Source organism: Hydra viridissima, unplaced genomic scaffold (assembly GCF_058129835.1).
Source record: "Hydra viridissima isolate aposymbiotic clone 2 unplaced genomic scaffold, HvirCarnegie_v1 scaffold_6, whole genome shotgun sequence".
Lineage (NCBI taxonomy): Eukaryota > Metazoa > Cnidaria > Hydrozoa > Anthoathecata > Hydridae > Hydra > Hydra viridissima.
In genome coordinates, this window is record NW_028324305.1 from 11,840,081 (window position 1) to 11,983,111 (window position 143,031).

Sequence of the window (143,031 nt, forward strand, 5' to 3'; positions counted from 1 at the left end):
ACTAAGAATATGTAGCACAGTGCCAGACAATTTAAGTCGGGAGTTAGGGGATCACGAAGTTATATAGTTTAACGGAAGCTAGAGGAGAGCGCAAGGGAGGTGATATATGATTCTCAGTGATAAGCAGCAAAATACCCTATTGCTTATCACTGTTTTAAAGGCCTAAAAATAACATGTCAAACTCCTTGTCCTCCAGTTGTTGCAAACTACAATTTCCATTGTGTCTGGATATCCTACAGCTTTCAGAGCATTCTGGGACTTGTAGTTTTGTAACAACTATAAAATCCTTATGAAAATTATGAAACTTTGAAAGATTTTTTTTAAACCGGAGTCGGAGTCGGTACAATTTTTCCGACTCCGACTCCGACTCCGACTCCAGCCAAAATGAGCTCCGACTCCGACTCCGACTCCACGACTCTGACTCCGACTCCACAGCCCTGTTTCAAAGTTCTTGAGGCTAAAAAGAACTGCTATTCTGCTGAAAATTCCATGAGTATTACTGAGACCATAACGAAAATAAAATTACAATTCTTGCTTAATGATTCTTCAAGAAGACTTGTACAGGTACTTAATTTAGCGGTCGATGTGACAAGTTTTAAAACTTATTAAATATGAGGATTTAATGGCAGCATTGAGAATAGTGAATACAAACAGGAATATGACTGTGGTTAACCAACAATTAATGAATTGATCATTTAGAGCATTTTTCCAAAATTATTAAATATCTGCTGAAAATGTAAAGAATTAAATAAGTAATAAAGAGCTTTTTTTTTACATAACTAATTATTATTATTGTTATAATAATTAAAATAATAATATTAGAATAGTACTGAATAATAGTACTAATATATAAGTTAGTTTTTATGCTTTAAGGATTTAGTGGCCCCTATGTATCATGAGGCCCATGCCAAATGGCCCCAATAGCCCCACCTATGATATGGCTTGTTATCTACTATGCCAAATCTACTCGTTTAAACAGCAAAAATACTTATTAAGTACTACATCTATAACAAGAAATCCGAAAAATCTAAAAATAGAGACACTGTATTACGAACTTTTTTTGCGCACGCGCTAAACACAAATAAGTCCAATTGCAAATTCCTCAACCAATAATAAATTTGATGGTTATTTTCATGATTGCGTTACTGAAATGGCAAACTTTTCCCGGTGGCCAGCTTTATCCCCTTCTTGACCTACTAATGTTAAAGAAATGATTATTAAAAGACAATGTCATTTTAGTAAAATTCGCAACGAAGATTTAAATAAAAATGAAGTGGTTTAAGCTTGCCTTTTCAAAACAATTGAATATAATTTTGGGTATGCATTTTCTTTCATGTAGTGTGAAATTTAAATCTAATTTTTTCCACCTTTTTAATTTCCTGTATTTTTAACTAATCAAGTCTAAATACTACTCGATTCTGATGGAGACATTTTTCTTTATTTTTAACACCACATGCTACTTCTTCCGCAATCAAGCATAAAATTTCGTACTCACTTTTAGCTGAGAAGTTTTGAAAGCAACACGGAAGCGAATGATAAAAAATGGTCATATCCTCTAAGATAAAATTCAGTGCAACTAAATTGTTAAAAATACAGCAGTCAAATCATGGAGATATCAACACTACATGATTCAAGATGGTAGACTGAAAATCTACAAAATGTTTTTTATAAAGTTTTGATAAAAATCGTAAAATATTTTTAAAATAAACTTACAATTTTAATAAATTATGTTCTCTAAATTGAAACAGAAAATTGCAGATGGAGTAGAAGGAGTTAGCCCTGGGAGACAAACCCCTTTAAGGGGTCCAACAGGAGAGGTATTCTTGACATATTACTATTTATGCATTATATAAAATAACTTTGCAAAGTTTCATAAATTACTTAATAGTAAAATACCCTCAGATTAATTACTTGGATTATTTCTTCAACATTCAATAAGATAAAAAATACTCTTTAAATATAATATGTTAGTGTGAGTGAGTTATGTCATATCTATTTAATGGAAAATTATAATATTTAATGGAAAAATAAAATAAGAATATAAGTCCAATAACTTTGCTAAAAATATAAAGCATAAAAATAAAAATATTCTTGAAAATTAAAAAATTATTAGAAATTAAGTAAATTTAAAGTAGTAGTTTAATACTTCTTTAAATTTGTATTTATAGAAAAGTACCATAATATTTATAGTATTTAAAAAAAACTTTATATATATGTATTACTATGGTTACAAATATTTATATGATTTTGGCTAAAGTAATTACTAGAGTTATATAGTTATATTGTTGAGTAATGAATAAATGTGTAAATAATTATAATAACAAATACTGATGCTAGGAAAGTACTCAGGTGTTTTTTTGACATCTAGGAAAGTACCTCAGGTGTTTTTTTGACATCAGTTGAAGTTATTTTTCAACATAAATTACACAATGTAACAAAAAAAAAAAAAATTTCTGTTTATCAAAGTTTTTTGATGTTTCTTAATTAATTTGAGTATGCTGAGTCTGAATATGACATTGGATTTTTTATTGCATCAATCGTTTGGTCGTAAAAAAAAAAAAAATCAATTAAACATATAATTAATATAAATCGTTTTGCAATCATGTTACATTATATTGTATTGTAACAGTCTCTCACAATCTCAAAAAACACTAAAAGTGAACAGTAGAACGAGGTTTTCTTTTATGAAGTTTCTCGTCATCGCGTATCAAACACCAGATGTAGTCACCCATCATAGCTGCATCCCATCTGCCCTGGTATCTTTTCTCCATTGCAAGAATATCCTGATGGAAACGTTCCCCGTGCTCTTCACTCACATCACCCAAATTTGGTCTGAAAAATTCCAAGTGTGAATGCAGGTAATGCAGCTTTATTGACATTCTGCATTTCATATCTGCGTACCGTACAATTAAGTTTTCCACTATCTCTTTGTAGTTATCACTCTTATTGTTGCCTAAAAAGCTATGAACAACATGTCTAAATGCAGTCCATGCTTCTTTTTCAACAGCAGACATTTTGTCCTCAAGCTCCTTACATGCCAACATAACTTTAATCTGTGGACCAACGAATATACCTGCTGAAATTTTTGCATCTGACACCTTTGGAAACATCTGCCGAATATGCTGGAATGCTGCACTATCTGGGTTTAATGCTTTGACAAATTGTTTGATAAGACCAAGTTTAATGTGAAGGGGTGGTAGTAAGATCTTTTCAACAGGTATCAGAGATTGATTAATAACATTGTGCGAACCAGGCTGTAAATGTTCTCTCACTGGCCACTCACGTCTTGTGAAGTGCTGGTTTGCAGCCCTGCTATCCCATAAACAAAGAAAACACGAGTACTTTGTGTATCCTCCTTGCAGACCGAGAAGAAATGCTAGCATCTTAAAGTCTCCACATACATCCCACTTGTAACTGTCGTAGTTGATTTTCTCAAGCAACAACTTCACGTTCTTATAGTCTTCCTTTAGATGAACGGAATGAGCTACTGGAATCGAAGGAAATCGGTTTCCGTTATGGAGCAAAACTGCCTTTAGACTTCTTGTTGAGCTGTCAATGAATAATCTCCACTCTTCAGGATTGTGAACAATGCCAATGTCATTGAAAAGACCACGAACGTCATGACAATAGCACAGTGATTCTGATACTACATAAAAGTATGCGAATGTTTCATGTCTTTTTCGGTATTTCGAGGTTCTGCAGCTTGGATCTAATAAATTCCATTCTTTCAAACGTGATGTCAGAAGTTCTGCATTTGATTTAGTGAGACCTAAATCTCGTACTAAGTCATCAAGTTCTTGTTGGATAGGGAAATGAGGTGAATCATTCGGTTCCCTGAAATCACAGTCATCATTGAGTTCATCCGGTGAGTCTACTTCAGAATGATATGCAGCTGCTTCTTCGGATTGAGGTGGAGTAGGAACAGGCAATTCATCACTGTGTGGAACTGGTCCAATAGAAGATGGTGTACTTGGATAAACTAGAGTCAGCCTATCTTTCGGTTTTTTATACTTTGAAATGTCAACAATGCAGAAAAAGCAGTCATCATGATGGTTCGTCGGTTCTCTCCATATTCTCGGAATCGCAAAGGGCATTGACTTTCGGATTCCACGCAGCCATCCTTCCAGAGTTGATCTGCAGCTACCACAACTGTAGTGTGGTGCCCACGATTTGTCCTGATCTCCCATAGCCATGCCAAAATAAGCATGATATGCAGTAAAGAATTTTGTACCACTGACAATCTTATGTTTAGCTTGTGTTGGACTAATATAGTAACCACAAACATAACAGAATGAGTCAGGACAAAGCTTGCAGGATCTACTAGACATATTCACCACTTCATGTAACAGTTGTAATTAGTTAAACTGAAAATAAACACACGAATATAGTTAAAATCAGCATATATATATAATGTTTTAATTGCATTACACATATACGAAAACTCCGAAATATACTTTATGCTTTTTCTCAGGAAATCTTGATGATAGAGAAAAACCAATGGTACCACTGAAATCAGCATACAAAAATTATGTAAGAAACATTAAAAAATTAACATAAACAAAAATGTTGTTACATGGTGTTATTGTACATTATAGTTTTGTATTAATGACAACTCAATTATATATTTTAATACTTTTCAAGTGCATATTTTAACGTTATATTTTAATAAATTTGTAAATTAATCTATAAATATTTCTAAAGATTTTTAAGTTTAAAATTTTTAAAACTATTTTTGAAATCAGGATTAAAATATATGTAAGAATAATGAAAAATTAAAAAAAAAAAAGTTGCAAATTATAATCACTAAAGTATTCAATCTAAAGATTTTAGAAAAATGCATTTTAATGTATTATTATTTATCTTGTGTTAATTGATAGCAATAGCTGTGATTATCATTACTTTTTAAATTGATTTTTAAAATAGTATTATAAACTTTAAATGGTCTTCCATATATATCTAAAATGTATATACTTATAACCAGACATAAACATATATAAAAGCTGTAATAAAAAATTTATTTGCAGCTGATTTCAAGGGGCAAGTATAAGAAAATGGTGGAAGACCCTTATACTAATGATTCATCAACATTTAATGCTGCATCTTTCTCTAAAATCAGAAAATCTCATCAAAATGCTAGCCCTCAAGAAGTATTAGCTCGTGTTCAGCATTTGTTGGAGGTTTGACTAAAAATAAACAATAACTTTTAAATTTCAACAACTTCAGTTTAAACTTTAAAAATTAAATCAAATTAAAACCAATTTTGTAATATTTAAATTAACTATTTTTACTAACTTAAAAAAGTTTATTTATTTGCACAAGTATATGTATTTACACATGTCAATTTTTTAGGTTGGTCGTGCTCAAGCTCAAAATAATGGTAAAATAGATGAATCAGCTTCACCATTATCAAGTTCTTATTCAAGTCCTTTGCATAAACAGAATGAGCTACAGTACAATAGAAGAACTTCTGAAGTTACTGAGGATGACAGTTGTCCACTTCAAGAAAGTACACCTAATCAATCATTTGTTGCTATAGAACCAGTTATGCTAAGTGATAGAAGAATCTCCATATCATCAAATACTAGTGCAGTAGTAGATGAACGTTCTGATGTTGAATCAGATATGGATTCAACATTAAGATTGGAACAGATGAATGTACATGATTTAAGAGTTGCTTTTAAAAAACAAAACCAAACATTAAAGAAGTACAAGCAAAAATTTTCTGAGGTATTCTTATGTAGTTTATTTAAAATTTATATTTTGCATTAAATGTCTTTATACTGCTTATTTTCTGATATAATATTGTTTCTTCAACACTCTTTCTTGAGTCTTTTATTTATTTATAAATGAATTATTAGAAGGCATAGTTTTTATATAGAAATTTTTTAAAAGTATTTTGTCAAATATATGGTTCTTAGTTCCTAGTTTTACATACTAATTTTTTCCAGCTTGTAAGTGCCTATAAGTCAATGCAAAAAGAAAAAGAAAAGTTAGAGGTATAGTTTTGTTCTTCCAGGCTGTAAAATAGAAACAAACAAACTTTGAAATTTTTGTTTTTAGTATAAACCCAAATTTGTGTTTTTAGTATAAACCCAAAAACACTTTCTATTTGTGGGTTTTTAATACTTCTTTTTAGTTTTAACATGAATAATATTTTTATAAATATACTTTTTACACAATATTATTGATGAAATAACATTTTTTTATTACAAGTTAAAATACAATTTCAACATTCTTACACGTACAAGATGAATTGAAAATTACTTTTGTACTATTTTTAGAGTACCTTGCAGAGTATGAGTAGAAATTTCTATAGTAATGAAAAGATATATCATTTTAAATTGTAACTTCTAATTTGTTGAAGGGAGCATTGTCAAATGGCCAAGATAAACAGTTACAAAGAATTAAGGAGCTTAAGGAGGTAGAGTTTTGTTGGAATTTTTAAAAATTTTCTTCAGAATAATTTTACAAAATAATTTTTTGAATTATTACTATTTTTATTTTTGTAAAGACACTTGAGCTTGAAAAGGAAGGAAAACGACATATGGAGGAAGTTCTTAACCTCAATTTAGAAGAAAAAGATGCACAAATATTGGCATTGCGTACTCAAGTAATTGAGAAATTATTTTCTTAGATAAATTTTGATTGTCTTTTGAATTGTAAATATTTATTAAACTTAGCAATAATTACTTACTTGTAGCATTACTATGATCAAAATGGTTGTAATGATATTTTCAATGAAATTAAGACAGAAGCTCTTAAACTAAGAACTTTACCAAACATCTTTAATTTTATAATGACTATTTACTGTATATAAACAGTGTACATTCCTATTGTATAAAAAAAATTATGTTAAAACTAAAGTAAGTTCTTAAGGCAAAAAAACCTACAATTGAAAGTAAAATTATTATAATAAATGTATCATAGAATCAGTAAAGTTTTAAATAAATTTAAAACAAGTTATCTTAAACAAAGTTACTAGTTCTCTTTATTTATTCTTAGGTGCAACTGCTCAAATCACCTAAATCTGAGAAAGTAGGTGTTTTTTTTAAATCAGTTAATATCACTGCTATTTTAAAATACTTTACTAACTTTAATGGATATAATTAAAATTTTGAGTTTTTTAAATAATTTTCAAAAAATTAATTCGAGTTTTTTATTTAGTCTTCTAATTTTAAAGAAGAAATGAACTTTACTAATGAAAGACATGCAAGTAATATACAGCATGATTTGATTTCTAAACTTGCTGCTCTCCAAGAAGAGCTTGATAAAAAAGACACAATAATATTGCAAGTGCGAGAAGAAAGTGCCCAACTTGAGACATCTCTGCGCGAAGAAATTCTTACAGAATATAAGGAAAGTGTATTATCTGTAGCTTTGAAAAAACAAGAAGAAGAACTTAGAATGCTGTATAGTGAAAAGGAGCTACAAATTAAAGATACATTTGCAAACAAGGTTTCTTTTTAACCATATTTTTACAGCTGGTTTTTTATATACTTTTAAGTTTACTAACCTATACATATGTTTGACTCAGGTGCATGATTTACAGCGTATTCTTGAAGAAAATAAAAAGCAAAGAGATTTAATTCTCTCTGAAAAAGATCAAGAGCTTCAAAGACAAAAAGAGCTACTAAAAACAGCAGAGCAAAAGCTAAATAATTTTTTGAATAAAGAAGAAGAATTAAGGTGCAAAGCAGATGGTTTTAATGCTGAAAGAATTGGTATCATTTAAAGTTTTTTTTTAACTTTGATATCTGAAACTCTAAGATATATCAAAACTTGTTTATTAAGAAAGAATTTGTTAGAATTAAATATGAAAATATAATTCCAAATGGATATCTGGTCAATTAAAATTTTGGACATGCCATGCCTTGCTTCGTTGCTCATTGAAAATGAGAAGTTTGTTTTAAGGATATTTAAAGTAATCTTTGCTCTCTTTGACTGAAGTTTGGTACCTGATTATATTTTAAGGCAAGGACTCAAGAAAGTCTAAAATATCCAAGATTAATTTTAAATACCACTATTGCTAGTTTTAAAAAGTTCGGGCTAAGTTGTTTATGGTCTTTTCTGATGCAAGATATGGTCTTGATGGGGTGAAAAAGTTTATTTGCTAAGTAATAATGTTGAAGTCATGTTTTTTTAATAAAATTATCTTAAGAAAAGTGTATTTTTGAAATACTTGGATGAGTATTTTAAAAGCATTCTGAAATTCAAGTTTGGACTTAAATTTAAAACTCTTTGATTAAATCTTTATCATAATTGGTTGCAAAAAAGGTAAAAGCCTACTGAATAGCAACTATCTTTATAATTTGATTTGATTAAGACTGAAATTTGGATGTTTTAAATGCAACAGGATTCAAAGTAACTGTTGGTTTCTTTTTGTACTTATAGGTACATTTAATCATCATTTAAAAAAGATCAGTGTGGTATAGATAGGTCATAGTAGTAACAGCAACTATTGATTTAAAAGAATATTTTTTGTTTTTTGTTTTTTTAGATTACCAAAAGAAAATAGAAGAGTTGTACTTAGAGATTGAACAGGAAAAAGTAAAAACAATATGAATGTTATTAAATCATATACATGTTATAGTGGTTTGATTTTTTTCTTTAAATTGTTTAGAAACTTTCACAGAATCTTGTTAAGACTTTTGAAGAACAGATGCAAGAAAAACAAAAAGAATTTAATGAACTGCTTGGTAAAAAAAAGCGTTTATCAGAAACCAAAGTTTATGAGGTTAAGGAACAACTGCGAAAAAAAACTCAGGAGCTTACAGAAGTGATCAATTCTCACAAAAGTGAATTAGAGATAATTGTCAAAGATACAAAGCAGCAAATGCAGTCAGAACATTCTAAAATAGTTCGTAAACTTGAGCTAAAAATCTCTGATATGAAAAAGGTCATGAAAGAATTGCGTGCACAACTTGAAGAGAAGGAGATGAAATGCAACGATTTATCTACTAACCTTCTTTATGCAGAAAATGAAATAAATTTAGGGAAACAGTTAAAATTAAGTTCAGAGTCCTTGAACACTTCATTAATAGAATCTGAAATAAAAATCAAAGAGTTAAACCAGAGTCTTATGTTAAAAGAAACCCAGTTTCAAGAAGAGCACAGTAAACAAGAGTTCATCAAGAATGAAATGATTCGCATGACTCAAACAATTGAGTTAATGAACATTGAACAGGAAAGTAAAGATTCAGAGATACTAGACTGGCGTTGTAAATCAGAAGAAGCATCTCAAAAAATTGAACATCTATACTCTCAATTAAGTGAGTTACGGACAGCTTTTGAAAATAAATCAGTGGAACTTAATGAAGTTATAAAATCTAAAGATCTGCAAATTGTGGAGATTAGTTGTAAACTAGAAGCTGTTCAAAAAGATCTAGAAGATTGTGTCAATGAGCTTCAAGTTGAGAGGAGATCAAATGAAGTGATGAAAAACAGCATCAAATGTATCAATGCTGAAAATGAACAGCTACTTCAACAGCTTTCAATAGATCAAAAAACGAGTAAAGAGAATTCAGAAGAAAATGACATTCTTAAAAGATCCAATGAATTTTTAACTAAAGAATTAGAAACTCTGAAAATTTCATGTGATGAGTTGAATGAGGTTTTATTTAAGCTAAATTTAGTTGTCACGTCAAAGAGTGAAGAAATTGAACAACTGGAAAACTCTGTATTATTGCTAAAAAATGAGAATATGCAAGTATGTTCTGGATTAAATAAAGAAATTGAGTGTTTAAAAGACTCTAATAATTGCTATGAAGCAAGAATATTAGATTTTAAAGATGAAATTGAAATTTTGAAAAAACTTCTGGCTAAAAATGAAGCTTACATTGAAGAATCAAATATTGAAACTGAATCCTTAAGAAAAAATCAAGAAAACAGTTTTAGGCAATCTGAAATTTTAAAAGTTGAAATTGACTCATTAAAAAGGAAATGTAATCAACTTGAGGCTGAAAAATGTGCAATCAATGAAGAGCTTGATGTATCAAAGTCCTCACTATCCAGTTATGAAGGTTTGATAGAAGAAAAGGAAAAAGAATTTCGAACTCAAATCAACAATCTAATGGAAGATAAAAATATTTCAGTTGCTCATTATTCAGAAAAAATGGAAGAGGCAAGGAAAGCAAGTATATCAGAGCTAGAGACCCGTTATAAGCAAAAAATTGAAGATTTAACTAAAACTTTTGACACAAAAGTTAATATTATGCATGAAAACTTTAAAAATGATAAGCAAACATTAATTACAAATTATAATAGCCAATTGAATAAGTTTGAAAAAGAAATTGAAAATCTTCAGGTTCAGCAAAGTAAAAGAAAGAAATTCCTTGCAAAGTTAACAAATGATATTTCTAAGATAAATAACTGGTTAGATATGCTTACCAATACAAATGATATTAACAAATTAGATTTAAGTTATGTTAATACTGACTCAGAAAACACTTATTTACAAAGTGATGATAAACTTTTACAAAAACAGCTTGTTGATGCTATTAAACTGAATAGAAATAAAATTGAGGAGCTTGTTGACAAGAAAACTACACATTACAGCAATCTTATCTTAGAATGTTCCAATGAAAAGATGAAACTTTCAAGAGAAATAGAATTTCTATCATCTGAACTTTGTAAGAATAAAGTTATTATCACTGAAAAGGAGCTTGATATAGTTGAGTTGAATAAAAAACTTACAGATGAGATGGTGATTGCTGGTGAGCAGCTTCAAGTTTTAGAAGCCAAGTATTCTGAATCTAGCAGAGACCTAGAAAACTCCACAAGTATCTTAATCCAAAAAAATGATGAGATACAGTTTCTTAATAGTCAGATTGAATCATTTAAAAATTCTCTTCAAGAAAAGGAAGATCAATACAAATATCAAATTAGTTTGTTAAAGGGAGAGATTGAAAAACTTGAATCTGATAATTTTTCTTTGTTAGAAAATGTTAATAATCTTCAGAAAGATTTGTTTTCCAAAACAAAGGATTTAGAAGAACTAAGTAGTTGCTATGAAAAAAGTTATTCCAGTTACAATTCTGAAAAAGAAGAACTTATATGTAATATCTCAACTCTCAAAGATAAAAACTTAGCACTAATAAATGAAATCAACTCGCTAAATATTAAACTTGAAACTGAACTTTCTTACAACCAGAAAAACCAAGAAGAATTATGTTCAAAAATAAATGCTGGACATGCAACTATTGCACAACTTAAGCTAGAGATTCTTAATTACAATTCTACAAATGCTGAGTTGGATGAAAAAATTAAGTCACTGTCAGATGAGAAATATAAGCTTCATGCTATGCTAAAATCCAATGAACTTGAATATACTGAGAAATATCAGAAATTGGAGAGTGACTTAATGGAAATAAAAGGTCATTTAGACAGAAAAGTTCAGGAAATGGAAGCAAACAGTGAAAATATGGAAGCATTAAGAAAAGAAAATCTTGGAGAATTAATGCTGGAAGTATCAAAAAATAATGATTTAAACAAAACAAAATTACTTGAAATGAAACAAAAAGCAGAGCTTAAAATTAAGAAAATGAAGAGAGACTTTGCAGAGAAAAACTCACAAAAAGAAGCTAGAATTAAAGAACTTGAAGCTCTGCTTTTTGACTCAAATGCTCACTCAGTAAAAGTAGATAGCCAGGAAAAAATAATAGAAGAGGCTAATACCGTGTTGCTAAAAGAAGAATGTACTTTTGAAAAATTGAAGAGTGCAGAGCAGCTAATTGAAAGTCAAAATAATGAGATGGAGACTATATGCAAAAAATTTATAGAAGAAATCAATTCACTTAAAAATCAGTTAGAAAAAGCCAATTCAGAAATACTTTTTGAAAAAGATCGTGTTATACAGCTACAAGAAAATATTGAACAAATGACTATTGATAAAATGGCAGCATTAAAAAAGCAAAAACTGTATCTAGAGGAAGACCATGGAAATGAATTGAAGAAAGTTCTTTCTGAGGCTCAACAAAAAATCGAAATGGTTGAAAAAAAGTTTACAGCAAAAATTGAAGAAAAAGATTTTGAATTTAATTCTAAAATTAAACAAATGTTGAAGGAGTTTCGATTAGAACAATGTCAAAAAGATCATGACATTGAAAAAGCAGTACAAGAGGCTATTGAGAAAGCTCAGTGTGATGAGCGTAAGATTGTAATGGAGTATGATGAACAAATTACTGAGTTGCAAAAAGAATTACGTTTGAGAGAAGATGACTTAATCAATTTTCACAATGAAACTAATGAAAAAATTGCATCTTTAACTGAGAACAATAGTAAACTGATAGAGGAGCATCAAGCTACTTTACAAGTTATGGAGGCTGGGTTTAGAGAACAACTCGAGTCTCTTGTTAAATGTCACAAAGAAGAGTTACAAGGCTTAGTAAAAAAAACCCAAGAAGAAATGGAGTTTCAGTTTAATCAACGCATTCAAGCCCTGATTGATGAGTATGAATCTAAACAACAGAAGGCTCATGAAAGCCATCTTGCTGAGATACTCGCTCAAGAAAAGAAGTTCAAAGCACTTACAAAAAAGAATAAAGTAGAGATGAGGAAGTTACTTACTGAAAAAAATGAATTACAAAGTGATTCAACTACTGTAAGAACTTTAAGTAAATATTTAAAACTCATTAAAATATTGTAGCATTATAGTATTTCTGAAGCAATTATTAGAAAGTATGTTGCTTTCTATTAGATCTAAGGTCTTTTGTACACTAGAGTGTCCCCTTTTTTATTTTTGTTTTTCTTTGAAAAAAAAAAAAATTTTTTGTTTGAAAATATTAACCAAGTCATAACAGCAGGCATTGATGACAAGAAAAATTTTAAGAAATCTTACAAATGCTTTGTAGGGCTGGCTCTAAAGTGTGTGAATGAAACCCAATGTCAAGAAAATATTCAGAATAATAAGTTCACTTAGTTTACAGCTTGAAAAGTGCCTATTTCTTACAATCTTAAAACAGTTTTAACTGCTCATGTATCACTCGAAAGGCAAGCTCATTTAGTTTTCATTTTTAATAAGAAGTCCATTTATCTTTTATTAATGCATCCACAACCCAGAGATACTAAACAACTTTAACAAGTTAAGTTTTTCATTTTCAAATGCATGGACAAAATTTTGGAATTCTGCCACAATTTATGGATAGAGTTCAGGAGTTCCACTGTCAAACTAAGAATTTCATAATTCACTCTACCTGCTTCTTATAATCAATCAGTTCAAAAATTCTATGTTCTTTTAAAGTGATCTATAAATTTTTCTTCTACCACTTTTCAGAAGTATTTGTTTTCTCTTTTTAGCAGTAATAAAAAGGATAAAAATGGCTTCAAATTTTACAAGTTTTTTGCTCAAACTATCCATTTGGTTTATTCAGCTCCTGCAACTAGAAAAGGGTTAGGAATGTTGAAACTAAAAATTCTAACATTGATAGTCAGGGTACCAGTAAACAGATAAGAAAAAACTAAACTGTAAACTAACATTTTCTTGCATAAGAGGCAATGATTTTTGGAGATTTATGAGTTATTTGCACATGGGAACAAATGTTTTTTCTCAAAAAAGGTAGATTTTTGTTGCATATATTTAGCATGCCATAAATCTTGGTTATAAAACAAGTTCCAGCAATCTGCTTAACTAAAAGTTCGAACTAGAGATTGAAGTAGCAGTTCAAGCTGTTCATGGTAATCAGTTCATAAATGGAATTTCTTGAGTTCTTCCAAACAAACAGCAATAATTTCTTTTTTGACCATGTGCACTTAGTTTTAAGTTTAAAAACATTTGGACAATATGGTTTAAATCTCTAAAAGAAATTTTTCTGTACAATTAAATGGTAAATTATTATTAGAAAACCAGAATTTATAGTTGTGGACAATTCCTAATAATGTTGTGTATTAGTTATTATATGCTTTGCTAAATCTTTTTTAGAATAGAATATTTATTTGTATAATTTTAAATTGGTATTCCTACAATTTTCTGTCACTGGTATTTCCAATTGTTTGACTCAAAGGACAATCTTATTTTACTAGTGTTGATTAACGCCATATTTTAACATAATTATAGAAAGATAATTCATTTTTTGATCTTCTGTCAGGTTGTTTGCTAATTTATATTCCCATTTTGGTTGTTAATTTTGTGAATTGTTTGAAAAATCTAAATTTTTTTCAGTGTGAGTTTTTGTTTTCTACTTTTTAACATTTGCAATTTTCAGATGTCTTAAAATTGAATATTAACTAAATGTCGTAATATTTGTTTGGATAGATGAGTGAGACTGAAAAAAGATGGAAAAACAAAGATTCTCATGAAAGAGGGGTCACTTTAAGGATCACAAAGCTGTTTAAGCAAGCAAAGATCTACTAACCTATTTACATACTGTACATATCAGCTAAATTGTTGCACAAACCTTTATTATAACAAGGTGTTGCAGGAAAATTTTTACATCTATAAATACATGAACATAAAAGAAATACCAAAGATTATGAATAAACATATTACAAACATTAAACTTAACATAGACAATAATGATGTTAAATATGGTCTTCGTTTTACTACTTGCTTCAATTTTCTTCAATCTTCAAAAAGTTTGTGTAAGTTTTGCTGCAGCACCTGTTGCTAAATTATATATTGTTATTTTTTGCTTTATAATGTTAGTTTTACTTTTGATTTAGGAAAAAATTTCAATTTTAAGCAAAGAATTAATTTCATTGCGGGAGAGAGAAAAGGTTCTTGCAATGCAAGTTGAGGAAAATTCACCAGTTTCACCAGATAAATTTCGGCCAGCAACTTTAGTATTAGATCAAAGCTTAAGTAACTCTCAGAATCCTTCACCTAGAACACCACAGCCAATAGAATTTGAGGTAGAGATATTTGAATTATTTTAAGATAGATGTTTTTTTTTATTTAGTTCTTTAAGGCAAAGATCATTTCTAGTATAGGTTTTTTTATTCATAGTATCTTAGAAATATTCTTTACCAGTACATGATGGGAAAGCAGAGAACTGTAAGTAATTGATTAAGCAGCAATTTATATACTGTAGTATATTAACTGCCAATATAAGTTAAATATAGTATGTTTTATTGAGTTATTATATGAACTAACTTTTTTTATGTCTAAGTTTAATAATTTTGATTGTTTGTTATAGTTTATGGTGTAATTTCCTTTTCTTCATTTTCTAAAACATTTAAAAAAATTTGGTTCAAGGTTGAGATAATGGTCATTTGATTCCTAGACCAGCTTTACTAGCATTTGTTTACTATTGTATTTTTATGATATACACCAAAGAAATTTTTTTTTTCAGCAAATGGCAAAAGTTTTAACAGCAATTGTTCATTTTTCACCAACTCAAGTGAAACAAATACTTGCTAAAGTTGAAGAACAAGAAAATCAAAATGTAAGTTATTTTACAGACTATAAAAAAAAGTAAGTTATTTTACAGAATATTCAAAAATAAAAATAAAACGTAAGTTATTTTATAGAGTTTTAAAAAAAAAAAAACATTAAAATAAAAATCTTTTAGAAAATATTTATTTTGGTTTCTTTTAAATTAGTATTTAAAATGTATTGAAAATGTGCTTGCTATTAAAAATACCACTAAATTTAAAAAAAAATCATCCCTTTCTGTTTCTTTCCCTTTATTGAAAATTACTGTTGACTTTAGGTCAGAAGTTTCCAAAAAACAGTTTTCCTTTTTTTAATTTTTATATATAGGCATATGAGTTTGTCTACTAACACATATAATTGTAGAGAAATAAATATTTATCCTTGTGGTGAAAAAGTACTGAAAAATTTACATTTTTAAAATTTTATTTAAAGATTAGTTAAATTAAGATATTTTAAAAAAATTAGGTCTTTACAAATATGAAAATTAAGTTAAAAAAAATACAGCTTATAAAAAATATTTATTTGTATTTAGATAAAGAAATCTTCAGGATGGCTGTGAGTTGGTTATATAAAAGCAAGATTTAGGTAGACTAAACTTGTAATTATGTTGGAAATTAGAAATATAAGTTTCTGGAATAACAATTCATAAGACTGATTTTGGATCAATTCTGAAGAAACATCGTAGGCTGGCTACATCTTCTTCTGCCTATGACTTCATCTCCTTCCACCTAAATATATGGATTTTATTTATAGTTTTAATCAAATTGTTTATTTATATTATTATTAAATTGTTTTTCATGGCATTTGAAAAGATTGGTGAATACTGAAGTAACTCAATTTTTATCAAATTTAATTAAAAATTACTAGATTTTCAATCAAGCTTAAACTACTATTACATAGGTAAAATTTACATTTACATTTGATAACATCTCTTTTTGCTTTGGGAGCAAACTCCATCTTTGAAATTTTTAATTTCTAAAAGCAGCTTTGATAGTTTAAATAACTTTTTCTGTGAAATTTTATGTCCTTCTGTATGTTTTGGAAATGAAATCTATAATATTTATTTTTATATGAATTTTAGATACAACTGGGGTTCAAATAGGGAAATTTCATGTATTATAATAAGTAGAAATTTCGTGTATAGTAATAAATATAATAAAATGGGATGTTTAATTTGCTTTTGCATTATGTTTTTATCTTAATGTTAAATTTAGTTTTCTACCAAGTTTTAGATTGGAATTAAGTTTTTTAAGGGTTTTCTTTGGATAAAAAAAAGTTGCACATCATTAGTTAGACATTATTAATGATGATATGCTTGAGTACATTTAAAGCATCTTAATGAGCCAGCTCTATAAAAATGGTTTCCCTTGTTTTTTTTATTTTTAATACTTTGTTCCCTTCAATATTTTGGTTGTTTTATAGTAAAAAATAGTTCTTAATAGTTTTGATATCTTTTAGATGAACTGTTTTGTTTGTATTTTTTTACTTTGAAAAAAATGCAAAAAAGGGATTTTTGTGAGGAGTGTCTGGCTAATTTTCTTTAAGGTTTAATATTAAGTTTAATATTATTTAAGGTTTACCATGACAAAAACTGTAGTGATAATTGGAGGTGGTGTGACTGGTACAACTTGTGCTGAATATATTTCTTTGTACTCTCCTGACGCAAATATTGTTCTTGTGGCAGCAACAGACATAGTAAAAACTGCAGTAGCAGTAAGGAAACTTACTAGAATAACAGATGAATTGGTGCTGCAGGAGTTGCCAAAATTATTGTTTGAGTCATCATTATTAAATGTTACTGTTAAAACTGGTGTTGTAGAAGCAATCAACTCAGAAGGTGTTTGTCATAAGTTAGTATTTTTTATAAAAAATTTGAATATTGGGTTTACTTAAAATAGTTAAAGTATTTTATCTTTGTTTTTTTTAGTTCAGGAGATTGTCTTTCATGATGGTTTAAAGTTACATTATGATAAACTATGTATCTGTACTGGTGCTTCTCCAAATATTAGTGATGAACTTAAGAGCCACCCTTATGTTTTGTCAATTCGAGATACTGATACTGCAAAAGTACTTGAGCAGAGATTGGCTGGTGCCAAAAAGATAATTGTTGTAGGAAATGGAGGTATTGCATTGGAACTGGTGTAAGTATATTTAATCATATTGTTTTTTTTTTATTATTAATTTTTATTACTAATTTTTATTAAGTTCTCAATTATAATTGTTGTTATGAATGAGCTGCCTTTATGAAAAGGCTAAGTATGGTTTATGTGAACACAGAAGCTTAAGTGTAGTAAATTGTCTGTTGTAACAATTTTTTTTTGTATATTCGATTGAAATTTTTTTAGTTTTAAAAATTTTTTCAATTGTTTTTTATTTGTATAAATATTTAACTTGATGCAAACAATAAGCTGAATGTGTTGCATTTTCTTTCAGATTTGAAGTTGTTGGATGTGAAATTGTTTGGTGCATTAAGCAAGATCACATAGGTTGTAATTTTTTTGACAAAAGTGCAGCTGAATTTCTTTTGCCTGTATTGGACAGAAACTATTCTGAAGACAAATGCTCCATGAGAAAAGCTGATACTCTTACATTTAAAAGAAAAAAATATTTTGTAGAACGGTATAAGTTATCAGGTTTGTGATATTTTTTAAAGAGTAAAGATTCCAATTTTTTTTTAGAGTTGTGTTTGTTGTACTATGTTTTTAGATCAAGATTCACCATCTGTAGTAGGAAGTGCATTAGGTCCAGATTGGTGTCTACAAAAAAATCTATGTGGTACTTTGTTGTCTAAAAAAAGAAATGTTGAAATCAAATACAACTGTGAAGTCACAGAAATTTTACCCAGCACCTTTAGTGCGTCAGTCTCAAAAAAGGAAAATGTTTATGTAAAGCTTTCAAATGGAGAGATAATAGGTTGCGATTTCATTGTTTATGTAACTGGTGTCAAGCCAAATGTTCCAACTATAAACTCAAAGATGCATCCATTAAAATGTTCACCAGAAGGCCATTTACTGGTAGATTTTAATATGAGAACAAGTATTCCAAACATTTATGCTGGTGGTGATTGCTGCCGTGCATCTTGGGATCACTCTAAACATTGGTTTCAAATGAACCTTTGGACACAAGCATGGCAGTTTGGGGCATTTACAGGGAAATGCATTGCTAATCATCTAAAATCAGAAGTAGATCTACCTTTAGACTTTTGTTTTGAACTGTTTACACATGCAACCATGTTTTTTGGGTATAAAGTTGTATTACTAGGTTGTTATAATGGGCAAAAAGTTGATAAAAATTCTTGTGAACTTATTATACGGTGCACTCCTGGAGTCGAATATATAAAACTTGTTATGGTAAATGGTCGGGTTGAGGGTGCAACTCTAATAGGGGAAACTGACTTGGAAGAAACTATGGAAAATCTTATAATCAATGAAATTGATGTGGGATTTATGGGAACTTCTTTGTTGAGTCCAGATATTGATATTGAGGATTTTTTTGATTAGAAGCAATTATTTATTCTTATCAGCCAAATTTTATTTGCTGAGAGGTTTTTTTATTACATACAAAATCAGAACTTAAAATTTCACTATTTTATTTTCAAATAAGTGAAGGATTTTAAATGTGCACGGAACAGTGATTATTCATTTACATTTACTTGTATAATAATATTTTAGATTAAGTTAATAAAAGTATGTCAAGAAATAGTGAAAAGCATTTTGTTGGTTTAAACAGAGTTTTTCTTAATGAACAATGGGCTAAAGAGAAATTGATGAAACGTCCTGAATTAAACCAACTCACAACAGCAGATGAAGTTAGAAGATGGATACCAAGTATTAAAAAAGATTTGGAATATTATCTTCAGCAACTGAGTGGTGCTCGAAAGCATAAGTACACAGATAACAAACTAAATGAGTTTGAAAAGAAAGTAGCTTGGTTAGAAAAAGAGCATAAACGTTTTGTGAAAAAAGTATTTGAACTTGATCCTAATCAGCAAGGTGTCCCTTGGGAGCCAAAATCTTATTCAACTAAAAGAAAAGTAGAAAATAATCTGCAAGCTGTTACAAAAAAAAAGAAACCAATTGTGTTAAATATTTTAAAAAATGAAACAGAGATTGCTAGTGTCTAAGGATTTTTTTTTTTTTTACAATGTTGATATGAAGCAAAATGTCTTTATAAATGCCTTTTTGTTTATTAACTTGTAATTGAAAATATTTATGAAATGAGATTCCATAGGCTGCAAAGTCTAAAGCCATAGACAATGTTATTAAATGCTTTTAAATATAATTTTTTTGTATCAATTATTTTTAAATTGAGTAATTAGGTTGTCGTGATTTCTGTATAACAGGCGTTATGTGTACTTAATACTATTATCATATCACTTATCATAACATCACTTGTAATTTTCTACAGATTGTTGGAAGTTAATATTACACATTTACTTTAAAAGTTTATAATAGAAGTTATTATTACTTTAAAAGTTCAACTTGAAACAATATAAGCTTTTTACTTGAATATGTATGCTAAGATATGGCTAAGTTCTTTCCATCTCTGAAAGCAACAATTTCAAATAAGGACTGGTTTGATCCTGACAATAATTTTGCTGTTGCTGATGAGCAAGAACTGCTAAAAGAAGAGCAGGAATTTATTGAAAAACTCAAAACAGAGGTGAACCAAGGAAAAGATATTGCAGCTTTTGGAAAGAAGAAAGAAAAGATTGCAAATGTTGGTGAGTTATAAGGTTTTGCACAATAAATATAAATCTCAACATTTTTTTCTATTTAAAGCCATTTTTGTTTGAGTTTTTAAACTAAAATTGATGAAATTTTTCAGTATCATTATCTTTGAAGTTTAAAAAAAATCTAAATAAGAACCGATTATTGTTTACTGTCTTATATTATACTTTAGGTGAAGATGGCGATGCAGATAACTCAGAGGATGACAGTAATAATGGTGATTTAGAAGAAGACACTGACGAGTTTGAAACAGCAAGTCCCGAGGCTGAATCCGGTGAGGATGAAATGTATGGAGTTACATCTATGAATGAAGGTGATGGAGGCTGGTGAAAAAAATCAGAAGCTTAAAAGAGAAACTACGGGCTTAAAAATACAGCCTAACTAACTTTTTTTTTTTGTAACATCAACATTATTATATTGTTAATTATTAGCTAGTTTTATAAGATCTTTCCTCCTATCTTTCTTTTGATAAAATGTTGTCTTTTTTTAGCAGAGATTTTATTTTAACAAATATTTTTTAAAGTCTTTAAGCTGTTTTTTTAAAAAGCTTTTAAAGCCATATTTCTTTTTATGTCCATGAATAATGTTATTATTAAGCACTGATATTTAAAGACCAAAATGGCTTTTGCTTGTCAACGAAATTCTTACTTGCGAGAAATGTTAGTGAAAGTGATTTCCTGTACTCAAGTCAAAGAAGGTTTTGAAGTAGTGTTAGATGACACTCCTCTATTTCCAGAAGGTGGTGGTCAGGTATGATTATTCCACATGCATAAATTTGTTTTAAAATGTTAGAAATATTTTAATTATACATTAGATCTAAGTTTGCTTTTTTTTTCTTTCTTTTTTTTAGCCAAGTGATGAAGGTTTGGTAAGGGTTATTAAAAGTAATAAATGATTTTGTCTGTAATTTGAGTGCTCATTAAATTTCAACTGATCATTTTTTTGTGCTTAAAGTTTAGGTTGGGGAAGTGAATGTGAGGCATGTTTCAAGAAGAGGTCTGCAAGCTATTCATTTAACTGATCACCCACTCAATGAAGGTGATGTAATCAACTGTAAATTAAATTGGAACAGGAGATTTGATCATATGCAGCAGCACTCTGGTATTTGTTTTGAATTTTGTCTTGTGGAAGATTAATTAAGCTTATTTGAGTTTAAGGCCATGGTTCATAACTGTTTAGTTATTGTTGAATTTAATAATACATTGTAAATATTGTACCTTCTTTAATAATATAGATTTTAACTTACTTTTAAATGGTGCATGTGCAAATTGATTAGTTAAAAAAAATGTGCTGGTTATTAGGAAAATTTTTCCAGTTTTTCAGGAGACACAAAGCTGTTTTACCAACTAAATGTTACTATTTTGTGCAGGTCATACTTATATCATTTTTGCATGATAAAAAAAATCTTCAAAAATGTCTTCTAAAGAAAAGTTTTCTAGTTTTTTTTTAATGTTAGTAAAATGTTTTCATGATTTTTAATACTGTGAAACTTATTTGTAGCTCAACATCTTCTTTCTGCAATGGCGAATAACACATATAACTTCCGAACAGTTTCATGGTATGTAATTTGCTTTGTTATCAGCAACATAAGTATAATTGAATAAAAGAAGTCTTGTAATTAGTTTGTTCTGTTTTGTTATTCAAAGGGATTTAGGAAAATCTGTTAGTCATGTTGAATTAAACACTGCTAAAGTTACTGAAGAGCAATTGCGCCATCTTGAACTTGTTTGCAATGAGGCCATTCGTGAGCATAAGCCATTAACAGTCCATTATCTAACAAAACAGGAGGCATTAGAGTTGAAAGAGGTACAGTTTATTTAGCGAATATTAGCAACCGTTTGTTTAAAAATTCAAGTAATTGTGTAAGTTAATTTTAATAGAAAAATTCATTAATAGGTAAAATCGCGTGGTTTACCTGATGATGTCATTGAACCGATAAGGGTTATTGAAATAGAAGGTTAATTTTTATAAGTTATAGTTGTATTTATAATTTAGCTGTGTTATAGCTGTATATAGTATTTATTATAGTATATATTATAGTATAATTATAGTTATATTTTATTATTTGCCAGGGCTTGGAAAGCCTGAGGCTAATTAGAAAGACCTAAAAACCAGAAGCTAGCTCTGGGCCTCTATCACACCATTTCCTTCATTGTCAGTTTGATAAATTGAGCTTGAAACATTTGCATCTTTAACAATGTATTTTGTTGAGTTTTTACTAATTCAAACCCTGGACTACTTAAGTAATGTGATTTGTTTGCAAGTAATTGGTTCTCTTAATTCAACAGGTATTGAGAAAAATATGTGTTGTGGCACTCATGTATCAAATCTTGCTCATGTACAGGTATTTAAAACAAATTTTCGGCTGTAGTTTTTTTTTTTTTTTTTTTATAAGTAATACAGGTTTTTTCTTTTAATGTTGCTTTGAAAAAAAAGAAGTTTTTCCCAAGATGTTTTAATTAGAATTAGAATTAGCTTAAAAATGCATTTGAACTGGTATTACTTGTTTAGAAATCCATCTAAAATGATATTTTCTCAAAAACAGTTTTTAGGGATTTTGCTTACGATTATTTTTTGGTTACTTTTGAGCATTCTTAATAGTTTAAAGATTTAGTGTTTTTTTTTACTTTTTTATATTTTGTGATTTTTTTTAATCTTAGGTCATTAAGTTAATGTATACTGAACCTATGCGTGGTGGAACTAGGCTTTTTTTCTTGGCTGGAGACCGATGCTTCGCTTACATGGCATCATCTTTAGATATTGAGAAAAAACTCACATTGATGTTGAGGCAATAAATTTTGATTATTATTATTTTATAAAGTTATCAGTATCTCTCTCCCTTGGTTTTCATACATTGCTTTGTTGATTTTTACAAATATTTTCATGTTTGTTTTTAAATTCGATTGCAATTTATTTGTTGCATTTCTTCATCTTTTATAGTTGCGGACGCGATGAGCATGTAGATAGTATTGATAAGTTGAAGACTTCTTTACGTTCGCTCCAAAAGGTACGAGTTTATCTAAACAAATTGTTATAAACATTTGTTTTACAATTTTCCACAATTCTGCTGAGGCTTTTTTTTTCATTCATGACTAGAAGTTAATAAAATATGATTTATAACATCACGCAGCATTTTTGTATAATTTATGTGAAATAGCTTCTGATGAAAATATTTTGGCTGTTTATTTTTCGGGAAAGCTTATTATTTTTATTTGTTGATCCAGTCTTTTCGCAACAATCTCAAAGAATTAGCAAAATACGAAGCAGATCACCTCTCAAAAACGGCATCCGAGTTCGGCTACATCTTTAAGCACAGGTTGCGCTTTTTTTTAACTTTTTGGTTATTTCTATGTGTTTGTTTACTTTTACTTGTCGTATTTGGGGCTAAAATTCGTATCAATCGGGTGATCGTTAATAAAAAGTGATTTACTTTATCAAAGTACTTCGTACTTTGATAAACGTTTTACTAAAATGTTTATCAAAGTACGAAGTAAGCCAAATTAAAAAAATTGCTATTTCACTAAGATAAATCACTTTTACAACCTGAAAACTGGCCTAAAAAAATTTTTCTGTTTTAATTTTTGAATAAATTTGAAGAGGTCAAAAACTTATGTTGTTAATTGTTTAATTTTCTGTTGTTAAATGTGATCATTCTTAAATTTTCTGTTATTAAATGTGATTATTCTTAAATTTAATTAAATATTTATATTTGAAGAGAGGATGGAGATACTGATTACATATTCACAGTTCTGAGATGGCTAGCTGAGTCTACAAAGGTATCTTTGTATAGTTTTTGATGTGTTTTCCTGTGTATTTTTTGTTAGAACTCGTTTCACTTATTTATTTATTTTTTTTCGTAATCGAGGTCTTTTCGTTTCACATTTTTCTTGTAGATTTTAGATTTCGTAGGTTCGTTTGAGTTTTCGATAAACTTTCTTGTTTCAGTGTCTGAAAGACGTTGAAATTTTTATTTGGTAGAAATTGTGTTTTTTTTTTTTTGTAGAACGTAAAATGTATCGTGTTGTCTTCTGTGGACTTCAATATTTAACTTCCTTTTTAAATGTGTAATTTATTTTTATTAGCATTTATTGTTAAAATAATTTTAAATTGAAAATTTATCAGGATCTTCCCGTCTTTATATGCACTGGGCCAGTAAAATCTGGTGGGCAGTTCATTCTCAGAGCACCAGATGAGGCTTTAACAAGACTAGCTGACGAGTAAATTTTTTTTTTTTTTTTAAATCTTTTTAATAGCTTTTTAAATAATTTATTTAAAATAAAATTTAATTTTCCTCTTTTAATGATACCTATCATAAACGTTTTAACTTTGTGTAAACTTTCATTAAGAATCTGCTTGCTGATTGATGGAAAGGGTGGGGGTAAAAAAGGTCAATTTCAGGGGAAAGCATCAAGTTATAAAAAACTAGAAGAAGTTCACGCTGTTGTTAAACGCGAAGCGAAAGAACCTAACGTCGTCAATTAATCTTAGAATACTGACACTATTTTGCAGAATATATAGTTGACTATAGATGAGTGAAAAATGAAGTTTTGTTTTAGTTAAAGTTGTACACTTTAATATTGTAAAACATTCCCTAGGAGTCGTGCAATCTACAAATACTTGCCGCGTATTGATATTTAACAAAAGTAAGAAATCCAACAAGTTTTTTTTTGAATAATGTGAGGCTCGCTTAAGGATCAGTAGCAATTTAAATAAGTTTTCACCGCTGATACTTGAAAATTACGTTAAACTTAATATCGATATAATCCTCTGCATTTTTTTACATAAAATTTAGTGTCATCAAGATCCTCTTCGTTTCTTTTATATAATCTACAACGCAAAGCTATTTTCACATTTTTCAATAAAGAGTTCTCTATCAGCAATAACTTAGCTTTCGTAATATTAACTTTTCGAAGGACCTGTTCCACCAAATCCTGGCCTGACACACCCTAGAGGGAGGGGTCCTAAGCGAGAAAAAAGATGTTCCTAGGTTGTAGCATATCTTTTTAAAACCGTTCTATAAAAGTAAGAAAATAATTTATCGAAATCCAAGAAGAAAAAAATGAATTTTGAAAATGTAGTAAACCAGAAAATTGGCTTTTTTACCTTCTAGGGCACCAAAGTGCCCCTTTGTAATTGGAGAACCTAATATCCATTAAATGAAATCTCTTTTTAGTGAAAACATATAAGGTTTGTAAATAATTAAAAATTAATCAACAGTCAAGGATTAATTTTATTTAATTAAAAAGTACCAGCGGAAGTGAATAAAGCCAATTCTCTGATTTTCTTTATGTATATCATTTTATTTAGTATTTATTCCAAAATAATTTAACACAATTTAATGTAGCTTCTCATAATTTATAGAAATTTGTCATTATCTTAAAATTTTTGTCTTTATACATATGATCGTATTACATATTATTTTATTAAAATAAATATATATCGCACCCCTAATGCAAGAATATCACAAGTCGAAAAAACTACATTTTGAGAAAACGACATTTAATCTGAAACTTCAAATGGTTCTTGCTTTTCATTATGAGTTAAGATATGAAATTTGGATACGCTTTAGGGTGCCGCAGCGATTCGCGGGCTAGTTTTTGGTTAGACTTTGTGATGTAAATAAAAAAAACTTCTGAATTTTCTTTTTGTTGGTTAATGTTCACTGAACATCTTAGATTTGAATAAAATTGTGAATAAAAAAACATTTTAGTTAAAAGTTTTACAATAGAAGCCGAAAGAATTGAAGTTTTAAGCTAGTTTTACGCGGACTTGCCTGCAAGTGAGGTGATTCGTATTTCTACACTAAAACTTCATTTTACAAAGTAAATGAGGTCATTCTAAAATTAGGCTGTATTTAGGGAACTTTTGCAAAAGTTCGAGTTTGAAAGGTTACATTGCATATATCACTCAAACTTTGAGTCACATCCAGTTTAGGGACATTTTAAATGCATATACTTTTCTTAAGTCATTTTTGTCCAGAAATTTCTTTAGAGACATCTTGTATCTTTCTTGCAAATTTCTTTGCTTTAATGAGTTCTTAATGAGTTCTTAAGTTGCTCATTTGTCTGGAATTCTAATTAAACTTCCAACTTTTTATTTGCAGTAAATCTAATTTATTTTGCCGCTAACGTCTTTTTTTAGTTTATTTTATGTGTATTTATGTGTATATATGTAAATTATGTGAAATCTTGTTATCATATTGTTTTGACGTTATTGATTTTACTTATATCATTATCTTACTATATTATTTATTTAATTGTATCTAATTATCTATATTATTATCTTATTTGGACGTTATATTTGTGCTTTTTTAAATTATGCTTACATCGCTAGGTTTTGTTAGTGAATCACCCTTAAGCAGTGATCTGTATGATGTAGCATTCTGATTGCTTATCAGAACGTTACACCACACAGATCATTGCTTAAGGGTGTCGGAATACATTTTCGTTTGTTTTAAAATAAATATAACCGTTCCTTAAACTGTTTAATTTTTTTATTTTTTGTTTGTGTACCTAAGTAACTGTCACTTAGATTACGCTTAGGTAAATTGTGTTGTTTCAAAGAAACAATTCAAAAGACTAGTGGCGTAGCAAGGTCTTTTGGGGCCCGGGTTCAGGTTTTTGGTAGGGGCCCTCACTGCCCTGTGGCTATTTAATGATACACTTAAGAAATTTCTTACGTATTTCATACAAATGAACCGCAGTAAAAAAAACTACTGTAAATGACATAACCAGAATTATGCAGGAATTAGTTAATAGTTATTATAAATTTATTAAAACGGTTTTCAATAGCTTCTAACAGTCAAAATTCTTGCTTTCTGGCTTTTTTGTTAGCAAAACTATTGTATTTCTCACTCTTTAAAGCGCTCTTTTTCAGTTCTAAAATAGCCTTGATCCTGACACTTCATCCCAAAATGGCTTAGATCCTGACACTTCATCGACACCTGCATTGTGTCAATGCAGGTGTCGATGAAGTGTCAGGATCTAAAGTTGATGCTGAAGAGTTAAAGTATGTGTTCAATTTAGGTACGTTAGCATGAGCTCGCTTTTTCTTTTCATACTTTTGAATACGTTCTTTGCTGCCACTCTGATATCTTCTCTTGGACATTTTATATACTTACCTATATTATGATTTAAAAACGAAATCTAACAAACGGAAATCTTAATCACTACACACATTTACTAAGGAAGAAATGATAGTAAAAGCAGTGATTCATTTAAGCTAAATGATTTAGCTTGACATTTTCAAGCTAAATGTATCATTTTTTAAAACCTTTTTTTTATTCAAATATAATTGTTATAATAGTCAAGTTGACAGATTTATGGAAATAAAAACAAATGTATATTTTTATTCACATAAATTTGTTTAATAATAATGTAGTAAACAAATATATTAAGGGAATGTAAGGTGTGGTGGCGAACACTTTGTTTTTTGCATGTCGACATCCATTCAGCATATTTTTGTCCGAACCGATTGTTAAAATTCAATTTACTCAACGCCGTTAATGCATGTTCTGGAAAATACACGAATTTCGCGTTTTTATAAAAAGGTTATGTTTCACTGCATTTTTTTAGCCCAAATAATTTTTTTTTTTTAATATTTTTTTTTCTCCTAGCGCTTTACTTTGTCTAAAATCAAACAAAGTTTGTTTTTTTTTTAATTACTCAAGTTTAGATATAAAATTTTGCTTTATAGTTGATGAACCATATTTTGGTATAAAATGGTGCTGCTCTCAATGAAGATAAAACATTAAATTGAGAAAACAATTTTTTTAAACAAGTTTTAAGTTATATGTTTAATTTCTAACCAGTCATATGTCTGCAAACATATTAAAGGTCGAAAAAAATTAGTTATTTCAAGTTTAAGATCTGTTTTTTCCATTTTATATGCAAGTTTTTATTAATATGAGTGTGAAGAACACACAAATTGACATACGACTAGTTTGACTTTTTAAGTTAAACCTCTTAAGGTTTATTTATAAGTCTAAGCTCAAAATTTAAACATTACTGTGATAAGAACCACCCCTATTTTATAATACCATAAAATTATTCAACTAAAATAGCGGGCAGAATATAAATTTACTTCACCAAATTTTGAATACAAGTAAACAACAGATTTATAATAAAATCAACTCAATCTTTTGTTATGTCAGAGCTGTCTATTGCTGATCCTTTAACTTGCGGTTTCGCTAAAGTTGCAGTATATATAGCTTTAACTGAAAAACATAAAATCAAACATTTAGTAAATGAAAATTATAAAGTTTTTAGATCAAGAGTGCTAACTCATCAATACAAAATTTATATTGAAAAAAAATCCTTTACTTTGATTATGAACAAATAAAAAAAAGGTTATTGTAAACCATTTAAAAAACTTAGGGAGGACCAGGTCAAAACTGTCTTTGAAAGATATTTTGCTTACCTTTTCCAAAGAACGATTTGATAACTTAGGAAGCTCAAAAATGCTTCATAGCCTTTTTAACTGTCAAGGATGCATAGCTAACAAAAGATTAAAAGCAGTGTTAGAAAAATTTCCTGTCAAATGTAAAAGGTTCAAATATAAAGCAGAAAAAAGAGGAATGTATAGGCAGAAAAAACTTTCAATCGCAACTCATAAAGCACTGAACAAACTAGATCAAGATTTTGATAAAACATTTTCCACCACATTCACAAAGGCTATGAAGATCCATTTACCTAATCCACAAAATGAAAAAAAGAAACACAGATATGATGCAACTAAAATGAAAAATGATATTGAAAATCAATGGAAAGAAACCTCAACAGATAGGTATTTATATACGAAAGCTCAGCAGATAAGTATTCATAAACACCTGAGTAGTTAGATCTATACATACTAAATATTGTTTGTACATACTGTATATACTACACAAGTGTGTGTGTGCTTACTGCGCCAGAGAGAGAGCGCACTCTCTCTCTCTGACTTTGCGTTACATATATTTATAATATATGTATATAACACAAAGTGTAATAAAAAATAAACTTTTTTAAGGCATTTGGTGTTCCTGTATCAATAAGCAATAGAGATAAACTCCGCCTAACTCATAGTTTTGAAACGCAAGAAAATGCGAAAAAAAGAAGAATATTAGAACTATCAGCTATAAGGAATGTAAGTCATGTACAAACAAATGAGTTGATTAAAATAAGAATAGTATAACTTCAAAACAGATTTGAGTTGAGTCAATATTTATAATTACAATGAGTCATTATGTTAAATTTAGGACTGAATAAGTCATTAGTTCATCCAATGACCCCTGGGTGAAGTAGTATGTAGGGATTTTTCTACATAAACCAAATAAATAATCTAATAAAACCTAATAAATATCAAACTTAGGAAAATTTAACTTACACCATTATAGTTCTTACCAGCTCAAATAATCATTAATTATAAATGATGTATGCATTTTTTATAATTTGGTATTATAACTTGTGGCCATGCTAACAACATGAAAAGTTGAAATTACACTACAGAGCTAACTGCTATATATATATACATACATATATATATATATATATATATATATATATATATATATATATATATATATGTGTGTATATATATATATATATATATATTCATACACACATATATTGAAACCCTATTCACATCTAGAAGGAACCTACGAGATGTGGAAACACTCACAGGGCTCGATTAACAATCCATATGACAAATGTGTTTTAAGTACAGAGAAGTACTAGCCATTCCTTATGTAGTTATGTTATTGTAGTTTTTTCTCGCAATCAACAAGTCACTAAATAGCAATAATTTTCTCTTCTCACTAACTCTCCCTTTTTTACAAATTTTCTCCTTTATATATACCCCATGCTTTTCCCAAAATATCCTTCCACAAACCGTCATAAATCACCACAAACACATATTTACAATTCTTATTGGTAAATCTATTAAAGCTATTAAATCCCTAACGTCATCAAATGTTCTAGAACTTTCCGAAATTACACTCCTCCTTGATCCTTACGGATCATCCAAATAGTAATCAAGGTATTTCGAAGGCATGCGCCGTTCCCGACCACTCCGTCGCAAAAGCATGTCGATTTCTTGGGGTCTATCTTCAGCGTCGATATTTTCCTCGTTCGTCTCTAATACATCTTTAATTGGATCTCCTTGGTTTTCAGCGTCCACTTGATCAGTTTCAACATTCATCTCTACTTCCTCATCAGGGATAATGTAGGGCTGAGTATCAGTTCGAGGTCTAACATGTTTCACATGACGCGGAATGCCGTTCACTTCTACGGTTTGGTTTAACGCATTCCGAGTTACCGTAGCTGGTTGCCACTTTGTATGGCACCTCGCATTTGGTGGTTTCAGCCAGACTTTATCGCCAATTCGAAATCTCTCGTTCAGGACATTTCGTGCAGGAAGATTCTCTTTTTTCAATCCTTTCACACCAATGGGGTAGCTGTATATTTTGCCCATCGGGCTTGCACCATTTTTGTCGGCTGAGACATTGTACCAATATAGTGCTTCCGGTATCGACATTTTTGATCGTTCTGCTATTCTCTTGATCGTACGGTGGTTTCTTTCCACAATTCCATTTCCTTCAGGATAATAAGCGGCTCTATATCTAATTTGCACTCCCCAACTATCAAGGAAACTCCTTATCTCTTTAGTCTTAAATGTTGGCTCATTGTCAGTTAATATCTCAGACGGTGCTCCACGTTCACAAAAAACAAGACGGAGTATTCGGACTATGGCAACACTTCCGTATGAGCTCGATAATTGTCGCCACAACGCGTATTTTGAAGGTCCACAATCAATTAGACTCAAAAACTTGTCAGTGCCATAATGCGTGATATCCATGGCCAATCTCTCCCAGTTTCCTTTAACATCCAATTTTCCTTTTTCCCACCGTATTGGCGCTGGATCTATTGACTGACATGGTTCGCAATTTTTTATCACACTTCGAACATCGTTTTCAGTAGCAGTCGGAATTGTTTTACGAACAAAGTTTAACGTTCGATTCACTCCAAAATGTCCAGTTCTTTTGTGTATATTGGAAATAGCTTCAGCCTTCGTAGCTGCGACTCCCATGCAACTATTCCGACACTCTGGCACAGTCAGTTTGTTGAGCCATCTGCTGCGAACTCTAGTTAATGCGTCGGCCAAATTATCTTTAGAAGGAATGAGTTTCACCTCGACGCTAACATCGTATTCTTCAATTAGTTGTTGCAACACGCTCAGTCTTCTTCGAATCAGCATTTCCCCCGTCGCTTTTGATCTCAACCTTGATTTTCCCGTAAGGGCGTCAGAAACCCAGTGGTACACAGTCACGGAATCGGTAAAAACAGTCACTTTCTTCAGCTTCCACATCAGAGCCATATTCATTCCCCGTATCACAGCGTCTAGTTCTGCCATGTTTATATGAACATCAGACGTTTCTTTTCGCAGCCATGTTGCATCCTCCACAGTAGTCTCCCCAACTTGAATAAGAGCACCAATCGCTAAAGAACTGGCATCAACCCACACTTTTCCCTCATCACCACGCACAGCCCAATCACCACAAGCAGGCTCGCAGCGTTCCACCTCAGCAAATACTTCCTGAAGCACCCACTTAACGTTCTCATCACAAACATCATCGTCCCAACCCGTCGTCAGACTGACAGCTTTCCTCTTCAAGAGACTACAAATCACTCGCAACCAACCACACACGGGTAAATGTCCTACCAACTGTCCACAGATTGAAAACACAACTCTCCTGGTTAACTTTTGCGAGATAGCATCAACTCGATTCCCTCTGGACCACATCAGTTTGTTACCAACCTTGCGCACACACAATCCTAACACACGAACTCCATTATCATCAATCTGCTCACCATCTTACTCTCTAAACCATATTTCAAAAAATGCCTCTTGACATAATCAAGACTCACCACACTTTCGTCTACGAAAATGTCGTCTACATAAGCGGACGTTCCCCTCTTCACTAATTCGTCTTGATCAATGACGGCACTCACAACGGATTTCATGATCATTGGCGCAACATTCAATCCGAAACCAAGTCGTGTCAAGCAATACCTTTTATTTCGAAACACCACTGTTTGGAACGGCCAAAGAGATTTATCAGTTTTTAGTTGAAGATAAGCCTTGCGTAAATCGATGATTGCTGGTTTGTTACCCATCCTTCTCCATTCTCTAAGCTTTTCGACACACACATCTGCATCTCTCGTGTATGCCTCAATTAAATCGTTAGCTTCTCTCCAGTCTAGAACAGGTCGGATTTTGTTGTCTTTGTTTCTCTGAATGACAGCCATTAACGGAATCTGCCCTTTGGGCGGCCCCAATTCATTTTCGTTGTACTCTAACAGCCATTTCCGATCAATCCATTCCTGTAGTTCGTTTTCATAGTCTGCTCTAGCGTATTGTGGAATTCCGTACTGTGCCACTTTATTATACAATCGGTTGGGGCCTTCTCCATCTCTCCATTTCCATTTGACTCTCCATTCAGCACCATTAAAAACTGCTTCATGATCTTTCTTTTTTATTTCGATTTTCTTGACTTTGTTCTTGTTCAAAGCCGTTGCTCCACAGTAACTTAATCCGAACTTCGCTTTTCCCAAAGGAGAGATGGATACTCCTCCTAGTAACTTAATGGAACTCATTCCAAGCATCATATCGACTCCAAACGGTTGGAAATCCACTAAAATAACCTGATCACGTGCTTTAATGCCATGAACCTCAAGAATCACGACCGCTGACCCAGTGCACTGATGAACCTTTCCTTCAAACGTTACTACCTTTTGAGAGTTTGAGTACCTACATTGACTTCTGGGCAGGAATTTTTTATTCAAAATTGTCTTCGAACACCCTGTGTCTACTAACGCTGTCGCAACCATACCGTTAACTTTCAAACGAATAACAGATAATGCGCTCATTCCACCGATGTTCAGGAGCGAGGTAGCGCAGATACCTCGCTCCTGCAATCGTTTCCCTGCAGCTTCCAGCATTTCGATGCAATGTGTCCTTCCTCGCCACATTTAAAACATCTAACAGTCTTCGGAGACAAGCTCTTCGCAAGCGAACAGTTCTTTGCAATGTGATTCAAACCTTTACAGTTGTAACACACTAACGCAGTTTTTGTAGCATGGCGTCTAGACACAGCGCCAACAGCATCACTGTCAATCACATTTGCACAGTTCATAGCAGCTCTCACTCTGGGTAACATTTTATCAATCGGGTCCATTACGGCTCGAAATCTTGATGATAAGACTTCTGGCAAACCCACAACAAACGCCAAACGCACAGACTCCTCTGGTAATTTAGCTAGATAGGCTAATCGTCTTAAATCAGCTAAAAACACGTCAACTTTTTCTTCGTCACATAATTTTCGTTTTGTGAATAGTTCATATGCAGTGTAGGCATCTATAGAAAACGCCGCTAATAACACACGCTCGACTTCCACTACATCTTTTTTGACTTCCGCGGTTAAAGCATCGTACACTGCATAAGCAGCTTCTCTGAGAAGAATCGGAAAAAGTAGTTCAAGCTTTAAGTTCTGAATTTCAGCAATCACTTTTGTTCGTTGAATCCAAACAGCAGCATCCGAAGTGCCATCATACGTTTCAAACATATCAAACAATCTCATACTTGGTTCCATGGCCCGGTTAGCTTGTAGTTTTTTCTCGCAATCAACAAGTCACTAAATAGCAATAATTTTCTCTTCTCACTAACTCTCCCTTTTTTACAAATTTTCTCCTTTATATATACCCCATGCTTTTCCCAAAATATCCTTCCACAAACCGTCATAAATCACCACAAACACATATTTACAATTCTTATTGGTAAATCTATTAAAGCTATTAAATCCCTAACGTCATCAAATGTTCTAGAACTTTCCGAAATTACAGTTATATACCTTCTAGCATACTTCAGAGAAGGATTAAGGATTGAAAGGGGTATATAGTGAAGCTTATACAAAGTTTTTTTGTTTTTTTTTTAACACTAATTTAGGGAGAGAAAAAAGCAAGAAACCCTGTCGGTTCTATTGAGAAATATTCTTGGAAAAAAGTTGAGTGTTTGGATGAAATTTCATCCTACCCTAATGGTTTTAAAATAAACTTTTCTGAACGTAAATTTTCTGTGACAAAAAAAAGGTAATAGTTTTAAATGTCTGCGGTTTACAAAAACAATAAACTAATAATAAATGTATTATGCTAATAAATTAGTTTTACCATTTTAACAGTAATAAGTACCAATAAAGAAACAGGAATTTTAAACAAAATAATTTTTAGGTATTACACCCGCAAACGGAGGCCAAGTACTGAAAAAACTTTTAGAATCTATGAACTGTGATCTAAAAAGACTAAATCTGAAAAGAAGAATGTCAGATAATACATACTTTGATGGCACTAATATTAATAATTTACATTATAGAAGAAAAAAACGAAGGTGTTTATTACCTTTCTTTCACTTATCATTAATAGCTTAAACTTTTCATATTCTCTTAATCATTTATATTTTAACTCATTTATAGGTTAAACCTGCCATACATCAGAGATATATCTTTGCCATGCGAACCAACTAATAATAAAATAAAGCAGCAACTCAAAAAAAAGATAGACGTTGGAACATATAATTCTGGGGAAAAGATTGTACCCCAAAAATATGAAAAAGTATTTATATCATCTGAAAATCAAACAATTACAAAAAAAGAGGTTCATATTGAAGGCAGAAAAATTTCCTTGAAAGATATAAGACTAAATATGTTCAAAGACCATGAGATTTTTATGAAAGTTCGAAACGATAATGAACTAGAAGCACTTTCTCAACAGCAAATTGTTGATGCTCTTAATAATATTCAGGAATATAAAGATGAATATGACACCCTAACTAAAAAAGAGCTGATAAATATACTTAAAAGTTATGAAAGAACAAGGAATTTAATGTTTGGGCATGATTGCTCCAGTATATCTAATCACACTCACTTTCTTGTTACTGTTAGCGTAATGTATGATACAGCCATATTTTTAAGTAGCTTTGAATATAAACAAATGTATGGAGAGGAAATAAATGTTCAAGCAGAGGTCGAAAAGCCTTATTTATACATACTTGGTAGATGTTCTTCCAATGACCAGCAACTTTTGTATAGCGATGACAGGATTAATGACATTTTGGAACTGAGCAATCCCTTAGAATTCAAGGGAACACCTATTTTAGATGTTGCATGAATATTCAAAGGTGACCATCCAGCAGCACAACTGGAAGCTGGTCAACAAAAGGGTGGTAATTTTTTTTTGTTGGGCATGCAACATGCATGCAGATCTTTCTAATAATATATCTATATCACTAAGCTTCCCATACACTTCTTTACAAAATCGTATAGACCATATAATTACAAGTAACACCTCACAGTTGGCAGTAAACCAAGGAAAAACCAAATTATATTCCTGTCTAAAAAAAGATCAGGTTGAACAAGAGCTTTATGAAAGAAACATCCATTTTCCATTAAATACATCTGTCAAAAAATTAAAGGAACTATTGGCAAATGAAATGCATGGAGTGCAAGGATTGCCTGCCCTTCTTTTTAAAAAACCAGGTTTTTCTTTATCACAACTAAATCTTTTACACTATGAAATTTTAAATAATGAACCAACCCAATCGGAAATTTTTGTGTTGCGCCTTTACTTACAACAGGCGAAGTACTGCGCCAGTATTGGCTAACCAATCGTTGGCCGGCCAGTGCAGGCAAAGCACCGATTAAAATGTTAGACAAGGCTGCGCGTGTATACGTAAAATGATCCCTTATTCCAGTGTTGGCACATAACGGATTTTTGGGCCTCGAAAAAAGAATTCGAATTCTTTTTTGCCAAAAAAAATCTTTTTTGGCACATGTGCATTAATGTGCCAGATTAATCTGTCACAATAATTATTGGCACACGATAATTAATTATGGTAATTATAAACCAGATTCACTTTTATTTAATAAAATCTGGCGTATGTTACTTGATTTTTCATCTTTGTCTTGGTAAACTGTCAGTTAAAAATAGTTTTGATTAATAAGTACTTGTTTAGAATTTCATAAAATATAAAACAAATTTTGCTATTATCATTTTTCGTTAATATACTGTTATAAGTTAAGTTATTATTAAATATATATATATATATATATATATATATATATATATATATATATATATATATATATATATATATATATATATATATAACAACAATTATAAATGTATTCCATAAAATAGAGTGCTCAATGTTCTTAAAAGAACAGAGCAATAAATTATTAGAAATCACTTTTTAATTTCAACATTGTGTAAAATCCCAATTTCATTTGTTTGGTGAGACTGTCAAAAAGTTAGAAGGAAATGATAAAAGTGCAGTAGAAGTATCAATGGAGTTTTACAAGCACTTGCATGCAAATTTATACCATTTATGGCAGATAATCTTTCAAAAAAACTTGAAGCAGAAGCATTATTAGATAGAGAGCATGTAGTTTCTGTTGTAGTGAGATTTTATAGTACCATAATTAGTTATTTAAAAAAGTGGGCTGATAGATTTTGTAATGAAGCAAGGAATGTGAAATATCTTATGTTAAAGGAAAAATTTCTATATGAGGATTTTAAGGAAGTGTACACATATTTTCTTAACAAAACTAAATCATAACCTATTTTTGTCATAAGTGATAATGACATTTTTGACTCTTATTGTTTTATCAAAACTTGTTTAGATATAAATCTAGAAAACTGGGAAGCTGAATCTGTTCCTATACTATTAGGATGGAAAACTGTTTTAGAAGTTATAAATAATGTCAATACTGTAGTAAAGCCTCAACTGCTGGAAATTCTTGGTGCATTTGTATTTACTGTTCCAGAAACTAATGCAGAATGAGAGAGAGAGAGAGAGAGAGAGAGAGAGATAGGCATATATATATATATATATATATATATATATATATATATATATATATATATATATATATATATATATATATATATATATATATATATATATGCTTCCTGATGATCCTACTGATAGAGAAACAAACTGTCAAAGAAAAAGAAAAATTAGATAAGTGTTTTTACTAATTTATATATATATATATATATATATATATATATATATATATATATATATATATATATATATAGTCATAATAATAATAATAATAATATATGTTATCAAATAATATATGTATTTGCTATAAAATATTTTAAAGATGGGTGTTTTTCATTTTAAAAATATAAGCTAATAGATAACCTTAAATCAAGTTTACTTTTGAAAACTATTGATAAAATGTATATTTTAACATTCAGTTGTAGTTAGTTATACTATTTATGGTTATTTCAAGGCATGGCTGCATATTATAGACAAAAGAAACACCGTCATTTTAAACAACAAAACCAAAATGAATTTAAAGCTTTCTATTCAGAAGAAAATTTATCTGAATATTTGGACACTGCAATTGATTCATCTATTGAAATTGATTCTTCTAGTAATTTAATAACCTATCAATCTGAAGATACTCATATTACTGTTTCTGAACACGATAACAATTTTATTTTCCAATTTGATTCATCTTTTGATTCAGAATACTTTACTCGTACATTTCCAGAGGACAGTTTTTCAGGTAATGAATCTTTTTATCAGCAATCACCTGATTTAACAGAAACCAATTGTTGTGAAAAGTTACAAAAATGGGCTGTAAACCATCGAAGCCATTTGACTGTTGAAACAATTGAAGATTTGTTAAAAATACTGAGGGCAGAAAGCATTCCTAATTTACCAAAGTCTGCAGTTACATTGTTGCAAACAAAATCAAATAAAAATATAAAGTTAATGAATAGCGTAAAAAACACAATGGGATATTTTATGTTTCTTGGTATAGAAGAAGGTTTAAATGATGTCATTACTGAGGATTATACTGATAGTGTTATTCGTTTATTATTTAATATCGATGGTTTACCATTATTCGATGGTTCTTATCAACAATTTTGGGCTATCTTGGGACTTATTTTGCACAACGAATATAATTCACAACCATTTATCATAGCTGTTTATAGTGGGGATTCTAAACCACAAAGTGTAGATGTTTTTTTAGAAGATTTTGTCTCTGAAGCAAAATATTTAGTTTTAAATGGAGTAAATATTGGTCAAGTGACCTTTAAAATAGAGGTTGTAGGTTTTTCCTGTGACACACCTGCCAGATCATTTGTTAAAAAATGTAAAGGACATGGTGGTTATTATGCATGTGAACGTTGCGAGACCAGAGGGACGACAATTAAAAAAAAAAGAGTTTATCCTAATATGAGATCTAAGCTACGAACAAAAAGTAGTTTTGAAATGAAAAGTCAAATTGAACACCATTTAGGTTCAGGTAAATCCCCATTGTTAGATATACCAGGTTTTGACCCAATTAAATCAATGTTCTTGGATTCTATGCATTTAATTTACCTTGGGGTCATGAAATGGATTATGCAGCAGTTAATTGGCACTAAAAAAGTAAACCATAAATGCAAGCTATCTGTGGAAGATATTAAATGTTTAAATTTAAAATTGAAAATCTTAGTGAATTTTATACCCAAAGAGTTTCAAAGAAAAAAGTTTGATATACATAATTTTGCACATTGGAAAGCCACACAATTTCGTTTTTTTTTACATTACTGTGGATCATTGGTACTACACAATATTCTGCCTAGTCAAATGTATAAACATTTTCTGCTTTTAGTTGTGGCTTGTCGAATACTTTGTGATCCTCAACTTTGCCTTCATAATGTAAACTATGCCAAAGAGTTATTGAGGAAATTCTTTGAGCTAACTCCGTCATTTTATGGCACTGGTTCACAGGTAATGAATATACACAATTTAATCCACTTAGCTGATGATGTTGAGTACACTAAGATGTCTTTATCTACAATATCTGCATTTCCTTTTGAAAACCATCTTGGTAAAATTAAACGACTAATTGGAGGAAGAAATAATACTTTGGGTCAGTTGGCTAGAAGAATATCTGAACAAAAAGCCTGTCCAAAATTAAAAAATAAAAATGCAATTAAGAAGAAAGTTCTTATAATGAACTTTAATACTATGCTTGAAGATGATGTTAATTTTGAAGATAATATTTCAAGGAGTTACACTTAGCATTAAAAAGCCAGATGACATTGTAAAAATGTGTTCTGGCCATATTTTTAAAATAACAAGAATCCGAAAAGTGCAACATAATTTCTTTTTGCAAGGTTATATATTTATGGATGTCAATGATGTTTTTCAGTATCCATGTGCCTCTTCAAAAGTTGGAATAATGAAACTTGGAAGAATATCCACAAATGAAGAAACAGTTTCTTTAGAAAATATTGTTAAAAAATGTGTTTTGTTTGAAAGCAACGATAATACATTTGCCATAACTTATCTTCATGATTCATAAAAAAATCTAAAATACATTTGTTAACTTTATATTACATTTATCAATTATTATTGTATTATACTAGACTGTTTAATGTAACATACAATACAAGTCTGTTATTTGAATTTGTCAATAGATTTATCTTATTTGAATAGTGTTATGAATATTTGAAGGCTTTAAACTATTTTATCTTTAGAATATTTTTTGTTCAGATTTACTGAACAATAACTGTTTATTTTAGTTTGAAATAATCAGTATTCAAAGTAACTGAATTACAGTATTTTGTAAAAGTAATTTTAAATTTAATTTGCTATTTTTATAAGGTATTTAATTAATATGAATCTTCAGACAAGTACAACTCATGTTGTAGTCAAGTTTCTTGAAAAAACATGGAAAAAAAAGCATGGAAAGGAATGTATTGATGTTATTCCAATTTTATGGATGTATTCTAAAAAAGACAAATTATTCTGTAAATATCCATCTGAAAACGAGTATCATGCGCTTGATTCAATGAGTAAAATGTCATTAATACCAGGAGTTTTGTGGAAGAGTTTTGAAATTGTTTTAATTAAAGAAGCAAGTATGTAATTCAAATCTTTATGTAATCAATTTTAAATGCGTTTTAACTTAAATGTTGTCATATTAAAAGATATTTATTTACATGATAGAAAGCTATGAACAAGGATTGCGACGGATGATTAGGGCATGCTCTGAATTTGTAGTACAGAGCAGTAATTTTGAAGATCCAAATAGTTCAGAAGGAGAATCTGTTCCTGTTAAATTAAGCAGCTCTGAACTTAAAGCATCTTTAAAAGATATCTCTTCGTTTAAAGGTATGGTATTTTTTTATTATTGCAAACAAACATTACTTGAAATATTTTAAAAAATCGAAAGATTTATTTAACCATATAACTGTTTTTTTGTTTTTTTTTAAAATAATATCTATATCTTATCTGTTTTAGAGCGTAGTATTGAAAGCTCTGGAGATAGTGATATTTCAGAAGAGTCCTTTGTTTCCTTTAAAGTAAAGAAAAAACGATCATCATCTCGTGATGAACAATCTAATGATTCATCGTTCTCGTCCTCCAAAGTAAAGAAAATAGCGTCTTCTAAATGTAACAGAGATAAACAAAACCGTATGTTTTCTATAATAAAAAAAATCCTTATAACTAAAAATACCCCTTATTGTTGCACACACAAAAAAGCGCGTTAAAGCAATTTTTATTATTCAAAAAGTTTATTATTTTCAGAAATGATAAAGAATTCCAGTATATCACATGAAGACACCAGGAAACATTTAAGCGACAATAAAACAAATAAAAAAGGTAATGCGATTTAATCCTTAGTTTACATATAAATGTTATTTTAATTTTTTCAAATAAAATCATTTCTAGATATATATATCTTATCTGTTTTAGAGCTTAGTATTGAAAGCTCTGGAGATAGTGATATTTCAGAAGAGTCCTTTGTTTCCTTTAAAGTAAAGAAAAAACGATCATCATCTCGTGATGAACAATCTAATGATTCATCGTTCTCGTCCCCCAAAATAAAGAAAATAGCGTCTTCTAAATGTAACAGAGAGAAACAAAACCGTATGTTTTCTTTAATAAAAAAAATCCTTATAATTACAAATAACCGTTATTGTTGCTCACACAAAAAAATGCGTCAAAGCAATTTTTATTATTCAAAAAGTTTATTATTTTCAGAAATGATAAAGTATTCCAGTATATCACATGAAGACACCAGGAAACATTTAAGCGACGATAAAACAAATAAAAAAGGTAATGCAATATAATTCTTAGTTTACATTTAAATATTATTTTAATTTTTTTTCAATGAAATCTTTTTTAGAATGTTGATCATTACTTACAAATGTAATATTTTGAAAATATTTTTTTAGATCCAAATTATAAGTATTGTCCTACATGTGGCTCTGCAGGTTAGGATATTGTCAAAAATTTTTTACTTACAATTCTTCATTCATTGTAAAGAATTAATTTAACTTTTCACTTGAATGAGGAAATGACACTATGGAAACCTTGTTTAAACCACACAAGTGTGGAAACGGACGTTAAACATTGAGAAAAAAATTACATAATGATAATGATAATTTAATAATTAATTACTGATTTAGTTATTTAAAATGGTTGTTTTTCTTTACTAATGCAAATATAAAATATATGTTTTCATGACAGCTAAAGATGCTCCTGCGTCGAAAGCTAATCTGGAGTCTGCCAGGAGAAGCATTGAATATCGTATTAGAGAGGAAGCAAAAATCACAAGAACGTTATTTAGTCTTAACAATAACACTGTTGATATCCAAAAAATAATAACCGAACAGACGATTAACGAATTACCATTCAACCGTATAGAGAGTTTCCATGATTTTGATAACCAATTGAAGAGTGATGTAGTAATGATTCAAAAACTGGTAAACAATTTAGTATTGATTCAAAAAATGCTAGAAATATTTGTTTTAAGTCTGCTACGAAGTATTGTTTTATTAAATATTATTTTTTATTTATAATTAATGTTATATTTAATTATTTGATATTTAGTATATGAATTTTATCTATAGATTAATTTTTTTTTTTTAGAAATGCTTCATGATGTTAAATGTGAAAAGTACATTAAAACTTTCGGAAAATTTATCTTTTGTAATTCCAAAGATTATTTTACCGAATATTCAAGTGCTTTACAGTGCCTTTGGACGAGAGTCAAATGGTGTAAAAAAATTGAATTTTTCTGGCACAGAAACTTACAAATATTTGCTAGGTATATTGTCTTATTTCTAACTTTAACAAACATGAATAAAGTATTATTTTATTCATTTCTTACTTAACCCTTAAAATACACAGTTTTGATGTTTATTTTAGAAGTAATAACAATCAGATTTCCTGAGATAAACGAAAAACAAATTTCTAGTCAAATAAGTCGCTGGTTTTCAGGTGCGAAGGATAGAGCTGGTGGAAAGAAAAATAGATTGCTAAATAAAAAGAGTGGTGCTGGTGTTGAAATTGAAGACGAAATTCTATAAATTTTTTTTTTAATTATACAAAAAAAAACATTGAAAAATAATACTTTTGTCTTAAAAGATTACCTTATAAAATTGATGCTATAGTGTCATACCAGTCTTGCGCCAGTGTTAAACAGTACTGGCGCAATACTATGCCTGTTGCGAATTTTTAATTAAGGCAGTACTATGCCATTACCAGATGCCAGCTATGGTTAAGTACTGGACATTCAGTACTGGCAAAGCGTTATCATCCCATGGAAATGCCAATACAGAACCAGTACTGACTGCCAGTATTGCACCAGTATTAGACAGTACTGGCGCTGTACTGCGCCTGTTGTGAATTTTTGCTTGGGAATGCATGATATTTCAAACCATATTAAAAATATATTTGATTTATTGCCATATTTAGTAGAAAAAAAAGATAAAAAAATTGTAGAAAATGTAATTAAAAGTTCTTTCAATGGCATTGAAGCAGAAAATGCTGCCAACTATCGAAAAAGTTTATTAATAGTTACTAACCCAAGCAAAAATTCACAACAAACGCAGTACAGCGCCAGTACTGTCTAATACTGGTGCAATACTGGCAGTCAGTACTGGTTCTGTATTGGCATTTCCATGGGATGATAACGCTTTGCCAGTACTGAATGTCCAGTACTTAACCATAGCTGGCATCTGGTAATGGCATAGTACTGCCTTAATTAAAAATTCGCAACAGGCATAGTATTGCGCCAGTACTGTTTAACACTGGCGCAAGACTGGTATGACACTATAGCATCAATTTTATAAGGTAATCTTTTAAGACAAAAGTATTATTTTTCAATGTTTTTTTTTGTATAATTAAAAAAAAAATTTATAGAATTTCGTCTTCAATTTCAACACCAGCACCACTCTTTTTATTTAGCAATCTATTTTTCTTTCCACCAGCTCTATCCTTCGCACCTGAAAACCAGCGACTTATTTGACTAGAAATTTGTTTTTCGTTTATCTCAGGAAATCTGATTGTTATTACTTCTAAAATAAACATCAAAACTGTGTATTTTAAGGGTTAAGTAAGAAATGAATAAAATAATACTTTATTCATGTTTGTTAAAGTTAGAAATAAGACAATATACCTAGCAAATATTTGTAAGTTTCTGTGCCAGAAAAATTCAATTTTTTTACACCATTTGACTCTCGTCCAAAGGCACTGTAAAGCACTTGAATATTCGGTAAAATAATCTTTGGAATTACAAAAGATAAATTTTCCGAAAGTTTTAATGTACTTTTCACATTTAACATCATGAAGCATTTCTAAAAAAAAAAAATTAATCTATAGATAAAATTCATATACTAAATATCAAATAATTAAATATAACATTAATTATAAATAAAAAATAATATTTAATAAAACAATACTTCGTAGCAGACTTAAAACAAATATTTCTAGCATTTTTTGAATCAATACTAAATTGTTTACCAGTTTTTGAATCATTACTACATCACTCTTCAATTGGTTATCAAAATCATGGAAACTCTCTATACGGTTGAATGGTAATTCGTTAATCGTCTGTTCGGTTATTATTTTTTGGATATCAACAGTGTTATTGTTAAGACTAAATAACGTTCTTGTGATTTTTGCTTCCTCTCTAATACGATATTCAATGCTTCTCCTGGCAGACTCCAGATTAGCTTTCGACGCAGGAGCATCTTTAGCTGTCATGAAAACATATATTTTATATTTGCATTAGTAAAGAAAAACAACCATTTTAAATAACTAAATCAGTAATTAATTATTAAATTATCATTATCATTATGTAATTTTTTTCTCAATGTTTAACGTCCGTTTCCACACTTGTGTGGTTTAAACAAGGTTTCCATAGTGTCATTTCCTCATTCAAGTGAAAAGTTAAATTAATTCTTTACAATGAATGAAGAATTGTAAGTAAAAAATTTTTGACAATATCCTAACCTGCAGAGCCACATGTAGGACAATACTTATAATTTGGATCTAAAAAAATATTTTCAAAATATTACATTTGTAAGTAATGATCAACATTCTAAAAAAGATTTCATTGAAAAAAAATTAAAATAATATTTAAATGTAAACTAAGAATTATATTGCATTACCTTTTTTATTTGTTTTATCGTCGCTTAAATGTTTCCTGGTGTCTTCATGTGATATACTGGAATACTTTATCATTTCTGAAAATAATAAACTTTTTGAATAATAAAAATTGCTTTGACGCATTTTTTTGTGTGAGCAACAATAACGGTTATTTGTAATTATAAGGATTTTTTTTATTAAAGAAAACATACGGTTTTGTTTCTCTCTGTTACATTTAGAAGACGCTATTTTCTTTATTTTGGGGGACGAGAACGATGAATCATTAGATTGTTCATCACGAGATGATGATCGTTTTTTCTTTACTTTAAAGGAAACAAAGGACTCTTCTGAAATATCACTATCTCCAGAGCTTTCAATACTAAGCTCTAAAACAGATAAGATATATATATCTAGAAATGATTTTATTTGAAAAAATTAAAATAACATTTATATGTAAACTAAGGATTAAATCGCATTACCTTTTTTATTTGTTTTATTGTCGCTTAAATGTTTCCTGGTGTCTTCATGTGATATACTGGAATTCTTTATCATTTCTGAAAATAATAAACTTTTTGAATAATAAAAATTGCTTTAACGCGCTTTTTTGTGTGTGCAACAATAAGGGGTATTTTTAGTTATAAGGATTTTTTTTATTATAGAAAACATACGGTTTTGTTTATCTCTGTTACATTTAGAAGACGCTATTTTCTTTACTTTGGAGGACGAGAACGATGAATCATTAGATTGTTCATCACGAGATGATGATCGTTTTTTCTTTACTTTAAAGGAAACAAAGGACTCTTCTGAAATATCACTATCTCCAGAGCTTTCAATACTACGCTCTAAAACAGATAAGATATAGATATTATTTTAAAAAAAAACAAAAAAACAGTTATATGGTTAAATAAATCTTTCGATTTTTTAAAATATTTCAAGTAATGTTTGTTTGCAATAATAAAAAAATACCATACCTTTAAACGAAGAGATATCTTTTAAAGATGCTTTAAGTTCAGAGCTGCTTAATTTAACAGGAACAGATTCTCCTTCTGAACTATTTGGATCTTCAAAATTACTGCTCTGTACTACAAATTCAGAGCATGCCCTAATCATCCGTCGCAATCCTTGTTCATAGCTTTCTATCATGTAAATAAATATCTTTTAATATGACAACATTTAAGTTAAAACGCATTTAAAATTGATTACATAAAGATTTGAATTACATACTTGCTTCTTTAATTAAAACAATTTCAAAACTCTTCCACAAAACTCCTGGTATTAATGACATTTTACTCATTGAATCAAGCGCATGATACTCGTTTTCAGATGGATATTTACAGAATAATTTGTCTTTTTTAGAATACATCCATAAAATTGGAATAACATCAATACATTCCTTTCCATGCTTTTTTTTCCATGTTTTTTCAAGAAACTTGACTACAACATGAGTTGTACTTGTCTGAAGATTCATATTAATTAAATACCTTATAAAAATAGCAAATTAAATTTAAAATTACTTTTACAAAATACTGTAATTCAGTTACTTTGAATACTGATTATTTCAAACTAAAATAAACAGTTATTGTTCAGTAAATCTGAACAAAAAATATTCTAAAGATAAAATAGTTTAAAGCCTTCAAATATTCATAACACTATTCAAATAAGATAAATCTATTGACAAATTCAAATAACAGACTTGTATTGTATGTTACATTAAACAGTCTAGTATAATACAATAATAATTGATAAATGTAATATAAAGTTAACAAATGTATTTTAGATTTTTTTATGAATCATGAAGATAAGTTATGGCAAATGTATTATCGTTGCTTTCAAACAAAACACATTTTTTAACAATATTTTCTAAAGAAACTGTTTCTTCATTTGTGGATATTCTTCCAAGTTTCATTATTCCAACTTTTGAAGAGGCACATGGATACTGAAAAACATCATTGACATCCATAAATATATAACCTTGCAAAAAGAAATTATGTTGCACTTTTCGGATTCTTGTTATTTTAAAAATATGGCCAGAACACATTTTTACAATGTCATCTGGCTTTTTAATGCTAAGTGTAACTCCTTGAAATATTATCTTCAAAATTAACATCATCTTCAAGCATAGTATTAAAGTTCATTATAAGAACTTTCTTCTTAATTGCATTTTTATTTTTTAATTTTGGACAGGCTTTTTGTTCAGATATTCTTCTAGCCAACTGACCCAAAGTATTATTTCTTCCTCCAATTAGTCGTTTAATTTTACCAAGATGGTTTTCAAAAGGAAATGCAGATATTGTAGATAAAGACATCTTAGTGTACTCAACATCATCAGCTAAGTGGATTAAATTGTGTATATTCATTACCTGTGAACCAGTGCCATAAAATGACGGAGTTAGCTCAAAGAATTTCCTCAATAACTCTTTGGCATAGTTTACATTATGAAGGCAAAGTTGAGGATCACAAAGTATTCGACAAGCCACAACTAAAAGCAGAAAATGTTTATACATTTGACTAGGCAGAATATTGTGTAGTACCAATGATCCACAGTAATGTAAAAAAAAACGAAATTGTGTGGCTTTCCAATGTGCAAAATTATGTATATCAAACTTTTTTCTTTGAAACTCTTTGGGTATAAAATTCACTAAGATTTTCAATTTTAAATTTAAACATTTAATATCTTCCACAGATAGCTTGCATTTATGGTTTACTTTTTTAGTGCCAATTAACTGCTGCATAATCCATTTCATGACCCCAAGGTAAATTAAATGCATAGAATCCAAGAACATTGATTTAATTGGGTCAAAACCTGGTATATCTAACAATGGGGATTTACCTGAACCTAAATGGTGTTCAATTTGACTTTTCATTTCAAAACTACTTTTTGTTCGTAGCTTAGATCTCATATTAGGATAAACTCTTTTTTTTTTAATTGTCGTCCCTCTGGTCTCGCAACGTTCACATGCATAATAACCACCATGTCCTTTACATTTTTTAACAAATGATCTGGCAGGTGTGTCACAGGAAAAACCTACAACCTCTATTTTAAAGGTCACTTGACCAATATTTACTCCATTTAAAACTAAATATTTTGCTTCAGAGACAAAATCTTCTAAAAAAACATCTACACTTTGTGGTTTAGAATCCCCACTATAAACAGCTATGATAAATGGTTGTGAATTATATTCGTTGTGCAAAATAAGTCCCAAGATAGCCCAAAATTGTTGATAAGAACCATCGAATAATGGTAAACCATCGATATTAAATAATAAACGAATAACACTATCAGTATAATCCTCAGTAATGACATCATTTAAACCTTCTTCTATACCAAGAAACATAAAATATCCCATTGTGTTTTTTACGCTATTCATTAACTTTATATTTTTATTTGATTTTGTTTGCAACAATGTAACTGCAGACTTTGGTAAATTAGGAATGCTTTCTGCCCTCAGTATTTTTAACAAATCTTCAATTGTTTCAACAGTCAAATGGCTTCGATGGTTTACAGCCCATTTTTGTAACTTTTCACAACAATTGGTTTCTGTTAAATCAGGTGATTGCTGATAAAAAGATTCATTACCTGAAAAACTGTCCTCTGGAAATGTACGAGTAAAGTATTCTGAATCAAAAGATGAATCAAATTGGAAAATAAAATTGTTATCGTGTTCAGAAACAGTAATATGAGTATCTTCAGATTGATAGGTTATTAAATTACTAGAAGAATCAATTTCAATAGATGAATCAATTGCAGTGTCCAAATATTCAGATAAATTTTCTTCTGAATAGAAAGCTTTAAATTCATTTTGGTTTTGTTGTTTAAAATGACGGTGTTTCTTTTGTCTATAATATGCAGCCATGCCTTGAAATAACCATAAATAGTATAACTAACTACAACTGAATGTTAAAATATACATTTTATCAATAGTTTTCAAAAGTAAACTTGATTTAAGGTTATCTATTAGCTTATATTTTTAAAATGAAAAACACCCATCTTTAAAATATTTTATAGCAAATACATATATTATTTGATAACATATATTATTATTATTATTATTATGACTATATATATATATATATATATATATATATATATATATATATATATATATATATATATATATATATATATATATATATATATATATATATAAATTAGTAAAAACACTTATCTAATTTTTCTTTTTCTTTGACAGTTTGTTTCTCTATCAGTAGGATCATCAGGAAGCATATATATATATATATATATATATATATATATATATATATATATATATATATATATATATATATATATATATATATATATATATATATATATATATATATATATATGCCTATCTCTCTCTCTCTCTCTCTCTCTCTCTCTCATTCTGCATTAGTTTCTGGAACAGTAAATACAAATGCACCAAGAATTTCCAGCAGTTGAGGCTTTACTACAGTATTGACATTATTTATAACTTCTAAAACAGTTTTCCATCCTAATAGTATAGGAACAGATTCAGCTTCCCAGTTTTCTAGATTTATATCTAAACAAGTTTTGATAAAACAATAAGAGTCAAAAATGTCATTATCACTTATGACAAAAATAGGTTATGATTTAGTTTTGTTAAGAAAATATGTGTACACTTCCTTAAAATCCTCATATAGAAATTTTTCCTTTAACATAAGATATTTCACATTCCTTGCTTCATTACAAAATCTATCAGCCCACTTTTTTAAATAACTAATTATGGTACTATAAAATCTCACTACAACAGAAACTACATGCTCTCTATCTAATAATGCTTCTGCTTCAAGTTTTTTTGAAAGATTATCTGCCATAAATGGTATAAATTTGCATGCAAGTGCTTGTAAAACTCCATTGATACTTCTACTGCACTTTTATCATTTCCTTCTAACTTTTTGACAGTCTCACCAAACAAATGAAATTGGGATTTTACACAATGTTGAAATTAAAAAGTGATTTCTAATAATTTATTGCTCTGTTCTTTTAAGAACATTGAGCACTCTATTTTATGGAATACATTTATAATTGTTGTTATATATATATATATATATATATATATATATATATATATATATATATATATATATATATATATTTAATAATAACTTAACTTATAACAGTATATTAACGAAAAATGATAATAGCAAAATTTGTTTTATATTTTATGAAATTCTAAACAAGTACTTATTAATCAAAACTATTTTTAACTGACAGTTTACCAAGACAAAGATGAAAAATCAAGTAACATACGCCAGATTTTATTAAATAAAAGTGAATCTGGTTTATAATTACCATAATTAATTATCGTGTGCCAATAATTATTGTGACAGATTAATCTGGCACATTAATGCACATGTGCCAAAAAAGATTTTTTTTGGCAAAAAAGAATTCGAATTCTTTTTTCGAGGCCCAAAAATCCGTTATGTGCCAACACTGGAATAAGGGATCATTTTACGTATACACGCGCAGCCTTGTCTAACATTTTAATCGGTGCTTTGCCTGCACTGGCCGGCCAACGATTGGTTAGCCAATACTGGCGCAGTACTTCGCCTGTTGTAAGTAAAGGCGCAACACAAAAATTTCCGATTGGGAACTGGTTTCTAAAACATTACAAGGTTGGTCACTTTGTTTTTAAATTTTTACTAACTCTGTGCGAAATACAAAACATCCTTTATATGCCAGAAGAATCTAGATCAACACACAGTATTCTTCGTTTAATAAATACCACATTTGTACATGCAATAATTTAAAAGAACAATTAGAAGCAAATTTAAAAAATAGAAAGCGAAAATACTTTGGTGCATACTATCACTCAATAACATCCCATGCTCCACTACAGTAAAGATTGTTTGCAGGTCGTACGTCTAATGTGGAAAAGGAAGAAGCAATGTTTCAAAATTTGAAACTGTCTACAAAAACATCTTCTAATCATCATTCAGATAATATTATTTTTAATGGAATAATCCGCAACCAAGCAAAGAGATATTTAAAGGAAGGAAAAAAGTTATGTGATGGTGTTTCAATACTTCACAAATTCTACCAACCATTACATAATTTATTTAATGACACAAAAATATCATTTACTTGGATTGAAAAGTATAGCAATGAATATCAAAAACTTTTAGAAAAATCAGCTGACTATTTAGTAGAAGGCATTAATTTATGGTGGAAAGAAGTTGAAGATGGAGTAGTATTCTTTGATAAAAACTACCCCACTAATTCGAAAAAAACAATTTCCCATTTTCGTTCCTCCTCAATGCAACAACAGTCAGAGTACTTAGAAAAATGCTGGAAACATTGTTTGGAAAATAAACACAAAATTCCTGCTTATAAAATCACAGTTGGTGCAAATGTGTTTTATTTAGACACACTTCAATACTTTCAAATTTTTAACACTGAAAATATATCTAGAAATAGTATTATATCACTAGATATAATTTTTAACACTAGAAATAGTATTATATCACTAGATATAATTTTTAACACTAGAAATAATATTATATCACTAGATATAGTTTTTAACACTAGAAATAGTATTATATCACTAGATATAATTTTTAACACTAGAAATAGTATTATATCACTAGATATAGTTTTTATTTAATAATATCAAAGTTTTTCAAATTAGTATTAAGAACAGTTATATACATAATACAATTTTTCTTTATAACAACATCTAATGTTATCATTATTTTATTATAAAAGAACTGAAATATAAAAAATATGTTTATAATGTGTTTATTACATAATCATTATGTAGTACATAACCATTGAATGTATCGTCAAGTACACAATCATTGAGCCACAATATTTGCAGTATGCATACCATATTATGCACAATAACGTTATATATATATATATATATATATATATATATATATATATATATATATATATATACATACATACATACATAGTATTATTATGTATATATGATATATAGTATTATTATGTATATCTGTATCATATTAAGATTATCATATTATATTAAGATATATAATTTTTATCAGAAATGAATTTTTATTCAAGATGCAAAAAATATATTACTTTTAATTATTAAGTAAAGTTTACCAAAAAATATATATATTCAACAAAATATTGTGTTTCTTTACTATAGTAAAGAAACACAAAATTTTGTGAGTACATGCATTAACGGCGTTGAGTTGAGTGAAATCTTACAGCTCTTGGCGCAAACTATTGATTTTTTTGATTTTCAAAAATTGTAAGGTTTGGTGTAAAGTATGGTGGCAAATTGCTATATTCAACTAAAACACTATGTTGATGTGAAAATTATTTATTTAAATAACTGGAAATGATATAAAATGATAAAAACGATGATTTTTTAATTTAGAAAAAAAGTTCCACTTCAGTTGAAACCGCAATTCGGACATGTGAAGTAGTTGGTGAATGTTGAAACACATCTGGCATGAACTTCTCGATGGCATGTGTCAGAATTTCGGGAATTCTTGCCTGAAACCAACGCCTCTTGTTGCGGTTGAGCACAAGAGGTTTTGGCAAGAACACAAAAACCTTGAACAACTTCTTCTGCTTCATCCAGCTTCGCTCTTTTTGCTACCAGTTGTGCCGACGGCGTTCTTTTATTTGCTAGTGTTTTTTTTCTTTCCGACTGGCGTTTTTTTGATCGAATTGGCTATTTTCTTTTGGTTGTCCAGTTTTTTGAGCTTGGCATCATATTTTTCATGCGTTACGGATACATTTTCAGGCGATCTCAATAGTGGGCTTCATCGGCTTTTGACTGCGATTGACTTTTTTGGCTAGTGTTCCCATCTTCGACGTCCCAACTAAATGCATCACTTAGAGATGATTTGAAGTGGCCAAACTCAGCATGCTGCTCAATGTACTGGGTATCGCAGAAAACTCAGCGGTAAAGACTTTTTCATGCACAGCAGTTGAGCTCACTATATCGTGATCTGTTAAAACAAAGATTCGGTGCTTATCTTCCGGATCATCGCCTTCATTGCCAAATAGATTTTTGTCACTTAATTCTGCGGCTATATAATCATTTTCGGAAAAAAAGATTTGGATTAAATGCTTAATAATACTCTCTGGTTGTTTGGGCATTTTCATCGTATAAATGTGAATATTTGACGCCGATCTTTTCAGCATATTCATATTTCAAGACCCTCAGTTTTTTAATGCTCAAATCATAATAAAGCGAGCTGGCAAGAAGGAGATAATTAACCAGTTCCTTTTTTTGTTGAGTATTCAAAATCTCATTCACAAACATAAACAAAACATTTAAAAAAAGAGAAAGAACAAACCAATTGAAAAGAAATCAAAGCTTACTGGTTTCAGACTGATCGCAGAAAAATCAAACAAAAAATACTTAACCACATTTTCAGTTTTTTTGAGACATCAATATTTGCTTCGTCGAATTTACTAATGTAGGCTCTCAATGTGGTTTCCGGAATTGCATTTGCTTTAGCAACAGACGCCTTGGAATACCCATAAATTTTCATCATTTTAATTGGCTCCAACATTTGGTCTAAGTCAATTAAATTTTCTAACTTTGCTTTATATTAAATATTAAAAAAATTTTAAAAATAAAAAAATAAAAAATCAGGAAAAAATCAATAAAAATGCCACAGAATATATCATTTGCCGATAATATACACTTCTGTACACAAAAAATTATTCGCTATTATACCTTCCAAAAATTCCGCCAAAACACCTTAGAAGCTAGTGCTGGAAGTATGTGGCGTCATTTTCATGCGGTGCGAATTGAAAAATATTTAAAATAACCAAAAATGTTGAGGAAGGCCTAAATAATACCTTCTATACATTTACCTGACATTGCAAACACAGATATCCAATAAGACTTTTTTTTTTTTTTTTTTTCGCTACTTTTTTATTCAAAATCACAAAAAAATCACAAAGCAGACGTCCGCTTGGTATGACTGCTGCATATAAAATGTCAGCACAATAAAAGACATCGACCATATTGATACGGCGTGTCAAGGATGTCGTTGTATGTGAGATTTAAATAAAAAATTTTTGTTTCTGTTGATAATTGAAGAATGAAGTACAACACGTTTAATGATCAAAATAGATCATTGTTTCATTTTCTTAAATATGAAGGTTAAAGTTAATCGATCCCACAGGACGCTCACCAGTTCACAGAAATGTATATTCATGGACGTATAAGAGAATGACGTGCAAAGATATTGTTCTTTTTGCGAACCAAGCTCGTTGCGCATAGTCACAAATCTTTTAATCTACAAATGTTTTAAGCAATAATATATAGGGGAGAGTTGCCGAAATTGGAACAGCTCCTTAATTGGAACACTTAGCTTTATTTAGAAACTGGAACTTATTCTACTTTCATGAATATTTTTTCTTGTAAAGAAAATAATTTTCTTTATTTTTTGAAACTTCTAGTATTTAAACTTAAAAACTGCACGTATGTGAATAAAATTACTTTTTTTTAAAGAAAAAAATTTTTGCGATCTAATTTTATCGTTGCATTTAAACGATTACAGAAGCTTAACGATATTGAGTTTGATGATAATTTTTTTAAAATTTTAAATTTTAAGGGTTTCAAGTCTATGTGATATTAAGAGCTTATATCGTAAGTTGTTACTTGTAAAGGGTGTTTTTCTTAGAGGTATAGAACTTTAAATTGCAATAAAACAACGATGGATTATTCGATTGACAAGAATTTTTTTTATTAGAAAGATAATCTTGTGGCATTACATTTTAAATATAATATCTGGCATAAGACCGCCACGGCTGGCTCGGATGTAGTCCAATCTGGACGTCCAATTTTCGATGACTTTTTCCAACATTTGTGGTCGTATATCGGCAATAACACGGCGAATGTTGTCTTCCAAATGGTCAAGCGTTTGTGGCTTATCCGCATAGACCAATGACTTTACATAGCCCCACAGAAAGTAGTCTAGCGGTGTTAAATCACAAGATCTTGGAGGCCAATTCACAGGTCCAAAACGTGAAATTAGGCGGTCACCAAACGTGTTTTTCAATAAATCGATTGTGGCACGAGCTGTGTGACATGTTGCGCCGTCTTGTTGAAACCACAGCTCCTGGACATCATGGTTGTTCAATTCAGGAATGAAAAAGTTTGTAATCATGGCTCTATACCTATCACCATTGACTGAAACGTTCTGGCCATCATCATTTTTGAAGAAGTACGGACCAATGATTCCACCAGCCCATAAAGCGCACCAAACAGTCATTTTTTCTGGATGTAACGGTGTTTTGACATACACTTGAGGATTATCTTCACTCCAAATGCGGCAGTTTTGTTTGTTGACGTAACCATTCAACCAGAAGTGCGCTTCATCGCTAAAGAAAGGTCGCTTATGAAAATCGGGAACAACGGCAATCTCGTTTTGGGCCCATTCGACGAATCTACGCCTTGCTTGATGATCGTTTGGCTTCAATTCTTGCACGAGTTGGATTTTGTAAGCACGCATACCAAGATCCTTCAGCAAAATCTTCCATACAGTGGATGGACACAGATCCAATTCCTGTGCTCGATGGCGGATAGACTCATTCGGGTCTTCCGCAATGCTACGCTCTACAGTAGCAATAGCTTCTTCTGTACGCACCGTACGGCGTCTCTGGGGATGCGAGTTATCAATAAGAGTAAACGTGGTGCGAAAACGTTCCATGGTTAATCGAATTAACTGCTCTGATGGATGATTTTGTCGAGGATAAAATGGACGTAGAGCGCGATACGTATTCCGCACAGAACCATTATTTTCGAAATAAAATTGAACTATTTGCAAGCGTTGTTCAGGCGTGAGTCTATTCATGGTGAATTGCCAAACCAAACTGAGAATAAATCACTTGTCACCTGTTAAATCGGTCGCCATCTTGAACAGTAATGCCAACTTAAAGTTCTATACCTCTAAAAAAAACACCCTTTATGTAAATATTTTGCTACAACACCATGGTCCTATGTTGCCCAGAATGGAACTTCAAAAGTTGCCGTAATTGAAACGATGTCATCTCATAACACGCTACTTGACGTCCGAATTATCAGAAAATTTCATTAGTCCAACTGTTAGACATAGTATTATTGTTAGACATTTGTTGCTTTTTTGGAATTGGTATTTAGTCTTGCTTTAAAGTATGAAATGATTTTTCTTTTATCTTTTAGTAAAAAATAAAATGTAAAAGTTTTACAAAAGTTATACATTTCTATTTAACGGATAAACTTGTAAGACAACATAAAGTATATACCCAGCATAAGTTTTTTACTGCATATAGAAGTTAATATATAAAGTTGCAAACTTTATATAGTTTATATAGATTTTGATTTATATAGTTAATGATTAACTAAACAAAAATGATGAAAAATAATGATTATATAATGAGTATATAATTAACTTAATCATATATGAATAACAAATAAATATATGAAAAAATAAGCCTGTAATAAGATTATAAAACTCTCCTTATGTATCTTCATAGTAATTTGCTTTTATTTTAGATGCAAACACCACGAAAATATGGAAAATGGAAAGTAGAAAACTTGAAAAAGGCTGTTGAAGCAATAAAACAAAGAGAAATCAGCTTAAATGAAGCCGCTTATGAATTTTGTACTCCAAAAGCAACTTTGTCAAGGCATATAAATGAAAAAAACAAAGTTGCTGTTGCAAATGTGAAATTTCATGGTCGACTTACCACCTTACCTAATGAAATTGAAACAGAACTAGCTGATCACTGTTTATTATTAGAATCGATGTACTTTGGATTAAGGATTGATGATCTTCGTCGTCTAGCATTTGATATTGCGGAAGCTAACAACGTCACACATAATTTTAACAAACAAACACGAATGGCAGGAAAAAAGTGGTATTATGCATTTATGCAAAGGCACCCACAACTGTCGCTTCGTGGGCCTGAATCAACATCAATTGCACGTGCACAAGGTTTTAATAAAGAGCGAGTGCAATCTTTCTTTAATTTACTTTCAAAGTTATACATGGAAGAAAAGTTAACTCCAGACAGACTTTATAATATGGATGAAACTAGTTTATCAACAGTACAAGATGGTCAGATAAAAATTATTAGTGCAAGGGGCAAAAAACGAGTTGGAATTATGACTAGTAGTGAACGAGGAAATTCAGTAACAGCTGTAGTTTGTGTATCTGCAGCAGGATTTTATGTTCCACCAATGTTAATATATAAACGCAAAAGAATGAAGCCAGAAATAACAAATGGTGCACCTCCAGGAACTGTATTTAGTACTCAAGAGAAAGGATGGATGTCAAATGAAGGTTTTTTAGATTGGCTCAATCATTTCATTAAAGTTGTTAAACCTTCAAAACAATCAAAAGTTTTGTTGATACTTGATGGTCATGTTGCACATTCAAAAATTTTGGCAGCGATATATCTAGCACGAAATGCTGGAGTGCGTATGGTATCACTACCTCCCCATACTACACACAGACTGCAACCATTAGACGTTGCATTCTTTGGACCACTTGGTACATACTATGATGAAACTATGCGAAAATGGATGCGGTCACATATATCACAACCAGTAACAACTTGGCAAGTTGCAGAATTATTTGGTGACGCATATAGTCAGGCAGCATCATTGAGAATTGCTATGAAAGGATTTCAGGCTAGTGGGTTGTGGCCTTTGGACATAAATGTATTTACTGATTCTGATTTTACAGCCTCTTCATTTACTGATGTTGGTCCTTCAAACAATCTTCAGTCATCTGAAAGTATAGATGGGATGACAAAACTATCTACAGATAAATCAAGTGAAAAAAAATTAAAATGTCTTGTTTCAGTTTCAACTTTGTCTCTTTTGCCAGTGGTTTCACTTGAAGTAAAAAACAAAAAAAGAAGATCACGAACAACTCAGGCGGCTGATCTTACAAGCTCCCCATATAGACGTGCTCTAGAAATTACACCAAGAAATCAAAAGCACACACTAAATCAAATAGCTTCCAAACAAATTAAAAAATCTACAAAAAAAAAGCTCACACTAAATCCAATAACTGCCAAACTATTGCAAAAACCACAGGAAAGCAAAGTAGCACTTGACTCAATCACCATGGACCAAATGAAATTGAGCACATCAAATAAAATCACCATCGCCACCACAGCACACCACATATCACCACTACCATCCCAAGTGCAGAAGCTGCAAGAAAAAAAGACTTATGAATTGCGAAAAAAGGATTAAATATTTGTTGTAATTTTTATTTGTTATTATATCTTTTAAATATCTTTTATTAAGGTGGCTTCACAGGAAATGTTTTTTTTTTTAGTAAAATAACTTAAATCTGTTCTAAAATCAGTTTTATAAATTCAATTTAATGAAAATAACAATAAAATATAAATGCTTATTGAAAAAAAAAAAAAAAAAGAGGACTTTATTTATAAAAAACGCATAAAAAAGCATATATTTATTTATTTTTCAAAACACGATTAAACCAGAATGGCTAATTAAAACAACTCGCAACTTTGCAATATTATTATCTGATATATGAGGTAGAGGATGAACTAAGATCAATATATAAAAACAAAAACATTTCTTTTAAGTCCCTAAAAACTGAAAATTGACTAATTTTTTGGGGTAGGGTTCAAAAAAAGACTTAGCAATCAATAAATATTCATTCAATTATCAAGATTCTAGTTCATTCTCTACATATATATGTATTGGACAATTAGGGAAAATTTGAAGGTCTAAGCATTTTTTAATGTTGAGATATCGTGTTTTGAGTTTATAAATTATGTTAAAATCTTCATTTTTAGATATAAGGCAAATAAGTTAAAAAAGTTTTAAAAACATCCCTTTTTGTAGCTATTTTTTGATAATTGTTCTTGATCTTTATCAATCCAACCTTTCCTAATTCCTCTCAACTCTTTTCTTCTTTTTTTTTTTTTTGGTTGTCCTTTTTTCACCATATTCTGTAACCGCTTTCGGTCTTTTTTTACTGAACTGGTTATTGTATTTTTTCCAAAGTCTAGATTTAAATGTTTAAATACACAATAAATACCAGATGAACCTTCATTAAAAGAAAGAACTGCTGAGTTTACTCCCATTTCAAGAACATCTGTCTTTACATAAACATTTTTAGGACATCGGGACCAGATGATATTATTTAGTCCTTCATTACAATTTTGAGTTTGCCCATGAAGACATTTTTTCAATAAACTGTCATTACTCAATTCATCAAAGTCTTTCTTAATAATTTCATAAATCCATTCAGGCAAGTTTAATTTACGAGAATAGTTTTCATCTGCATCTGCATTACTACTTATATTGTCAAAAGCATTTACAGTTAAACATGACATGTTCATAAGTCGTGAAAAATTAACCATTGGTTGGTGTCCTCTTCCAATTTCACGGAATCCAATTACCATTCTCAGGTTAACATCAAACATGTTTCTACCTTTTTTATCATTTTTAACAATGTTTGAAGTAAAATTACTGTATGTAAAAGAACATTGTGCATTTGTACATGTTAAAATAAGTTTATGGGAGAAACCCATTCTGCTAGAATAATCATCTGTGATGTTAACTTTACTTTTACAATCAGGACATGCACTAACCAAATCAAATAACTGTTTGATAAAAATAAAATTAACAAGAAGAAAATAATCATTTGTGTTGGCATTACTTGTATCTTCGACATCAAACTTTAACTTTTTAGAACTGATACATGAAACATTTTCAGACAAGTTACCAGTTACATTCGTATCTTTAATACATTTGGTGTGCTTGTTACCACTAAATTTTCTCTTCTTAGATCTTGAAGTATTCTTATAACTACCCATTATATATTTAATTTATTAATGTAAAAAAATATTTCAAGTAAACATTGTATCAACACAACTTGTGTTAGTATAATGGTTTTGTCACAAGAAGTAATTAAATGATCGTGAAATGATGCAATTTTAATAAGTGGAACGGTTTTATTTTTAAAACTGAACATGGTTAGCCTCTAAAATAAATCTTTTATAATTGCAGAACACGAAAACATACCAAAAGAGTGGTTAAACAAAAGTTTTCATACTGCTTTTTTCCGTTGCTATAGGCGTTGCTAAGGAAGCTACTTTATATCATACCTGCAAAATGCAAAATTGTTGCTTAAAAAATTAAAATTAAAAAATAATTGTACCATCATTTTCAGCATTGTTAAAAGTCTCAAAAATCATGTTTTTCAATTTTTTTTTCTTTTTTTTTGATTTTACACCTTTTATTTCCTGTGAAGCCACCTTAAAAAGCTAATCAATTAATTTTTCCTTTGAGCCATAAGTTTTATAGCTGTAATTTATTCAAATATTAGAACTGTTCTAATTAAAGAATATATGTGTTCCATTCAAGGAGACCAGTTGCCTTTATTGGAACAAAATGGTGCCTTGAAAAATCAAAGTTTATATCCAATAAGGGTGCGATCAATAGAGTCGAATCATTAATAAAAGCATAGTAGGGTTGTATATCTATATTATTTAATTCATAAATGTTTTCATAGTTAAGCCATCTTTGGTTAATAAATATTTTTTCCTAAAGTGTTCCAATTAAGGCAACTCTCCCCTATATATTATGGAGCTTATAGAGTAGTCGAGGCAAAAAGTGGCGACATATTGGGAAAAATACTGAAAAAAAATACACAAAATTAAGGCCGGTGAATGAAGGACCAAAGAGTTGAATGAAACCGACTTTTGACAAAAAACTTTATTGAAGCTTTTTATATTTCGCTATACTTTTTTTAGTCATTTTAAAATTATCCTTACCGATCTATTTTATCATTGACAGAGTTTGTTTACACGAACAAAAGTTCTCAAATTTACAAATGTTCATCTTGAAAAAATGATGAAAATCTGTTTGTACCGACAACTAATTTCCTTTACCTTGGTGTAATTTGTTTCATAATTTTTCAACGCGTGAAGCAGTTACTTTATCCTGAAAAGTCTTATTAAACAAATTCTATAAAAGTTTAAACTAATACACGTCATAAGAGTATCTGTTTTAAATCTGTGGGCAGCCATTTTAATAGATTTTTTTGTTGATGAGCGAAAATTTAGAGTTTGCCGGAAACTCGCATGTCGAATGAGTTGCACGTCCGTCTCTTATACGTCCATGGTATATTTAATTCGTTTCGGTGTTTTTTAAAACGGGTTTACAAGTTAGCCAATATACACAGTAAACAAGCGACATAAACATAAGTACAATGTGTTTAGAAATAAAAAAAAAAGTAATAAACAAATATAAAAGAGAATCTAGCGTGGATGTTTTATTTATTTGTCATAGCACATAGGCGCCTATGACATTAGATCAGAATAGATTAACGTCCGTTTAGCTATTAAATAGACTTCAGGGATGTTAAATGTATACTAAAGAAACAAAAATATGATCAACTTTGGGGACCCGGGTTCTTTTAATTCTCTGAACCCCCTATTGCTACGCCGCTGCACAAGATATTTAATCGTTATTTATAATTACCTTAAGGGGCAACTAACCTCAAATTTTTTCAAAAATTGGATTTTTTTTTTCTAATAATTATTGAGCAAAATTTTATGTAGATTTTGAATCTGCAAAAAAATTTATAGATTTCTTTATAAGTTTTTGTTTAATTTATGTTTTTTTGATCTCAAGTGAAAAATATTTGCATAGCAACGCGTTGCTGTGGGGGTGAATAATTTGTTGGTAAACTTATCCTGGAGTACTGTTTCAAATATATGAGTTGATTTAAATCTTCTTTGCTAAATAATATTCCGTTCCTTATTATATTCAAACATAGGCTATTTACAATTGCGATTTTATCAAGTTATTAAAGCTAATTTATCCAACAGCAGAAACAAAAAAATATAAAATAATCCTTTGGATGTTTTTGATGATTTGGATGTTATTAAACACATAAAAATGAGTGATTCAGACTCATAAACAAAAAACGAATTCATCTATCATCATTTAAATCGAGTGGAAGTTTTAACATTAAATGAAAGTTTTTACGACGTCAACGATTGTCAATGAATGATCGCCAAAAGTCAATAGAAAAGTCAAAGGAATATTATGAATCTGGTAGTTTTTAAAATATTCTTTTAAAAAGTAATTTTTTTAAAAATATATTTATGAAATGAACAATAATTTATGATTTTATTTTTTGATTTGCGTTTTCTGAGAATTTGCTTTTTTAACACGCCGGTAAAAAAATCTTGAAAAGTATTCATGCTATCATGATGAATTTTTCAGGGATTGCTCATTTTGCCAATATTTATGATATGATCGGAGTAAAATTTCTAATATGACTTAAGACTTTGAGTTATTAAGTTTTTTTCTTTGCATTTTGACCCTTTTTTGAAAAACCTAATTTGTCTGTAGCCTTATATGGAAAAAAAATATTTATTCAAAAATCTGCTTCGTTCATATCACAAATTCAGATATTTAGAACAGTTCTGCAAAACTTCATTGACACTCCTTTACTTACAAGTCTTTATTTTTTTACGGCGTAAACACAGTTTTTGTGGTATTTTCAGCTATTTTTTGGGTTACCATAGCAACGTGCTACCATTTTATGTATTTTTTGGTATTTTTAATGTCAGTATAATATTTCCTATGTGACTAAAGAAAAAGTTTCTTTATATGTGTAGTTTTGAAATTTGAGGGTAGTTGCCCCTTAAAAATTTGTTTAAATATTGAAATTCTTTGGTTTGTTCATAAGCAACTCTTCTCCATAAGTTTTTAAGCTAAAACTTTTTTAAATGCTGACTCTTTATAGAAACAACATCTCGATGGCTTTAAGTCAGATGTAACTGATCCGTCTCTTTCTTTACCAGGACACTTTTTATGAAAAAATCAACTTAATTTACAAAAAAAAAATGCCTTTATAAAAGAATGAAGTTATCCGAACTTGAACGGAATTATCAGAGGAAATGGGTAAAGAGCATATCTTTTTATGTCTTGCTCTATCGTATGTTAAGCAATTGAATTTCTTTCTTTTGTGTAACTATATCGAGGTTACCGCTATTATATAATTTTACTTCTCAACGCTTAATAAGGTCAACAATTTCGTTTATCTCTCTCAGCTCCAACATTGGTCTAAAACGATATTTGTAAAACGAGGTATATATATTTAAATCGGTCATATATAAAACTTGCATCAAATATTTATGCCAAAGAGAAAAACAGAAAACTAAATTTTCATTTTTTTAAATATTCAATAAATTTGTTATTAGAACCACGTGGAGCTTACTTTTTATACAAACTTCCATTAAATTTATATCATCTTGGTGTGTTACCTTATAATCATAAAAAATAGAAAAAATAAAACAAAGAAAGTAAAGCTTTAATAGAATTTTATTTAAAAAAAGTCTATTAGCCATTATTTAAAATCTCACCTTCCAGAGGTGACTTGGTCCTTTCACTAGTTTTGGATTAATACCCATATGGGTTTGCACTAATTGTAAGCATTCAGTCCCGTTAATCATCTCATTTTCACTGCACTTGAGAAATAATTTGTTAACATGTTGTAAACATTAAATACTACACAAGTTCATCAGAGAAAGTATAAAAGCTGAAATATCTATATTGATATTAAATTAATATTAAGAGACGAATTTTTATAAATGAAAAGCATGTCAATTTTTATGCACACCACCTTACTTATTACAAAATTCTCAGTTTTTTTTATTTTTATAAAGATTTTTTTTTCCTCATAAACATATTTTTCAACAGTAATTACTTAGATAAATAATCTATTTAATTATTTTAATTATTTCATCTATGAAATTTAAAAATTTAATTCATTTAAAAAATGTTTCTAAAAAAAAAAAAAAAAAAACTAAGAAATTTAATTTAGTAAATGTTTAAAGAAGCGCGTTGAGAACCAGCCAAAGCCTGTTGAAAGCAGCAAAAAATGGAAAACAGGAAAACAGGAAAAAATGTTTTGAACTGAAACTATAAATCAGATGATTATGTGAAATATTTTTTACTAATAATTTTTTAAATTTCCTTTAAAACTAACACTTTTTGAGCAGTAGAGCATGCAAAAAATGTAATTGGAAAAATTTGAGGGTAAGGCCACTCTGACTCTCAATGCACCTCAAATATATTTTAAATGCAATAATAAAAAGTAATTGAATACCATTCGATATGCTTCAGATATAATGTTGAAGCGAAAACATTGAGGAGTATGGCTTTCACAATAATCGTCCCTGGATTTTTTTAAAGGTAATAACACAAATTTTGCTATATAAAAATGTTCATTAAGAAATTTAATTAAAATCAGGTATCAAACTTCAATATACAGCTCATTTACTGACCTTTTCAGAGATATCTCTAAGAAACAATCTGAAGTAGACTTAAGTATTGTTGAAACTAATGGTCGAACAGCACCACTTGCCTTAAAAAACTACCTACAATTACTTTTAATCCAAAAAAGGACAAACCCATCAAACAAATTTACACGTACTTACCTTGTGGAGTTTGGCTTCCTCGACAAGTTTACTGATAAAGTCTTCTTTAATGAATGGGCGCACTGCATCATGTATTATTATCTAGAAGGTTATACATTGATACAAATGGTGGCACTAACGTACTTTTACATGTATTTATTCATGACGTTTTTTCAAATAATCAAAGTTTTTATTTAAATTTTATTTTCTCTTTTGATAAAAAAAACTTGAGAGAATCATTTTTTGGAATGAATTTTTACATAGGGAACAGAATGCTAAATAAGCATTAAATCAAAAACAGTATCAAAGAACATTGTTGAATAGCTCACTTAGTACCTTCTAACTGCACTCAAATGTAGTTGGTTGCCAAGTTTAATGAGACTAGATGAATAGGAGATGCTAGGAGATGAGGTAAATTACAATTAACATTATAGCTAGTGCTGGAGGTTTTTCTAATATCTGACAATCTGCTTTTACACCTAATGTCATTTTTTTTAGTAAAACAACTGATTCATCCAAAAAAAAGTGAAAAAGGGATAGTTTTATGTGCAAGATTTTGATGTAAGTCATTTCTTAAAATAAAGAACGCTCACAGTTCATGAATTGTGTACAATACCAAAGATTCAAATTGGTTTACAAAAAAATAATGGTAATTGGAGTCTGGCAACATTATTAACCAAAAAATTCAGGTCCCCCTGCACAGTGGAAAATTGTAGAGCAACAGCATATCATAAATGTTTTTTACTAATGTCGCTACTGTCATTATATTTCAATTTTATTTAATAGTTTAATAGTCATTCATTACTATAATGCAGGAATTTCACATAATTTTATGCAAAAATAAAAGATTTGAAGCCCTATTGTTTATTACTTTTGCGGATGTTCATTTCAAACCTGTTCGCTTCATCACTTTAAAAGTGAATTTTCTATAAAACTTTCTAGGAATAAGTATAAAGTATTATACATTTTTGAAAAGCTCATGTTATGGAGATTTTAAGAAAATTATACATTTTTACTTATATGGTTCAGTTTAGGAGTAATTATTTGAACAATAAAATAAATGAAAAAAAAAATATTCTTCAAGTTCACTGAGACTTTTGGTAGTTACCCACGCTTCCCCACGCTTTACATTTAATGTAGTATTCTAGCCTAGGTGTTTATTAAAAACATGTATAAGAATGAGTTGCAGAAACGTGCTGTTTCCGAAATTATCGAGAAAAGAGTGATAAAAGTAAAAAAACAGAAAACCGCTTTTTATCGTGGTTTCAAATTTTGTTCATTTATAACAATAGCTTGGTATATGTTTTTTAATTTATTATCAATTTTTTATTGATACCATGGCATTCTTTTATTTTTGCACTCATTTTGTGGTGAATGTACACTGCCAATATATAAAGAGTTGAAACATATCAGTATAAGAAACTCACAGTGGAAATTAAACCGACTCGTTTGACTATTGAATATTACTTAAGTTACTTTTGTGACTTGTTAAAATGACAACTTTTAAGTGTTTGAAATGTAAATTATTGCTTTCCTATATTGATGGAGGAATGACAGTTGAGGCACTGTCAACAATTTTAAAAGAAAATTATCAACTTTCTGAGGACAACTTGTGTTTCATCATTAGTGGTATTTAAAGGCACATTATTCCGTCTTTTAATAAACGATGGAGCATATCTTTAATACATATCTTCAGGCGTTGCATTCAATAGGAGAAGAAGCAGAAGCAAAACTTGTGGAACCATTAAGGATTGCTGATAAAGACAAAAAAAAATTAACATCGAGTTTTATGGAAAACGCAAGCCAGAAAAATATGCTAACTGATGAAGAAGCACTCAGCATGTTTATTGATTTAGATTTAACAAAAGCACAATATTTGTATATGAGGAAGGTGACAAATGAACGAAACTGTTCCATATTCCCACCATATTGTAAAATTCAAGAAATTAAACAGACCTGCTATCCACCATCTTCTGCAATAGAAATTACGAACACACATGCGAATATTCTGGAACTGCAAGATTTATTGGATCACACTGTAGCTAGAATTTTGACCATAGATTCTCTGTACAGTATTGAATTCAAGCATTTACTTTCATATAGTAAATGGGGCTGTGATGGTTCCTCTGGCCAAAGCCAATACAAGCAGAAACTTCCAGAGGAATCTGAACTTATTTCTTATGCAAATTTGTTTACTAGTTCTTTGGTGCCTATCAAACTAATTGATAAAGTAACTGGCGCAGTTGTTTGGCAAAATCCGGCACCTTCGTATGTTCGTTTTTGTCGACCTATATGCATTGAATTTTGCAAAGAGACTTCCAAGAAAACTAAAGCCATTGTAGATGAAGTAAAGAGCCAAATAAACTCTTTGCGTGAAATGTGCAAGAACTTGATGAAGATACTCTGCAGCTTTTGAAAGTCAACGAACTGATTTCAGGAACTGAAAGTCCCTATGTAGTTATGATATAGTACCTTTAAGGTGGTACCAGGGTAAAAAACGGCTATTTTTGATAAAATTTTGAAAAATACCAAAATTAATGTTTTGAATTCTTAAATCTACCTATTTCAATATGCGTTTTGCAAAAAGTCAAAAATCTTCTTAACTTTAATCAAATTTGGCCTTTTTTTAAAGAGCAGTTTGGTTTTTGCTTCATAACAACGACCTTAGAAACGCTTTTTATCTCGCTAAATCTCAATTTTTCAGAAAAAATAACTTTTCATAGAAAATAGATAATGGGCTGAAATTTTGCAGATTTAAAGATGAACATATTACGAATGTTGTCTATGAAGCAAATTTTTGTTATTTTTTATTTAAAACTCATTTTTATCATGCTTTTGTCCCAAACTTCCCTTAATTTTATATCTTAAAGTTCGAATGTCAACCTGGTAAAATTAAAAATGTTTAAAAAAATTCTGTTTCATAGACAACATTCTAAATACATTAAAGAATTCATGTTCAAATTTTCAAGCAGTTTTGACTCTTTTTGAGTTAGTTATATTAGATGAAAGAATAAGAAGGTTTGGGGGTAAAATAACACTAATTATGCGCATAATTAATGACGTTATCACTAAAATTTTTTTATTTGGCTACTGTTTTATATATTTTTTTTGTTCATTAATAGAAAAGAGCTAAAGTCTATTAATAGTTTTCAATTTCTTGTTAAAAAGTTACCTTTACCCTGGTACCACCTTAATATAACTATACATTATTTCATAAAAACAACTAATTAAAAATTGTTATAAAGAAACTGTCTTAAATATTTCTATAATTAGTAGGTAAGCACTTTATGTATTTTTCGTAGTTTTTAATAATTTTAAGGTATTTTCATATATTTGTAAAGCATTGTGTTAAAGTGTAAATTAACTAACTGCCAATTTTGAAGTTTTTGATTTTTATTTATTTATTTTTAATATTGTATTACAAAAAATTCTTATAAAGAGTATTTCACAAGAAGCGTCATATACTTTTTACATTTGTGCAAAATTTCAAATCTCTATTTTTAGTAACAAAAAAGTTATCGATTTTTGGTCCGAAACACACCTTTATTTTCCACTGTGCCCTGTCCCAAATGTTGATAGAGTGAATAAAAAAAAAAATCTTTTGTAGTATTTTAAAGCAGATCAAAATATTTTGGAAATATTTAAATGTCATCAAAAATTTTCTTATATTTTAAAAATGGTAACCATGTAAACTCTACAGGGGAGATTATTAACTTTATGTAGTCATAACTTTTGAATGTTAAATGATTTTTTCACTAAATAATTTTACAAATGAATTTCAGTCTAGTTTATAACAGAAGAGCTTTTTTTTAGTGTCATGTTTTTTTTTCAAATAATCATTTCCATTGTGGTGGGGAGCTAAAAACTGTTTTACAACACAATTGGAAAACAAATTCTAGATATCCCCACCCACTAATACTGTGCCAAGAGTGGTCAATGAATGGAAAAACTACACAAGGAATGCAAAATAGACAAATATCTAATGCTAAGGTTTGTCTTCATCAACCACATTTACATTTGCTTAATTTTCAATATTTCTTAACATGATTTTTTATTGCATACCCTAGCCTGAGTTTTGCTCTAACATTACATCTTCCCAATTTTTGATTTCAACAAATTATAAACTTATTGCCTCACAGCTTGCAACTTTTTTTTTTAAAGATATTTTCTTTTTTTTTTTTTTAATATAAATAAAGATGTTTTAATATAAAAAATATTCTACTTTTTTTTGTTGTAGCAATTAAATGGATTATCTTTTGATCTTTTTAAGAATGGGAGTTGGTTAGTCCAACATCTAATGATAGTGTCAGCATATTTAATTGTAAAAAAAAAGCTTGATTGTAAAACATCTTTTTAAATTTATTTACAATAGCAACAAAGGGTAATCCTTTATTTACAATAGTAACAAAGGGAAATCCTTTATGTGAGCAATTAAACCACTTTTTAAATTTTAAAGCAAGAGTTTTGGCTATCCTTCAATATACAATTTAACATCTTTCTTTTTATTTACATAGATAAATACAAAAAAGAGAAATCCACAAAAACTTACAACTTACTAAATATTTTTCTAAACAACTGAATTATGAAAAAAATACCAAAAAGCAAATAAATAAACAAATGAAGCTTACAATGTCTTCAGCTGAACATAAGCCATTCAAAGCTTTAATTCCAGCATAAATACTTTGATGTCTTTAGTAATGAATAGGAATTATGCAAATTAAAATTATCTCAACTTATTCTCTGAATCAAAAAACATAATAATCGTAATGTAAAACATTCACCTTGAGCCTTTGCCTTCAATTAACTCCACCTTGTCATATTTTCTTTCTAACCTTAGCTAAAATATTGAATTTACTTTTTAAGTAAAGCATAATCTCATGGCATAAAAATGCATCATTTTGTTTGAGTAGAATAAGAAATTAAAAGAATTAAGTTTGAACAAACCAAAGAAAAAATCATACTTTTTCTGTAAAACTAACCCATGACTTAGGAACTGGTACAATTATTTTTTTTATCCAAGAGATGCTGTTCTATGAAAATAAAGTGAAAAATAAGAATAAACTTTACTTAAATATCTTTTTTTTATTTGAAAATTTAACAGCTTTATGAATTTTAAGAACAATTCATTTCATTTCAACTCATCCAAACCAATTAATTCACTTCAAGGTTTTGGTATAAAGGTAATCATGAGAAAAGCAATGTCAAATATTGTGAATCTTTAAAACTTATACTTTCTCTGACATTTTTTATTCAGAGCATCTCTTGTGATGCTCTCAAAAATTTTCTTTAATCAAGAGCAAACTTGGTAGGTTTGTATAGTTTTAGATTTAAGTATCATACTTAAAAACCATAAAAATCTAATTCACTTCTCTTATTTAGTTTTATATGAGTATTGTTGCAGTGAAAAGTATGATACAATTTTCTTATAATAAACAACAATTGTAGATTAATGTGTGTTCCAGTGGAGTTTTCATTGTATATAATAAAGTTCTTTAAAGTTTTTTTAAATGGTTTTTAAATATTTTGATTGACATTTAAAAATATAAGAATGACCAGGGTTAATTGTACTAGTTTTTCAATTAACATAGTTACACAATCTGGTATACTTGCACTCTGTAAAATTAGATTTAATTGATACATTCTGCAATACTATCATAGCTTTGTTCTCTACAATCTGCAATATTATCAAATCCTTGGCCCCTACAACCTGTAATATTCAATCCATCACAAGTCTTTTCCAGTCTTTTGATGGCTCTCCATAAAATCCACAATGCTTCCATCTGTTGAACACATTCCATCTTTAACAAGAATAAATCTTATTACTTCACTTCACTACTCTATATGAGGAAAATCAGGTGAAGTCAAAGTCAAAAGTCAAAGAGCAGAATTTCTCTTTAACTTTTTCTTCCACAAGTGTAATTATTTCATTCTGAACTTTTGGTGAATTGTTTTGCTTTTTTTTCATTCTGAATTTGTGGCGTGTTTTTGGGTTTTTGTATTTGTTTTGTTGCAATAAGGTCTGTTACTAGTGCTTGTAATGACTAATCAATTCTTTTGCATCATTTCCTTTTCAAGTCCATTTTCAATTAAAAAGGACCTTACTTGATCTTTTAACCAAAATTTGTATGTTTTTTTAAAGCTTTTTTCTTCCAAGTTCTGTAGGACTTGATTTTGTTATTTTCTGTGCAAAAGCATTTAAAATTTGATCTGCATTAACAAAACTATCAGGGTCTTTCACAAACCATTTTCTTTTCTTTTTTTTTTAATTTAATTCTCACCTGAATGAGATATTTTAACTTAATTTATGAATCATAAAAGGAAAATAGGAGAGAAAATTTGTGAATGAGGAGAAAAATAATCTTAGTATAGTGGATCAATAAGTTAATATTACTGCTTTTATAAGTTAATATACAGATAGTAAAATTTCCCAATTAGCTACCCTCACCAAACTGGTGTTCAAGGTTTAGGTTCCAATCCCTATATGGCACTGACAAATACAAACAAACTTTTTCATTCCTGATATTTTCAAAGATTCTTTGTCAGCTTTACAAAAATTTAATACAAGATAATTTATGTGATGTCATACGATTTCTTGTGTTTGGAAATTATTTTCCTCATTTTTAGCATCAGTGTTAGATTCTTGAATTAGATAGTCAGGTACATCAAAATTATGATCTCTCTTGACAATTACAGTAGCAAAATGCTAAGGCTTGAATTCTTTCTTAAAATGAGTTGGTTTTTCATCTTATTTTTAACTGAACTGAACAGCCTTTTTGGTTAAATCAAGTGACATTGTTGTCACAAATCTTGAAATCTATTAATAGATTTCAAGATTTGTGACAACAATGTCACTTGATTAATGTCTAAAATTCGATTTTAATTGTATTTGTTCCTTTTTTTTCTAATTCTGCTGTACTTTTGCTGTTTGAGCTCTTCACAAACCTTAATTAGTGAAACATTAACTGTATCAAAAAAATAAACCTAAAAATGGATCACAGCATTTGGAAAAGGAAAATATTTCACACTTGAAATGAAAATATCTTCCTTTTCCAAATGCTGTGATCTGATTTTAAAATTTTGCAACACATCGTAACTCAAACTAAGTGTTTTTTTTTTTTAACTTCAAATTTAGTAGGTCTTGAAAATGAGATTTGAAAAAGAAGACTCAAGAAATGACAAAAATTAGAAAAATCTTTGTTAACAGACATATTTTAGCACCAATGATAAACATTTTACAACAGATGCTCTTCAATTCTTGTATAACTGTCAAGTAATTTGTAAAACTTTTTAGTGAAAAACAAAATATAGCAATGCCAGGATTATTTTTTAACAATAAAAGCTTATTTAATAAACTTTATAATTTAAAAAAAACAAACAAAAAAAACAAATTCAAAACTAACAAGCAGGGAATGACTAATAACTTCCAAAATAGTTGAAAATCAAGTTTTTTTGACAAAATTATTTATTAGATTACCTTTGCATCAAATAAATATTTTTGTCAAAAAAAATTGATTTTCAAATATTTTAGAAGTTATGAGTCATCCTATTTGTCTGGATGAGTTGACATAGATACACCAGAACATATTTAAGGGGTTCATTTAAAAAAAAAAAAAACAGACCTATGAAATGCTTCAATTGAATAGCATAAAATAGGCTTTCCACATACTTCAACAAACTATGAAAAAAATTTTTTTTTTGATTTATTCAATATATATGGTACATCAATAGAATATTAAATATTTTAAACTTATATTATAATAAAAGTTTACTTAAATAATTTGATATATAAGGTGACCGATTCATCCTATTTTTGTAAATTCTGTCTTGAAAAATATTACATATGTTTTTATTATGCACATATTATTGTGTATATTATCGTTGCAATTGAATGTTTCTTTATTTAAATTTTCTTTTTTTTTGCTCTCCCATTATTGCAAAAATATTGGTCACCTTAATTTTATGAACAACTAAAAAAACCTGTTTTGGTATATCTGCACCAAATCTTTCTCCATATCCTCCAGCTGGCAACACAACCACAACACTTGTTTTTAGAGGCATTAAAAAATACTTATCTAGTAGAGAAAACTTTGTAAATTGTAAATGAAACAAATACTAAAAAATGATTAAAGGTCAAAACTGCTTCACAAATAACTGAAAACTGAATCAAATAACAAAAAATGATTGGTATATGCATGGACAAAAGAAGACCTTATTGTTTAGTTTTTGCATGATTAGATGTAGTAGTTAATGGTGTATAAATAAAAGGAATGCTGAGACAAAAAAAAAAAAAAAGTAAGAGAGAAATTTTCTAGAAAAATAGCCACAGAATGTTTAAGAATATAAAATTGCAACTATAATGTAATTAAACCAAAAACAGCTAAAAAAAATTAAAACTAAAAATTAAAACAATATGAAGATTATTTAAAGACTTTTGAAAAAGACAGATTAATTAGGTTGATTCTCATAAATTTCATTATTTTTATAGTAGATATGAGCATATTTATTTATTTTTATAATTAATAAGTATATTTATTTATTTTTAAGTAAATATTCTACACCAAATGTTTTTTGTTCTCATGCTATGCTTTGATTACTTTTTCTTCTGACTCTAAAACTATTTCTTTATAATCAGAAATAGTGAAAAACTAATGTAAATATTTCACATAGTAAGATGTGATATGAATTATTTGCTGCCAATCTTCAGGTAACATTATGATTACAGAAATGAACTATAATCTATTTATAGCAATCTTTACAAAAAAAGAAACTTCACAACAAAAATTGCAAATTATAGTCACATGCAGAAGCTACACACATGAGCATTACAAGCTTCTGAACATCTCAAAGTTAAATATTAGTTGGACTAGATAACATTCTGATAGAAGCTTTAAAGGATTATTGCCACATAAAGACCATGTTTGCCTAATTTTTCAAAATAATGTTTATATACTGGACTATAAACTGTATTTAGAATCAGATAATTTATAAAAAATTTGCACCCTTAACAAAATTTTTCAAAAAAAAAACATCAAAATACTAAAAATAATGACAGTAGCAAAAACAAAAAACATTTGAAAATATTTCTTCTTAAGATGAATGCTTTTTTGTTCATACAAAATGAAACTTTGTGAAAATGAAGATCATTCAAGGAAATTAAAGGAAAATGAAGTCTTATGCACATTATATTAAAAAAACTAATTGATGCTATAAATAAATATATTGACTACAGCTGTATATGAGTTAATTTGGATAAAATTGTATTTTTACTTTTCAATATTGGATTCAGTATTTTTAACATTTTCAACTGAGCTTGATGCTTCAGATGATAAAATTTTAGGTTTTAAGAATACTCTGGATGCTTCCAAAATTTTTGTCGTGTGAGTTGCATATTTCAATAATTTGTTTCCAGCATCATCTGTATTTTCTTCAAACAAAACCATTGTTCCTAAAGAATCTTGGTATGAACCAGAGAAAGCATAGCCACATAAGTTAAGTATGGGTGTGTTACTGTTAACACCCTAAAAGCATAAATTATTAAAAAGAACACCATTAAAATAACTAAAAATATAGTTGCAATATAATTAAGAAATTAAAAACTTCTTATTGGTTAAACTTTCAAGAAATTTCTGTAGTACTGTGTATTTATTTTTCTGAAGCAATTTTAATTTTAGATCTTTTTTATTTTAAAACATCTAAAAAACTGAAAAGCTGCATATATATATATATATGTACATATGAATGTGTAATCACCCACTGAGTTATTATAATACTTACAAGTATAGCAGTATTTTCTATTGTGCATCTTTCTATTTTTTCAGGGTCAACTAATCCAACAAGCTCAACAAACACATACTGTTCCTCCCATTCCTCACTATCGATTTTACAACACATTTATAAATTATATTTGATCAAATGCTTGAGTTACTACTATAACTAATTTCTAAAGTCAGGCTATCTTATTTTATGATATAAAAGAGATTCAGCATTAAAGAAAAAAAAGGCATTTTTTTTTTTAGACATTATGTTTTCATAATTGTTAAAATTTCGATACAATCAATATTTATATTATGAGGCTTTTAACACTACACTTTATATCTACAGTATAAAATGTTGTGTTAAAAACCTCAATAGGCTAAAGTGAATTACCCATGTTAACATGTTTTTATGCTCAAAAACAATATAAGATTTTATTTTAAAAGGGGAAGTAAAGTAACTATGAGTCCAATAAAATTCAATAAGCAGTTGAACTTATATTAGCAGAACTTCAGCTAATAAAAGAACAATTATGAATTAAATAAAATTAAGACGCGACTACATTTTCTCCCCTTTACCGTTCCTTTTTTCTCCCCCCCCCCCTTCTTTCTCTTCCCCCCCCCCCCCCCCTTCTTTTTTTTTTATGATTGATTTATGATTAAGCATCGGCGGTTAAAACGCGTAAATCAGCGTTAATTGCGTAAAAAATGCGTACTTACCGCGGTAATTTTGTGTAAAACAAATTTACCGCTTTATCACTTTTTACCACATTTATCACTTTTTACCACATTTATCACTTTTTACGGCTTTTTATCACAACTGCTTTTTTTGCTGATTACCGAAAAGCTAAAAAATGATTTTTTAAATCGCTTTTTGTATTTCTATTACTAAATTTTACATTTACAGTTTTAAACAAACAAGTTATTGATAAAAAATTAATCATCAGTTTAACTGAATATTTGATTTGAATAACTGATTTAGTTATTTCAGTATCTGTCTCTACTAAAGTATTTGCAAGCTCAGATGCTATGTACTTCTTTTTCTTATTCCCCTTCCTTTTGACTACATTATATGACTAACTTTTGCTTTTTTGCTAGTCTACTTCTTTGTCTTTGTTGGAGTGTCATTGGAATAAACAAATGAGAGACTTATAATTTGGTCTTCACCTTGAGTGCCTTCATACCCTTCTTTTTGAGCTAGAGTGCTTTAACTCTCTTGAGTGTCTAGCTGTAGCTGTTGTTGCTCTTTAGGTTCAGGACTAGTTTGAGTTTCTGATATTTCACTTGGAGAAGCCTTTCAAGTGCACCTCTTTTTTTAATTTTAGTTTGACTATGTGATTTTCTCTGTTGGTTAGTCTTCTCAGTTGGTGGTGTGACATGTGGGAACTCATATGGCTCTTCTTCACAAGTTTTTTCCCAATATTTAAAAACCCTTGTGTAAAGAATTACGACGTCTGGCGGACGTCCAAATTAAACTTATAGTCGTTGTATTCGGGCATTTATGACATTAAAATCTAGGAATAACTACTTTTTAAAGTCATTTATAAAAATATATTTAAATGTTTAAATACAGATTAGATAATATAAATGCTGTAACAAAAAAAAACAAAAAAACTTTTATATCATTTAATTTCTTCTTTTTGCAATTTAGGCATTGTTCGTTGTTCTGTAAATCAGTCTAATCTGTGTAATCTAGAGAAAATAAAATCCACGAGGTCCTGCCTCATTATTTTTAAGAAATTCAAGACAATTAAAAATTTTCTTTTGATTTTCCTTAATTTAATCAAACTGACTTGTCAATTCCATAAAAATAGCATATTGGAATTCTGAAAATAAAAGCTGAGATTTTATTTAAACATTTTTATACATTTATTCGTCAAAAATGATTAAACATGTAACTTTTTAATTTGATTTAATCAGCTTTTTTATTAGATAAATTTTTAATTCTAAAACTAAAATCAAATCAAACAATTGAAAAGCTTATATCATTAATAATAAGGTAAGTATGGGTATTAAGGCCCACCTAACAGACTTTTGGTCATTTAGGCTTTAAAAATTAAGTTTAAAAAAATATTTTCGATTGCTGCTTAAGATTAATCATTCCTTGATGTAAAAATCTTATCTGCATATTGAGGAAATAATTATAACAAAAGTTATTCATGTTTTTGTAGCATACCTTAATTGGACCTTACTACCCCCTTATGGGGGTAAAAAGACCCATGTAAAAAATACAAAAAATAAATAAAGAAAAACCAGAAAAAAGATTGGAAACATTCTTTTAATGCATAGTTTATCTCACATTTATAAAATAACTAGCAAAAAAGCAACCCGTAATACGGGTTATGGTCGGTCTGTTAATTTATAGTGGCTGTTTTCCACAATTTAAAGTTGCAAAACCATAACTATTACCCTTTTAGAAAAACGCCTTCAAATTAAAAAATACGCGGAGGTAAAATAATTTACCAATTATTTAACATTTGAGTAATTTACAACTGAAATAGGTCATATCAGTGTAAGGCAGAACCATTTTCCTCGACGTTACTAAGTTCAAGACAATACGTTTTTAGTTACTGACACAAAATAATATTACTTCCTCATGCTTTAAATTGACGAAAAAGTAAAGCTAAATTCGTGTTATTTTTATAACGTGAACTTTAATTAATAAGATTAATATAAAGCGAACGTAAATTCTACATGAATTAATAATTCTTAGGCATCCCCTTGATACATATTTCTTTAACAAAGGAAATTGTCTTTAAAACGTTAAATGCACACAACTAAATAAATTTATTCAAAATATCTGACCATTTAACTATTGCTATTTATGGCACTAATCTGACCATTTTTATATATGGCCCCTTTGTTTCAATAATTTTTAGTAAACGGTTATTTGCTACCATTTATTAAAAATTCCTTGTTACTCGAAATTTAATTCTCTTTAATAATTTGACACTAATAAAGGACCTCCCTTCCCCGTTTTTCCCTTAATGGTGGTAAGGAGAATAGATTTATCTTTATTAAGAGTTATAAAGTTTTTGATGAAGACCTTCTACCAGAATAATAAAATGTAAAACAATGATTTACATGTATAACAATTTCTTCTTTTTAATATATATAACAATTTTTTCTTTCCTCAAAAGTGTTGCAAATGCAAACTAAGATAATTAATTAGTTTAACACCTTATAAAATTTAAGTAACTCGATATTTGACAAATGCGCAAAACTATAATTATAACCCAAAGATCCCCAAAGTTACGTACAACAAATAATTAGGAGTAAAATAGAGAAGATTTTTAAAAATTGAACTAATTGCATATATTTATATCATTTTAACTGACAAAAATTTACAATAAAAGGTAATCAGGTTTTTTTTTATAAATCATATAAATGCGTCAATCGTAAATCTTAAAGAAAAAAAAAAGGAATTATAATACCATAACAAAAAAAAAACCAAAAAAACCAAAAAAAAAAAACACCACATAAAAACCGAAAATCGATTTACCTATTTATAGTAACCTATTTTGACATGGCAGTTAATATAAACATTTATCGAAAATTTAACTATAAAATCTATTTCGAAGTACAAAAGGATTAACATAGCTAATATATATCTATATATATATATACATATATATATATATCTTAATATAATTAGTACAGAAATATTGCTTGGCTGGCAAGGTTATCAATCTTGCTCAACATAATCCCAAGTCACACCACTTTGAAAACATGGAAACAATATAATTTAAACATATATACAACTATAAACGAATATGGTTTTATATAACACATATAAACACATTTTATAACAATATTAAATGACAGATATATTTATCAAAAACTATAAAATATATATATATATATTAAAATAATAAATAAATTTATACAAACAAAATGTGCTAACAACTTACAAACAGTAAATTTTCAAAATAAAAATCTTAAGACTATAAATTAAGAACATTAAAAAATATAACATTATTTGTGTAATACTTTTCATCTACCACACCTTGAATGAGATGTTTATTAATTTTAAAAAAAAAACAAACTATTAAATGCTCTCATTCTTGAACATTCTTGACTATGAGAGAAAAATGGTTTTTTTTGAGATATACTCCAACTCTATTAAATGTTTGACCTTGACTTTTATTGTCATTGAATAAGCCAATCTGACAGGAAACTGACGACTTTTCAGAACAAAAGGTAAATTAGAACCTGATGGAGCCAACTGAATTTGAGGAACAAAAACCTGTTTACCACCAGAAACACCTGTCAAATCCTCTGCATCAATATAATTATTTTGAAGAGCACAAACTTTTATTAGAGTACCATTGCATAACCCAGCTTTGAGATCTAAATATCTAAGTAGCATTATTACACAACCAATTTTCAATTTTAAACAATGTGGCATACCTGATGGAGTTAAGCTGTTCAAACACTCAACAGGAAAGTCATTTCTTTCATTAAGGTCATCAGTATCAATTTGATCAGCACTTACATAAATTTTGACCTTACCCGGCAGACATTCAAGCACTTCTTCATTGATTGATAATGAATCAACATTAGTTGGTATTAAAATCACACATTTAGAATAATCATTTTGATCAGCATCTCCAAAAATCTTTTCAACAATCGATTTATTTTCTCTAATAATGCACTGATTTGGTATTTTAATGCATCTTTTTTAAGGATCCTCCTCTTTGACAGGTATTGTTCCATTCCCAAGTTTTAGTAGCCATTGGGAAAATTCACCTTCCCCATCTTCTACTCTCATATTTCCAGCTCATGCAAACTTCTGCACACATTGCCAATGCAAAGAACATTTTATACACAATTCTACTATCTCAGCTGGTTGTCCTCTTTTCACAACAGGCAGAATTTGCGTAAAGTCACCACCAAAAAGAATGATTTTTCCTCAGAATGGAAAGTTGTTGTTGCAAATATCTTTTAACAACCTATCAATTGCATTTAATTCTTTACATGCTCATGTAAGACATTATACTGGTTGCTTCTCAGTTTGTTTTGGTTATTTCTGATGAAAGCAAGGTGCTGGCCTTTGATTTTAACATACGCATCAATAGCATATTGCTGAAACAGTTTTTTACCATAAAAGAGTGAAGAAAAAAATTGTCTAACTGAAAGTTTATATTGTAATACTGAGAAAATGTAACATGATTTCTAACCAATGTAGCACGTTCAGGGTTGTGAACCAATTGATTATGCCAACCAGCATCACCCCTTGGAAAAAATAGAGGATAAACCATAGGATCTAAGTTGGCAGACATACTTGATAGAGTTTTAAGAGGATGACCTCTTGGGTAAATAACATCTTCCCTGGAAACAGGTAGCACACCAACAAATACAACTGCAACTTCATTATGTGAAGGGAGACTAATAGCGATTATAGCAATTTATGCTGGAACATCATGATTCCAAAAGATTTATAGCAAAATCATGTAGTAAACAGCGCTAAAAACAAAAAATCAAATTGAGATAAAACAAATTGTATATATGGCAAAATAATTTGTATTGGCTTTTAGTAAATGATTAAAAGCAGTGATTTTTAACAAAATTACCTATTTAACATTTTTAATAAAAGACACAAACATGAAGTTAAGCCAAATGTCTATTAACTCAAAAGATAACAAAAAAACATCACAGCAACAACACACAACAATAAGTTAATATATGTATATAATATAACTTAAGTAAGATAATATTCATATATAACAATACATAAGTAACAACATTACACAAAATGTTATTAAAATACATTAGGTATTTTTAGAATAATCTTTAACAATAAAGGCTTGAAAACAGCAAGACCTAAAGCAGTAATAGTTTGACACTAAAAACTATCGTGTAACCCTCTGTTAAAAGTACATCACTTGGCAGGCAGAGTTGACAAATCTTGCTATACACGTTTACCAAGTCACAGCACTTTGAAAACACGGAAACAACATAATATAAACACATGTACCAACTATAAACACAATAAATGTGTTTAAATAAGTATATAAGGTTATGTATATACCTCATATACATATTTAAACACATTTTTAAAACAATCATATAACACATATCAACACATACACAAACAATAAAAAAACACTTTACATTATTATAAAAACACATTGATAAAACAGCTATAAGTGTGCAAATAAAAATTTTAAAAATGATGCCAGAAAATTTAAAAAGATACAAAATATATATTTACAAACAATACTCTTTACCTTCTTTTTTTTTTCATAAGAACTGTAATCCTCACAACAAAATTTAACCTTTACATACAGTAACATGTGACATGCCATGTCAGTGTTGGCACAAAATTTTAATTTACTTTTCTAAATTTTCTAAAAAAGAACAATAATAGTTAATAGCATCACAGAAATTTCAAAGTAGTAATGATTTCAAAGTAGTAATACCCATTTTATGGAAATAGCATTAGTATAACTTTAAATAACATCCATACCCTTATTTTCCTTCTAAAAAATAAAATATCAAAAATAAAACTGCTAAAAGAAAAGCTAAAACAAACAAAATACAAACGATTTAAAAGATTAAAATCCTTTCTACTTTTTCTGATAAAAATTTAAATCCTTTCTACTTTATCTAATAAAAATGTATATATAACTATTTTATATACTTACTTCAATTATAATATGATCTTAACGATTATCATTTATCTTAATATGATTCTTTATGTAATATATCTAAACTAATAATTAAATTCCAAAAGGAAAAAAGTTTCAACTCGCTCAAGAGATCTTTCTCCGATGGCCGCGTGCATTTAGAGAACGCGCTTTTTCAAAGCCTAGTAACTAATGACGAAACGACGTTAAACATTAAACGTTTCTGTGCTAATTATATTAAGATAAGTAATCTTGCATATTTATATACTTTAAAAGAATCAATTTTTTATACAACAGTGAATAACAACAGAAAATTAAAAAATTCAATAAAGAAATGATACAAAGAAAAACATTATTCTTCGCAGAATGGACATACTAATTCTTCCTCATCTTCAGAATCATACCCCATGCACCCCTCGTGGTACCATACTTTACATTTACAACATTGTCGCATACTTTCTACAGACTTTTGCTGGCATAACAAACAAAACCAATCATTCACATCCACACTTACAGACTTACTTTTCTTTGCACTTGGTTTTCCTTTGCCTTTATTCTTTTTATTAACAGCTTTAGAAGTGGAAGATTGAGAATAATCTTTTTTCAGGTCTTTAGAAACATTTGCTTTTCCTTTGCCCTTATTCTTATTGTTAACAGCTTTAGAAGTAGAAGATTGAAAATCTTCTTTCCTTAGGGCTTTAGCAACATAGTTAAAACTTTTTTTGCGACCGACCATAGCCATATTTTTCTTTTTAGCAGGACTCGGCATTAAATCATTGAAACTTGCATTAAGATTAATTTCAGGTTGATTGACTGAAACTGTTGAGGGACTGGGTTGGGTGACTGAAGCTGGTGATTTTTAGTGGGCCTTATTACCCGCTTTGAACCTGTTACGTTTATCGATAATGTATCCTTTTGTTTCAACACTTGCATAAATATTACATGATGAGTAATGATAACGAATAAGTACTTAATGCAAATAAATGCAATTGAAAAAAATAGAAGCTTTATAAAATATTTTAAAATGTAAAAACACGTATCTTAAAAATTAGACTTAAGCAATTTTTGACGAAACTAACAAAGTAATCTTGTTTTGTCGAACGCGCGGTAAAGAAATGCTGATTTTTTTTTGCTGCCAGTGATAAAACCAGATAACTCTAATATTTTAATGTCGAAAAAAAGTTTCACAATTTATTTTTTCCCTAACTTTGGATTAGTGGGCCTTATTACCCGCCAGGCCTTAATACCCATACTTACCTTATAATACAAAAAAATGAATAAGAAGCAGTTTTCATAAATTATCTGTAATATAATATTGATAAATGTATATAAGTTAATACAAAAGTACTCACGCTTATTTGTCATTTCTTTATAAGAAACTCCACCATCACCTATAATTGAATGTTTTATTTTTAGTTAATCAGTTTTAAAACGATCTAAAGTTGAAAATTCAATGCCAACATTTTTTTAAATCAAATCAGGCGGAAAATCATGCAACACACTGGGAGATTGTACTGCTTTCAATTTTTCTAATTCTAAAAAATAATAAAGTTAAAATAAATACTAAGAAAGCAAAGTTTATTTATAATTTTTTTAAATAAATCTTCTTCATCTGTATTTGAATATTTATTACTCAGCTTATGAGAAAATCCACTGAGCATAAGTTTATTAGAATGAAAACTGAAGTCTCTACTCTGGGCTAGGTACATAAACTTTTTTTGATTTTCTTAATAGTTGATACAAAAAAGTTATTTTCACAACCATAATTTTTTTTATCATGAAAAATGATTATATAAATAATTTTAAAAAAATGAACCTTGATATTCTGACTCATTTTCTGTTTGAAATTGAAGCATCTGTTGCATGTCTCTAATGTTCCACCTTCCAAAATAAATTAAATAAACTCAAATTCTTTCCATCTTGGCTTCGGAACAGCCCAGTCAGAAATATATGTTCCAAGTGTTTTGTAACTTTTGGGTGGGAAATAAACAATACATCTGGCTGAAATGACCCAATGAGAAGGAGCCACTGTCTTGGTTGGTAGACCTTTTTCAGTTATAACGACAATACTAAAGTAGCCTGAGAATAAAAAAAGCACTTAATGCAACTAATTAACAAATTAAAAGCATATACACCTTACATTAATTTTTCTAAAACTTTTGAATTTTTTAAAAGAGGAAAAAAAACTCTCTTTATAACATGTAAATAATCTACAGACATTTTAGTCTACTAGATTAAAATATCTTGTATATTTTAATCTGGTAGATTAAAATATATCTAGTTAATTAGTTAACTAGAAAAAATTCTTGATAGATATCTAGTTAATATATATATCGTTGGCTAGCACGCTGTTAAACTCAGTAGCAAAAAAAAGAGATGGCTTTCAATAAAATAGTAGAAAATGTCCAAAAAATTTTATTTGGACGTCAATAGACGATTAAATTAGAAATCAAGACGAATATCGACTAATTTGGACCTTCATGGACGTCTGACAAGTTCGCGGAAGCCCGGACTAAGTTTGTTCGTCTTTGAACGTCCTAGAACGTCAAATGCCCACTAGGAAGGGTGGCTTGTGCCTTGATTGACTTGACTGTGAAGTCCCAGAGCGCTGTGCTGAAACCTGCGTCCAGTCCTGTAAGTTATTAGTCAAGTCATACGCTATTTTTGTACATAATTACGCCCTCGAGAATTTTTGTTTCTGTATAAAATTTGTAAGAGAATTGAATAAACTGAGTCAAAAATAAAAGTAAACAAAGTTGTCGTATTAACAAGTCTTTCAAAAACTCAAGGTCCACTGGATTCCATAGCATTGTCAAGGTATTTGATATTTCTAGCGAAGTATAATCATCAATCAATGACTCGTAGAAATGGATTGTGGTTGGGTGATTTTCAACTAATTCCTTGATGGCAGCTTCCCTGCTTTCCTTACTGTTTTCTATATTTTTGAGTTTGTATCCTCTATAATATGAGCGCAGAAGTGAACCAACATTATAATATTTGACTCAAATTCCATTATTGGGTAAACCTTTCTCAAATACTTCCATGAAGTTTTGTAGGCAACTCGGTCTGCAACTTGAGGGTCGCGCTCTTCAACGTCATTTACGGTTCTTTTGCAATTCAAGTGGAGATTTAATACATCTTTTTGAACCTTATGCATGGTCACTTGTTTTTCAGAAGACCAGAAATTAGAGCATTGCTTACATTCTGCCGGAAACGGTAAGAAGTTAAAAAAGATGCAAATTACATTGTTTCAATAGTAGTTCATTAAAAGTAAATACATGAGCCACAAGACACATTGATGTGTTTTGAGAAATTCAAAAAATATTTTTTATCAAAAAATGTCAAATTTTACTCAGAAATTCCTGTTTTCGTGCATTTTACCGCATTTACGCAAAATTACTGTGATTTAAAATATACTAAATTATAGTAAGAGCGAAACACTTAAAGTGAGCTTTAACTCAATTGGTGCTACCTTGAGACAACTTAATCACTTTTTTGGACTTAATGCACTCAGCAAAACCTGGTTTCCTGCAGAGCCAGAGATGTTATCCTCTCTTCTGTCAAGCTTGGTAAAATAATTCCAGACAAAGTTTCTTGAAGATGGTTTAGTTTGGTAGTGGTTTTGGTATACTTATCAGTTTACTGAAGAAATAATAAATAAAGTAATCTTTTACGCTATAATACCCATAATTACCGCTTTTACTAACTTTTATCACAAATTACCGATTTTTACCGTTTTTACGCATTTTTACACAATTTTACCGTCTTTCTGTAATAGGAAAGCGTAAAAATGCGTAGAAAGGATTTCTGCAGAGTCTTCTGCTTTTTTTTTATTTCCAAGACAGTTTTGAAATGCGTAATACGCATTTTTCCGCATTTTACCTAAATTTTCTTAGTACCGGTGCGGTAACGCTGATGCTTAATTAATATAGAGAATTTTATGCTGATTCAAAAAAATGTAATAATAACAAAGAGTATTTGAATGTATGACTTTTTCAGTAGTGTTTGGTTTGGGTTACTTCACTTATCCACTTGAGGAGTCGGTGACTTCTGAGAAAATCTGACACTCCAAAGAAAAGGCAAAGTAATGAACAGTCTTTAACGTCAGCTATGATATAAAAATAATTGCCAAGTTGAAGTTTGACATTTTTTCATTGGATCGAATAATACTAACCATTTCAACATTTATCAGTGGACATTATTATTTTTACACAAGACCATTACATTTTACTTTATCACAAAGGTGATAAAATAAAATGTAATGGTCTTGTGTTTAAATGTTGTATAAAAAAGTAACTATCATTGTGTTTGTAAATTATGTAATCAGTAGGTTTATAAAAAAAAACAACTTTTAATTCGTTTTTTAAGTCATAAAGCTGTCGTCTAAAGAAGAGAAGTGTGAAAACGCGAGCTGAGCTCGGCCTAAATTTGGACAGCATAATTGAAACTTTCTAAAAACCGATTTTGCTATGGACCAGAGTTGGTGAACGGCCGAAATCTTCTCACCTCCACTATTCTTCCGCAGCCATTGGCGGATTTTTTTTTGATGGAAGAATGTTTTAGAAGTTGCCGCGTATCGGGAGGTGGAAGTCACTGGCAGTCGTCGTCAGAAGATATTTGGAGGTAAGATGATTTGGAAACCGCTTTCAGTGACCTCTTCCTCCCACCTGGCGGTGGTATTTTTGCCTCCTGCCGCCAGAAGAAGTGAAGAAAATAGGTATTGTCAGGTTTGGTCAATAGTGGAAAAAAAAGTTGGAGCTTTTGATGAACCATATTTTTTCTTATAAATAATAAAGAGTTCATTAAAACAATGGATTGGTGAAACAGCTTGGTTATCGTTTGTGACTGTTATAAAAACTTTCTTGGAAATAAAAAAGCAGATTTGCTAGAATGTTGAAAGCCTTTTGTGATCTTGGATACAAAATGGGTATAAAAATTTATTTTAAAAACAAATTTTTATGCTCATTTTACATCACAAAAGGAGAGCTTCGTTCCAAGATTTTAGGAAAATGGATAATCGTTACCTAGGACGTTTGGAAAAACACATGGCGGGGAAACTACTGTTAAAGCATTAGGCGAGATGACTCAGGGAAATTTTACAAACGAAAGAGCTAGAAGCGAAAGTTCCTTCCCGATTGAGTATTTATGAGTAAAAAATATTGTTTGCAACACTTTTTAAAACTAAAAATTGCCATATTTCTTTTATAAACCTATAAAAAGTTTGAGAGTTTAATAGGATGATGTTTATGTTATGATGTTTACTTTAAACATATGTAACATTTTCTTTTATTTTTTATTCATTTTTCTTTTAATTTTTAAAAAATAAAGTTTATCAAAATTTTTCATAGCATTTTTGAATGGGCTTCAAATCTACTTTTCAAAAATACCCTTGAAAAATTTGTTAACTACCTAAAATTTTCAAAATTAAAAAAAAAAACTGTTACAAAAAGTCTGCAGCTATTATGAAAATCCGAGGTCAGATTTGAATTAAGCGAGCCAAAATTAATGCAATAATTTTTTTTTGTTGGTCTGAGTTATCATAACAAAAGTTGTGATTTTGTTTTTTGCTAAATGTTTTACTGTTTCAGGAAAATTTTCTTCTCTTAGAAAAAATTTCTTTCCCAGAAAATTACCTAATAAGAGATCGGTTTCTTAAAATCTACATTTTTAGGTAAAAAAAGTTCTGCTAGAAAAATTTTCGCAGAGAAAAAATTGTCCGAATTAAAAAATTGGACTGTGTTAATCTGTTCCGGCGCAATAAATTTGACCGGAACATATTCCGTTAGTCGGTACGCTTCCGATAAAAGTCTGTCCATAAGTAGTCTCCGTAGCTCAATGAACTATCGAGATGAATAATCGAGATCTCATCGTTAGGTCTTTTTAGTACAACCTTAGTACGGTAGGAAGTACGTTAAAGCTAGTAACTATATATCTACTAATATCCTGATCATTTTTTTTGACTTCACTTTGGTGTTTTAATGATCTGATGCATACAGCTATCTTTAATCACTATGCCTTTATATTGCTGAGAAAAATCCTTTTGAATATGTAAATTAGATATAGCTAGCAGTAATGCTTTATTAGTTAACTAAAAGTTTGCGTAATTGTTATAGATGGGCAAGTTTATGAAAGCTGGTAAGGTTGTTCTTGTCCTTGGTGGACGTTATGCTGGTAGAAAAGCAATTATTGTAAAGAATTATGATGATGGCACTCAAGATCGTCCATATGGTCATGCTTTGGTTGCTGGCATTGACAAATATCCATTGAGAGTAACAAAACCCATGGGAAAAAAAAAGGTTACAAAGAGATCCAAAATAAAACCATTTATCAAAGTCGTAAATTATAATCATCTCATGCCTACTAGGTAATATAAATTTGCCTTTATGTTTGGTATTTTAATTGAAAATATTTCAGTTATGCTTGCAAAATGTACTACCATTTATTTCTTTAAACTTTTTAAACATATTTGCTGCCAATTTATGCAGCTGACAGTAATTATGCTTACATTCTTAGTGCACCTATGAAGATAATTTTATATTACATCAAAAATGATTAAAATGAAATGTTTCAATAAACATTTTGAACAATTTATTTTACCTCTATAGCTGTAAATACATTAGCAAAACTCTTTGTAAACAAAACTCATTTTTATGTTTAAAACACTTTGTTGCTAATTCATTTCTTCCTTATACTATTAAAGTCATTTTCCAAATTTGTTAACTTAAATCTCTGACATAAGATAAATCATTTATTGATCAATATTTTTTACTCCAAATACTTTCATTAAAAGTAAAATTATGTTTAAATTTTGAAAGGATTAAAATTGATTTGAAATTTACCAAAGTAAAATAAATTGAAATTGGTTTGCAAAGTTGACATAATAAAAAGATATTAACCATTATATTTTGATATTTTTATTAATACATCTCAAATTATTCAAGTGTATAATCCTTAATTGCATTTTTAAATTATTTGTTTTTTATTTTGCTAATGACATATCTATTCAAAATTCAGAATAATGAACAAAATGATAGTTTAACAGCATAATGTTAATTTGTAATCTATGCAAATTAAATCTAATGTCAAAAACTATGTTTTCAGTAAGCTTTGCATCTCCAAATAAACCTTTTTCAGTACCAATATCACAATTCTATTTGGTACTGAAATATTTTAAGATTTATTATTAATTATGTGTTAATAGTTTTAGGACTTTTAATGGCTGAAGATATGTCTTGTATCAAGACTTTACTATTCACATATTTACACTGTTGGATTGATTCTCTGTTCTTTATTTATAAGCTAATCTATTTATTGTAAGATGTTAAGATTGAAATGAGATTTCTAATGCTGATGTGCATGCTATAATTTTAAAGGCCTTCCTGTAATGTTCATAAATTATAAGTCTTGTTAAAAGTTAGTAAGAATATTGTTTAAAATTAATACCAAGAAGAATCTTATTGTTTAGTTAAATTGGATTTTTACAAAATTGGTTTCGATTGATTTGAGTCATTACAAGACTAAAATAATCTTGTCACTTAGAATTGTCTTGTCTAAGTCTTGGTAATAAATGCTATAACTGATTTTAATAACTACTTAACAACTTAAGACAACAGATTCTTAGTTTCAAGTTTTTTAATCTTCAGCTAAGTATGTACTAGCTGTTAAGTTTCTGCAATCAACATACTAAATAATTTTTACTGTTAGTGACATTCACATATTAATATTGCTTAGATCTTCAAAAAAAATTTCAAAAAAATTTTTCTTAGATATTCTGTGGATGTTGCTTTGAATAAAAATAAAGTAAATAAAGACATTTTGAAAGATGGAAGCAAACGACGACGTGCCAGGACAGAAATTAAAGCTAAACTGGAAGAAAGGTACTGTTATTTATTTCTTTGAATGATATCATGTTAAAAAATGTTGGCACCTTTTCATGTTAATCTTTTTTTATCTTAGGTATAAAAGTGGCAAAAACAAATGGTTTTTCCAGAAGTTACGTTTCTAGACAATCAACTTGAAGTGCCCTTGTTAATAACCAAAAAAATCTATTCCAAGCATTTGTTGTTGTTACTTTTAGTTGTTTATTTAAGTTATCCTCCGAAATTTTCCTCACCAAATCTTTATATTTATGAATATTATAAGTTCAAGGTTTTGTTTTATAAACTTTTTTACTCCGGAGAAAGGTTGGTAGTGAAAAGAAGTTATACAAAAGTTCGTCATCCTCAAAAAGACTCTTTCTCATCAGTAAAGTTCATGTGAACTATTTGAGAAATAAACAAACTCAGGCTTAAAAAGATTGTATATCAATAAAAATTAAGTTTAAAGAACCAGAACAATTCATTAGCATTTCATCTAAACACCTGAACATAGGCTTGGGTGGTTATGGATTCTCTTTTTTCAAATTACATCTGTCGTTCCTACCTATGGACAGAAAAAATCAGTTTTTCGGTGAAATACAGCCGAAACAATCGGTAATAATTAGACGAGACAAAACACTTATTAATACTAGCAAAAAAGCAACCCGTAATACGGGTTATGGTCGGTCTGTTAATTTATAGTGGCTGTTTTCCACAATTTAAAGTTGCAAAACCATAACTATTACCCTTTTAGAAAAACGCCTTCAAATTAAAAAATACGCGGAGGTAAAATAATTTACCAATTATTTAACATTTGAGTAATTTACAACTGAAATAGGTCATATCAGTGTAAGGCAGAACCATTTTCCTCGACGTTACTAAGTTCAAGACAATACGTTTTTAGTTACTGACACAAAATAATATTACTTCCTCATGCTTTAAATTGACGAAAAAGTAAAGCTAAATTCGTGTTATTTTTATAACGTGAACTTTAATTAATAAGATTAATATAAAGCGAACGTAAATTCTACATGAATTAATAATTCTTAGGCATCCCCTTGATACATATTTCTTTAACAAAGGAAATTGTCTTTAAAACGTTAAATGCACACAACTAAATAAATTTATTCAAAATATCTGACCATTTAACTATTGCTATTTATGGCACTAATCTGACCATTTTTATATATGGCCCCTTTGTTTCAATAATTTTTAGTAAACGGTTATTTGCTACCATTTATTAAAAATTCCTTGTTACTCGAAATTTAATTCTCTTTAATAATTTGACACTAATAAAGGACCTCCCTTCCCCGTTTTTCCCTTAATGGTGGTAAGGAGAATAGATTTATCTTTATTAAGAGTTATAAAGTTTTTGATGAAGACCTTCTACCAGAATAATAAAATGTAAAACAATGATTTACATGTATAACAATTTCTTCTTTTTAATATATATAACAATTTTTTCTTTCCTCAAAAGTGTTGCAAATGCAAACTAAGATAATTAATTAGTTTAACACCTTATAAAATTTAAGTAACTCGATATTTGACAAATGCGCAAAACTATAATTATAACCCAAAGATCCCCAAAGTTACGTACAACAAATAATTAGGAGTAAAATAGAGAAGATTTTTAAAAATTGAACTAATTGCATATATTTATATCATTTTAACTGACAAAAATTTACAATAAAAGGTAATCAGGTTTTTTTTTATAAATCATATAAATGCGTCAATCGTAAATCTTAAAGAAAAAAAAAAGGAATTATAATACCATAACAAAAAAAAAACCAAAAAAACCAAAAAAAAAAAACACCACATAAAAACCGAAAATCGATTTACCTATTTATAGTAACCTATTTTGACATGGCAGTTAATATAAACATTTATCGAAAATTTAACTATAAAATCTATTTCGAAGTACAAAAGGATTAACATAGCTAATATATATCTATATATATATATACATATATATATATATCTTAATATAATTAGTACAGAAATATTGCTTGGCTGGCAAGGTTATCAATCTTGCTCAACATAATCCCAAGTCACACCACTTTGAAAACATGGAAACAATATAATTTAAACATATATACAACTATAAACGAATATGGTTTTATATAACACATATAAACACATTTTATAACAATATTAAATGACAGATATATTTATCAAAAACTATAAAATATATATATATATATTAAAATAATAAATAAATTTATACAAACAAAATGTGCTAACAACTTACAAACAGTAAATTTTCAAAATAAAAATCTTAAGACTATAAATTAAGAACATTAAAAAATATAACATTATTTGTGTAATACTTTTCATCTACCACACCTTGAATGAGATGTTTATTAATTTTAAAAAAAAAACAAACTATTAAATGCTCTCATTCTTGAACATTCTTGACTATGAGAGAAAAATGGTTTTTTTTGAGATATACTCCAACTCTATTAAATGTTTGACCTTGACTTTTATTGTCATTGAATAAGCCAATCTGACAGGAAACTGACGACTTTTCAGAACAAAAGGTAAATTAGAACCTGATGGAGCCAACTGAATTTGAGGAACAAAAACCTGTTTACCACCAGAAACACCTGTCAAATCCTCTGCATCAATATAATTATTTTGAAGAGCACAAACTTTTATTAGAGTACCATTGCATAACCCAGCTTTGAGATCTAAATATCTAAGTAGCATTATTACACAACCAATTTTCAATTTTAAACAATGTGGCATACCTGATGGAGTTAAGCTGTTCAAACACTCAACAGGAAAGTCATTTCTTTCATTAAGGTCATCAGTATCAATTTGATCAGCACTTACATAAATTTTGACCTTACCCGGCAGACATTCAAGCACTTCTTCATTGATTGATAATGAATCAACATTAGTTGGTATTAAAATCACACATTTAGAATAATCATTTTGATCAGCATCTCCAAAAATCTTTTCAACAATCGATTTATTTTCTCTAATAATGCACTGATTTGGTATTTTAATGCATCTTTTTTAAGGATCCTCCTCTTTGACAGGTATTGTTCCATTCCCAAGTTTTAGTAGCCATTGGGAAAATTCACCTTCCCCATCTTCTACTCTCATATTTCCAGCTCATGCAAACTTCTGCACACATTGCCAATGCAAAGAACATTTTATACACAATTCTACTATCTCAGCTGGTTGTCCTCTTTTCACAACAGGCAGAATTTGCGTAAAGTCACCACCAAAAAGAATGATTTTTCCTCAGAATGGAAAGTTGTTGTTGCAAATATCTTTTAACAACCTATCAATTGCATTTAATTCTTTACATGCTCATGTAAGACATTATACTGGTTGCTTCTCAGTTTGTTTTGGTTATTTCTGATGAAAGCAAGGTGCTGGCCTTTGATTTTAACATACGCATCAATAGCATATTGCTGAAACAGTTTTTTGCCATAAAAGAGTGAAGAAAAAAATTGTCTAACTGAAAGTTTATATTGTAATACTGAGAAAATGTAACATGATTTCTAACCAATGTAGCACGTTCAGGGTTGTGAACCAATTGATTATGCCAACCAGCATCACCCCTTGGAAAAAATAGAGGATAAACCATAGGATCTAAGTTGGCAGACATACTTGATAGAGTTTTAAGAGGATGACCTCTTGGGTAAATAACATCTTCCCTGGAAACAGGTAGCACACCAACAAATACAACTGCAACTTCATTATGTGAAGGGAGACTAATAGCGATTATAGCAATTTATGCTGGAACATCATGATTCCAAAAGATTTATAGCAAAATCATGTAGTAAACAGCGCTAAAAACAAAAAATCAAATTGAGATAAAACAAATTGTATATATGGCAAAATAATTTGTATTGGCTTTTAGTAAATGATTAAAAGCAGTGATTTTTAACAAAATTACCTATTTAACATTTTTAATAAAAGACACAAACATGAAGTTAAGCCAAATGTCTATTAACTCAAAAGATAACAAAAAAACATCACAGCAACAACACACAACAATAAGTTAATATATGTATATAATATAACTTAAGTAAGATAATATTCATATATAACAATACATAAGTAACAACATTACACAAAATGTTATTAAAATACATTAGGTATTTTTAGAATAATCTTTAACAATAAAGGCTTGAAAACAGCAAGACCTAAAGCAGTAATAGTTTGACACTAAAAACTATCGTGTAACCCTCTGTTAAAAGTACATCACTTGGCAGGCAGAGTTGACAAATCTTGCTATACACGTTTACCAAGTCACAGCACTTTGAAAACACGGAAACAACATAATATAAACACATGTACCAACTATAAACACAATAAATGTGTTTAAATAAGTATATAAGGTTATGTATATACCTCATATACATATTTAAACACATTTTTAAAACAATCATATAACACATATCAACACATACACAAACAATAAAAAAACACTTTACATTATTATAAAAACACATTGATAAAACAGCTATAAGTGTGCAAATAAAAATTTTAAAAATGATGCCAGAAAATTTAAAAAGATACAAAATATATATTTACAAACAATACTCTTTACCTTCTTTTTTTTTTCATAAGAACTGTAATCCTCACAACAAAATTTAACCTTTACATACAGTAACATGTGACATGCCATGTCAGTGTTGGCACAAAATTTTAATTTACTTTTCTAAATTTTCTAAAAAAGAACAATAATAGTTAATAGCATCACAGAAATTTCAAAGTAGTAATGATTTCAAAGTAGTAATACCCATTTTATGGAAATAGCATTAGTATAACTTTAAATAACATCCATACCCTTATTTTCCTTCTAAAAAATAAAATATCAAAAATAAAACTGCTAAAAGAAAAGCTAAAACAAACAAAATACAAACGATTTAAAAGATTAAAATCCTTTCTACTTTTTCTGATAAAAATTTAAATCCTTTCTACTTTATCTAATAAAAATGTATATATAACTATTTTATATACTTACTTCAATTATAATATGATCTTAACGATTATCATTTATCTTAATATGATTCTTTATGTAATATATCTAAACTAATAATTAAATTCCAAAAGGAAAAAAGTTTCAACTCGCTCAAGAGATCTTTCTCCGATGGCCGCGTGCATTTAGAGAACGCGCTTTTTCAAAGCCTAGTAACTAATGACGAAACGACGTTAAACATTAAACGTTTCTGTGCTAATTATATTAAGATACAAGAAAACTACTAAGTTGTTTAGCTTGAGTTCAAATTTGTTCTTTCAATATGGTAAAATATACAAGTTGCCATACGGTTCTTAGCTCAAAGATAGACAATAACAGCATCGAGTTTTTATTATAGAGCAATATGTTAAAACAGAGGGGTAACATTTTTACAGTAGTCACTTCGGTGGACTTAATTTGATGCATTTGATGAAAAAAACAAAGTAGCATGATAAATGAAAACAAACGTAAAGGAGCATTTCTTCGCACCTACTTAAGAAAAATCTGTTTATCAATTGAATAGATATTATTAGGTGTAGGATAAAGTATTATCATAATCCAGTCATGATGTTGATGCAGCAGTCATATTTCAAATAACATCTTTAGCAGAATATTCATTTATTATTATATTCATTTCATTTAGCAGAATATTCATTTTATTAATTTTAATTTCAGCACAAAACTTTTATCACTTTCAATCAACATAAAAAACACGTATGAAATTGAAAATCTGAAACCACAAAAGCTCATTTAGCTGTGTACAACAAGGTTTATTGAAAGGCTGTCGCTTTTTACAAATTGTTCTAGTACTATTAGATGCACTTGTCCAACAATATTACGGACTGAAAGAGAATCAAGTTCTAATGGTCGCATATTACTCAGTGTTCAAGTGTTAGTCGATGCCATGAATTTGACTGAAAATACTAAATCTATTCGGCAAGATACCACCATCCAATCAATGATATATTATATATACTAGATGTCTAACTTGCGGGATTTTATTGGACGAAAAGTGAAGCCGCTTTTTTTGTTTATAAATTGAATCCGCTATTTGTAATAAGGGCAAAATATATATCCGAAGTGCGAAATAAAAGTTAAAAATGCATGTTTTTACTCGAATTAGAAAAAGCAAAAACATGCATTTTTAACTTTTGGCTTCCACGGCTTCACTTTTCGGATCGAAGTTAGACATCTAGTATATATAATATATCATTGCATCCAATAGCATTAATTGACCAATGTGCTTCAAATGACGTCATATCAAAGTATGTAAAACGTTGCAATTGCAAAATTTTTATTTTGAATTTTTTTGTTTTACTCTTTATTTTTCCGAGAGGCTTTCTGAGGGTACTTACCTAGGGTGAATAGCGCCTATGGCAAACACCGATCTTTCACTCCTTTTGACAATAGGTTCCTTACATTTTAATTTCTAAAAAATTGCTTTAAAATTGGGTAAAAAAAGCTCAGAAATTAAATCTATTTAAACTTTATCACAAATTTATTTTTCTTGCTTTGGCTTTCCTAAATTTTAAAGTTATATTGTCACCGTCAGTTTCTTCGGTCATTTCTCGCTCTTTATTCAGTAAAGCAAGATCACATAGTCAACTTTGGCTCATTGAGGCCCTCTAAAATGAAAGTATTAATTTTAATTTGCCAAATGATCTTTCCCAACTGGCAACAGAAACCGCGGGGTTTCGCAGTAAATGTTCGGGGCTTAATATTTTTTTGGTACGGCTTTTTAGCAGCTTTCTAAAATCCAGAATTTCTTCATATAATTTTTGTCCCTCCAAATTACAACTGTAAACTTCTCTAAATTTTTTCTTAAAGGTTTTTTTCTTGATTCTTTGATAAATACCTGTCTTGTGTCCATAACAACAGTATTTTCATAGCACTGTGATCTTTAATCTTGTCTTTCTCCAGCTGCTTCAATATTTTTTGAACCTTGCAGCGTCCTTATAACTTATTTGTATAAAACCGAAAAATGATTCTTAATCTGAGCATTTTTTCTATAAACTTTTTTTGCAACATATCTTACTACTTCGTAATGTGCTTGATTTGAAGTTGAGTCAAACATTAGTCCATAATAATTTGCTTTACGTATTCTCTCTAGCAAGCTATAACGATGGAATTATGTGAATAAATTCATTCTTTCACATATTTTCAGTGAAAAATATCAAATGGATCCACAATTTCTATCCCTAGATCTTATGTGTTCTTTTAGGACAGGGGCAAAGTTAGAAATCAGTTTCAACAAACCAAAATTAAACTTCCCGTATTAAAGTGACTCTCTGTAGCCTCGCCAAGTTAGACTTTTTATGGTATCACACCACTTCTGACTATCTCTTTAAATTTACTTTTGAAGTTGCATAATTATGTCTTTGTTGTTAAATAAATATCCTTCCATTTTTTCCTACTGAGAATTGTCAACCATTTTTAGAATTTTCATGAACACTCATATCATTTTCATGAATACTCATACATACATACATACACACATACATACATACATACATACATACATACATACATACATACATACATACATACATACATACATACATACATACATACATACATACATACATACATACATACATACATACATACATACATACATACATACATACATACATACATACATACATACATACATACATACATACATACATACATACATACATACATACATACATACATACATACATACATACATACATACATACATACATACATACATACATACATACATACATACATACATACATACATACATACATACATACATTGCTATTGATGTGCAAAAAATAACTGATTATTGTTATTTTTGCAAATAACTTCAGATTAGTTTTTATTCAAAGCAACAACTTTAAACTTGTTTATAGGAAACCGTTTTGAATTGTCATTCATAGTATCAAATCATGTTGAAGAAAGATGGCATTTTCTCTGTGTTCCCCTAAATCCCTTAAAGACTCTATAAAGTTGGTTTATACCATTATAGATGATGGTCCTCCAGAATAATTTACGAGATGAGCTCTTTTTTTGGACGTTGCATCTAACAGTTGATGCCTTCTCTTCAGGTGTTTTATCAATTGAATGCTTTTTATTCATCTGTGTTCGTATATTTTTGCAGATCAAGTAGATTTGATCCTGTATTTCGATTCCGATGCTAACTGTTGTCATCTAAGAGATAGCCTTTTCCTTCATCTTATTGTCTCATAACTGTTCGGCATGTCTCGTAGATAACTTATGGAACACGGGTATCATAGATGTTACAGTTTAAGGATCATAAACGTTTTTGTTTAATATTCTAGAATGATTCATGGATGGATACACACTGCCGTGGTTAAAAGCCAAAATTAAAAAAAAAGTTCGCCCAATATGATGTACAACAAAGTCACCCTTTTTTTATGTTAATCAGAGAAATAAAGAAAAATAAAAATTAAACTTTAAAAGAAGTTGCTTTTAGTTTTGGAGGACAGTGACAAACAAAAAACGTTTAAGGTTTTAAAAAGATTTTATATTAAAAACCATTCCATACTAAATGCTATTTATTAACAAATGTAGAATATATTGTTGTTTTGTTCTCAATCCTGTTTTAACTGTTTTTTTTATATGAATACAAAACTATAAAAGTAGTAACATTTCAAAACGAAGCCAACTTTTATCTTAATACCGTTAAATTGTAGTTCAGCCATTTTATATTGAATTGTTCATTTTGAATTGAGTTTTAGTTAAGGAAGATGTAATGATTTTATAATTTGTTTTATGTAATAACATTTGTGTTGTTTTATGTAACAACATTAAGTAATATGTTATGTAAAACAACACGAATGTTTTTAAAACTTAAGTTAAAGCTTTAGCTAAAAGACGACAGAATGGCACATTGTAAATAAAATAGTTTTTTCAAATAAAAAATTATTAATGATTATAATCATGGAACAACGAAGCGAATTATATAAAAAGTATAAAAAAGTATAAAAAATGTTAAAAAACGATTATATGTCGATTAGTTAAATAAAAAAGCACAGGAACTGTTGAAACTGATCATTTTGGTGGACGACTGAAGAAAATTACTTCTCATTCTAATTTTAAAATTTTTACGTGAAATTAAATCTATTTGCTAGTGTCAGAGATTTTTTTGAAAATATTGAGTTCCACATCGCGTATTGGAACTCGATATTTCAAAAAATACTGTACGGTGACTTTGGATGATGCTGGGTTTTATGATTATAATGTAGCAAAAAAACCATTAATATCGTTAAAGAACTGAAAAGCACGTTTGAAGTTTGCCAAGGGCCACAAAAAGTGGACAGTAAAACAGTGGAGAAGAATAGTTGAATTAAGTTGAATTAAGTTGAATTAAGTTGAATTAAGTTGAATTAAGTTGAATTAAGTTGAATTAAGTTGAATTAAGTTGAATTAAATCGAATTAATAAGAATATTTAATAAGAAGATAAGTTGAACTTGAATTTGAACGGTTCAAATGGTAAACAAAATGTGAGAAAACAAGTTAGCATACGATTAATAACAACGTACACTATAATGAGGGTGGCATAGAGTTGAATGTTATGGAGATGCTTTTTAAGATTTTCTGGATTGGGACGACTCTATTACATTGAAGGACTAATGGGTAAATACATGTATAATTCAAGAAGGAAAGGAAGAATCAAATGATAGTTTTTGTAAACAAAACTAAGTGTCTACGGCGGATGTTCCCATAGGATCTCAAACGCACATCTGAGCTTGTTAAAAAGGGTTCAATACAAATAAAATTACTGTACTTTAATGGCCTGCGCAATTTCCTGATCTAACTCCAATTGGGAATTAATGAACAATTTCATGAAAAAGTACCTTTACATGGTAGGTTCAATAATGCTTAAGAATTGCATCAGGAATTTTAAACTGCCTGTTAACACATGAAATAAAGTTCAAATGGAGAAACAATTAAAAATAATGGATATGTCATCAATTACTGATCTGATTTTGCTTTTGATGATATATTGTTAATAGTTCCTTTAATTGAAGTAATAATATATTTCTTATTATAATTTTTTTGTTACAGTATGTCAATACATAGATATGTATGCATATGTATATATATGTATGTATGTATGTATGTATGTATGTTTGTATGTATGTATGTATGTATGTATGTATGTATGTATGTATGTATGTATGTATGTATGTATGTATGTATGTATGTATGTATGTATGTATGTATGTATGTATGTATGTATGTATGTATGTATGTATGTATGTATGTATGTATGTATGTATGTATGTATGTATGTATGTATGTATGTATGTATGTATGTATGTATGTATGTATGTATGTATATGTATATATATGTATATATATATATATATATATATATATATATATATATATATATATATATATATATATATATAATATATATATATATATATATTATACATACATACATATATGAATATTCATTTTACTTAATTTTGTTAAACTAACAATAGTTTTGAAGTAGGTTGTTTTTTTTCATTTTACTTAATTTTGTTAAATTAACAATAGTTTTGAATTAGGTTGTTTTTTTTGCACACTAATATAGCTTAAATTGAAACATTTTTGACTTCTTAATAACTAGTGTTACCACCTTTTGATGTTAGTTCAGCCAGACAACTCCGTGGCATACTTTCAACTAGAGATCTAATTGTAATAAGACTTTGGTGCAGCTCGTCTAGGCTGTTAGGTGGTAAATATTGGCTTCTAACACGGGTCCCATTATGTCACAAAGATGCTCTATTGGATTCATATCTGGACTGAAAGCTGGCCACTCCAAAACTTGAATATTAATATTATTTAAGTATTCAGTAATAATATGTGCCGTATGTGGTCTAGCATTATCCTACATAAGAAGAAATCCATCTTCAATGTACGGTGCAAAAGGTACCAAAAAAGATTCTAAAATGTCTGTTATGTATCGTTGAAAAGTCAGATGCCCACCATCAACAATAAAAAACTCTGTGCGAGCTGCTAAAGATATTCCGCTCCAAACCATCAATGAGCCGCCTCCATATAAAGTGGTTTCTCGAATGTTACAAGCGAAATATCTTTCATTTGATCTTCTGTACACTCTTCAGCGGTGATCAGAACTTAAGACAAAACCTTGACTCATCTGTAAATAAGACCTGTCCCCACTCATGTATTTCCCAATTCATATGTCTCCTTGCAAAAGCCAGTCTGTTTCTTCGGTGGTCTACAAACAATCTGGTACCAGTAGCTGCTGTCCAAGGTCATAAATTTAAAGCACGAAGTCTTCTTCTTATGGTATCTTGGCTAACAGCAGTTCCATGAACCTTAACAAGTTGTATTTGGAGATTTTGTGTAATAGTGAACCATTCTCTCAGTGTTCGAAGATTTAAAATCGGTCCTTCTAGCGTGATCATTGCTCTCTACAAACCTTTGTTATTACCTTTGTAATTGATAAATCCGGGAAATACATAATATTTCTCAAAATAAGTTGGAGTTTATAAGTGGTGAGTTAATTTTGCGGTTAAGTGTATTTGGTATTCACCAATATTTCGCACCATTTCCGTAAAGTTATAGTTGCGCATGAGTTGCATTGAACTTACGCAAAAACTTACGAAAGTTTTTTTGAAGCGCAACTGCACAAGTTTGGTGAATACGACTTTCACAGTTTTGAACTTACGCCAAACTTACGCTAAACTTACGCAAAAAATTTCGTGATTAAGGGTCCGTATTCACCAAACATTTTTTTTGCCTAAGTTTGACGAAAGTTTGGCGTAAGTTCAAAACTAAGCTAGGGATTCTCGAAACGTTTCGGGAAAAATCAATCGAGAAAATTGTTACGTTACGATACGAGAGGTTTCGATCAGTTACGAGAGCGATTTCGAAAAATCAACTAATTTCTCGTAACATTTCGGTTACGTTACGGGAAATTCCCGGTTGTTACGAGAATCATTACGAGAACGGTTTCGAGTTTCTCGTAATGATTCTCGTAACAACCGAAACTCATTTTTCCCAAATTTTCATTTTCTCATTACGAGAATTATTTGTGTTTCGGGATATTTCGGGATATTTCGAGTTATTTCGAGTTCCCAAAATGATTTGCAAAAAATTTGATTAACCAGTTAATCAGTTGAAGGACGCATTTTTAGGACATTTGACGAGCGCAACAGCTGAATTTCGATACATATCGAGAAAATGAAAAAAATATTAATAAAAAATTTTCAATGGTCATAATTTGCTTTGAGGATGGTTTGCTTTTGCAATGTGACGTAGTTTGAAGAAGTGATGAAGTTAAAGAAATAGTCAAATCGCGAAACGTCATAGATTGTTCGGGATCGAACTCACGACTTTCTAATAACGGGACATATGCCTCAGACCGCTCGACCATTGAAACAGTCTAATAAAATTTTAAAAAAATACATTATTTAAATTATACATAGTACATTTACTTTTTAAAAAATTAACAAAAAACTGATGAATATAAATACGTTAAGAGATGAATATAAATACGTTAAAATACGTTAGCTTTTCTACTTTAATGTAAAGTAATACACTACAATAGTTATTGTAATTGTTTTCATTAAAACAATACAATAGTTATTGTAATTTTATTTCATTAAAACAATACAATAGTTCTCGAATTTTATTGTATTGTTAGAAGAAAAACAATACAATACTTATTGTAATTGTTTTTCATCACAACAATACATTACTAAAGTAAAATTTTGTTATTGTTTCTGTAATGCTTGAGTCTTCTGCGGCTGAAAATTCAGCCACTTATAGACTAAAAATTGCTTCTGCGGCTGAAAATTAACGCATGCGCAAAGTTACATCGAGATGACAAATAAATGATAACATCAAAAAAAAACTAAATTCTCAAAAGATTTTCCAATCGATAGGTCGCTCATTGTATTTTTTAAATTATCTTCAAATTCTCTTCAAATTCCTAAAAGATATCTCACAATGATATTTAAGTTAAGAAAATGAAGTAAATTAATATGAATACTTGCGCATGCGTTAATTTTCAGCCGCAGAAGCAATTTTTAGTCTATAAGTGGCTGAATTTTCAGCCGCAGAAGAATTAATCTTCTGTAATATTACGATACAATTTTATTGTATTGTAATGTGTAATTGTATTTAATTTTTACAATTACAATTACAATAGTCCTAACCCTAGTCTTGATAAGTAATATAATAAAAGACTTTAAATTGATATTTTCAACCTTTAATTGTGTTTTTTAAAAAAAGAAAACAAAATTCAGCTGTCGCGCTCGTCAAATGTCCTAAAAATGCGTACTTCAACTGATTAACTGGTTAATCAAATTTTTTGCAAATCATTTCTGGAACTCGAAATAACTCGAAATATCCCGAAATATCCCGAAACACAAATAATTCTCGTAATGAGAAAATGAAAATTTGGGAAAAATGAGTTTCGGTTGTTACGAGAATCATTACGAGAAACTCGAAACCGTTCTCGTAATGATTCTCGTAACAACCGGGACCCGATCGAAATAAATTTCTCGAAAGTTTAAAAACTTTACTCTCGTAACTCAAAAACATTTCGAGAAGAGTTCCGTTACGAGTCTCGTTTCGTAACGTATCGAAACAAAAATAGTTTCGAGAATTCCATGCTTATTCAAAACTGTAAAAGTCGTATTCACCAAACTTGTGCAGTTGCGCTTCAAAAAAACTTTCGTAATTTTTTGCGTAAGTTAAACCCTTAAACTATCAGTATTTTCCAGCAAATCATATGCTGAACAAGATATTCAACAGAAGCACTTTAAAAATTACCTGTAGCTGTATACCGAACTTGTAATCTGTAACAGTTTTTCATAACCTTACAAAAATTATCGACGAAGTTCCAGACCCAAATAAGAAATCCTAAAATAGTATAAATAGTCTAGAACGCCCCCTAAACTAACTGAAAACACCTTATACAAAACCGTTATTTCTTCCGACTTTCCAACTGAGTAGAAAAGTATATATTGGTATAGGTTAACCACCATTTAAGTTGTATTATATGCAAATCAAATTAGATCGTTTAACATTGTGAAGTACAAAAAAGATACTGAATTATCATAAGAAATGTGGCGCATAAATGAAAAAATGGAAAACCATCAATTTAATGGAGCACTATTAAGAAATTTTGGAACTTCCAAAAGATGATGCGCCCATTGTTTAAACGAAAAAAATGAAATTGCCACCAAAAGGGACAAAAATTTATTAAATAAAAAGCAAGAACTGTTAAGCAAATATAGACACAAATAAGTATATGCTTGCGTCATTCGACAGTAAGGATTAATGAGAAACTATTAATGAATGTAATTCATTTTTGAACGACTTTTTTTTGTAACGGTTATATATATATATATATATATATATATATATACTTAAAGTTAATAAAAATTAACAGATATTTTAACATAGGGCTACCATATGAAATTTTGGAAAAATCAGGACATCATGTCTTTTTTAACCTGTCAAATCAGGGCAAATATAAATAAGCAGAAAGTCTAAATCAGGACAAAAGCTCGTCACACTAAAAGTGAAAATGACAAAAAATACAACATTAAAAACCAGCTTTATTTTACATTTTTGTAATGATTACAAGAATTATTTCTTTTCTTTGCTTTTAAACCAGTCATATTTTTCACTAGAGTGTACTTTTTTCAGGAACAACTGGTCATTTTTTATCTTTTCATAGAACTGTGAGCAATTGAGATCAATATTTAACTTACAAAAAAGCAAACTTTTCACAGTAGAAACTAGCAAAGAACCTCTTTCAGGAGACCAAATATTGTTCATCATTGAAAACACTCTTTTCACAGCAGCTGAAGTTCCAGGAAGACTGAAAATGTATTCCAATACCAGTGAAAAATTTGCTACTGAAATGCCCTTTTCTCCAAAATGTTTCATAATCAGGACCCATTTTTCTTCACAACTCATATCATCAGATTTCCAAGTTTCAGAATTAGTTGACAAGTATGCCTTGACCAAAACAACTTCATCAAATAGTTCATCAGTATTTATTGCTGTACGTCAAATTTTTCGGTTAATTCTTTCTGCAGCTTCTTCTAATTCTGGAAATGTTATTGCACTGTTTTGAATCCACATGAACTTTTCAGCATCAGCAAAGCTATCTTTCCAAAGACATCTCTCGTAAAAACCAGTAAATTCTTTTTTGACAGCAATTTCGTCAATAATTCCGTCTTCAAATAGTATTGCAAGTATCTTTTTAGCTTCCAGTGGAATAATTTATTCCACTGGAAAAAATACACTTGCTGATGCTTATTCTCAAATCTCTCCTTCAGATTATTCTGCAATACTTTTATCTCATTAACAATATCACATGCACTTGCTCTTGTTTTTTCAATTCTCAGAACTGTTTTGTTGAATGTCTGAAGCTGACCATGAACAAACCAAAGATACATTTCACCACGTTCATCGCTAAAGAACTTACTAATTATCACTGGAGATGGCTCTTGAGAACAGAAGAAAGATTTTAGTCCCGCTAAAAGATTTCCGAAATTCTCTGAATTGCGGGTAGTAAAGAAAGGCATCTTGTGCTTCCATGCTGCAAAACTCTCTTGTAGTGAACATCAGCAAACTCGCAGAATTCTTGCAGTTGAGTAACTCTGACAGTGTAGATGTGAAAATATTTTTAAATTTTCACCACAAGAGCTTCAACATCAATTGGTAAAACATCGACAGCTGTTTGAATGCAGTTGTAAACTATGTGAGCTCCACACTTAAACTATCAGTCTTGAAGAACGATGTTATTGATTAATAAAGCATTTTTGTGTCTCTCCGTTGTTAAATGCTTGGTGATGTCTGTACTTCCGCCATTTGCAACAGAAAATTCAGTCAAACAATCTCCGCATCTAACTTTTTCACCACTTACATAAACTTTCTTCAGAAAAGGAAATTCATTCTTCAGAGTTTCATTAAAATGGCACTTTCTTTTCGACATTTTGACTTTAATAAGGGATTTTTTTTTACTTTAAGTTAAAGTAAAAGTTTAACACTAAAAAACCCTCTGTCACGAAGTAGAAACTTCGTAAAAGTGGAAAGTACCAAACCAGCAAAAACAAAAGTAAAGTACTGCCTTATCATATCTGCTACCACTGCCATTTTTGCCAGCACTGCCTAAAATTGCAAGAAAATAGTAAAAATTGAATGGAGAAGTTGGAGTTGCCAAGTCAATATTTTTCTCTTTGCTTTATTTTTTAGTTTTTGTCAAAATGATATTTTTTTCTTTTTTGTTATGGTTTTTTAAAATCAGGACATTTTGGCACCTGATCAGGACAGTCAGGACAGACCCTTCAAATAAGGACAGACCCTTCAAATAAGGACAGTCCTGATGAAAATCAGGACTATGGTAGCCCTATTTTAACAATATCTGTCCTTTAAAACGTGAGAAAAACCAGCTGTTCAATTTTCTCAGCTATTTTCAGGTCGACGCTCATTTCTTTAGGTTTTTTATTAACTTTTAAAGTTATGTTTTTAATATTTTTAATATTTTATTTATTATGCGAAAATACATCATAAATAAATTATCGAAAATTTTTTTTAAAAAACAAATTAAAACAGAAATCATAACAAATTATGATTTCCGTTTTATTCTATTATGAAAGCAAGTAGTTTTTTTCTAAAATAAAATAATTTCAGTTTCGATCTATTGAAATACGATTTCAGTTTTTATTCTGTTATAATATGATTTCGGTTTGTTTTAACATTCGCATCATAAGTCCCACCCATAAATTTTTCAAATAGATTACAAATAACAGACAATTACAATAATAATAGGAACAAAAAAAAGCTGTTAAGCAATGTGAAAAACAAACCACAGTTTTTTGTGACGTTTAGTCTATTTTAAATAATATCATCTATTGAGATTAAAATGTGACCATATTTGGTCCGATTTGAAAATTTTGAAATCCCGTCATGCCTTGTTTTAGCTTAATGATGATAAAATGTGAATAAGCTGCATGGTCTTCGTATTTTGTTTGTGAACTAAACTAGCCCAGTGAATATAACAAATTTTAGATACATGAGTTAAAAATACTTTTTGTTAGCTCTGATTTAAATACGCTTCTTAGAATTGATAAAATACTGTTTAAGCTATATATCCGTTATGACTGGCTCGTTAAATACATTCAATGAAAAAGAGTTACGGCGACTGAAGCATTCTAATCATGTTGAACAAGTAATAAAAATCGAAGATGATTGTACTGATTATTCGCCCAAAAAAATAGTTAAACAAGAAGAAACACCAGGTAGTTCCGTAAATAACAAGGGTTGCGGCTGTGAAACTTCGGATGTTGCTGTTCAAACCGAATCTTTTGATATAGTGGAGGTAAAATTAATTACCGAAACTTGCACTTAACTGCATTTATTGGTAAGTAGTTAAATTGCAAACAAACTTATTTTTCACTTAGAACTTGAAAAAGCTCATTAATTTGCGCATGAGTCAGTACGAAGCAAAAGTAGTGAAAGAAGAGTTATTTGGCAAAGGACTTGCATCAGTCTTACAACGGCTTCAAAAGGAAAACAAGGAGCTTCAATCCCAAGTGCATAGTCTTCGATTAAAGATAAATGAAAACGAAAAAATTGAGAAATTAAAGGTATACGTTTATAAAGTTCTTTTATTTGAAATTTCATTTGTAAAAGGTTTAAGGTTAAATTCAAATTTAAAATGTAATGCAATATAGCTGTGTTAAGTCTAATACATCTAAAGCTCATAATATTGGAACCACATATTGGTTAAGATTAAGAACGGAGAAAAATTCGTATTCACTGGATTCACTAGATGATATTCGAGATTGTAAATGTCTCTTCCAAATACAAAAAACAACCATTAGAACAAAGTAATTATTAAATTTGAAACTCAATTGAAGGATACCTTTTTAATTGAAAGACTATCTTCAGATTTGGTTTAATCTTAAAGTATAATCTAAGATTAAATACGAAAATTAAATTAATTGTGGGTTCTTTTTTACTAATGCAAATGTTATTCAATATTGAGGTCATTACATCGCACAAAGAAACATAAAAAACTATCAGTAATGCTGTTTTACTGTAAAGTTTGAAGAAATTTTATAATCTTATAATTCATCAACTTGAGGAAAATGATGATTTCAGGAATGCTGCAAATCTCGTAACAGTGAGTTTCATTTTATTACATGTTTCAATATAGTCATGGGATAAAGCTTGGCTTGAAATAGCGTTTTTTCCAAAAAAAAAAAAAAGAACGCTATTTAACCCAAGCTTTTATATGATAATATTTCTAGCAAAAGCAACACAAAAAATCAATTACTGCAATATATCTAACATGTGACACGAAATGTTTGATACTCTTAGTGCAGTATCATCAATTTTTTTGAAAAAATTTAACTACGATGAAATTTAAAATTTCTCAATTATTAAGATACAAAAGAACCGTAATGTACACTCAAGCAGTGCTATCGTATGTAAAGGTGTGTGCGTGGTCGGGGGTGGAGGTGGGTGGATAAGTGCTATAATTTTATAAAAAGCGTACTTTTAATTATTTGTAACAAGTTTTAAATGCACAAGAATAAAAAGGTTATCGCTAAACAATTTATCAAGCAGTCAGTGGGAATGAATGAATAAAGCAGTCACTGGGAATTTGATAAAATAATGATGACGTTAATCATCAAAATTTAACTTTAACTCTAACGTTTCGACTTTAGGGCTCCAACTTTAAGGTATCAACAGTGAGTCCAAAATTTATTAACCCACCCTTGCATAACCACTTTATAATTGCTGTCATATAAGAGTTGTAGGAGAAAATTATTCAACGTTATTATCATTGTGTGATCTATTGTCTTAAGTATATATACTACTAGCTTCAGCTTTTCTATTACTTTTGTTCTTGTTTTATTAACAAAACAGTGCAAATTTGTTCAAATACTACATACAAAAATTATTGGCCCAGAGGAAAGAAAAAAACTTTTGTCCGTCGAAAACAGGTATTTCATCAAATCTCATATCGTATGGGGTAATTTTGATGGATTCTAGTAATCTATTTGGTACTGAATCGACAAGTTTCTGAAGAACAGACAACTCCACGTTATTTCATTCGTTCTTCAAGAGGTTCCCAATCTCATGGATATTGTATTTTTTCATCCTCCGTTCGATCTCATCCCATAGATGTTCTATGGGATTGAGATCAAGCGGAAATGAAGGCCAAGCTTATGTTAGAGTATTGTTTTGCTTGAGCCAATCCTTAACTAGACCTGATGTATGCTTAGGATTATTGTCATAGACAAAGAAAAATTCTTATCCAAGATTAAATTTTTGGATCGATGGTAACAAATGTTACTCTAAGATATCACGATAATTAAATCGATCCATTGTATGTTCCAAAATATATAATTCGCCAATTCTATTTCGCGTGAAACAACCCCAAATGGTAGAAGAACCCCATCATGCTTGACCGTAACCATAGTACAATGTGGACCGAATTCTTCCTCGGGTGTTCTCCATACCATTACTTTTCCATCAGACTCAGACAGATTAAATTTCGGTTAATCGGAATAAATGACAGTTTCCCAAAGCATAATCGGCTTGTTCAACATTGTTTTAGCGTACTTCAGACTTTAACCTCGATTGACCTTGTTGACTAATGGTTTCTTTCGTGCTACACGACCGATAGCCCAGCTTCATGAAGTTTGTTTCGAATGGTATTGGCGTGTAATGATATTCCTGATTCGATCTCGGCCTTGATCTTCACAGCATTGGTAGATTTGATCAGACTTTACTTTGCATACTATCAATCGATCAAATGTTTCTGTTGTTATTCTTTTTCGACCACGTCCGAATAAATTACCGACACAATTTGTCTGTTTGTATTTTTTAATTATGTAACGTACTTCCTTTGAGGAAGTAATGTCTTAGCAGCAATATCCCGTTGAGAATCACCATTGTGAATTACTAAAGTTCAAAGACCATTACTATGTTCTTTCTTTTTAGGCGCCATTTTATTTGATTGTCATCTAGTCAAGAAATCTACGAGTATTTATACAATGATAAGTGGATCTAGATAATTTCTGTAATATTCTGAAAAAATCACAAAAGTTCTAGAACTTTTCAAGAGAATTCTTTCCTTTTCTCTGAGCCAATAATTTTTGGACTCACATTATATTCAGCAGAGCTAAGTTAGCTCTTCATCGTTGACTACAACTAATTTTTTGACGTTTTATTTAAAATTGGAGTAGGTTTTTGTTAACTTGGATTCTATTGTTAACTTGGACTCTATTGTGAAATTCTTTTCGTTATCAGAACATTTTTGACAACTTTGCATATGCCATTTAAGCGGGTTACCTTAATATCTGATAAGGTTGTTTCATCTCCATGCGTATTAAATGCAGAGCCTACAATTGTTTAAATGCCGTTTGCTATTTGCTTTTTAGTTGCTATTTAGTTTGCTATTTAGTGTTAGAAGAATAAAAAGACTGAATTAAGATATTTGATACCGGCAGTAATTATGTAACTAGTTTCTTAATCTAAAAGTTCTTGTAAACATAACATGCAAGATCTTTATAGCCAACAGTTGGAAATTACTTTCATAAAATAGGTTGCTAAATCAATTGTCGCAATTTTCTCGTTGTGTCTTTTTAAATTCGGTGTTCTCCTGTTTTGTCTGAAAAATTAATTTTCTTTTTTAACAAATAATGCTATTGCATTTCAGCAACTACTCCCAAAGTATCAACTAAGGTTTTGCAACATTTAGACGCACCTTTGATGGCTTGGTTTGAATGGTTAAAACATTTTAAATCTAAAACGTTTTCTGAATATTCCAGTAAAGAAAAAACAGCACCTTTTTACCTGCGAGCAATTTGCTACTGATAATCAATACTAAGCTTTTTTACATTTCCGTAACTCCATTGGTTGACTTAAAGATTTCTGTTATTGATTGTAATAAGATTCCTTCCGGGATGCAGGATTAAATATACTATTACTCATAATAACAGCTGAACACAAAACTCAACATGCGTTTCTTCACGACTCTGATTATAAGGATTAAATTAAGGATTTAAAAACTATCAATTTCGCTCTGAAGTTTATTTCAAGCACATCACCTTTCGAAATACTGTGATACATAGATGAAAGCTCTGCTTTAAAATTTACCCTTCAAATTGGAAACTTCTTAAAGTCAATAAACAAAAAAAGGACAACTGTTTTTTTTTTTGTTTTGTTTTTTTGCTTGCTAAAATAAACAAAAGAATAAAGAAAAAAGAACATCTGCCTTTAAAGTTTCAATTTAGCTACACATAAAAAAAAATTGTTTCAACATTTTTTATATCTGTTTTTTCATTTTATTTTTCTTTTAGGGCAAATCTGTTTTTCCGAATGTATTTATAAAATTTATTTCCGAAAAAAAAAATTCAATTTTAACATTGGTTTCTGTTTCGACCGAATACGCAAATATTGGTTTTGGTTTCTGTTTCGCCCGAAACCGCAAATACTGGTTTCGAACTTAGTTTCGTTTTCGGCGAAAACTAAAAACCTGTATCGTTCTGGAGGTTACGTAGGGATTGTATGTTTGCTACTTACGTACGTATTTATCGGATCTATCAGAATCTCAATTTTCCATAGAATGTAATTTATACCTTCAAAATCAAAAATAATTAAAATATTTTAAAATTCCGCTGCGTAGTGTGGCGTTGGTGTCTCTACTAGTAATTAAATCACGCTTTGTTTGTAATTTGAAAGTAACAAGACACAATAAACTAGTGGCCGGCGAAATCGCGTTAGAGTACCCCGAATAGACGAATACTCGTAGAGCTTGGGCTCAGGCTCATAGGGCTCGCATAACAAGGATTCGTGTTAAAAGTCCACGTCTAACGCGAATACTCGCTTACGAATCTTACAAATCTTTTTACAAATCTTAAAGACATTTTTAAATTATTGTATTTTGCTTATAATTATACAGATATACTAAAAAGAAAATTGATTTTCACCAACTTTTTAAAATAACATGACTTAAAAATTATATATATATATATATATATATATATATATATATATATATATATATATATATATATATATATATATATATATATATTAGGGCCCTGCGAATCGCTTCGATTCGATTCGATTCGCGAATCAAATGTCGCTTCGATTCGAGATTCGATTCGAAAAAAATGATTCGAGTTTTTCGAATCATTTTTTTATTTAAGTTACTTTATGTTTTCATACAAACGGCGTTAAAAAGTTTTCAAAATATCAATATTTATGTTATCAGAAAATTCAGCGGTAGAGTAATTTTGGAACGTAAACATACTTTTCATTAAAATTAATTGTCAATTAGGGACTTAAACAGAGCGGAACGCAACTTAGTAACGCAAAAGTTAGGTTTTATTTTTTTCGTCGTTAATGTTTGACTTCGCTTTCACTAAAGTAATTTTAAATTCGATATTTTTTGTTTGTGCTACATCAAGCTATTTTCGCATCAAGCTATAAAATGACTTCTAAAAAATCGGCAGTTAAAGAATTCTTTGAAAAAAAAGGAGTATTCTGGCAATGCAAACAAGAAAATTGCAACAAAAAGTATTCTGTTCAGAAAACTGGAACTTTATCTCATCTATGGAACCATTTAAAACGTGACCATAAAAAACTACACGTAGAAGCAACAAAAAAGCGCACATCTGCTACTAAAAGATAAAAGAATTCCGATAACACAATCGAGCAATCATTAAGTTCCTTGTTAAATTCGTATTTTATTCGACCTCCAATAGATACAACGAGAAGGCGAAAAACAAGGGTTTTAAGGGAACATATACCTTGTGAGCAGTTGATGTATGCTGCTCAAAGGAGTCAACGTGCTGCAGGGAACAGTGACGCGTCTAACGTTATAAAGGAAATTTTATTTACACCAACAAAAGCCAAACAATATAGAAAAAGTGACACATCTACTGAAGATATCATTAAAAAGCACACACCATCAGAAGCGTTGTCAATTTTTGTGGAAGCTGATATGACTAAAAAACAATATGAAATTATTCATGCAGCCAACAAGAATATCTATCCATGTTATTCACTTATAAAAAAAGCCAAAGAGGAATGTTATCCACCAGAAGAATCGATAACAGTTACAGAAACTTGTTCAGAAATTAAATTACAAGATCTTCTGGATCACACGTCTAGGAGATTATGTTGTTATATGAATGAAATTATTGAAAATTTAAATGAAAAAGAAAGAAATAATTTAGAATTGATTTCGAAATGGGGTTCTGATGGCTCGAAACAACAAACGTTTAAACAAAAATTTCAAAACAGCGATGATAGCGACGCTAACATATTTCAAAGTTCTTTTGTGCCCCTACGGCTCATATGCCATATTGGTAACCAAAAGAAGGTGCTTTGGCAAAACCCAGCACCATCATCTACAAGGTATTGCCGACCAATAAGAATCCGTTTTATTCGGGAGAGCAAAGACGTAACGAATGATGAAATCGAATACATAGAGAACCAAATAAAAGGCTTGAGAAAAAGTGAAATAATAAACGCTTTTGGTGGTAATTTGCAAATAAAGCATGTATTTCTTTTTACTATGATTGATGGAAAAGTTTGCAATGCTGCTACAAATACGACATCAACAATGAGATGCTATATATGTGGGCAAACTTCAAAAGATTTTAATGACTTGAATAAAAAAACGACAGAAAGCCGTGAAACACTGAACTTTGGGCTATCAATACTGCACGCAAGAATCAGATTTTTTGAATCCTTGCTGCATATGTCGTATAAAATACCAATAAAAAAATGGCAAGCTAAAAAAATAGTAGCGGAAACAAAACAAAAAATTCAAAATGCCTTTAAAGATGAATTAGGGCTGTTGGTTGATATTCCTAAGGCTGGATTTGGGAACAGTAATGATGGGAATACATCAAGAAAATTTTTCGCCGATCCCTTTACCACTTCCCGCATCACAGGGGTTGATATAAATCTTATAATAAAATGTAATCTCATTTTGGAAGCAATTTCGAGTGGGCATCAAATTAATGTAAAAAAATTTGAAAATTTTGCAAATGAGACGGCTAAACTTTATGTTGATTTATATGCATGGCACCCAATGATGCCGACTATGCATAAAGTTTTAAGACATGGCACCACAATAATTGAACAGGCTATACTGCTTATTGGCCAGCTATCAGAAAAAGCAGCCGAAGCCAGAAACAAACATTTCCATCTTTATCGACAGAATTATGCGAGGAAGTCTTCGCGAGAAAACTGTAATAGAGATATTTTAAACAGACTTCTGCTAACTTCGGATCCTTTGCTAAGCAGTATGAGAAAAAGGCCCCAGACAAAAAGAAAACCGTTCTCCAGTGAGACAATAGGACTCTTGATGCCGGAAACATTAGAAGACTCACAAGCGATGACGATTGACGACATATCAGATATTGATTCTGATTGAAAATGATTGCATTGACATGTACAAAAATATTTTATTTTATTTTGGATTAAATATAGGGCTATAATGATAAATTTAGATTGTTAATTTCAAACTTTTTGGTTGTCAATTCATTAGCCCCTTGTAGCGGATTAACCATAGGATTTAATCCTTTAACGAAAAATAATTCATAACAACAGGTATAACCTAAGGATAAAGTTCAATGATTGAGAAACCCAGTATAGGTTTAGATGCATCTTTCAAGTGTGATTATCCTTTTTAGTATTATAAATTTAGTTATTTATCATTATGTTAAATAGTTGTAAAGTTATAGATATTTGTAAAGTATGTAAGATGTATAAAAATATGTATTTTTTGTTTTAATATATAAATTTTTTACATTTCATGTGTGACCAATTGTTTTTAATACAATATAATGACCCTAAACTTCTTTTTACTACATATCACATCGATAATAAACATAAAATAATTTTGTTCAACTTTTCAAGTGAAATACTCCACTGTGCAACGATCGGAAAAGACACATACAAGATGACTCGTCCACTATTCACATAAATAAATGATAAAGCAAAAAGAATTAAGTTAAAAACAACAACTGAGAAATGACGTAAACGTGGAGATTCGTAAACGATAAAGCGACAATTAGAAAAGTTAAAAACAACGATCAGAAAAGACTAATACACGATGATTCACCGATCTATCACGTAAGTAGACGATAAAACGGAAAGAAGAAAAGTTAAAAACAACGGAGAAAAGACGTAAACACGAAGACTCATCAACCTGCCATATAAATAAATGAAAAGATATCGCAACAGGAAAACAAGCAAAAACTATAAAAGCTCAAAAAAGAAAGAATCTGACAGTTAAGTGGAGAGAGAGTTTTTGTTAAGAGAAGAATTGGAGAAGAATTAGAGTTTTTTGGAGAAGAGAAAAGAGTTTTTGAAGAAGAGATTCAAAAGAGAATTTTAAGAGAAAAGAGTTTTAAAGAGATTTAAAAGAAGATTTTTAAGAGAATTAAAGAGGATTTTAAAGAAGAGAAAGAATTTTGTGATAAGAAGAGTATTTTGAGGAATAAGCAGTTTAATAAGCAGTTGAATAAAAGAAGAAAAGAAGATTTTAATATTGATTGTTGGAGAATAACCAGAAGATTTAATTAAAGAAGAGATATTTGTAATAAAAGAAAATATAAAAGAAGGAGGAGTAATTGAAATAAACAGTATTGAACACTGCAAGAAGCGTAAGAGAATATTATTTCTATTACATAAAAGTTATAAGAGTAAGAGTGCTACCATTACACATTAATAGAACATTTGTTGAGTTTTATTACATTATAGAATATACTGAGGACGGCGATTATAAGTTTAGCCCTTTTAGATTAAACCTTGCCCATTCCTAACCAAACTATCCCTAAACCTCGCCCTTACCTAACCAAGTACTTCCCAGACCACTAACCTCGTTCCCAACCTCCATCTACCTAATCCAAGCATAACACTAAACCCAAACCTTCCCCTTCCCCTTTACTGCAAAAGAAAATAGAATAATAATAACATATAAGAAAAACGCCACCCTCACACTAGCATCACTTTTGATCACTTTAAAGCCGACAATGGCGATAACTTTCTTGTTTCTACTTGCCACTTTATTTCATCCTCTTGGGTTTTAGAATTATGCTGTTTATCAGTTGTAAATCTGGAAGTAATAAATGCTTGTCACAAAGCTACACTTCCACTGAAGAAATTTTAAGAAACGTGCTGTCAAAATTTGACTTGACTTCAGATAATATTTTCCGAGCTACAACCGATACTACTCCCAGTATGCCATGCACACTTAAACTTCTTGGGCTTGATTGGCTAGGCTGTTGTGCTCATAAACTCCAACTTTGTGTGAAATCAGCTATACACAACCAACCAATTCTTGTTATATTAATTAGCAAGGCTCATAAAATAGTAGGATTTTTTCACTCATCATCAGTTGGACAGACAACTCTCAAAAAGTATCAGATTTCTCAAGGAAAACCTGAGTCAAAGCCTCCAATGGATGTGGAAACGCGCTTTAACAGCACTTCTAGCTTATTGGAATGGGTTTTAAAAAAGTAATGATTCTATAGGGATTGCTCTAGTTGAGTGTTCACAAAAAAAAAACTGTATGAAAGTGCCACCGACTTGTCCAACTGAAACATAAGTGCAATTATTAACAACAGTCGCTCCTATAAAAAATGCAGTATCTGAAGCCACTACTATACTAAGTGCGGAAAAAAGCGTAAGCATTAGTTTAGTTTATCCGTGCATTACAACTTTGAAAAATTATCTTCGCTTGATGGATAAAAGAGGGATGGGTAAATTTGTTGACGATCTTATTACGCAGTTGGAAATGAGGTTTGATTTAAGTGAAGACGTTTTTCTTACCACTACTTCTTAGACCCTCGATTTAAATCATAAATGTTTACTTTGGCAGAGAACGATTAATTTGGGCTAGAAGTAACAAAAAGAGTTTGTTCAAATAACATTCAAATTTTGTAATATTTTGTATAGTATACATAAAAATAAATATAAAAAACTTAAATTTCTTTCAACTAGTGATTCGATTCGTGATTCGATTCGATTCGCGAATCAAGACCTGCTCCGATTCGAGATTCGATTCGAAACTAAAAACGCCGATTCGCAGGGCCCTAATATATATATATATATATATATATATATATATATATATATATATATATATATATATGTATGTATGTATATATAATTTTTAATTTTTAGTAAAATTGTTAAAAAATTAACTTTAGATAAGTATCTATAAATGCGGATTCGGGTTTAGGTGTGGATTTATTCGGGTTTAGGAGTGTGTTCGGGTTTTGGTTCGTTTATTCAATAAGAAAACTCGAATCTAAATTTTAACCCGAATCCAATTTTAAATCTAGGCATTACTGTAATTTGATAAAATGTTTTTTTTATTTAGTAAATTCTAATTACTATCCTGTAGTAATTATTATTTAGCAATTAGTAGTAATATTATTTTATTGCTTACTATTATATTTTTCTCTCCTTATTTCTTCTCCTTTTTTTTTTTTTTTTTTTTTTTTTTAAAAAAAAAATGAATTCTTTTTTGGATTTACAAATTAAGATTTGGGTTCTGGATTCGGTCTCTTTAATTCGGGTCTATGGATTTGTGTGCCATATAGGACAACTCTAAAATACGAGCATCAGGTGGTTCAACTTCAGGCCTTTTATATCATAGTAAAGCTAAACATACCATAGGGTTTGAAGGTGGAGTAACCATCACTAAAAGCAAAAAAACTTTGAAAGTTATACAAAAATAAGAATTTTGTAAACAGATCTACCTCCCATTCCGGTGTAAAAATTCAATATTGACGTTACAAATAAAGACTATAAGAGTTGTGAATGCGCCATCAGCAGTGCAGTTCCTTAGACTACTGATGGTGCACTTGTAAATCTTATATTTGGATGTCTTTACTAATTGTTTGCATATTTGGCTCACGAAGTAAAATTGGGTATATTGTATGATATTTTACTTTTAAAATATTCAATTTCAAATTACACATTTGTTGTTCATTCAAAAAGTCACTTGATGCAAGTTATGATTTACAAATTAAATGGACAATACTTAAGTCTCATGGACGTAAAAAAATTTGAGAAGTTAAAGTTAAACGGTAATTCCTCCAGGTTGCTTGATATTTTTAAACCTTTTTTTGAAAATACTATCCAGTATTCATGTTAGATGTTGAGATCCCTTAGTAATTTGAATTAAAGAAGACTTTATCCTAAAGCTGAAAGCGATTAAAAATCAGTAGAAGATGTTCGATTAACTTACAAGAAAACTCCAAAAAAATGTTACGATACTTTCTTAGTTCTTGAAATTTGGTAACTGATAACAAAAGAAATTCGAAAAAAGAAGAGTAATAATTAAGTACTAAATGATGAGCTTTGTAAATTTTTCTTACCAGAAGAATTTAAGAAGTTGGGAATAGACAGTTGTATTTCACAGCCATTAACAGATATTTTAGAACAGATCTCTTGACTAAATACCCATTAAGTATTTTAGAACATTCTTTTAAATGTTGTTTGATGTAACCTCAATAAGAGCTCACTTGCCTAGGTAGCCATTCCAGACGATTTTTTTATAATTCAAATAAACATATACAATTTATATCATTGTATAGAGCTTGACTTAACTTAAAAAATGAGGGGTCATTCGGCCTTTGAAGTTAAGCGGATCTAAAGTTATTGAATTTTTTGTAGTGCAAAAATTGATGATTTTTTGACGAAAGGTATAGGGCTTAAGTATGGAAAATTTGCAATGTTATGGCACCGAAAAAGAGAGTATTTTTGGATCATATTGACTTTTGAATAACTTTTGAACCGTTATTACATTTGACTTGACATTTTCCATATTGATTCAACAACATAAAACAACAAAATGCCAACAAAAAAAAAAATTTTAATTCTGTTGGGATTGCCCAGAATCTTCTATTTTACAGAATGTGGGTTTTAACTTATTTACTTAGTTTTGGTGTCATTGACTCTTGAATAACTTTTAAACCATTATTACATTTGACTTTAAATTTTTTATAGTAATCCAACAATTATAAGCAAATAAAATACCACAATTTTTATTTTAATCTGTGCGGACTGCCCAAGTTCATCTATTTTACGCAAAACGCGAGGTAAGAATTATTTTGTTCTATCTTCCATTTTAAAAGTTGGGAGAAAATGAGTTATTAATTTTAGTTAGTAATAATAACTTTTAAAATACGCATTATTTTACAATTTTTTTTTTCAAATATTTGCTTAAGCAAAAGTTATTATTTCTTTAAAAGTTAAAGCTAAAACTTTAAACAATTTTTACTTTTAGAATAAATCAAAAACTTTCTCCCAACGTTAAAACTTGGAGATAGAACAAAACGATTCTTACGTCGCGAAAATCAAAACAAAAAACGTCATAAAATATGCGAAGGAATATAGATATATATATACATAATTTCTATATACAAATCCTTAGAATCTATTCTTCAAGAAAACATAAATAAATACTTGTTATAAAAAGAGGAAAGACTAAACTTGCAATTTCCACCTGGACACTTAAAAAAAACTTTTTTTTTTTTAAAAAAAATTAACCTTGAAGTTTTGAAACGCTAAGAACTAAAAATTTATGTATAAATGTTAAAAAGTGTCCACATTCCATTAGATTCCTCATCCCTTTTTTAATATATACGGAAAGTTTTATAAAAATTGGATGTGTTTTGGTACTAAGGAATCCTAACCTCCAAAAGCTACGTTTTAAAAAAACGTTCCCACTTCCCACATATGGATAAAATTTAAATGAAGCCATATAATCTATAGCACTTTCTATATTTGGCTGGAAAGAGGTTGAGTAACACTAATTTATTCAAAAAACCACAAGGTGTTTGCTTAAGCATACAAAAAGATATAAGAGAGTAAAGTTCATGAAAATTTCGTGTTTTTTGTCAAACGTCAATCAAATGTTTTTCGTTGAGCCGTGGAATCGCTAGCCTAGGTTTATCTTTGTTTACTGTGCGGTTTTACTCAACTTACGCTTATTTAAAGATTTTCTTGAAAACGCAATTTTATTTTTAACCAATCAAATGTCGAGAACTTCAAATAAACGTGTTTTCAAACATTGTGTAAAAAAGACGGGTTTGAAACTACATCAGTCATGTAAAATTTAATCAGTTTAATAAATCATAATGAAATAATTCAGTTATACATAATAAAAAGGATCTTTCTACATTGAATGACTTCTAAATCTTAAGATTATCAGTGAAAATATTACAAAAAACTCGACTGTTTGTTTTGCTGGTATTTATAATTCGACAATGGATTTCAAGAAGCGATTAGCTAGGAAACGTTTAAAAAATATATACAGCTTTAAACCAACAAAGAAAACTCTTTAAGTTCTTTCTGGCATGCGTAGGTTGTTAACCCGTTGACGGACACTTGCGTCTATAGCCGTCAAAGCGAAGTTCACTATGTGGCATGAAGGCATTAGCCTTAACCTAATTAAAAGTACCGAGTTAATCAAAATTAAGTTTATTTAAGCACAAAAAGTAAAACTATACTTCTAATATTCTAAAAATTACAAAAACATTTAGTGTTAATTTTCGAATTTCACTTGTTCTTATTGTCTGTCAATCTGTTAAAAATGATTTATCAGAATCAAATCTGGAAAAAATTGTTTTTTCATAATCACTTAAAAAACTTTCCGTAAGAAACAGTCTCCGTTCATAACGAACAGTTACTATTTTTTAACTAATTAAGTGATTATTGATAAACGAAAGAACTAAAAAACGTGCGTTAGATCTTTGATGAAATTATATAATCAGATAATATAAAGTAGTACTTAGATTAATCTGCAAATAGTTTTGAAATTTTGTTAAAATAAAAACAGTTTGATTTCAATTAACTACAACTAACTTCAATATAGCTAGTTTAGCTTCTTTTTTTTTTTTTTTTTTACTGGAATGTCAACACTACTAACAGATTATATCGGTCTCAGAGGACAAAAGCACTAATTACAACCTGTTAAATTTTTAAAAGACCAATTTAAAATGTTAGCACAATAACAAGAAAAACACGTTAATTTGTCGTGTTTATTCTTAGATCAATAACGCTTTTAACTGAGAAACTTTTAATGAAGTAAATTTTTTAATGAGTTTGTGGGCTAAGGCATTGATATTGTTTTCATAGTAAATAATTGTTAGTAATGAGCGATAGGCGGCTAAATTTCACGAATCACCCAGCAGCTGAATGTTTTTGAAAGAACCTTGTCACTGTTTAGGCATTAAACTTCATGAATGCTTAATACATCACTATAAGTTTAGTATAGTAACCTTAGAACATACAAGATGAAAACTTTCATGCTGCATTTCCCAACTTATCATACCCTATAAGTTGTTTGATCCTAAGGATTACACTGTAAGTTTTCTCGTTTGATGAATATAATCATCACTCTTGCTGTACCTATTGTCTCTCATTGAGTTTACGTTGTTTGAGTGAGTAAAATGTACAAGTGATTGAAGTTTTTACATTTGTGTAGCAGCTTCTTAAACAACCTAATGTTAAATCATTTGTCTTTATCCTATTTAGTATACTCTGAATGCTGATTATTTTTCTTTTCCTGCAGAAGATTTTCACAATTGGTGTAGGAATATTTGCAAAAAATACTTCCTCCTTCCTTCCCTTCTCACCACCACCACCAGCAATCACGCCATCCAACGACTTTATTTGTTGAATTGGTCGGGATTTCTTTGAGTTGAATTTCTATTTTTAAATATTCAAAAACAACCTCTTTTAAACATTTAAGCCCTCAAACAAAAATTTTTATTTGACAAGAAAAAAATGGGTTTCTTTGTGTTTTTTTACAATAAATGAAATAATATATGAAATATGAAAAACGAAAACACGAAATATCTGGGCGGATTATGCAAGATAATTATAAACTTGAATAACTTTTTAAAAGACTTTGCTTTATCAAATGAATTATAAAAAAGCCCATAAGAAAATACACCTATAAAAAAATAATGCATAGTGGAATCACTGATCTCAAAATATAAACCGGATAGCGTATACGGGAAATTTTTTGAAGCCAGTTTTGGCCTCCCAAGATGGCGGCGGAATTAACGAATGGTGATATGAAAATTAAGAAATTGATGATAATCAAGTTTTATTTCTTAAGCTCAAATATTGATAAATATATAAGTTTCTAATAAAATTAGAACTTTCTTAAAGCATAGGACTTTGTTAGGTCACACCATGGTAGTTAGCATTTGTTATATAATTTATGTTAACTACCCAATGCTGTGTGCTAGAAGGTAAATAACACAACAGCATGGTAGGCAGCTGATTGTTTTTTCAAATATTTTTTAGGCTTTAGTTTATCAGATAGGCACTGCAAAATTATAAATGCTGCATGAACTATTAGCTGAGCGCTGTGATTACACAACTCAGAGGTTCCTTCTAGAGTTATTATATATATATATATATATATATATATATCATATCATATCATATCATATATCATATCATTTATTATAAAAATATTTTAATATGATAAGTTTTGTTAATTGCTTCCTAAGCTTTTTTCCAGTTATTTTGGCAGTTTGTTCTTTACCCATGTGATAAAGACGTATTTTTGCATAGTTTTCTGAAATAAGTTTAATCAGTGAAATAAATGGTTATCAGTTATACCTGAGTCAAACATATGAGAGGTTTGTTCATTCAATATTTTTCAGTAATCAACTGATCTCAAAACAGAACCAGAAATGGCATTTTGAATTCCTTTCATTTGGAAGGTGGCCATTTATTGAGGCAAGCAACGTTTGGAAACATCTTTCAGTTTCTTTTCATATGATAACAACACTTTTGGTTGGTTTAATTAAACCTCCTCTGTCTTTGAATTTTAAAAAACTGGTTTGTTCGAAATGAAAAGAAAGTACCAATGCATTCCAACATTTAATGCAGATGGTTTATTGTAAATTTAGGTATCATACATTTCTTGATAAGATACATAATGTTGATAATGTTTGATAACATACAAAATATATGTTATCAAAAAATTCCTTTAATAAGTCGTTTTGAATAACAAGTCAAAAACAATTGACTCAATCATTTAGAGCTGGAATATTACAAAGAATAATATATAAGTAAAATAACTTTTGTTAAAAAATAATATTTTGTATTTAATATTCTTATTAAATACTACATCCATTAATTACATTTGTGTATCAAATAATCCTAGAAGGAACCCCTGAGTTGTGTGTACTCACAGCACTCAGCTAATACAAAAATTGAAAATAAAAAATTTGTCAAAATTGTAAGTAGACACCACTGCCGCTTACCATACAGTTATGTTATCAACCTTCTAGCATACTGCATTGGGTAACTAAGAACTAACAGGTACATAAATTATGCATAAATATTGTTTAATCGTAAATTGCAATTAAAAAGTATATCGAATACTTTGTACCTTAGTATCTAAATAATTACTTTAATTGTCTGATTTTTTTAGAAATCATTTCATTTCTTTAAAATTTTTAAAACTTTATTTCATAGTCTAGTTTTTCTTTCAAAACTCTATTTTCTTTCATATTTCTGTAAAAAGCTTTATAAAATGTACATCGATCACCGCTAAGAGCTCTGATCGCCGCCATCTTGGGAGGCCAATTTTGGTTTCAAAATATTTGAAAAAGACAATTGAATACGCAATCCAGTTATATTTTGAGATCAGTGAGTGGAATATATATTATGGAGCTTATAGAGTAGTCGAGGCAAAAAATGGCGACATATCGGGAAAAATACTGAAAAAAAATACACAAAGTTAAGGCTGGTGAATGAAAGACCAAAGATTTGAATGAAACCGACTTTTGACAAAAAACTTTTTTGAAGCTTTTTATATTTCGCTATACTTTTTTTAGTCATTTTAAAATTATCCTTACAGGTCTATTTTATCATTGACAGAGTTTGTTTACACGAACAAAAGTTCTCAAATTTACAAATGTTCATCTTGAAAAAATGATGAAAATCTGTTCGTACCGACAACTAATTTCCTTTACCTTGGTGTAATTTGTTTCGTAATTTGTCAACGTGTGAAGCAGTTACTTTATCCTGAACAGCCTTATTAAACAAATCCTACAAAAGTTTAAACTAATACCACGTGATCAGAGTTTCTGTTTTAAAACTGCGGGCAGCCATTTTAATAGATTTTTTTTGTTGACGGGCGAAAATTTAGAGTTTGCCGGAAACTCGCATGGCTCGCTGATTTCTGCGGCCTCTTTGATGTAAAACAATGAGTTGCATGCCCATCTCTTATACGTTCATGCTTACAGGAAAACACAATACGCTGGTTTTTTTTGGTTTTGTTTTGTATTATTTTCATTTCATTTTTATTTAGTACTTGAGTATATATTTTACTAGTGTGCATTTGCTTAGATTATAGGAAATTACCTTTGCATTAAAAAAAAATTCAATTTTACTGCACATTATAAATTTGTCAGAAGTTATAATCCTTATATAGAGGGTAACAAAATATAGCACTTAGATTTATTTTTTTTGAGTTTAACAATATTGTTTTAATTTTGCAGCGACCCGCAGAAGTATCAACTGAACTATACGGTAAAAAACCAAGTATGGAGCAAAAGAATCTCAATCAACCACAAGTTTTTCCTGAGACTACTCTGTACTGTTCACCAGTTAATCGTCAGCCACGTCCTCCAGTTCAACTAGTTGCACCAGTACGACAAATGCCTCCATCAATGCACTTTCAGCAAATGAGACCCAACGATCCAATGAATCATATCATAATTGTTGATAGAGGGAACTTTCCACCGAATTTATCTAGCCCTGTACTAAGGACAAATTTTCAGGGAATAAATACACAAGTAGTGGCAGTTAATCAAGGACCTCGAATGACATCGTTAACTCCAGATAACAGAGCTCATAGATTAACAAATAACATCCAAACAGGAAGAAATCCAGTTCCTGTAAATTTTGAAGGAACTCATTTTCAAGTATTACAACCTTGGCCTCAACAGCAACAGCCTATATGTCCAGCCCCGAGATATCAACCACCTTATCTTGTTAGGCAATTACCTCCTCCATTATTGCCAAAACTTAAGGCGAACATAACTGCCACTGGAAATTGTATTGTTCTTACTTGGGACTATGATTCTGATGTATGCGATGAAAATTATGATAAATACAAAGTTGAAAGTTATAATCTATACGCTCAACAATCTAAAGAAACTAATAATCTTTCACCAAAACCTATGTCTGAATGGAAAAAGATTGGAGTTGTGTCTGCTTTGCCTCTTCCGATGGCTTGTACTCTCTCACAGATATCAAAAGGATATCAATATTTCTTTGCAGTTGTTGCTGTAGATGCACACGAGAGAGAGGGTCCAATAAGCAATCATTGTTATATAAAACTAATCTAAATAACGATTGATCGACTTTACCTCGAACTTAATGTCTTAAAAGTAAGGCTCTGGAGTAATTTTCTTGCGAGCTTTTTGTTAATTTTTAAAACTATTTTTTGAATAGAGTAATTGATTTTTTAGATATTTTAATCTTAATGCCCTTTTAAGGATTGAAAATTAGTAAAGGAAACTTCGGCTTATGTCTTATAAAATGATGTATACAGTTATTCGAAATGATATCTAAATCCAAATTTTGGATTTAGTTTTGATTTTGAACTACGGAATGACAAAAATCTTAAATAACCAATTCATGAAGCATGTTTTAGCATGCATTTATAAAAATAACTTCTGCATACCTTTGCCGTTGTACGCAAGAGGTTTCAGCAAAAACTTTTCCTAAGCGATCAGCAATGACAGATGACTGTCTGTCTACTCCTTGAATCAGTATAAGGTTGTACAATTGATCTGACAAACAAGCATCCCATTCGATCTAAGAATAAAAGGTGCTTATTATTAAAACCATTACCTTATAAATAAAAAAATAATAGTAAACCGCATCCTTTTGTTTACACCATTCTAGCTTCAGTGTCATTTATATCGACATCAAATAACGTTTAGTATTTTTTTACCGATGCACTGTCTCCGTATGAAACTTATTTTAATGAGTAAACTCCAAATAAGTTCGTTAACTTCTGACATTTGTTTAAAAAACTCAGAGGGTTTTTCATAAAAACTATCAGTTAGGATTTAACCAGTGTGGTGGAAATTTATCAATCAACGATAATTTATCAATCAACGATAATCCCAAACTGAACTTTATATCTCTAATAAAAATTATTGTTGTTAATTTTCCAATAGTTAAATCAACATTAATCTATCAAACGAAGAATTTTACTAATTTAATTTGACATTATAGTGGCGATAACTTTTACAGAACAGACCGGAGATTCATCAATAGCTTCGTAATCATAATACTTACTGGGCATTTTTGTTCTGATATCTTACACCCTGGAATTCACGGGACTTTTTCATAAAAATGATCAGTCTAATAGTTCACATGGTTAACAATTTTTAGTTTACTTATATATAATTTCATTACTTGTAAAAACTACTGATCTTCCAATTTTTTTCAGTTAAAGTTTTACAAAACACGATTCTCCCGCACTGATAATTATCAGGCTGATAATTAACAAAGTTTTTTTTATTAAAAAACCTGAATGGTGAGCTTAATAGTACTCAAATACTCAAGTACTCAAACTTTGGGCTTTTTAGGGCTTTTTTAACAATTTAGATCCACGATCGGGGGGCGGGGACTCTAACCCCGGCTCTGTTTGCATTCAATGCCACTATCCGTTAGTTTCAATTTATACTTACATTTTTTGATTTACTAATGAGAGATGTAGAAAAAATTTATTTGTAGCTATTTATTTTTTTAAAAAAAGGAAGTTTTATCACGTGACTTTTTTCATGAAAAAAAAAACGTCTGTTTCTGAAATATTTCGTCCGAAAAACGCAATTATTTTCTTGTCAAAGAATTAAAATACATCCATAAGAACCAATATAATTTGTGTAAGCTTTTAATGATTTTAAAGATTTTAATGTTGCTATTATTTTTTTCAGAAAAGAATCAACATGAGGGGACGATATTTTGCTTTTGAACTTCGAAATTTATTCGCTTTTAAGTGTTTTAGTTTTGTTTACTTACAAGTAAATTTAAATAATTCTTTCGTTCCCATATTAAAATAGGTTCTACAACTATTTTTCTAAATATGTTCATGAGTTTCTTAAAGTGTTTATGGTTGAATTAGGTGGGATTTCGTTTTCTAAGTGACGATTTGTAAAACTTTAACCACGTAAAATTTAATCTCCCGTTTCCCATAACTCGTTTTAAACACTCCTTCACACGTTGATATTTTTAAAATATTGCTAAGACTTTGTTATTAATTTGGATCCATCATCTCATTAATAATCTCTAATAAAATTTTCAGATCTCAAATGCGCATTTTGTTTTCTATTAAAATTAAAAGATATCAAAAAATGTTTTGCTTTTTTGAACTGTGCAACAAAACATTAATAACATTCTTTAAGAAGATAGTTCTTGATAATTCAAGTAATGAAAATTTAAAACAACCATATTTTTGGAACTATATATATTGCCTAAATTCCCTACACAAATATTTGTTATAAAGCAAACCACTAAATTTTCTTAAATGTTAATAATAATAAAAAGCGCTGTGTGGAAAGTTGAAAAAGCAAAAACTAAGATAAAAAACATTTTTACGAAGTAATGCTTTGCACGTGTCTTCTAATTTTAACTTTTATGTGAACTGTTTAAACTTACTTTTATAGTGGAACTATTTTAGCATTAATTTGTTTATTTACCAGACATTATTATTGCAACTTGTTTATTTAACAATAATAAAATATTGGTTATTTGAGCATAAAGATGGCTTCGGAGCAGTGTCTGGGTTACGTATTCACGAAACTTGTTGCGTTCCAAAAAAGTTGTAAGTTTTTGCGTAATTCAATGCAACTCATGCGCGACTCTAACTTTACGGAAATGCTGCCAAATATTGGTGAAATACCAAATAGTTACATGAACGTTCTGTCGCATTTGACATAGCATGAACATACCTAACGTATTCTTATTCTGAGACTCCAATCACTTCTTTATATTTGCAAATCAATCGCATTTGACATAGCATGAACATACTTAAGCTTATATGCCTAAAAATATCATATCTAAAGCAAAATATCCTGCAGGCATCAATGCAACATTTTTACAATATATCATCGCCTTTGATTTGCAAACACATAGTTTTAATTTGTGTTCTTCTTAAAAGACCAAGACGAATTTGGTTGGTTTGAGTTAATTCCGGTTGAATACCATGCATATAATTTTCATCATTGTCCTCAAAGTTAATGTTATCTGGAATTTTTAATCCTAAGGAAATGCAGAAGTTTTCCAGTAAAATGCAAGTAAAAAATATTTTGCAGCAAGTTGTTAGGGTGTACTGAAGTGTTCCACCACTTTTGTGCAAACACCTCCAACGGATTTTGAGATGTCCAATGGCTCGCTCCACATCACTACATACCTGACGGTGAACTTTACTAAAATATATTTCCTCTGGTGTAGTTGGAGTGCATACCTTGGTGCAGAGAATTCGGGTTATTTTCTATAGCCATGACCAGCCCTCAATGCAACATTTAATGCAAAAAACAAAACTATAGTCGTAGTATTGATGGGAATATTTGGCGTTGTACGAGAAAACAATGCAAAAAAAAAAACAATAAACATTCGAGTTAGAAGTTTCTTTAAACGATCCAACCCAAGTAACAGCGCTCGTATGGGCCAGTGCCGATCCATTTACGGGACATTAAAGTTCTATAAATGCCTTGCCAGAGCTGATATGAACCATTGTTGTACCGTAAAAGATTCACCAGAGCAGGTTTGCCAGATAGCAACTGCCATGTGGTCCTTTTGCGGCATCCAGTCCTGAATATATACAATAACGGGCCGATATATATACACAGATGGCACGCCAGAGCTGGTTAGCCACAACTGGACCACTGCTCTAAAACATAACTGAATAGCATATACGGCAATCAATAATATATATTAACAAGATATCTAACTCGCACACCACAGTGAAGCAAATTTTTTGCCAGCCCAAGTTTGTTTCGCCAGCCTCAAATGACGCAATGGTAAATCAAAGCAAAACAAAAATGAATTATTGTCAGTTTAAATAAAGCGGCTACCGGCATTAAAAACTTTAAAAACTTGCTTCACTTTTTCTTACTGAATTTTTGTGAAGTTAGAGATCTAGTTAATATATATCATTGACGGCAATTTTTTTAAAGCCTTTGGACTCTCAAGATGGCAACGGAATAAACGAACGCTAATGTGAAAATTATAAAACTGATTATAATGAAGTTTTATATCTTGAGTTCAAACGTTGGTAAATATATGAGTTTTAAATAAAAAATCTGTTTTTTTGTATAGCATAATATTTTTTTCGCAAAAATATTTACATAAATTTCAAATATAAATATATATTTTTTGGTAAACAGAAAATATTCTTACAAAAATTTGTTGTATGTTACCTTTTCTGTTTTTCGTTTTTTAGAATAAATATGATAAAATAAGGTAGAAGTTTCCGGCGCTACTGCAGTTTCTCCCCCCCCCCCCCTCCTTTTTTTTTTTTTTGATTATGAATAGAGAATTTTATGCTGATGAAGATTTTTAAAAAATGGGGAATACTAGGGTTTTTAGTGGGATTTTTTACAACTTTGACTTCGAATCAGAGCACTTTCCGTTGATTTTCAGGTCTATGTTTTTATATTTTTCTAAATCAGGATAAATTCTATCATAATCAATCATAAAAAAAAAAAAGGGGGGCGGGGGAGAAACTGCAGTTGTGCCCAAGTTCTCAGTAAGACTAAGTATAATTTTCATTTTTAGTTTGTTTAAATTTATTTTGTTAAATGGCAGTAAAGAAAAAGTATCTAAGTTTTAAATTTAGACTAAAGAAACCTAGCTATTATATTGGTCTAAAATGATAATTGCTAACCAACTTACAACTGTTGGGAGCTGCCAACATAGTAATTTATTATATACTTGTGCGGAAATCTCAAATTTCAAATAATATTAAGTATAACAGTATATAATACTGATAAAAAAAAAAAAGTATAGTAGATGATTTAAATATTTCTTTATCCCGAAATTTCTTATATAATACATTGTGAAAAAAAATTTTTTTCACAATGTATTATATAAGAAATTTCGGAATAAAGAAATATTTAAATCATCTACTATACTTTCTTATATCTTTAAGAAATCATTCCTAAACTTTAAGGGATAATTATTAACATTTAAAGATATAAACTTATGTATGTATCATACATTTTTTGATAACATACATAATGTATATTTTATTCTTAATATTATGTTTAGTAACAAGTAATCTGCTGTATTCAACTGTAAAGGATAATGTATATTCACAGGAGCATTACGAAAAAATGGTCCAACCAAAGATGCATCTGAAAGTGCTATTCAAAGCCGTTGTTCACTCTCTGGCAGGAGCTACTGATCATAACAGTGGCAGAAAAAAAAAAAGCCATAAGAAAGTCTGCTGAGATAAATAGCTTTGAACATTGTTAAATACCAATTATTGGTAGTATGATTGCTATAATTGCAACCTGGCATAAACTATGTGCAAAGATTGATTTTAGTTCTAAATGTTTTTTAAAGGGATTTTGATGATGACACAAATAATTTATCAATAATAATTAAAAAAATGGTAAAATAGGTAGCCCCTTATGAAACATTTCTGAAGAAATTTAAATGTATATAAATCACATCTTTTTGATATTTTTATATAATAATTTATATTATATATTATAATTGTATCATAATTTATATCATAATTTATATCATATATATTACATTAATAATTTACATTATATATAATATAATACTTAAGTCAAAAATAGTTTATTTTTATTAACGTATTCTTCTTTATAAGATTTCTAAATAGCATTTGTTTATCGAATTTCTATTTATTTTGATGAAGCAATTTATATTCATTTTGTTTTAAATTAAATCGAAAAGGGGGATTTAACTTAATGGTATTTTCTTAAAGATTTTTTATCAATCTTTTTCCTGAGATAAATAAAACGATTTTGCACGTTTTAATCGTTTTTAAAAATCATCAATTGTATCAGATAAATTAAAAACAAAAATTTCATGAATCTTCGAAGCTGGAGATGCAGCTTTTTTTTAAGTAACCACGAGCCAACCTCAATTCTTGCTGTTTTGTTTTTTTTTAAACTTCTATCTACTATTATCTACTACTTCTATCTACTATTAAAACTATTATCTCTTTTATCTATTACAGTATTATTGCTGTTTGGGTATTGTGAAGGTGGTCTTTTTGTTAAATGCTTTTGATATAGTTTGAGGGGTGTACTGTGTTCTATGTTGGGATGAGGGGTGTAATGTGATGAAGGACTAATAGAGGTTAAGAAGGTAAGGGTTCGAGGGTTATATATATAGAATGCGAAAGTTGGGCTTAAGGGTCTGGGGACATTGGCTAAGGAAAGAACAAGGGTTAATTGTTAAAGGGCTAAAGTTGTGTTTTCCGTCCTTAATAAATTCTAACTACAATATTTCTGATTATAATGTTCTATTAGCGTGTAATCGTGGTTAGCACTCTTATTTATTACGTTAACGAAATTATAAATAATATTTTCTTACTCTCCTTGTATTGTCTTATACTGTTTTTTGTTAATTACTTTTCTTTTATTCTTCTTCTTTTTCTTTATTACTTTTCTTTGATCAATATTTTTCCTGACTTTTGTTTAATTCTTTGCTTTTTCTGATTATCAAAAATTTTTTCTTATTTTTTTTCGTTCACCTTTAAAAACATCTTGTTTATCCAAAAAATGATCTGATTTACAAAAAAAAATCTTTTTAACTTTTTCTTTACCTTTTATAGTTCTCTATTATTGCTTGTCTTTGTTGCTATACCGAAAGGGTGTTTTTCTTAGAGGTATAAAACTTTGAAATTGAATAATACAATAATGATTTTTTTAAATTTACATGAAATTGACTTTATTCGAAAGATAATCTTTTGCCATATCCCCACAGAAAATAGTCTAGTGGTGTTAAGTGGTACGATATTGGAGGCCAACTCACGGGTCCGAAATGTGAAACTATGCGGTTACCAAGCGTTTCCTTCAATAAATCGATTGTGGCACAAGCTGTGTGACATGTTGCGCCGTCTTGTTGAAACCACACCTCCTGCACATCATGGTTGTTCAATTGAGGAATAAAAAGTCAGAAATTATGGCTCTATAGCGGTCACCATGTTCTGGCCAGCATCGTTTTTGAAGAAGTATGGAGCAATGATTCCACCAACCCATATAGAACACCAAACAGTTAGCTTTTCTGGATATAATAGTGTCTCCGCATACACTTGAGGATTATCTGCACTCCAAATACGGCAGTGTTGCTTGTTGACGTTGCCATTCAACCAAAAGTGAGCTTCATCGCAAAATAAAATTCGCTTATAAAAATCAGGATCAACGGCAATCTCGTTTTGGGCCCACTCACCACTCTAAGCCTTGCTGGGTGATCGTGTGGTTTCAATTCTTGCACGAGTTGGTTTTTAGGCACGCAAATCAAGATCTTTCCGTAAAATCTTCCATAAAGTGGATGGACACATATCCAATTGCTGTACACGATGGCGGATCTTCCTATATGCTACGCTCTACAGCAGCAACAACTTCTTCTTTATGCACTGTACAACGTCTCTGTGGATGTGAAAACGTTCCACGGTTAATCGAATTAATTGCTCTGATGGACGATTATGTTAACTGTAAAATAGACGTATTGCACGTTAAGTATTTCGAACAGAACCATGATTTTCAAAAAAAATTTGCACAATTAGGAAGCGTTGTTCAGGCATCAGCTTATTCATGCTGAAATTCCAAAAGAAACTGAACATAAATCACTTGACAACTGTCAAAATGGGCGCCAATTAAAAATGTGTTGCTGACTTTTCTATACCTCTAAAAAAAAGCACTCTTTATTTATCATTTATTTACTTGACAGGTAAATAGGTCTCTGCGGGTATGTCTTCTCCTAATAGCTGTTTTTAATTTTTTTCTTTATTACGCATTATGTTTTTACCATTTATTTGCATGACAGGTTGAATGTGTGTACGTCTTTTTTTAATCGTTATTTTGAACTTAATTCTCCCTCCTCACAGTATATATAAATGTTTAACAAACAATAATATATTAAGCAAAAGTCAATTTGCTTTTTAAACTGAATATTCGCAGGGTCGGACTGGCTTGAAAAAACGGCCCGGGAAATTTTGTCACGGCGGCCCACTTCATTGTATGTTGCATATATTTAATATATATATATATTAAGGTGAGTCGAAATGTAAAAAATATTAAGTTGGAGATCCTGTACATGTCTAAAAAGTTGCTTTTTGTTAAACTCGTTTGAAAAAACTTCACTTTTTATTTTATGGACAGTGTCTACAGGTCCCAACTCTGACTTGAAAGACTACATAAATACCCAATGTTAGTGTAATGTATTGCAATGTATTACAAATTAAAAAGAATGTAAACTGTAACGAATCAATGTTAAACAGCAACAATACAAAGTTGTTTAACCTAACTGTTAATAAAATCTTTCTTGCTGTCTATTTTAGGTATCTCTAATCTGGATTTCTTACTCTGTAACACCATGCCATGACGGGACTTTCTCCCATACACTTTACAGCTCGCAGGGCTAACGTCTTTAATTGTTCTCTCTACTGCCTGTGAATGACATGGAACATCGGGCAGTAGTATTGGATGTGTGTAAGTAAGTTGATCATTTGAAAGGTGTGATAGCATCGGAGGAGACGTAACATTACTCTGGTCCCAGTCAATCATGTTAATGAACGATGTCGCAGCCAGATTTAATGTTATATCCTTCTTATCAAAGACGCGAACCGGTATGTTACTATTAGTCTGCTTCTCTCTTGCTCTTATTATTTGTTCTACTGAAAAACGACGAATTTCCATATCACTATCACTAACTGTAGCTAACAGAATGTTTTCAGCATGCGCAAAATAGCAGTTAATTTCGAGAACAGGACGAACCACAGCCTCATCTAATGCATCAAGTTCCTGAAACAATTGAACTAAGTAAAAGAAGTTGTTAGCACCATTTTGGCAAGAAGAATTTGATTTGATTTTAAACCAAGAGGGTCCGTAAAAGTTTAAAATGAAATGCGTTACTCTTCTGAGAGGTTCAGATGCCACCTCTCTTGACATGTAGAGACGCAAAATCCTGTTGGCTTTCGTCAACCACCGAGCGTGACTTATATTTCCAGGTAAACTCTTCTCGAGGAAATCAATATCTGTAGAAGCCTGACGTCCACGCTGTACTGCTAGACATGCTTTCAAAAAGTACAGTTGGTCTGTGCTAAGATCCTTCTTGACAGCTTCATCACAATCAGTCACCTTACCAGTAATTGGCAAATAATTAACGACAGGGAATTCATTCGGATCATATTCTAGAGCTGAGCTAATTGTACCTGTCAATGTGGAAGGTCCTGTAGTTCGAGCAAAATCCACGCCTGCCAAAAACCTTCTAAATGGCAGCTCGTTACAGTGTAGAAGGCATACCAACCACTGTAATGGTCTACCTAAGTTCTCCTCCAATTTTCTTATGATTCCGTTGCTTTTACCTGTATTATTATTTGTATAACCACCACACACAACACCTTGAATGCTTTCTACGGAGTTTGTCTCTATAATAACTGACATTAACTCCTTTGTTATATCAGCAGCTTTACTACTTTCAGGAACTACATGATCGATGTATATGTTTCCTGGATACAAGACAATACTATAATGTTCTTCTTTTTTACTTCTTCTACAACCAAAACTCTCAACTAATGTAACGTCTTGTTTTCCATCAAAGCCTATACAGCAAAATTCCTTATTGCTCTGCATATGTTCTTCAACCAGAGTATCTCTCCAGAAATTCCTTTGTCGACGTAGCTTTGAAGGATGAAGAATTGTTGCTAAAGGCAACATACTGAGGTCTTTTAAAACAGCATTAACAATAAGACATGGATCTCTGTTGCTAATTTTGCATCGATCAACTGCTTTACATAATTCCTTGTACTTGTTTCTGTTCTGCACTGATACTGTCTCTTCCTCTGATGTATAATTACTTTCAGACGTGTTACGCTCATCCTCATCAATATCTTCCTCAGTTTCATATTCAACCTCTTTTGACTGTGCTTCATCACACATTGATTTCATAAATTTGCGTTTTTGTCTCTTTTCCAGTGTTGCTTTCGTTTCTTTGTATACTCCACCAATTATCATATTTCTAACAGTTTTCTGGTCAACCCAGAAATCCCACTCTATGAATGGAATTTTATTTGGCAGTGGGCACGTGCATAAGTTCCTATCTCTAATGCCCGAATCAAAGCATTTGCAGGTACAAATGTCAAATAACTGCTTAAAAGAATTCAACTTCTCAGTGAACGTGTCTGATGTTCTTTTTGCATCTGAATATTTTTCAAGTGTATGTACTTTATCCATAAGTCTTCTAATCCTAATGATTGTGCTATTCACTTCTATTGTGGGAATACTTGCTTTTGAATAAACACATTTTACTCTGTCTGCTAAAATTGAATATCTTTCTTGCAAGCTAATTTCTAATACTGTTTTCTGATTATAATAGAACGCCTTAATAACGTCTTCATATGATTTGATTTTCAGGAAGATCAACTAACTGTCCAAACAATGGATGTTTAGTTGCACTTCGTGTACACATACTATCCATATTTAATATAATTTGTCTTAAATAATAAAAAAAACTACAACAAGTTATGTTTACAATAAATAAAAGCTGTTAAAACAATTTTTCATAAGAATTTAGTCAATAAATATTCCAATATTTATACAGACTATAATATGTTTAGCCCTCTCATAAATAGGCCTACATGTTAAATGAAGTGATCTTTCTACAGTCTAAACTATAGCCTACTGTAGTATACATCTATATTAGCCTACTTGAATTTTACTATAGATCTATTATTGCAAAGAAGAAAATAAAATTACAAAATAATATATTAGATATTTTGCTTGTTTCTAAAAAATCCAGCACATGGTATGTTGCTAATGTTGGTGACGTCACATGTAAATAACGTTATAAAATTTGTTCCATTTCTTTTTTAGCACTTGTAGTTAGGTGCTAAACCATTTGCCAATGCATTTTAGTCAATGATTTATAGATAGTAGATATTTAGATTGTACCAAGATAATGGTTAAAATACATCAAATAAGGTAAGACTTTAATCAAAAGTTGGGACCCCTAAACGTTTCATAAAAAATCTTTAAGTATTATTTTCATACTGTACTGATGCCAAGACAACTTTTTGTTCATGTACAGGAAAGATACCACCCTAATATATAATCGACCCACCCTAATATATATATATGTATATACAAAGCAATTGGTTTATAACATATATATATATATATATATATATATATATATATATATATATATATATATATATAGGGGCGCCGAGAGCCTTCACGCCGCCCATGACAACGACTATGATTAACGCCCTTATTTTTCTAAATTTACCTATATTATAAAAAATATTAGTAAAGGACTTTTTATTTTTGGGCACATTTTTGTTTATTATTATTTAAAGTATGAAAAACAAAAATTTAAACTTCCCAGCCTAAATATTGATAAAAATAAATATTTCTAAAATATTGTTGTAAGTTGGAGTCTAGAAATAGTAGGCATAATCGCTATTCAATATTGACTAGTATAGCAACTTTTTCATCGTTTGACTAGTCGATGCCAAGACATCAATTACTGCATCGTTATTAATTCTCGGAAGGAGGTCTTTTTCACAAGACATCAGCATGAATGACTGTAAACTTGACTGGCTCATCAAATTTCTTAATCTGTTCAAAATATATTTCAATTTCGAAAATGACCTTTCACAAGCAACTTGTGATGAGGATAATGTCAGCACAAATTTTTAAGCCAAAAACAAATTTGAATACGCAAGACTACGCAAGTTAAACTTCTGGAGGACAAAGTAAAAACAAACAATACATTTTTTGCAAAATTTGCATTTATTTCTGTGGCTGTCACTATTTTCCACTTCTGGGATTGTAAAGACAGTTTCAGATTCTTCGGATTTATATTGTTGCATGTTGTCCAAGACAGATCCAGATACTTTCGTGTCAAATATTAAATTATATTCATCTTCAAAAGTTATTTCGAAACTTTCCCGTTTCCTTGCAAAGTCCGATAATTCCGTTTGAAGCTGATCTTTTGTTACACTTGCATCAAACTTTCTGAGCAACCCACTCAGATGCTGCAATCTGCAACTAGGCATTTTTTTCAAAATTTCTGAAAAATTTCTTGGATCTTAACAAGATAAATCAGCATATAGACTATCATGCTCTGAGAATCTCTGTTTTAAACTACTGATTATTTGATCCATTACCATGTTGTGAACATTGATACGAAATTTATCTTTTGCACTTTCAAGTAGTTGATTTGCTCTAATTCTTTTCTCTTTCAAACCAGTCTGAATTTCAATGTCGAGATTCCTTTTTCCCAGTTCACTGTTCGCAAGTTCCGAAAAATTTGTAGATGTATTTGTATGTATATTTTAATTGTTTATAGCACAGATATTTTTTAGAAATAATTTTAACTTAAAAATAAGTTATGAATAATTAATGATAAAACGCACTTGTTGAAGTTTTTACGTGCTTAACGTTTTTTATACTTGTAGTGGTAGAACACTTGCTAACGCTTTTACTAACACCGCCTAAAGATAAAGCACGCATGCTTAAACTCACTATTAATATAATACTACTTTCGATCAGCTCAAGATGGCCGCCAAAATTTATATAATTGGCCGGCAGATGGCCTTTAATTAGATGTAATTAGAGGCCAGAAAAAAAGTTATTATATTTTTAGTTAACTTTTAATTTACATTTTATTTGGAAAAGAAAATGTAGCCTAACTAAAAATATAATATAAGTTTTTATGCCAATCGGCCCACCGGGAATCTCCAGGTATCCCGGCGGCCCAGTCCAAGCCTGAATATTCGACTGAACTTGAATTAAAGATCTTATAAAATAATATTCCAAAAACGTCTGTGTTCTCGATGTTATAATCTTTGCATATAATGCAAATTTATTTTACACTTCCATGTCGATCGAAAGTCTCTACTATTATTATATTAATTTAACATTTATTATGTTAGTATTAAATATTACTATTATTATATTAAACTATGATGTTTAACTGAAAAAACTTAATACATTTTCATATCAAATAAGTTTTCATCAAACGCAGAAAAAATAATCTTTCGCTCATTTTAATCAACAGAAAATGACAACATTTTTCCATCGTTAAAGATATAAAAAATTTTTCCCTTCGCAAGGGTCCATCTTAACAAAGTTTTTGAGTATATTATTGATGAAAGTTTTTCTTCGAAAAATAAATACTATTAACAACGACATACAAAAATAAAGCCTACTTTATAAAGCAAGACCTATGATCCCGTATAAATTTATAATACTAAAACTACTAAATATTTTTTTCATGCAAACTTCTCTTGTGTACAAATAAAAGTTGGACCCTCTTTATCGTCAAAAACATGTATCAAGGTTGCTGTATTTTAAAAACAAATTTACGCAACCCATACTAAAGCTCATGAATGCGTCAAGTATTTCACAATTTAACTTTTACCAAAGTATCTTCTTTATATTTACTTACAGGCTGGAATTATTTCCATCTGGCGTTAAGAAAAATTTCTTTGTAACAAATACAGCTCAAGAGCAGCTAGAAACTTTATCAATACCATTTAAAAATATAAAACTCTACTGGCTATTTCATATCATGGTCCCAATCACAAAGTAATTCATAAAATCTGTTGATTCTTTCTAAAGTTAATTAGTTAATTTCTAAACTGTTGAACTTTAATTTCTCTGAAATCAAAGCCTTAAAGTATGGGTTTGAATTTCAATTTTATTGATTTGTTATAACTCTTTCCTCAAGAATATAAATTTAACGCATTTGTTACGTATATATTATAAACAAATAATATACATCAAACGCGTTATGCATTTGATGAAAAAAAGCTATTGTAAAAATGTTTACTTTTTTTGTATAAATTTTACATTTTTATTCAATTAACTTTCTTAATATCCCTTGGTAAATAACAGCTTCAAGTCGACTTCTAAAAAATGGATCTGGATTTAGTCCCTGGACTTTATGTTACATCGCTGATACACCATATTGCTGATATCAGGCTGCGGGGAGTCTTCACTGTTGTGTGGACATTATCATGCCCTTGACTCGATGAAACCCCAGAATAAATAGTCTATAGGTGAAATTACGGTGAGCTGAGCAACCAAAGCTTTTTTGACCAAAGATTTAACAAATTATCTTGGAGCCACTTTTGAAGTGTGAGCAGGAGCTCCGTTCTGCTGGAACACAAAATTAGCCTTTGGAGTCTTGTGAGCATCGTGAGGTTTTTATGTACTTATTGGAGTAAACTTTCTGTCCACATTTGATAAAAGAACCGGAGACATTTTCAGGTCTTCTAAAGAAACCCTTCCAAATGCCATTACAGATGTTGAATGCTTGATCTTTATTGTGTACTTCAAGTTCTCTTGGACCCCTGGTTGATAGCTAAGAAAACAACTTATTTAATAACATAGAACCAACTGTGGCTTTCGTCTCATTAGATAAGAATTTTTGTTATCTTCTTCTAAGTTGTTGATATCTTCTTCAGGATGAGTTTTGGTTGATCTTTCAAACCTTTTCCATTAAACGAAGGAAACAAGATGTTTCTTGATATTGACTTGAGTTAATCTTGAAGTCCTACTTGACCACATTTCTGAAAGTATGCTTGCTCACATAAAACATTTTAGTCATTTTCCACATTAACTTTACTGGATTCAGAGAAATTCGGCCCTTTACAGTCTTAATCAAACGAAGTGTGTGAACAACTCTCTTCGGTTGTTTTTGTGTTTGTTTTTATTTTCCAAGTTTTTACGTGAGCAATTACATATTGTGCATATAAAAATTAAACATTCGATACGAAAGCACAAAATCATGTCTGTTAACTCTTTACCTCGCATTTAATTCTGATTGTAAATTTTCTATTTTCTGAATTCTCATTAGGCACTGAACTAATTAATATTACTTATGCCTTTAAAACATTTGCCAGACGCACGTTAACCTTAAAACACATATGCTAGTATTGATAGAAACTAAAAATATTGGCGCGAGTTACATGAATTACATGAAATAACATCAGATGTCCGTAAAATACTTGCGCTAGCTGTGAAGTAAAATCCGCCAAGTTTGGGCATACTGTTTTTTAACTCACTGATTTATTTGTGGTATAACTTTTTTTTTTTTCTTCTTTTATGATTTATGATGCTTAAAGTAAACCCTAAAGGTTCTTTAAACGGTCTAGAGTTCGCAACTGCAATAGTTTTGAATTTTTTAAAAAACGATTCAATGCCATTCTAGGCAAACTACAGTGAGTCGCAAGCAATATTGGGCCATTATTGGTTCAATATTGATTTTTTTGACATTTTTCCCGAGAATAAAGTTGTACCAACTTTAAGCTCAGTATTATGTACGGTGGCTAAGTAATCTCAATTTCACACGAATATTGTGTTACAATATTTCACTAACATTGGCTCGGACATACACAATTTTAGTTTTGTAATCATAGTCATGTTTTGTGCATTTATGTACATGAATCAAGTTTTACAAAATTATTAGAAACAAACAATAAGAAGAAAAGATAACTTTCACAATTTTACTTTATTTACTTAAAAAAAAAAAAAAAGAATATAAGTTTTCCCTTTTCTATAATCACATAAATCCTGTAAAAAGCGTTACATTTTGCAGTAGCATTCATAACTGGATGATTGCAAACAATTTTTTACACGGGCTCGTAAGATTCAACATTTTTGGTAGTAGCCGAAGCCACTCCATTTTCTGCTTTTCATATTGAAATATATTGATGATCAAATCGACCGCTGTTCCTTTCCTTAATTTACTTTTGAAATTGCTTTCTCATAATCTCTGGCCACAGAATCACTCATTCAAATCTAGAAAGAAATCAGTTACTACATTTTTTTCCTTTGTTGAAACTCCATCAACTAGGAAACTCCATCAACTAGATGAGTGCAGATTAGGGTATGTCATACTAAACAATTTTTGAAAATGACATTTGGGGAGTGATTTTTTATGGGTTTGGGTAAGTTAAGCAAAATTCAATAAAAAAATATTACAAAAAAAAATTTTTTTGGTGTAAAAATCAACTTGAAAAATGTAAAAATCAATTTGAAAAATGTAAAAATACGATAAAAACTACATCTTTATGACAAAAAATTAACAAAACTTTACATTTTTAATTATCTAAATTAGAAAAATGGACTTTAATGGAATCTAAGTCCACTTGTAATTGTTATCTATGAATTATAGAACATAGTTACTTAGCATTTGCTTTGTGTTTGTAATGGATTTGTTTCTATGCCTGTGATATCAAAACGTTGCAATTTTTGTTGAACTTTTTTTGTGGTTTTTTACTAAAATTATTTTTGTTTTACAGTGAATAATAAATAAAATAAAATATTGTGTTATGGAGAGTTCAAAATTGAAACAAACTAGACATTCTTCTACAACTAACTTAACTAAATATCTTGGAGTGAGAAAAGATTGGCTGGAAACTGAAGTTTCTACACTGAGGGATTTACTAAGGAAAGGTCTACATATTCAAGAAAATTTGCTTCTTTCTGACGATCTTGATAGGTAAGTTTTTTGACACAATTTTGATAAATGCATTTTCAATATATGCCTAGTTGGGTACAAGACGTCCGATGACATCCATAGGACATCGATTAGACGTCTGGACGTCCGCTGGGTGTCTTTGGACGTCCAGTGACCACTTGGTAGGAAATATTACAATATTACGTATTTCTAACAAACAATTTTATAACAGTTTAAATTTTATATTTTTTGAAGAAGATATCATCTATCTGTAAAAGAAATCTCTGTGGTATTGGCAGACTTTTTAATGAAACAATGGTCTCAATCCATGCTTTGCTTAAGACTCCTGTAGTCATATCTCAAAAAACGCTGTCAGATAAAATTTTAACTTCCTGGAATAAGTTTAGAGACATTTCTAATCAAAAAGAAACAAAAGAAAAAATTGTCAAATTGTGGGAAGGTAAGCTGGACAAATTGTTGGATATAACAAAATGTAGGTGCAAAATATTACTTTGTACAGATGAAAACTGTCCTTATAAGAAGGTTAAAAAGTGTGCTGCAGGAGTTCACATTTCATGCATTTGTTCTAAAGATACTATGGTGCCACAACTTGATTTATTATGGCTCAGATCTCAAAGAGATAAGATTGGTAAAGAGTTAGGCTACCAAATGTATCAAATAGACAAGGTAGAAACAGATAGACAGGTTAAGGCAGGGAAAAGAAAAATAACAGATATTGCGCCTTTAGAAGAAAGAAAAATTTCGAATAAAAAAGCTCATTTTAAAACACAGGTTCAAACAGAAAACATTGAAGATGAAGTTTATAAATCAGTGGGATCCCATCCCAGTGACTTTAATCAAGAAATTTCACCTGAAAATATTAGGGATGCAAATGAAACATCTTCTGAAAACAGCTCCAATAATCTCAAAAAAAAGACTTCCCCATTTGTTACCATTAAATAGAATTACATGAAGATCCCCAATACAGCACTAGCATGTCTTCAATTTGACATATCACTCGCTGCTCCATCTGCAATTATATTTGCCTTTCTTCAAGGTTTGATCAAATCGAATTACTTAACTCCAAAAATGGCTAATTTAGCATGTGATCCTAAAATAATTTTGAGAGCCAGACGAGAGGTTATGAATAAAACTAGAGTTTCATCAGAAAAACTAATTATTGAAGTACCTATCAAAGGCATATTTTTAGATGGAAGAAAAGATCCTACTCTAATTTTAATTGAAAATTCAATTACTAAAATATTTTGTTGAAGAATAGAAAAGTAAAAAAACATAAGTGTTACTACTGAACCAGATGGAGCCTATTTGACCCATTGTACACCTTCAAAAGGTCTAAACAAACCAGCTAAAGAAGCTGCAATCGGGTTTTATAACCGGATGGTTCCTAGAGGAATTGATCAAACTATAATTGAGAATGGATCAGATTCCACTATTTCAATGACTGGGTCTGGTAACGATGGCGGATTGTTAACTCATCTGGAGAAACTTATCGGAAGAAAATCTTTTTGGTCAATTTGCATGTTGCATAAAAATGAGCTACCTTTAAGACTGATTGCATCTCTTGATGGGCCTACAAACTCTAAGGATGGATTTAAAGGGCCTATAAGCAAACTATTATCAAAAGTAAATCAATTAAAATGACGAGAAAAATTGAACCGATTAGACAGATTGAACCTCGGATTAAAATTTCAGATGACATTTTAAAGTCAATGTCCACCGACGCTCTACTGAGCTACAAGTTAGTTACTTGTCTTGAATCTTGAATCCTTCAGTTGTCAACAAAAAATACGGAAATCTTTGCCATAGCAGGTGGCTCACAACTGGTCTGGCAATCCTTTGATGTTCATATTGGTTAACATGGCTTGGAAGGTGATATTTTAAAAAAATTTAAAGTTCTTTCTCAGTTCGTGGCTCAAGTATATTTTCATATGTGGTTTAGAATCAAAGTGAAACACTCTATTGTCAATGGGCGCCATCATCTAATCAAACTTCTTTATTTATTAAGGTCAAACAGTTGAAGTTAAGGATACCGTTACAAAGTCAATTCAAAATGGGGCATTTCATGCTCATTCTGAGTCTCTTCATACTTCTCTTCTTGCAAACTCATCGAATGAAAATAGAACTTTTGCAGTTTACATGATTCTGAAAGTTAGAGGAGATTCAGAGCAAGGTGATGTAAGTGTAAGAAACCGAAAAAAACCTACACTTAACTTTGATACTGTAACTTTCTTTGAACTCATTAACTGGAGTAATGAACAAACCTTGGAGCCAAATTTCACATGCAATATGACGAAAAAAGATTTACAAAAAGTAATAGATTCTCCTATGGAAGTACCTTACTATCCTCTTCTTACCCGGTCATGTGAAAGAGATGTAAAGCAAATGACTGAAGCAGTAGCTGCTGTTTATGGTTTTCAGAGACGCGATGGTTTTATCAGAGCACGAATAGAGCACAGAGATGTTGTTAGTCGACTTATTTTAGTTAGACTAAATTTTTAGCCAACTTATTTTAGTTAGACTAAATAGTTAGCCGACTAATTTTAGTTACGCTAAAAAGTTAGTCGACTAAATTTATACTAAAAAGTTAGTCGGTTAATTTTAGTTAGACTAAAACTAACCTTTACTCCTACCCCTAGTTATCTAGTCAGCCACGCACTGACTAAACAACTGATATTATCAATCAACAACAAGTTTGTCTTTAATTTTACTATAAATCATCGATTATAAATACATAATGGAAAAACCACCATTTAAATAATTTTTAAAAGTTTAAAAACTTAGAGTTCTGGACTCGTAATTCTTAGACCAATTTGTCTGGCCGTGTTAAATAGGCCATATGTAGTGTACATACATACATACCTACCTACATACATACATACATACATACATACATACATACATACATACATACATACATACATACATACATACATACATACATACATACATACATATAGTCTAAGAACTTAATTTAGCATAACGCCTTGGGTAATCCAGAAATACACTGCTCAACTAATTTTCCAACTTTAAACCAGACATTAGCTCGCACTCTCA

The 143,031-nt window shown here is 29.8% G+C and overlaps 16 protein-coding genes, 2 long non-coding RNA genes and 2 pseudogenes across 30 annotated transcripts in view; 12 read left to right on the top strand and 8 right to left on the bottom strand.

Annotated features, from left to right (window-relative positions):
* Positions 1–1,489: 1,489 nt before the first annotated feature.
* On the top strand, positions 1,490–16,003 carry LOC145190775 (uncharacterized). 3 transcript variants are annotated; one of them, XM_090091609.1, is made up of 15 exons: positions 1,525–1,817; positions 5,025–5,177; positions 5,350–5,727; positions 5,949–5,996; positions 6,365–6,421; positions 6,512–6,610; positions 7,003–7,035; positions 7,165–7,455; positions 7,535–7,721; positions 8,498–8,547; positions 8,621–12,598; positions 14,656–14,844; positions 14,939–14,986; positions 15,285–15,377; positions 15,900–16,003. In XM_090091609.1, exons 1-15 carry the CDS (start codon positions 1,728–1,730, stop codon positions 15,924–15,926), a joined length of 5,721 nt encoding a protein of 1,906 aa, XP_089947735.1. In that variant the 5' UTR covers positions 1,525–1,727; the 3' UTR covers positions 15,927–16,003. The 3 variants fall into 3 exon arrangements, with proteins under 3 accessions (XP_089947737.1, XP_089947735.1, XP_089947736.1); XM_090091610.1 differs by lacking the exon at positions 1,525–1,817 and adding an exon at positions 4,478–4,530; XM_090091611.1 differs by lacking the exon at positions 5,025–5,177 and having other exon boundaries at positions 1,490–1,817.
* A 780-nt stretch (positions 16,004–16,783) lies between these two features.
* LOC145189760 (tRNA ligase complex-associated NAD(P)H dehydrogenase PYROXD1-like) lies at positions 16,784–19,616 on the top strand. Of its 2 annotated transcripts, none has more exons than XM_080066424.2 (4): positions 16,784–17,204; positions 17,295–17,508; positions 17,801–18,000; positions 18,074–19,616. In XM_080066424.2, exons 1-4 carry the CDS (start codon positions 16,949–16,951, stop codon positions 18,865–18,867), a joined length of 1,464 nt encoding a protein of 487 aa, XP_079922550.2. In that variant the 5' UTR covers positions 16,784–16,948; the 3' UTR covers positions 18,868–19,616. The 2 variants fall into 2 exon arrangements, with proteins under 2 accessions (XP_079922550.2, XP_089947761.1); XM_090091635.1 differs by having other exon boundaries at positions 16,793–17,204; positions 17,801–17,986; positions 18,074–18,167.
* On the top strand, positions 19,056–19,616 carry LOC145189761 (uncharacterized). Its single transcript, XM_080066427.2, has one exon. It carries the CDS (start codon positions 19,056–19,058, stop codon positions 19,488–19,490), a length of 435 nt encoding a protein of 144 aa, XP_079922553.2. The 3' UTR covers positions 19,491–19,616.
* A 135-nt stretch (positions 19,617–19,751) lies between these two features.
* Positions 19,752–20,542, top strand: LOC145189762 (uncharacterized). The gene is made up of 2 exons (XM_080066428.2): positions 19,752–20,090; positions 20,270–20,542. The coding sequence occupies exons 1-2, from the start codon at positions 19,892–19,894 to the stop codon at positions 20,425–20,427; spliced, it is 357 nt and encodes a 118-aa protein (XP_079922554.2). The 5' UTR covers positions 19,752–19,891; the 3' UTR covers positions 20,428–20,542.
* A 31-nt stretch (positions 20,543–20,573) lies between these two features.
* LOC145189945 (alanyl-tRNA editing protein Aarsd1-A-like) lies at positions 20,574–24,637 on the top strand. Its single transcript, XM_090091642.1, has 13 exons — positions 20,574–20,847; positions 20,948–20,965; positions 21,057–21,198; positions 21,598–21,655; positions 21,744–21,903; positions 21,994–22,054; positions 22,386–22,441; positions 22,758–22,885; positions 23,038–23,104; positions 23,322–23,413; positions 23,813–23,873; positions 24,220–24,314; positions 24,444–24,637. The coding sequence occupies exons 1-13, from the start codon at positions 20,716–20,718 to the stop codon at positions 24,577–24,579; spliced, it is 1,206 nt and encodes a 401-aa protein (XP_089947768.1). The 5' UTR covers positions 20,574–20,715; the 3' UTR covers positions 24,580–24,637.
* A 3,529-nt stretch (positions 24,638–28,166) lies between these two features.
* On the bottom strand, positions 28,167–29,002 carry LOC149887056 (uncharacterized). Its single transcript, XR_016453725.1, has 3 exons — positions 28,788–29,002; positions 28,516–28,592; positions 28,167–28,312 (listed from the first exon to the last, which is right to left on the bottom strand). It is a non-coding gene; the product is annotated as an uncharacterized LOC149887056 (long non-coding RNA).
* A 904-nt stretch (positions 29,003–29,906) lies between these two features.
* LOC149887057 (uncharacterized) lies at positions 29,907–33,002 on the bottom strand. Its single transcript, XM_090091468.1, has 2 exons — positions 32,006–33,002; positions 29,907–31,946 (listed from the first exon to the last, which is right to left on the bottom strand). Exons 1-2 carry the CDS (start codon positions 33,000–33,002, stop codon positions 30,085–30,087), a joined length of 2,859 nt encoding a protein of 952 aa, XP_089947594.1. The 3' UTR covers positions 29,907–30,084.
* A 1,406-nt stretch (positions 33,003–34,408) lies between these two features.
* On the top strand, positions 34,409–51,185 carry LOC149887058 (uncharacterized; annotated as a pseudogene).
* Positions 37,250–39,630, top strand: LOC149887059 (uncharacterized). Its single transcript, XM_090091628.1, has one exon. It carries the CDS (start codon positions 37,429–37,431, stop codon positions 39,214–39,216), a length of 1,788 nt encoding a protein of 595 aa, XP_089947754.1. The 5' UTR covers positions 37,250–37,428; the 3' UTR covers positions 39,217–39,630.
* On the top strand, positions 39,768–42,924 carry LOC149887060 (uncharacterized). Its single transcript, XM_090091631.1, has 10 exons — positions 39,768–40,058; positions 40,147–40,311; positions 40,441–40,614; positions 40,729–40,803; positions 40,897–41,070; positions 41,185–41,259; positions 41,379–41,417; positions 41,674–41,909; positions 42,076–42,253; positions 42,355–42,924. The coding sequence occupies exons 1-10, from the start codon at positions 39,815–39,817 to the stop codon at positions 42,513–42,515; spliced, it is 1,521 nt and encodes a 506-aa protein (XP_089947757.1). The 5' UTR covers positions 39,768–39,814; the 3' UTR covers positions 42,516–42,924.
* On the bottom strand, positions 43,317–46,092 carry LOC145182114 (uncharacterized). Its single transcript, XM_090091632.1, has 10 exons — positions 45,802–46,092; positions 45,549–45,713; positions 45,246–45,419; positions 45,057–45,131; positions 44,790–44,963; positions 44,601–44,675; positions 44,443–44,481; positions 43,951–44,186; positions 43,607–43,784; positions 43,317–43,505 (listed from the first exon to the last, which is right to left on the bottom strand). The coding sequence occupies exons 1-10, from the start codon at positions 46,043–46,045 to the stop codon at positions 43,345–43,347; spliced, it is 1,521 nt and encodes a 506-aa protein (XP_089947758.1). The 5' UTR covers positions 46,046–46,092; the 3' UTR covers positions 43,317–43,344.
* LOC149887061 (uncharacterized) lies at positions 46,230–48,604 on the bottom strand. The gene has a single exon (XM_090091627.1). It carries the CDS (start codon positions 48,429–48,431, stop codon positions 46,644–46,646), a length of 1,788 nt encoding a protein of 595 aa, XP_089947753.1. The 5' UTR covers positions 48,432–48,604; the 3' UTR covers positions 46,230–46,643.
* A 4,467-nt stretch (positions 51,186–55,652) lies between the features above and the next one.
* Positions 55,653–57,815, top strand: LOC149887062 (uncharacterized). The gene is made up of 2 exons (XM_090091630.1): positions 55,653–55,694; positions 56,058–57,815. Exon 2 carries the CDS (start codon positions 56,058–56,060, stop codon positions 57,768–57,770), a length of 1,713 nt encoding a protein of 570 aa, XP_089947756.1. The 5' UTR covers positions 55,653–55,694; the 3' UTR covers positions 57,771–57,815.
* A 3,874-nt stretch (positions 57,816–61,689) lies between these two features.
* On the bottom strand, positions 61,690–73,861 carry LOC149887063 (D-ribitol-5-phosphate cytidylyltransferase-like). Of its 3 annotated transcripts, XM_090091651.1 has the most exons (13): positions 73,763–73,861; positions 73,256–73,506; positions 71,966–72,060; positions 71,608–71,663; positions 68,968–69,013; positions 68,770–68,825; positions 68,617–68,677; positions 64,010–64,090; positions 63,857–63,936; positions 63,679–63,748; positions 62,933–63,037; positions 62,788–62,833; positions 61,690–62,633 (listed from the first exon to the last, which is right to left on the bottom strand). In XM_090091651.1, exons 2-13 carry the CDS (start codon positions 73,284–73,286, stop codon positions 62,617–62,619), a joined length of 744 nt encoding a protein of 247 aa, XP_089947777.1. In that variant the 5' UTR covers positions 73,287–73,506; positions 73,763–73,861; the 3' UTR covers positions 61,690–62,616. The 3 variants fall into 3 exon arrangements, with proteins under 3 accessions (XP_089947777.1, XP_089947779.1, XP_089947780.1); XM_090091653.1 differs by lacking the exons at positions 73,256–73,506; positions 73,763–73,861 and having other exon boundaries at positions 62,328–62,633; positions 68,950–69,013; positions 71,966–73,239; XM_090091654.1 differs by lacking the exons at positions 62,788–62,833; positions 73,256–73,506; positions 73,763–73,861 and having other exon boundaries at positions 62,328–62,633; positions 68,950–69,013; positions 71,966–73,242.
* On the top strand, positions 64,103–67,363 carry LOC149887064 (uncharacterized). Its single transcript, XM_090091650.1, has 2 exons — positions 64,103–66,470; positions 67,265–67,363. The coding sequence occupies exon 1, from the start codon at positions 65,655–65,657 to the stop codon at positions 66,402–66,404; it is 750 nt and encodes a 249-aa protein (XP_089947776.1). The 5' UTR covers positions 64,103–65,654; the 3' UTR covers positions 66,405–66,470; positions 67,265–67,363.
* A 2,827-nt stretch (positions 73,862–76,688) lies between the features above and the next one.
* LOC149887065 (uncharacterized) lies at positions 76,689–80,574 on the bottom strand. 3 transcript variants are annotated; one of them, XR_016453720.1, is made up of 3 exons: positions 80,388–80,569; positions 79,971–80,222; positions 76,689–79,677 (listed from the first exon to the last, which is right to left on the bottom strand). It is a non-coding gene; the product is annotated as an uncharacterized LOC149887065 (long non-coding RNA). The 3 variants fall into 3 exon arrangements; XR_016453722.1 differs by having other exon boundaries at positions 76,964–79,677; positions 79,971–80,090; positions 80,388–80,574; XR_016453721.1 differs by having other exon boundaries at positions 76,969–79,206; positions 80,388–80,561.
* Positions 80,575–81,388: 814 nt separating this feature from the next.
* Positions 81,389–93,362, bottom strand: LOC149887066 (uncharacterized; annotated as a pseudogene). Its single transcript, XR_016453658.1, has 9 exons — positions 93,210–93,362; positions 92,793–93,044; positions 92,136–92,499; positions 90,889–92,028; positions 85,882–85,948; positions 82,186–82,443; positions 81,984–82,095; positions 81,627–81,900; positions 81,389–81,409 (listed from the first exon to the last, which is right to left on the bottom strand). The product of XR_016453658.1 is annotated as an uncharacterized LOC149887066 (transcript).
* LOC145190799 (large ribosomal subunit protein eL27-like) lies at positions 86,155–88,426 on the top strand. Of its 2 annotated transcripts, none has more exons than XM_090091663.1 (4): positions 86,155–86,275; positions 86,483–86,733; positions 88,136–88,246; positions 88,326–88,426. In XM_090091663.1, exons 2-4 carry the CDS (start codon positions 86,483–86,485, stop codon positions 88,372–88,374), a joined length of 411 nt encoding a protein of 136 aa, XP_089947789.1. In that variant the 5' UTR covers positions 86,155–86,275; the 3' UTR covers positions 88,375–88,426. The 2 variants fall into 2 exon arrangements, with proteins under 2 accessions (XP_089947789.1, XP_089947790.1); XM_090091664.1 differs by having other exon boundaries at positions 86,178–86,268.
* An 11,805-nt stretch (positions 93,363–105,167) lies between the features above and the next one.
* Positions 105,168–123,739, top strand: LOC145190239 (uncharacterized). The gene is made up of 3 exons (XM_080067051.2): positions 105,168–105,562; positions 105,645–105,830; positions 122,766–123,739. The coding sequence occupies exons 1-3, from the start codon at positions 105,341–105,343 to the stop codon at positions 123,615–123,617; spliced, it is 1,260 nt and encodes a 419-aa protein (XP_079923177.2). The 5' UTR covers positions 105,168–105,340; the 3' UTR covers positions 123,618–123,739.
* Positions 123,740–142,668: 18,929 nt separating this feature from the next.
* LOC145190776 (coiled-coil and C2 domain-containing protein 2A-like) overlaps positions 142,669–143,031 on the bottom strand; it is a 21,144-nt gene continuing 20,781 nt past the window's right edge. For all 4 annotated transcript variants that reach the window (XM_090091612.1, XM_090091613.1, XM_090091614.1 and 1 more), the window contains one exon: positions 142,669–143,031. This exon is cut by the window's right edge and continues 236 nt beyond it. The gene's annotated coding sequence lies outside the window, so the exon portion shown is untranslated.

Excerpts from the sequence above, each read along its gene's own strand:
- LOC145190775 (XM_090091609.1), top strand. The coding sequence starts at position 1,728 with ATGTTCTCTAAATTGAAACAGAAAATTGCAGATGGAGTAGAAGGAGTT. Across the intron at positions 12,599-14,655 it reads TACAAAGTGATTCAACTACT|GAAAAAATTTCAATTTTAAG; the intron begins GTAAGAACTTTA and ends CTTTTGATTTAG. Across the intron at positions 14,987-15,284 it reads TGATGGGAAAGCAGAGAACT|CAAATGGCAAAAGTTTTAAC; the intron begins GTAAGTAATTGA and ends TTTTTTTTTCAG.
- LOC145189760 (XM_080066424.2), top strand. The coding sequence starts at position 16,949 with ATGACAAAAACTGTAGTGATAATTGGAGGTGGTGTGACTGGTACAACT. Across the intron at positions 17,205-17,294 it reads AGAAGCAATCAACTCAGAAG|TTCAGGAGATTGTCTTTCAT; the intron begins GTGTTTGTCATA and ends TGTTTTTTTTAG. Across the intron at positions 17,509-17,800 it reads GGTATTGCATTGGAACTGGT|ATTTGAAGTTGTTGGATGTG; the intron begins GTAAGTATATTT and ends ATTTTCTTTCAG.
- LOC145189761 (XM_080066427.2), top strand. The coding sequence starts at position 19,056 with ATGTCAAGAAATAGTGAAAAGCATTTTGTTGGTTTAAACAGAGTTTTT.
- LOC145189762 (XM_080066428.2), top strand. The coding sequence starts at position 19,892 with ATGGCTAAGTTCTTTCCATCTCTGAAAGCAACAATTTCAAATAAGGAC. Across the intron at positions 20,091-20,269 it reads AGAAAAGATTGCAAATGTTG|GTGAAGATGGCGATGCAGAT; the intron begins GTGAGTTATAAG and ends ATTATACTTTAG.
- LOC145189945 (XM_090091642.1), top strand. The coding sequence starts at position 20,716 with ATGGCTTTTGCTTGTCAACGAAATTCTTACTTGCGAGAAATGTTAGTG. Across the intron at positions 21,656-21,743 it reads AACTTCCGAACAGTTTCATG|GGATTTAGGAAAATCTGTTA; the intron begins GTATGTAATTTG and ends TGTTATTCAAAG. Across the intron at positions 24,315-24,443 it reads TTAACAAGACTAGCTGACGA|AATCTGCTTGCTGATTGATG; the intron begins GTAAATTTTTTT and ends ACTTTCATTAAG.
- LOC149887057 (XM_090091468.1), bottom strand. The coding sequence starts at position 33,002 with ATGAGCGCATTATCTGTTATTCGTTTGAAAGTTAACGGTATGGTTGCG. Across the intron at positions 31,947-32,005 it reads CGACATTTTCGTAGACGAAA|ATGGTGAGCAGATTGATGAT; the intron begins GTGTGGTGAGTC and ends TTAGAGAGTAAG.
- LOC149887059 (XM_090091628.1), top strand. The coding sequence starts at position 37,429 with ATGGCTGCATATTATAGACAAAAGAAACACCGTCATTTTAAACAACAA.
- LOC149887060 (XM_090091631.1), top strand. The coding sequence starts at position 39,815 with ATGAATCTTCAGACAAGTACAACTCATGTTGTAGTCAAGTTTCTTGAA. Across the intron at positions 41,260-41,378 it reads CGATAAAACAAATAAAAAAG|ATCCAAATTATAAGTATTGT; the intron begins GTAATGCAATAT and ends ATATTTTTTTAG. Across the intron at positions 41,910-42,075 it reads TAGTAATGATTCAAAAACTG|AAATGCTTCATGATGTTAAA; the intron begins GTAAACAATTTA and ends TTTTTTTTTTAG.
- LOC145182114 (XM_090091632.1), bottom strand. The coding sequence starts at position 46,045 with ATGAATCTTCAGACAAGTACAACTCATGTTGTAGTCAAGTTTCTTGAA. Across the intron at positions 45,132-45,245 it reads TAACAGAGATAAACAAAACC|AAATGATAAAGAATTCCAGT; the intron begins GTATGTTTTCTA and ends TATTATTTTCAG. Across the intron at positions 44,482-44,600 it reads CGATAAAACAAATAAAAAAG|ATCCAAATTATAAGTATTGT; the intron begins GTAATGCAATAT and ends ATATTTTTTTAG.
- LOC149887061 (XM_090091627.1), bottom strand. The coding sequence starts at position 48,431 with ATGGCTGCATATTATAGACAAAAGAAACACCGTCATTTTAAACAACAA.
- LOC149887062 (XM_090091630.1), top strand. The coding sequence starts at position 56,058 with ATGCAAACACCACGAAAATATGGAAAATGGAAAGTAGAAAACTTGAAA.
- LOC149887064 (XM_090091650.1), top strand. The coding sequence starts at position 65,655 with ATGGAGCATATCTTTAATACATATCTTCAGGCGTTGCATTCAATAGGA.
- LOC149887063 (XM_090091651.1), bottom strand. The coding sequence starts at position 73,286 with ATGTTAAAAATACTGAATCCAATATTGAAAA. Across the intron at positions 72,061-73,255 it reads ACTGAATCCAATATTGAAAA|ATAAGTATTTTTTAATGCCT; the intron begins GTAAAAATACAA and ends TTTCTCTACTAG. Across the intron at positions 68,826-68,967 it reads TACCAGTTCCTAAGTCATGG|CTAAGGTTAGAAAGAAAATA; the intron begins GTTAGTTTTACA and ends TCAATATTTTAG.
- LOC145190799 (XM_090091663.1), top strand. The coding sequence starts at position 86,483 with ATGGGCAAGTTTATGAAAGCTGGTAAGGTTGTTCTTGTCCTTGGTGGA. Across the intron at positions 86,734-88,135 it reads AATCATCTCATGCCTACTAG|ATATTCTGTGGATGTTGCTT; the intron begins GTAATATAAATT and ends AATTTTTCTTAG. Across the intron at positions 88,247-88,325 it reads AAAGCTAAACTGGAAGAAAG|GTATAAAAGTGGCAAAAACA; the intron begins GTACTGTTATTT and ends TTTTTATCTTAG.
- LOC145190239 (XM_080067051.2), top strand. The coding sequence starts at position 105,341 with ATGACTGGCTCGTTAAATACATTCAATGAAAAAGAGTTACGGCGACTG. Across the intron at positions 105,563-105,644 it reads AATCTTTTGATATAGTGGAG|AACTTGAAAAAGCTCATTAA; the intron begins GTAAAATTAATT and ends TTTTTCACTTAG. Across the intron at positions 105,831-122,765 it reads AAAAAATTGAGAAATTAAAG|CGACCCGCAGAAGTATCAAC; the intron begins GTATACGTTTAT and ends TTAATTTTGCAG.